Here is a 122,357-nt window from a genome sequence, read left to right as displayed (position 1 = left end):
GTTTTCAAATGTGTTTATTTATGTAGTTTAACATGTTATATTGTACATGTCGTTATATCATATATATTGTTTATTAACATTGTGTTGTGAGATACTGAGTTGCTCGACATGAATGAGGTTTATTATAAAAAACGTTAAATTAAGTAGCTTGGGCGTTCACTGTAGAAGGAAAAAATGCATGCAAATGTAATAAGTGGAATTTTCTTATTAAAATTATTAATTTTCTGCATTAAATTATTGTTGGTAATATACTGATTAAAGGGATAGCCACAAACCTGTCTTTTTTCATTTTCTCCTTTTATACTTCTTTTTTTTCTTAACTTCTTTATACAACATAATAATTCGTAATATAATGCATCAAAGCAAGTGAGCCATTTGAGAGCTGGCTCTCTTTAATGAGTTGAGCCGAAAAAGCCGGTTCTCTAAAAAGAGACGGACTTCCTTTCACTACACAACTACCACATGGATGCAATGGGAAATCCCTAGGCGGCAGACGCATGCGCACAGAAGTATCAAACCGCTCGCTTTTTTTTCAATTAAAAAAACGATACCGAGATACGGGCTACCGTGGCGAACTCCTTTGACTTGATTGATTTGCCCTTTCGTGATAGTTGGTGTAATTGACAAATTTGCGATTTTCCGAACGGATTTTCTTGAACGTTGTACACAGCTTAAAATGCATAATAAACTTACTTTGTATGGCAAAAACGTACAGGTTGACAGGTATGAAAAGGCCAATTTCAATTCGACACAGAACGTGTACAGTTCCTCCCAACAATTTTGCCAATGCATTTCTAAATGCAACATGCATCGGGGTACCTGAGATATTTAGTCTCAAAAATGACTTATCTGACTTGTTTACTGTAGAGCTGGTACGTCATTAAAGGAATACTTTCAAAATGGCGAAACCCATTGACACATCAGTGAGGCACCTCCCAAAACAGACGGCGATTGTAGTGAACAGTGATTGTATCCCGCTCATTTCTGCTTAGAGAATTTTGGGCTTTGCATACCCTGTCGCTGGGGGCTTTGTGACTGTTTTTCAGAGATGTGTGTTTCCAAGTTCAAAATCTACGTGGTGGTAAGTTTACAGCGGGCGATTGTGATTGGGATTTCTGTTTTTTGCCGCATGTTTTGCCGTGGTAAAAATTGGTGTAGCTAGCTCCCCATTAGCATCAGGGCTGCTGAGGATTTTGCTGTTTGCTCTCACTTGGCGCTTGTTTGCTGCCCTTGAGTTGTTTGGCCAGCGAGCCTGGTGTTAGCGCTGGTTTTGCCAGCGTTTGTCGCTACAGCGCTTGTTGCTTTTCATTGTTTGTTACCAGTAAGCCTGGCTGCTCACAGTAGGTTTTTTAGCCTACAGTTTTCCTGCCGAGGTTGCGGCCGCCTTTCATTGATCTGTCTCAGTTAACCCTGTGTTGGCAGCTCTCCATGTGAGATTTTTTTTTGCTAGTTAGCCGCTTTTTGGCTGCTCGCCCTTTTTTGTGCTAGTACTGCATCCACCTGCAACACGATGCCTCGACATTCTCCACAAAACCTACCAAAACTTTGCTTAAAACACTTGTAACCTCTTTGACTAGTTAACATGTAAAACAACATGGCCACTGGCTTGTTAGGGTGCTAGTGTCCCTCTGATGATGACACAGTTAAGAATGACAAAGTTGTCAAATCTCGAAAAATAATTGGAATATACCGATGAAAGAAATTAAATCAATATATGTATGTATGTGTGTATATATATATATATATATATATATATATATATATATATATAATCTGTAACAAAAGTTAGTATACCCCTCACATTTCTGCAGAGATTTTATTGAAACATTTAATAGAACATCACAGAAGAAGCATCGCTTTGACACAACAAAATGAAGTCTGTCAACAAAGGCCATGGCTTACTGGAAATATATCCCCTGGTGTGATGAGACAAAGATGAACATTTTTGGCCCAGATTGTGTTAAGCATGTGTGGCCTCAACCAGGTGGAGTACAAATTTGTTTGTGTTGAGCCTAAAGTCAAGCATGGTGTAGAAAAGTCATTGTTTGGGGCTGCATTAGTGCAACTGGAGTTGGGGAGTTGCATTTCATTGAGGAAAACATGAACTCAATCATATAGTGTGTAATACTAGAGCAGAGAATGATCTTTCCCCCCCAGAAACTGGGTCGCAGGGTAATGTTCAAGCCTGAAACCAAATGCACTTCTAAGATCACCCAGGATTTTTTAAAGGGGCTAAGGGTAAAGGGGATGGATTGGCTGAGCATCTCTCCAGATCTAAAACCAAGAGGACATCTTTGGGGAATCCTAAAGCTGAAGGTGGAGAAGCACAAGATCTCAAATATCTCCGAGTTCAGTCATTGTGTCATGGAGGAGTTTAACAGCCTTCCAGCGGGAATTTGTGAGGCTCTGGTAATATCCATGGTCAGGAGGATTAAAGTGGTTCTGCAAAATCATATTGGCTACACAAAATGTTAAACTTCAGGAACTTTTTCTTTAGAGTGTACTCACTTTTGTTACCAGGGGTTTAGCTGCTAATGGTTGTATTTCGAGTTTTTGAGGGGAAAAATAAATAATTTCTGCAATATAACCTTTACACAGACTACCTTTCATTGTGTCAATGTTGTTCAATTAATAATAATGATGAAATCTCCGCAGAAATGTTGAGGGGAGTACTCACTTTTGTGACATACTGTATATATACCTCATCTCATCTCATTAGCTGCACCGCTTAGCCTCAGTAGGGTTGCGGGGGTGCTGGAGCCCATCGCAGCAATCATCGGGCAGTGGGCAGGGGACACCCTGAACTGGTTGCCAGCCAATCGCAGGGCACACAGGGACAGACAACTCGCTCGCTTATTCACACCTAGGGACAATTTGGACCGGCCAATCCAACTGAAATGCATGTCTTTGGAATGTGGGAGGAAACCGGAGTGCCCGAGGGAAACCTACGCAAGCACGGGGAGAACATACAAACTCCACACAGGAAGTCCAGTAGCTGGATTTGAACCCACACAGGAGGTTCCCAAGACCTTAGAACTGTGCCTGCACACGCGCTAACCACTGCACAGCCGTGCTGCCTATATACACACATATATATATCTCATCTCATCTCTCATCTCATCAGCCGTACCGCTTATCCTCATTAGGGTCGCGGGGGTGCTGGAGCCCATCCCAGCCATCTCCGGGCAGTGGGCAGGGGACACCCTGAACTGGTTGCCAGCCAATCGCAGGGCACACAGGGACAGACAATGCATTCGCTCATTCACACCTAGGGACAATTTGGACCGGCCAATTCACCTGAAATGCATGTTTTTGGAACGTGGGAGGAAACCGGAGTGCCCGGAGGAAACCCACGCAAGCACGGGGAGAACATACAAACTCCGCACAGGAAGTCTGGAGCTGGATTTGAACCCACGACAGGTTCCCATGACATGAACTGTGCCGCACGAGCGCTAACCACTGCGCCGCCGTGCTGCACATATATATATATATATATATATATATATATATATATATATATATATATATATTACATTTTATGCACAAAACATTTCCCCACATTTTGCATGTTTAAGAATTTGGGATTGCCAGGTTAAATTGTGGCGAGCAAAATGATGAATTAATGTCATGACTGCTTCACAAAGATTCGACTGATTTTCAGAGAACTCCCACAAAGCAAACCAAAAACCAACAAAATCATGATTGTAATCAGTGTTCCTCAACCACTGTGGTCCACCGCAGGAAATCATTTTTTTTGTATCTGATAATAACAAACTGATTATGTCATCCATTAGCCACTTATTTTTCCTCAATGAATTATTTTAGGTGTTTTAAATACAATTCGCGGATCCCTTAACCACTGGGGTCGTCGAGGCAAGTAGAGCCTGGTGGCGCCAATGCTGTTCTTTGGGGGGGTTAGGGATTTTCTCCCTCACATGAAACAGATAGTACTGGTTTCCATGGTTACCAGTAAGAGGAGAAGTCGAAGTTTTTCGTTTTAAACGTCATCCCTCTCTCCAGAGATGAGCCTGACCTCGGCATTGACAGGCAGCAGAGTGTGACAATACTGATACTGGGGAAAAAAAACGGTTTAGTTCCAAAATAATGAGTATCACTACGTACAAAACGCATTTAACCACTTGAGGCTTTCATATTTTTGTTGAAAAACTTTGTGGTGAACACGTTCGTTGTCTGTGTTTTTGAAATATTAAAGGCTCAAAAGTTCTTTGTCTAGTACAGGACTTTGCATTTCACGTATTTTTTTATTCAAATCATGGGCGTAACCAGCCCGTTTTGGGGGGGTCTTTCAATCCACGCCCCCCTTCAGAAATTATAGCATCTTTTCCTTAATAAAGCACAGGATATGCTTAAATTTGCATACACTAGATTTTTTTAAAGTAAAGCAAACCAAAAATGTGAACACTGCTGCATCAGAAATGCTCCACTGCCTTTAAATGGTTCAGCCCATTTCATTCCTGGCACCGCTCTCCCCCCTTTCTCTCGGCATAGCTGCAGAGTCTGTGTGGGCTCTGGTGTACTAAACTACGTTGAGAGTATGTTATACAGTGCTTATGTTGAACAACTATTTTACCACCCAATACCTCAATTTTGTTATCAACTGATAATGCTTCTCTTTTTAGCTGCATTTAATCAAATGCAACAATGATCATCCATCCATTTTCTGCACCGCTTATCCTCATTAGGGTTGCGGGGTTGCAGGAGCCCTTCCCAGCTATCTTCGGGCAGTCGGCAGGGGAGATCCTGAGCTTGTTGACAGTCAGTTGCAGGGCACACAAAGACAGACAACTCACTCACTCATTCACACCTAGGGACAATTTGGATCGGCCAATTAACCTGACATACATGTATTTGGACTGTGGGAGGAAACCATAGTGCCGGGAGGAAACCCACGCAAGCAAGGGGGAGAATATGCAAAATCCGCACGGGGAGGCTGTGGAAGCGGTAGCAACAACAATCAGCATAGCCTAATGTTGCGTTTGTGTAAGCTATTTCTGTGGTCTTACTCCCAGCATCCATTTGCAAAATGTAGGGTGGGAATATAAAGTGTTGAATAAAATGCATACCCATTGTCCATTGAGTTCAATGCTTCTTCTTCTGTGTTAGTGTGTCCTGTTAGGAATAAATTAGTAAAAACTGCATTGCTTACTAATAATGTTTCTGCTAACCACAAAGTCTTATGTGATGATTTCAAATAAGAAGTGACAGTCCTGAACAGTGTCGAATGATCCTAAATCACTTAAATTGAAATGATTTTTAGAATCAGCCAGTAACTCTGGGTGCTTAGCACCCCAAAGCTCTGAACCTAAAATCGCCCCTGATTGAAATGATGACACAATTCGGCGCTATCGGCGCATTATATATACAAAATATAGTTCCAATCCAGTTAAGTATTTCTTATTTTTACCAAATGTACCTGTAATTAATTACATCTTTTTTCTGTAACTGTAATGGAGAACAATTTTTTTGTCAATCATCGTGTTTTGAAGGTCAAATGGGTTTTCTAAATGTTCCTAACAAAGTTACATTATTATTTGAACAATAAGAGTAAACCATCCATAGCAAAGGGATCCCATGATCAGTCGCATGCTTAGAGAGAAAATAAGGATTGCACCTAAACATGCTCAGTAAAAAATGGAAAATGAAAGTCAGAGAGATTGCAACAAACTTATGTAAAATGGCAAATTCTGTCATCTTTTTCTGTTCTTCAAATAACCCACAGAAATCTTCAGTTTATCTAGTAGGGTACTTGCTTTCTACTACAAGCCTCAAGGTTTTGCGTGAGCACGTTTTTTTGGGCTGGATCTTGCATACTTTGGCAAATTATTCATGAGCAAAATTAATCCAACAGAGGTTCAGGTAAAACATTACAAATTGTCCCAGATGCTTTTGTTGATAGAGCCAATTATTAACTTTTTTTAACTACAGCTGTGGACTGATCCTTAAAAGGACACTGTGTAATATCTAGTGCCTCCTAGTGGTACAAAAATATTTCAATTAGCAAAACACAACAAGATTATGTTGAATACTAGGCAAAAATACATGAACATACATTCCAATGTTAATTTTTATTTGAAAAAAAAAATCATAGTTCCAGAAATTTTACATAGTGGAATCCCTACCTTGTAATTCACCGCAATGTTTGTCTGGTTCTGTCTTGGCACTGGTTTTCGTTCGCAATGCACAATACAGCATACCTGTCAACCTGTATGGTTTTGCTGTACAAAGTACGTTTTTTTATGCATTTTAAGACGTGTACGACGTACAAGAAAATCTGTACGGAAAAAGCAAATTTGTCAATTATGGGTACCATCCGGTATACACCGACTATCACGAAACGGCAAATCAATCAAGTCAAAGGAGTTCGCCGCGGAACCTTTATCACAGGTATCATTTTTTTCATTGCAAACGAAGCGAGCGGTTTGATGCTACTGTGCGCATACGTCTGCCACCTGGGGATTTCCCGTCACGCATCATTCCGAGAAAAAAAAATATATGGTGTACGATTATTTTGTATTTTGTACTTGAAAATACGACAGTTTGTACGGGCATGGAGCCGTGGAGGTTGACAGGGCTGATACAGTGCCATCTAGTGGTCAAATATGAAACACTGGGGCTTTAAAAATATGGAATTGAACCAAGGGTGTCTACAACCTTTACATATTTTCCAACTAACTATCTAATAGTCTCATTGTTCACTCCATTAAAGTTGAGTTAGTGTTAAAGCTGACATTATATTCAAAATATCTATGCAACCAAATTTCCATCACAGTATGATTTTGAAAGGTTCATAGATTGTGATAAATAAACATAATGCGACTTTCACACTAAACGAATCAACACAGAGAAACAAGACCATGATGTTTATTTAATGAACAAATGTGTGGAGAAAAGAAAGAAGTCAAGTTCTAATTAAATATTTTTAAGGATTTCAAATGAGATGCCACAACCAGAGACTTTGTGCCAAAACACTTAAAGCAAAGGAGGCTGTGCTCAATCCTACTGCAGCCGAGTTTCTCCCTGTAGAGGCAGAAGAACATTCATGAGTGCTGGATTCACACCGTGAGGGAAAAAAATCACAGCCGTTGCCAGGAAACAAAACATTACCATTCCAAATATGTCATAAATGTGTGCTTCCCTTAAAAAAAAATTCAGTATGACAACCAACATAAAAACAGTATTATTTGAAGAAATGCTACTCACTGTAAAAAAAAAACACAGCAGCAAGAATATGCATAAGTATATATTATTCTGCCAGCAATATTGTAATTGTGACATTCTTCAAAGATTATTTTGGATACCACTACAGGATGCTTAACTTCCCCTCAGTGGCACAAATACCATGCTGATGTACAGTACTCCATTAAAAAAAAAAATTTAAAAAAATCTTGGAACCAGAATGAAGCTAGTTTCAATCACCATGTTTTCCAGACTATATATATATATATATATATATATATATATATATATATATATATATATATATATAGTTATGAAATTTAAGTCCTTTTAGGTCAAAATGCATTGTTATGTAGAAAAAAACACAGATACTGTATCCACACTAACCCAAATTTTCCTTTTTGAGACCTAAGGAACGCTGCAGCTAAATTGTTAAAAATATTACTTTGCCCTTTGGTGCAGAGGAAGGCCCCGCTACTTGCAGCATATTATAAGTTTACTTTAGTAGACAGTCAAAATAAGGAGAAACACATCAGTGAATTTGAGAACAGAAGAGGACTGAACAAAAAAACCCAATCATGCCAAATTCCAAATTCGAAAAGCCGTCTTCTAATTTTAAAAAACAGATTCGCCCTAAAAGGTGTCAATTCAAAGAACAGCAACATTGTTGGCCAATAGTGACTGATGTAAACTATGCTTATAGTCAAAATAACAAACAGCACTTCGGTATCCGCCCATCCACCCATTATCTGCACCGCTTATCCTCAGTAGGGTCGCGGGGGTGCTGGAGCCCATCCCAGCTATCTTTGGGCAGTGGGCAGGGGACACCCTGAACCGGTTACCAGCCAGTCGCAGGGCATACAGAGACCGACAACTCACTCACTCATTCACACCTAGGGACTGTGCCGCACACGCGCTAACCACTGCGCCGCCGTGCTGCCGCAGTTAGGTATGATAGTCGAAATATCAAACTGGTATCATTGTAATCTCCTTTGCTGGTGTCCAATATTAAAAAAAGAATAAACCTGTTAGTGTCGAAAATAATGCTAGTTTTCAGCATAGAGGAAGAAGCTACTGTGGAGTAGGGAGGCTAGTTTTCAGCAAGGAAGAAGACAACGCTAATTGTTACACAGAAAAAGATGTAAATAAAAGTAGTGGTAGACAATTAAAGCTGTCCACAAAAAAAAACTCGCTTGCTTCCGCTGTAGAATATAACAATTCTGGTGAAGCAGACAACGCTAGTTTTGGAAATACAAGATACTTCTTGTTTTCAGATAAAATAACAAAAAAACCTATGAACAAATAAAGAAAAAAGTAACCTATATAGGAATACCTTGGAATATTGTGGTTCACTTTTTGCGGTTTCGCTGCTTCGCAGATTTTTATTGTGTATTGTGTTCTGCATTCTGATTGGCTAATAGTCAGATACTCCCACCGTTTACCTGTGCATTGAATTTCTACACTTTGACATTTAGAGCACTACACAGAAATCAAATTGCTTTGCTTAGACAGTTGGATTCCCATAATCCCCACCAGTTTTAAGACAGCCGCACGGGGCCGCGAGCCCGCTGCATTGTACGGCACGAGGCCGCATCATCCAGCATCGCATGGCGCAGTACTCCAGTCCTGGCCTTTGCATTGTCAGGGAGCACATTGTGCGCCAGAACGGCACATGGCGGCGGTGACTGGGAGCACACGGCACCCCAGTACGGAACATAGCCACGGTGTCTGGGAACGCACGGCGCCCCAGCGTGGTGCATGGGTGTGGTGTCTGGGAGAGCACGGCATGGCACACCAGGGCAGTGCATGGCCGCAGTGTCTGGGAACGCATGGCACAGGCCCCCAGCATGGTACGTGGCAGCGTTGTCTGGCAGCGCAAGGCACGACGCTCCAGCAAGGCTGTGTCTGAAAATGCACGACAGGGCGTTACAGCACGTTCCATGGCTTCGGTGTCTCGGAGTTCCCCAGCACAGTGCATGGTTCAATGTCGGGGCGCCCCAGCACGGTGTATTGTCCGCAACGTCTGGTAGTGCATGGCACAATGTCCTGATACGCCGCGTGGCCACGGTCAAAGTTGCGGCCGCACTCACCGCAGTTTCCCCTGCACCATACGCCCCCAAACGGGGCCACCTAATTATTGTAAAAAATAAAATAAAAATAAAGCTTGCTACTTCACTGGTTTTTAATATCCCGAGTTCTATTTGGAAAGCAACCCCCGTGAAAAACAAGGGATTACTGTAGTCCAGAAAATACAATACCATTGTTGTTTCTGCACCAACCTCTCAACTCTAGCACCGCATCTCCTTCATAACGAGCAAGTCCAACAGCGTGTTTCTGTTCGTTGTCCAACTCTGTCCATTGGTCCTCAGTGAGGGCCCATGCTTGCTCCGCACTTAGCCAGGACAACTGAATGGCACTGAACACCACCTGCCAGCCGCAAAAACAGAAAGGGCAAGCACATCATGAATAAAAATCCCCGATTAATAAACTGTCTGTTTGTTGCTGCTGTCCTTGTCATAAGTGAATTGAAACCTTCCAAATGTTTCAAACAAGTAACAAAAATGGTGGTTAATCAGTGTACGTAATCTTGTGCTAAAGATTGCATTTTGGAATGTAAGAAAACAGGGTTAGGTGGAAAAGAAGATACCGATTCCTAAAATTTCCTAATTTTTTGTGATAAGATCCCCTGCTGATGTTGTGTCATCAATGTGAGTTGCTTCAGAGGGTATAGAGTTTAAAAGAGAATATTTATGTACATAAAAAAAAGCTTTGAGTCTAAGGATGCGGTTGACCAAAACTGCATTCATGAAATCATCAGTGAAACTTACTGCCATCTTTTTTGGTGACAGCAGGCTGATTGCTTCAGTGGTGATTCCTCTCACTTGTTCTTGTGTCAGAGCTGACAAAACAATGTCTTCCAGGCCCGCTGAGCATATAAATTTCACAAACATACTACTTAGATATCTCGTGGTTCAAAATACAGGTTTTTAAAAATCTTTTTCATCTTCACTCTCCAACCCCAAGGAGTATTTTTTAAATTGTTTTAATCCATCAAAAATCAGCCTTCCTCACTCTAGATGAGGGACAAGAAAGTATTGGCCACAAAAGATCCTTTGGGAGATGACATCCATCTATACCTGCCAGTGTCCCAATTTCGGTGAAAACTTCCGATCCCCAAGCGCTGACTGAACCGAAGGCCTCGGGTACGGACAAACGACTTGTCAAAGCCTCCATCTGCTCTTCTGTGCACGGCAAGGACGTTTCCCGCAGAAACCGCACCGCCATGCTGTTGTTTGAGGGAGAAAGGTCCTGGATTTACTCCTCTGAGCATATGTAAATACAAATTTTCAGAATGCGTCCCCACTTTTTAGTAACATCTGTTAGTTGGTGTTTTGTCATAATAAGTTACATAATAAGAAACTTGGAAAGAGCATTTATGACTTTGGCAGCAAATACTATAGCAGCATGTGAAGCCACTGGACTTCTTACATCAACTATGCGTTAAAATAATGAGCACATCAGTAAACAACTCTCAAAAGAGGACTGGGACCTTTTATTCCAAAATATTATTTTCTTAAACTCATTAACTGCAGTGGACGCTGGGAATATACCAGTTTATTAGTAAGAAATAAATACCTCAACCAAATTATTCAGAATTCATGTAATTTAATTCACTATAATGACTTGATATGAAAGGTACAATAAGATATTGTCAGAGTAGCAAAATAAATAAGTATACATTATTTTTGCCTATTTTAGGTGTACATTTAGGTTAGAAAAAACTAATTCTCAAAATGGGAAGAATTTTACCAGAAACATTGAATGAAACTGTAGTAAGAAATGAGAAAATTTGTCTTTAAATAAATATAATTATTTTATTAGATAGAACTATAAATATAGTAAAATATTAGCAAATATCCTTCAGAAAAGTAAGATTATTTCTTAAGGTAGATGTTATTTTAATTGTAGGAGTTTTACTATGATACACCAATAAAATGGGAAAAACAAACTACTGTGACTTTGCTTCTTCTCAAGATTTTTACCTCTATAAAAACAAGTCCCTTAAATGAACAAAATGACCTAACAAAGAAGAGTGATATATGTTTTTCACTGTGGAACAAAATGTGTGTTGTCCTGAGAACAGTTGACAAAGTTCATAAAGGGAATGACAAACGCGCTGTAAAAATAAAAAATAAAGCTATTATATTGAACTTGAGCCAATGGAATCGGTCCATGGTGTTTATTCCACGAAAGAAATACTGTTTACAAAAATCACTCACCTGACGTTGTATGCGTTAATTCGTCTAATCTCTGCGGGATACAGTCCGCAGATCAGATTTCCAAATGTTGCTAGATCAACAAAAGATAACTGTTCCATTTTTAAGTTATGTTTCTGCATCACACCTAAAACGATGGCTCTCATCTGTAAAGTCAGAAGAAGTCAATGCCAAATTCACTTACATCACTGTATGTTAATTTGCACTAACCTAAAGTTGGAAAACTCAACAGACCTTCTTGGCACTCCAGTGTGACAGAGTCCCAAGGTGGGCCACAACAGCAAGATTAGTCAAAGAATTATCATGAAGTTCTCTGACTGTCAGCTCGGTCAGAAGAGAACCAAGGGCCAGAACCTCATCGGTTCTGGCTGTACTCAATGGACTGGACGCCTGCAGTGGACAGAAAGTGACTCAGTTCAATCGTGGACTCATACCGCATGAGTCCACGATTGAACTGAGTCCAAGTTTTGCCATGGACAGTATTTGGCTGGCAAATGTGGAGACTAAGTGCGGTGCAAAATTTGGTGGACACATGATGAAAAATGTAATGAGACTCAAAACATGAGCTATATACAATACACAGGTTTATGATCCTTCACTCTGAGGACTGTTTCTCTTTCTTTTCTTTCTGTCCGTTTCTTTCTGTTTTTATTTTCTCTCTCATTTGCACATACCTTATTTGATCACCCACTTACGGATTCTATTTTTTCCCTCACAGCTGTTGTCATTTGTTTTGATTTCCCCATGTTTTTTTCCTCTTATAATGACTCTTCCTCATTCCTGCTTCAGTACTTGGTCCCCTTGGTTAATTGCTTGTTTGTTGTCTTTCTAGTCACATGCCAAGCACAGCACTTTTGTTTAGTCAGTGACTTCCTGGATAACGAGTACTACCCACTGCTTGCACTTGCTTGATCACGGAACATTTTGCCTTATGTTTGTTTGACTCTGGTGTTCTGGATATTATTTCCCCACCTGCCTGCCTTCCGTGAACTAAACCCTGCCCTACTAAAGGAATACTGTTATATCATACTAATCAATCCTACTGCATTGTGAATCTGTACTATCCTGAGTGAGCTCATTACACATTCAAAGATGCATGTACAATAAACCCTGGTGTTGTTGTCAAAGCACATTGCAGTTGATTACATTTTTATTCAAGACAGATATTTTTTCTTTTTATAATTTGAATAGGAGCTTTTAAGACACCTGACAAAGAAAAACACTGACTGAATAAAGTGGGTAATATAGCTATAATAATGACAAATGTAGTTTTTTTTTCATTGTGTTCAAGAGGTTAGGCCCTTTTATTATTCTAACCAAGACCTCTCCAGACCCAAATTTAAATCAGATGCATCAAAGTAGACCTGTTATAATCATCACAACTGACCTTCCTCAGTTTAACCCAGATCGTTCGGCGCTGCTCAGAGCTCAGCGAGGTATCCTGGCTGAAGACTTCGAGACACTCTTTAAGGTCGACTTGTGACATGCGGCTCAACTGAGATGATGTCCAAGCGGAGGGGAATGTACCTCGAATGTCTGCACAGCTAGGGACTGAAACAAGAAGCAAAACAGCTGACCTTTAAAGAAATTACTCAAGCAAAGTTATTTGACTTGTGTTATTTGCAATTTGAGCTGAAATTGTTTGGGAAACCCCTCTATAGGTTTACTGAATGGCTTCAACACTAAACCAAAATCACAACATTACATAGAAAGTAGTCAAGTCAAGTCATGTTCAATTCTACAGCCCTAATCACAAGAATATATTCACAGCTCTAAACAATGACCATACAGAATAAAATACAGAGATTGTGTATAATTGCCTTGGATTTTAACAATGCCTCGCATGAGACTCTGCGTCTTCTCTCGTTGACGCCGTTTGTCCATGCGCAACTTCAAACAGACTGCACCCACTGCGCTCTTCTCCCAATGCTCTTGACTCATGAGAACTTGTTCCACTGTATCTTTGTTCAACACTCTCTAAACAACGGACAGCATTAATCTCTGCAGATCTTTGACAGACATGTTTTTTTAACTAATTGCTCACCAATGGGATGGAATTGATCTGTTTTGTTGAGAGGGAGAACACGAGCCTTCCCAAATTTTCGATGTCTCCAGCTTGCCACTTGGATGGCTCTCTAGAAAATAAGAAATTTTATTTTCAAATAGTATTAACACATTGTGATTATCCATTGATTGGCTGGCAGTTAGCCCAAGGAGTCCCGTGCCAGCCACCCAATTTCAGCAGGGACGGGCTCCAGCACCCCTGTGACCCTAGTGAGGATAAGAGGTTCGGGAAATGAATGAAATAGTGAATACATTTATTTTCAAAGTAAAAGTGTTTACATTTTTTATTTTAATTCACAAAAAGGAACATATAGTTTGCATATTCTTCTATTTCATATTTTTAGTTGGTGCAAAAAAGTTTTGTCGGCAGAAAAAGCACCACAGTTAAAAAGTATTATAATTCCTATATCATAGTATATTTTCAAACAAAACAAACAGTTTAAAACACAGTATGCCCTTGCTGTTTTTGGATTACTTTTTGCTGTATTGCTACTTCACGGATTTTCATCGTGCATTGTGTTCTGCGTTCTGATTGGCGAAGCAGTTGACTTGTCCCATTTCTGTTCGTCTGACTGCGGTCTGAGTTGAACACTTATGTAAAACAGCTTGATGAACCTACGTATGCACAAATATTTTTCATTTTCAAGTTTATCTAAAAGCCATAATGTCAACAATCGGCCCTGGATCCACAAAAGCTATGATTTCTGTCAACTAACAATGTTGGTTTTATTGACCCACTAAACTTGCTCTGGAGCCACATGTGGGTCTTTGGTTCTTCCTAGTGGATCATTGGAGCTTTTCCAAAAGTGTTTAGTAATGGTAAAATATATGGTTTCTGTAAGTCAAAACAGGACACATTTTTAACATTTTGAATATAGTTTTAACCTATGGTACATTATGTGTTTCTTTTCTTATAAGGCTTATATAAGTATTTTGTTTTTTTTGCATCTCCAGACATGTTTTGTTGTTGTTGTTGCAATATTTTTGGAGGTCCTGACCAGAAGGTAAATGCAGTTTTCCATATCGTTCACATGATTGCATCAAAGTATCATGTAGAGTCAAGTGGATTGTGTTCTTAGTACAGTTGTTTAATAAACAAGATTGTTTTAAAATTTGACAGTACAGAAGTTATATTAAAAAAAAAACGTTTCCAAAGAACATAATTTAATTAACCTGTAAATTTGGTTAAAACAAGATAAATATATGAATAAATCCATGTTTCCACTTTGAAGAGTTTGACTATCGACGAATATTTTTGGAATGCAAAACCTGTGAAAAACGAGGGACTAATAAAATGTTACCGAAAATCTGTAGTATTACAGATAACAGATAATTTTCCTCATTTTCTGAAATATGTTTCTTCTTTTATTGGAAAATATTTTAAACTATACTTAATTCTATATTTTTAACTTAAGTTAAAAAAATGTAATACAATTATTCATAATGGCAAGTAATATAACCCAGTTTAGAATTTTCTAAATTAAAAAAAAACAGCATTCTTAAAACTGTACCATTAATATAAAGTACACTGTACCATTTGCAAAAGTGACCGTTAGAATCTTAAAATAAAAGTATATTGAGTGTGATAACTTGATAAGCCCATTTCAGCTACAATTTCCTAGGAAATTGTTATAAGTCATTAATGAAGACCTTTTTACCCCATGAAGTCTTTGTGTGTGAGCAGTGTGCTGATATCTTTCAGTGCTTCTTTGGGGAGACAGAAGTTTCTCATCTCCTCCAGTCGTAAAGCCAGTGCGCCGCTGTCCACCAAAGCCAAACGGTCACTATCTAGGAATGGCAGGAGAGGTCCCAAAAGGTCTAGCGTGGAGCCATCGATCTTGCCCACGTTAATTGAAGAGGAGGCCTGTAAAGCAACTACTTTTCAATCTTCGAAATTAACAATTCAGATCTTGTAACAATGTATAAGAGAAATTACATCTCATGGAAAGTTAAGTCAACACAAAAAGTTAAAATGTGATAAACATCTTCTGAAGAGAAGGGTTAGGGCCTACGGGCAGATTATGGGATTTAGAACCAACAGGGACTCAAACAGCAGTTCTGCTTAAAATCTAAATTAATCATCTTGTTTTTATGAACATATTGGCATATCCTTTCTAGTGATAACAAATCCTTTTATGTTTAAATCACAATTCAATAAGTCAATGCTTCAAACAGAAAATTTATGGGCGGAGTATTACCTGCTGTGTTGTATCTGCTGAATGTACGGTTCATGCTTTTGGCATCTTCGTAAAATAGCTACTCTTTAAAAACTGAACTTTAAAAAAATAGGAAACAAATAATTGTAAAATAAGTCACATAGTAATCTCCAATGTTTTAGGGCTGAAAAAGTCTGTCCGACAGACACCTGGATTTTTCCTTCAGGTTTTTTTTTTTTGTGCTACCTTCTGTGAAACCGCTGATGTTTCCTTATACCTACTAGCAAGCACTGGCTCTCCAACTCTGACTCTGATTGGCTTAACCCATAGCTTTATCATCAATGATTGTATGCCTCTAGGCCTGCAAAACTGATTTTGAAGGCCTCCGGGTAGATTTCTGACCGTGGCAACAATTTGTGGTTAAAATGGTATTGGTTAAATGCTTGAATATGAAAGCACACATCTATAAGCAGTGCAACCCGAGGAAAGGCAATGAAAGGAAGCTGAGAGACGATTTGTAATTATTTGATAAGTATTCATGGACAAAATACAATCAACCTCACACGATTCAGATATTTTTAGGCCAGCAAAAAAAGCCTTACAGGCCCTGACGTCTCACCAGTGTATTTTACAATATTTGACTATTAATTTACTATATATTTTTTTTCAATATGTCCAGTTGAAAATAAATACATACTACTATTAGCAAACCATTATATGTATATAATAAAGTTAGGAAAATAAAATTGAGGTCACTTACAGACTATTTTTCTTTTAATTAGAATTAGAATTGTCTTTATTGTCATTAATAACATCACAGTGAACATTTTTTATGAGATTAGACACTCTAGGATAACCATTTGATAAAGACTTCCATAAGAAAAACAAGATGAAAGGATTGTCAAAATAAATCGGCAAAAGGATTTACAAGGCAGTGTTTGGACACATGCCTAAGTTGTAAGTGCACCCTAAAAATTGTGCAATGAAAATAGCAAAAAATATTTAACAGAAAAATAAATCCCAAATAAGTTGATAATTCACATATTTTCACAACCATAAGGCACACATGAAAGTCTTAGATTCTTTTTAAATTGTGCGGCGCGCCCTATGGTCGTGAAAACACGGTATATACAAAGCTGTTCTCTAGTTATACCTACACAGAAAAACTATATCACAATATCACCAGTTGCATTACAGGGGTTGTATACAGAACCCTGCTTTTACAAAAATAATGACTTCAATGACTATTATAGGTACAAATATTAATAATACCTTTTCACTTGCTGCCTTTTCGGCCATGTTAATTAGCTTGTAGTATGGTTGTTGGAGGAAATCAGAGAAATGTGACTGAACATGGCCCAGCACAGCTCTGAGAGATGTATTGGCAAGGTCTTCTATCATTGTCACTCTGAGAAAGAGATCAGAGCGAATGTATAAGTCTTTGTCAGAGCTGGAAACATTTTCTATAAAGAGGAGTTTGCAAAATTTTTATGAACCGAAACAGTCTTATCATCCAAAAAATCTTGAGGCACACCTTCCGTCGGATATATTCTAAAATTCCTGGAACCAATATTTTTTGAAAGTTTAGATTGTCATGTTAGCTAAAATTACAGTCCGTTTTTTATATATGTATATATCATCTCATTAGCTGCACCGCTTATCCTCAGTAGGGTCGCGGGGATGTATATATACAGTATATATATATATTACAAGGTTGGGTAGGGTTTGTCTTTTATTAGCATATTTGGTATTGGAGTAATCCAAAAGTAATTAAAGGTACGGTAATCAAGTTAAAGTAACCCTACCCAACCCTGTATTTATATATAATATATATATATATATATATATATATATATATATATATATATATATATATATGGGGGAAGTAGATTTTGCATATATAATTCGGCGTCACCGTGGCTCAGGAGTTAATAGAGGTATGCATTTTTTGTTAATCATTTTTGTTGGTGATAGTAATGAGCAGAGAGGTGTTGTAAAATGATAGTGGGATCTTTAGACGTGTTCTAAGGGATGGGCAGGGCATCTGTATTATGCGGCAGGGGTAAACCAGTGAAAGCTGTCGGGCCCTGCTGTTGAACAAATAAGTGTGTTGTGTCACCTGACCCGAGTGACATGGCCGCTTTCTTGTGTTCCGTTTCATCTGGAGGTGCCTAACATGTATGGGTGTTTGGGCATTTGGGTTGGCCATGGTCCAAAATATTTGTATGTGTTTTTTTGCTATTTTTTCCCCTTTTTTATTTTCTTTGTTATTGTATGTGTTTGTCTTGCTGTCGGTCACCCCACTTGAGGGATATGACCAAGGTAGATAGATAGATAATTTTGAATTTTCTACATGCTACATGCCATCTTCTGTCTAGCTGCCTGTGAGGCGTGCTCATGTATTTACATTATCTTTTTGGGGGTTGGGGTTGGCATTTGGATTGTATTCGAAACAGTCATTTTCTTACTTTCATCATTTTCATGCTAGATTAGCAAATAACCTTAAGCAAGTGGATCGTATGTGCAAGCAGCAAGGTAGCGACTTTATTTTAGTGATTGAAGTCAATCATTAAAAAAGGAACGTTATTTTAATTGGCCCTACACATAGATTGTCCATATTGGGTAAGTAACAAGTGAAATAATTTTTTTATGCCAGCAAGTAAACTGGACAAAAAAAGTGGCTCGGATGGTAAGTTCTTATTTATAGTAGCTTACCTTACACATAAGAATAAATTGAGAAAAATTAACTTTTTGGTTTTTTTACAGTTTACCGTCATTGGGTGCTGTCAGTAAGAAAATTAACAAGAAAATTTTAAACAGACCAAACAAAGACGACAGAAAAAAAACTAGTGAAATAGGGCACAGAAAATTTGTTCCATTTACATTTTCTATGCTCCATTCAGTGATTGGTAGCTGCCCGTTACATATGTGGCTTAGGATTTATCACATTTTTGAGTTATTTTTCCTACAGGCAGCGCTTGTCATGATTTGCCCATTGCCCTCACCTGTGCTCGTTCATTTGGCTCCAGCTGCTGCTCTTTTCCTGATTGGTACCCCTCCTATTTAAGCTGAGTACTCTCATTCACTCCTCGTTGCTCTATCAACAAACTTCCGCACTTGCAAGGCAAGCATTTCTGTTCCGTATCCTGTATCCTGTATCGATCCCTGATCCAAGCCCCGTTATCCCGTATCCTGTATCCGGTATCGATCCCATCTGTCCCGTCCTCACCTGTATCCTGCTCGTCTGTCCCTGACTTCCCGATCTCTCGCTCCGGCTACTTGACCCGTTTTTGCACATTGACCACGCTCCGATCGCCCGTCCCGGCTACTCCCCTCGTTTCCGCATTCTGACCACACTCCGATCTCGTGGGCTCCCTGCTTCTCCTGCGAAGCGATCACCAAATTGCTGGCGTTTGTTTTCCTGAGCCTGACTTCTCCGCATCCACAATAAGGCTTGTTGTGAAACGTTACGCATTTGGGTCTACCCTCTGTTCTGGCTATGGGAGCGCTCAGTGACCACAAATAACAGAGTGATAGATTGATCCATACCTGATATCTTATTTTAATAGTTCTGGGGAAAATACAATGAAAAAAATTGCCATGAAAAAAGGGTACGAACCCTGTCTTTATCAAACAAATCAAACAATTAAATGTTTCTCTGTGCTACCTAATGAACAGATAATAAGTACATAGAAATAAAATAGTAATCGTCTGCCACCTAGTGATATGGATGAATGTTAGTTCACAGGAAGAAGAAAACCAAAATACAAAATAATTGGTAGGTTTTTTGCATAGAAAAAATTGGGCAGTTTCCTGGAGCACACTAGACAAGGTCTCACAGCACACTAGTGTGCCTCGGCACTGTGGTTGAGAAATATTCTCATATGAAGAATACATTACACTATATTCCAAAAAGGAGATACTTGCGGTAATGTTGCAGAAAACCTAGGGCTTAAAGTGCTGACATCAACTTGAGGACGCCTCCTCACCTCCTCTATGATGCATTTTCGCTTTTCAGAGGACACAGAAAAAAAGAAAGTATCTAAAGATATTCCGAGAGCTGTTTTCATGCAAATGTGAAAACGGTAAAACTGGAGAACAGTATGGATGAGTCAACGCATTTTAAAGTGAGATCTTCTCACCAGAGCAGGTCTCAAGTTCCCTGGCAACGCGGTGACAAACTGAAGAAGCTCTGAAAAATGACTGTCATTGCCCCAAAGTCGTAAAAAGTTGCATGTCATTCCATCAGCCACCTGGCCCAGGTCTCTACAAACACAAACAATATTAATAAATATCAAACGGATTGTTGACAGTGAACTGGATACCTGGAAAGTGCTAGCTAGCTATCTACACTGGTCACTAACTTCATGATACATTGTTGTTGAATTGCTAAAGCATCATTATTAAGTATTATGAGCTCAAATTTAAAATGTTTTATTGATTAATACATAAAATGAGCAAAATTATCTGCCAGTAGGAAAATAAAATTTTACTTGGAAATATATTATTTTACTACAGTTTTTCAAACTGGAAGATTAACAACAAGCATTGGTGCTTGATTTAAACATGTATGCATTTAGTATGAAAATACTCTGCAAAGACTAACTAATATTATTGCAGTTTACTAAACAATGCGAGAATGTATTTCAAAGCCCAGAAAAAGGCCCTCTGAACTGAAACAAAAATGTGGCAAATACTAAACTTAGTCTTTACATTCTATTCATTTTAATCTGAAAAGATGATTCGAGGTACAATGTTGATCACTGTACAAATTATACTCCTACCACAAGCCCGCATAATGCAGTACAATTCAATGGCAAACAAACTTTTGGACCAAATATTTCCAAAATGTACATGCAGTATACTGTAATAAATTTTCCTCCTTCCTGTTCTATCATATTAAACCTACCTCACCATCTTGCTCGTAATGTTTTTAGAGTTGTGAATCCACTTGAACAAAAGTTGAGCCTGTAAAGAAAAAAGTAGTAGATTACGTGATAGGAACTATCAATTGATATACAACATGATAAAGTATTGTTGTGTCAACCAGAAAAAATAAATTTGATGTGCTGTGTAAATTTTTTGGGCTAAAAGGTTTATTTTAGAGCTCTCTTGGTCTGTCTTACCTGTCAAAGGCAACTCAACAGACCCCAGGTCAGTGACAAAAGCCCTTTAAATGTGCATATTATTAATTTGTAAAACATCCCTTCAAGGCCAGAGTAATTAGACCTATGGAAGTTGACCCATACGGCCCATTGATATTCTGAAAGGCCGATCTCAGGTGTATCCATATTAATAGGAGGGAACTAGTAATGGTTAACAGTTGTCTCTTTATCACCCGTGAGTAAAGCCTGGCTGGTCACGCCAAAGTAACCAACGATCTTCTCCTAGCAATGGAGTCTGGCGCTTCATCACTGTTGCTGCTGCTGGACCTCAGTGCTGCCTTTGACACTGTCGACCACAATATCTTACTAAATCAGCTGGAAAATCGATTTGTCTCTCAGGAACTGTTCTCTCATAGTTCAGATCCTACCTCTCTGATAGGACGCATTGTGTTAGATATGGGGATGTGACCTCTGAGCCTTTAGTCTGTGGCGTTCCGCAAGTCTAAGAACTTGGTCCCCTTCTTTTCAGCATTAAATGCTTCTGTTAGGTAATATTATTCATATCTGTTTGCCTGTTTGTTTGTTTCTCTGTCCACCCAAGAAAAAGGGGAAAGAGTTTAGATATGACCAACATCTTTCACAGGCAGTAAATTAGGTTACGTTAGATGTGAAAATGACAAAAAACGATGACTGAGCACATTTTTTCCAAAAAGACATCTATCATCCCAGGCCAGAAAAACATTGAATATAAACACCATAATTTACAGGCAGTCCGGCAAGTTACCATAGATAATGTAAAAAAAAATAATGTAAAAGAACTCTAATCTCACAGGACAGAACAATTGTGGCCAGAATCATAATCTTTCACCAGCAATTATGTAGGTCACTCTTGTGGTGAAAATGCCCCACCTTTAGTTTTGCTGACTCAGAGGTTTTAGGCCAGAACAACATTCAATTTTAAAATAATTTCTGGACTCAGTCTTACTCTTTGGGGTTTCCATTCTTATGTAAAATGACCCTGCGCATAAGTAAAATGCCACCCAAAAAATGGTTTCGCCTCTCAACGCAGGAGATAGAACTCTCTTGTTTTTAAATTGTGTATGATTCTAAAAAGCATCTTTGTCATGTTAATGGCAATAAAGCATATTGAATGGAAACAAACACCTGCTGTGGTGACCAGCTTATGTGTTGGTATTCGCTTATGTCTTTCGGGAGGCTTTCCCTCTTGAGGGCCTCAGTCAGCTTCCTCAGAGGCATTAACGGCAGAAGACAGTTAACCTGCTGAGTAATGTTGGCTGAGTCTCTCTGTAAAGCCTTGTAACAGAAAACATGATAGAAGGTCATTGTTAGTTTGTCTCATTCATGTTAGGGAAGGAAGTAATACTAAGTAGCTCCATTACATCCTGCATTGCATTGTATAGCATCGCTTTATGGCCAGGTTTCAGCTCTGTCAGCACACTTCTCCAACACTGACAAAGGGCGGTTTGAGTGATTCCCCACCATTGGAGTCTGGTGAACACAGCAGGAGAGAGGCCAGAGTGCAATGGCTTGAGTTGGCACAGTTTTTCCACTGTGAGCTGCCAGGAACAAACACAAAGTAGGATGATAGTCAGCCTGGGCAATATTTTGTGAACATGTACTACCAACATTTTAACTTACATTGGTGTCTTTTAAAATCTTGGATAATATTTGAAAAGCCTGGAAAAAGATAAATTAAATGGGAAATTAACAAACCAAATAGGACTATACTGGAAGTGAAAACAATACTAAAATTGTTGAATTCGCATTTTCCTCATGTTAGTTATTGTGCAAGAACTATAAATAAAAATGGAAATGATTCAATTGTGCAAATTTCAGTTATTTATTTAGTCAAGTACTGTTTTCTATTCTTGCATCCAAGTCATTTTTATGAGGTTAAATTCCTTGGGATGCATCAAGTATAGAAGTTTCATGACTATAAATTGTAAGCTTTTTTTCATAGGCTGACGGTTCCTGTGATGCAATCGCTGCTGCCTGCTGGATCCCCAACCCCTCACCTGCCTCTTAGACCATGACTAGTGCCTCTGGTGTTGTAGATACTGTTGCCTCGATACATGACTCCCGTTTACCAAACCCTGCCATAAATAAAGACCACTGCACGAGCCTGTTTCTACATTGTGCTTCTGCACTCCCTGGGAGGGGCCCTTACAGTCCCATTTGAAACGAGGATCCCTGCCGGCAGAAGATACAGCAAAGGATGAATCAAACCAAGTTTTTGTGCGTATAGGCTATCAGCATGGAGAATGGTAAACTGCAGCCTACGATGTCATTGTACAAGGATTATTCTAAACAAGTCTTCAATGGGCGAGTAAACGAATAAGTGGTCAAATCCTTTGGAAAAGGCTGATTGTTTGCAATTCAAGGATGCATGGAATCCCTATGTCAAGAACACACACAAAAAAGAACACTTTTTGCTTGACATAAAAACGTTGCATTCAACTGTTATGATCGTGACCGGAGTGTGATGCAGTGACTTGCCGCAGTGTCCCATATCATGTGATAGTAGTGCGTGTTACAAGAACATGGTAATATTGCACATAAGTGCACAATAGATTCCCTCTTATTATTACTGTTGTTATCAAAATATTGTCATGAAAATATTGCGGACATTCTTCCATGTGTTGTTGTGTTAGAGTCTCCAGTAAAATGTTTCAAGTTTATAAAATGTATTAATTGATATGTCCCAGAGGCCCAAAAAATAAAATTACAATGGGAATATATAGTAATGGATGCGTATAATATTTATTAATATGTTGTATTAACTATATTAAGTGGTAATCCTTTCTTGTAGGTGGTCAGGACTGAGTCAAAAACAACCCGCTCACAACGGTTAGCGGTGCTAATTCCTAACACAACAAAAGGGTTAAACCAGTCTATTGTAGAAAGGTTGGGGACCACTTCTGTAGAGTGACATCTATTCCATAAAAAACCTGAAAATAAAGTGAAACAACCCTTCTGTTGACCTGTGCTGGAGAAAACCTGTCTATTCCTGGTTTGGAAAAAAGGTCCAAGAGCTGCTGCGAAGGAAGCGATCGTAAGAAGGATGCTCCTAACTGTGGCAGGAGACCGTTAAGGCTGTTCAGGTCTGAGGATGACATGCTGCTAGCATTCAACGTCCGCATTGCGGGGACAAGCCATGACGAAAGCTGTCCATGGAGAAAAGTCCGTCAGGCGCATAAAATCAAATTGACACAAGGTCAAAAGAGTTCGTCAGAAGATTTATGAAGGCGTCTTACCCTGCCGCTAGGACTAATGAAGCCCTTGGACACACAATTTACCAGCTGTCTCTGAAGATTGGCCGACCGAGCTGAGTCCAAAAGAAACGAATGCAGGTCAAGTGGATCCAAGTAACAAGAAAGGACACCCAGCCTGCAAGAAAAACATTCGAGACAATTGCTATCTCGCAATAATAATATGGTTAATGATACAGCAATCGTTTTGCCCAGGTAGTGAAGAGTAGTAATTATTTGATATCTAACATTATATTGAAGCAAAGATGTGGAATAAGTGTTGTCTGTTAACAATTGTCAAGTAAAACGACTGAGAATTGTTAATACAAGTCCAAAGCATGACAATTGGCTACTTGCGGAGCTTGCATAGAGCTCTTGGGGTTGGAAAAAGGTATCCCTGCACAGTTCTCTAAACAGTTTTTTTATGTTACACATATGATTTACAACAACAAAAAATAACAATGGGAGTCTCTGCTACAAAAATAATAGATTTGGTCTTGGCATAGTGCAGTTTTTAAGTGATCACATAATATTCGTGGGGACAAAACAATGATTGCTCTATAATGTTGGAGACAGAGCGCATCTGTGTAAGTTATCACATAATACTGGTGGGGATCAAACAAAGATTGTTCGATATTGTTTGATCCAAGTCCCTTCTGTCCATGCTAAAACTATGCCTCGAATTCCACAAGTGTGACAGCAAAAAATATTACAACTGCAATAGTTAAAAGAGGACAGCGTGGCTCCATTTTGAATATCAGCAGTTATTAACAACCTTAGTGTTTCTTTTCTTAAATGTTATTCTTTGATGTTAATAATCATGCACGGGGAACTATGGGGATTTTTTTTTCTTTAAAAGACCCTGTCACTCATTACTGAACTTGGGAAACTTTTTAGAAGCAATTTACAAAAGTTCTCTTTTAGGAGAGAAAGAAGAGAAGCAGGAGACCCAGCATCACCTTGTATACAGGAGATCAAAACTAGAAAACAATTTACAAACAATTGAATAATTCTAGAAAAATCTTCACTGCTCAACAGTTTTAGGACCATTTCTTGTGTCTATAGGCCTACCACTTTTTCACAAATGAGATAAGGCATTTCAACAAAAAAACAATTTTTGGCCAAAAATACACTGATCAAAATTAGAGAACACTTTCAGGTTCCTCCCACTTAACAGTGCTAATCTAGCACAAGGTGCTGTTATCCTTGATTATGTGTCAACTCCTATTTAACTGGCATTCTAACTGCCAGTTTCACTGATCTTTCAAGATGGTGGGTCGTTCTAAAGTGACTGAAAGCCTCCGGCAGCAGGTTCTCTAGATGAAAACGAAAAAGATGACCCTATCAGCCAATCTGTGTTTTTTAAGAAAATTGAATCTTTACAAAACTACAAACTCATTCAAGTCACCCAAGAAGGCTGGTTGTCTACAGAAGACAAATGCAAGAGAGGACAGGTCACTGCAGAGGACATCAATGGGTAATGGTTTACACAATGCCGCTGGAATTGCTTGCCAGTTCAGTGCTGGACATGTCAAGTCAAGTCAAGTCATGTTTATTTGTATAGCCCTTAATCACAAGGAGTCTCAAAGGGTTTACACCTCAGCATGAAGAAAGTTAAGAAAACCTTGAGAAGGGACCACACAAGGTAACCCCCCTTCCCGAATGACATTGAATACAATGGATGTTGCATTAACAAAGAATAAAATATTGTAAGTATTTGTCTCGCCGTTAAAGATCATTTGGACTGAAGGCCCACAATGCAGTGACCAAACCTCTCATAATTAAAACAATCTAAAAGCTAGACTGAGCTTTGCAGAGGAACATATTGTGAGGGAGAAGAGAACTGGTCCAGAGTTACCTTCAGTGATGAAAGCTAATTTCCTACAGTTCTAACTAATTGCTGACTGTTCTAACCTTCAGAATTTTTTCCACGCCAAAGTCGTTGTTGTTCTCTAACTTTTATCAGTGTTTTATTTAATTTTACTGAGTGCATTTTCTGAAAAATATTTTCTTTGACATTAGTCATTTTGTGAAAAAAGATTTGTAGAACTACAATACAGAACTAATAAAGTATCATTTAACTGTGGAATTGTAAAGATGGTATTATTTCAAAAGTATTAAATTTTTTTATGAGTTGTTCTCTAATTATGATCTCAATGCATTATTGTGAATGATCTTGTTTATGAAATAGAATCATTTTACTATTGACATAGAACATGCAGTAGTTCACGGACGTTAACGTGAATTCACCAAAAATTATAAAAAGGTTTTTTTTTTACAAAGTTTCCAAAAGTAAGTCGTGGTTGTCACAACAATTGCCTATTGTTCAAGTTCTAAATCAGAAAGTTACAATCCAAAAACTCTAAGGCCTATTGTAGGCATTACGTGTAATGCCACTAATTGGAATAAGAGAAGTTTGGAGGGAAATTTTAAGCGGTAAAAATATGTTAACGGCAATCCGAAACCACGAACATTTGGTTTATATTTAAAAATAACAAACAATCGGGCCGTACATTAGTTTGTAATTAAAAGAAAAGTAATAAAAAAAGACTGTCCCACCTTGAGATGTTATCAAAAGTGACATTGTTGTTCTTGGTGAAAATGGTTCGAACAACATGACGTCCTCTGACGCCATCCAGACTGCTGTTAGCCAGTAACTCTGTAAGTGGGGTGAGCTAAAAACAACCCCCACCCCCCAAAAAAAACAGCATTCATTAATATGATTTTACATGAAATAACTTACTTGATCGCATGTATTATGGAGGAGTAATCCTATCATTTGTAGAAATGAATGCATACATACGGAAATACCTACATGGATATACTATTTAATAAATGAACATAAATAAATCACTTAATTCCTAAATATATGGCATAACTGCAATTTATTTGTATATTTATGTATTTTCTCATTTATTTATTTAGGTATTTATTTAGTTATGTATTTTGTTATTTATATTTTGTCACTAATTTTTTCATGTATTTTGTCATGTGTTTAGTAAAAACAGATTCCTATTCCAATGAAGGGGCTGGGTCAAACTAGTCAAGTCAAGTCATGTTTATTTGTATCACAAGGAGTCTCAAAGGACTGCACAGACCAAACTAGTGCACCGGTTGTTCACTCATCAAACAAAGGGTGAAAAGCTCAGGCAACTGGCTCTCCGTTTGAATACCATTTTGTAGGCCAAAATCAGCCCCCTCCCAAGTCCTCAAAAATGAATTGTGAACATTTGGGTTTGCTACGGCCTTGGTCCCTCAAATAAAGCTCATTGGTCGGGGTCAGGGTAGGTCTGGCTTTAATACCGACGGGCCTTGGTCTGGTAGGGCTGGATTTTTAAGGCACAATCTTATCACTATCCCTTATTACTCACAGGGGTTCACTTTTTACAATACATAAGTAGATAAATCAACCTGTTGTGATGTCAATTGCTGAAAACGACTGGCAGGAAGGTATGGCAGTAGTGGGAGAATGGAGCTGAGGAAATACGGTGGCCAGGTGGGGACATCTCCGACAACACTTGATTGGAGGAGTCTCTTGACAAACGCTTTTTTTTGTGATGACTTCATCCCTGAGCTGTGGTCACGAATGGCAGCCAATCTTTAAACAAAGAAGAAAACCGGCGTCAGTATGCCTTTGCTGGCTTTTGAGTCTTTGCCCGTCGGTGACTCACACGCTGTCATTCGCAATCACGGAAGCTGGGAAGTTCATAATGTCAGAGACAGACATGAACGGGAGGAACTGGGACAGGTCCACAAAGAGCTCTGGGGTGACTCGTGGGAATTTGTGGATAAAAGCCGCAGTTATTGTTTCCATGGCCTGCAGCTCTCTCTGGGAAGCCTGAGGCCGACCATGGGAAATGTGTTAAAGGACAAAAACAGATGTTGCTTATAAGAGATTATATGTTATGCATTCTAAGTTGATATGACAACATTTGCTATATCTGTCAAATACATTTGCTTAGTATTCCCCCACCAATGGAGCGATAAACGATAAAAGAACACAATTTAGAAATTCTTATATCAGGAGTATTAGTAGTTTCGTTCCAACTAACCCGACTGGTTTCAACGTGAAGGTCGTTCCAGCTTTCATGCATATGAGAAAGAAACCTCTTGACGGCATCTTTTTCAGCAGCCATCACTAGAGTGCGGATGCTATCCCGTGGCATCTGGAGGTATTCCTGGAAAACAAAGCATCGGATAAAAAATATCAAATTCCGTGTACAGACTCTTTGTATAAGTATTTCCCACCGGACCAACATACAGTAGCATCCTGCATACGAGTTACTCTAGTTAAGATAAATTTGAGACACGTTATGTCTTTTGCGAAAAAATCTGGCCCGACATGAGTGAAAATCCAAAATACCCGAATGTCCAGACACCACCAATAGAGGGCCGAGTGCTCGAGAACGCTCATCACCAGCATCAGCTTGTCCCAATTATCAGGAGGGGTTTCCCGTCATACAGACCTGAACCTGCGCACTTGTGTGGTATTTTTTTATGGCATTGCTTACGTATCATGAACAGTCTCTCACGCTCCCTCACTCCTGCACCACCATGCATACACCTTTGATAGAAACCGCCGACTTTTTCCATGGTAAGATCTCATGATAAATTTGCATGTTATTTCCTTAATATCAATATTTGCCCATTGCCCTCATTTGGCCCCGCCCGTTTGGCACCAGCTGCGGCTCGTTGCCTGATTGGCTTCCCTCCTATTCAAGCTCAGTGCTTTCACTCACCCCTTGTCAGTCCGTCAACGAACCTCTGCACCTGCAATAAGTGTGCTTTGACTGTGTCCGGTATCCTGCTTGTGTATCCTGTTCGGTATTCATCCCGTCTATCTCGTTCTGTTTGATATCTGACTCCAGTCTCCAGTATCTGGTAATGATCCTGTCTGTCCCGTCCAGTCCTGTCCTGTATTGATCCCGTCTGTCCGGTGTCTGCTCTTGTATCTGGTATTGATCCTGTCTGTCCCGTCCTGTCCGGTATCGACCCTGTCTGTCCGGTATCTGCTCGTGTATCTGGTATCGATCCTGTCCGTCCCATCCTGTCCGGTATCGACCCCATCTGACCGGTATCTGCTTGTGTATCTGGTATCGATCTCGTCGGCCTCTGGCTTCCTGTTTTACCACTCCGTGCTTCTGTCTTACTTCTTCCGCCCAGGAATTGCCGAATCACTGGTGTTTGTGTTCACATGCATGACTGCCCCTTTCCCGTAAAATAAAGCTTGTGTGAAAACGTTACGCATCTAGGTCCTCCCCCTGTTCTGGTTTGAACACTTATTAATCTTATTACTGTATTTTTATTGTATTCAATCACTATTTTAAGGTGTTTTTAGTTATCAGTGAGATGTGTTTTATAACTATTTAGGGTTACATTTTTTTGGGAGGCCAAAAATGGATTGATTGGTTTTTAGTTATTTCTAATGGGGAAAATTGTTTGAGATGCGAGAAATTCTAGATACGGACTTTATCCAGGAAAAAAATTAATTTTGTTGTAGGAGGGGCGCTGCACATTTATGTTTATTTACAGTTTTCTTTTTGAAAAAACATTATTGCTAAAGCTTTGGTGGAATCTTGGTTTGAGCTTTCAGAAGAATTGTCTTAATTGTCGTTGATAACGACATAGTGAACATTGTTTGCAATGAGATTAGAAATGGCAATCCAGTTTAAACACGTAAAAGAGAAAAATAAGATAGAGAATGTCAGAAGGAACAGGCAAAATATCAACAAGGTAGTGCTTTGGGACTGGCTTAAGTTGTAATAACAGTGCAACGAAAAACAGGGCTTCATGATAACTGCAATGAAAAGTAGTGCAATAAAAATTCCAAAATAGGAAATACATTTAGTTTGACAGTTGCGTCTTAAGAGAGTAAATTACTGCAAGAACTTGCGCGGTGTCGCACTGTATTGTAGCGTGACTCTTGTTGATCAACAAAGGATATGTCCCAGTTAATCCAACGCTAGGGTCACCAACCTTTTTTAAGCCGAGAGCTACTTTTGTTACTAATCAGCGCAAAGGGTCCAACGTTTGAAAAGCATTTCTAAAATAACAACATCTCCCGTTATTACCATGTTGTTACTGTGTTATTACCGGGTTATGTTTGGAAGTAGGGTTAAATAGACTCAGTTAACCACTAATAAATGTTTTTATTTGAAAATAACAATGACCCAGGACTGGTGGCTATTTTCAAAACAGGTCAGTGGGTACCTCAGCTATCCTAAGGAGCACCCTGGTGCCCACAGGCACGTCTGAGACCCCTGATACAATGTAAAGTCTGGTCTAACAATAAGTGCACAAGTCAAGTATGCATGCAAGTGCAGGGTTTGTGCACCTTTTTCATGGCCAAGGTCTTTCAACGCCAAATGTACAATTTCTCCGCTATTATAAAAAAAATCCAATGTTAATTAAATCATATCCCTGTTGTCTGAGGTCACTGAGTGAGAACCAGAAAATTTGACAAATCCAAAGCCAATTATTAAACCAGCAGCTAGATGTGCCCCATTTCATTAATGTTTGCTGCCGTCTCTGTTTTGTCTATGTTGTATCAAATGTTTTTGTTCTTTTCTTACTGACAGCAGGAGCAAAATTAGATTTGGGGCCCCTTATTACTTAATGAATAATTTGCGTAACTACTATAATTCATTCCATGTTCCAATCCAGGGTAGCGCAACTATTTGGAGTCTGGGGCCAAATTGGGTCCAAAATTTTGGGCCAATGGACCGATCTTGGAACATGATCCAGTTTTTAAATTTAGGAATAATATACATGCAGACATTACATTGTATAGTTTTTTTGAACTAGACTAGTCTCATCAAATTGGTTTTGAAACAATCACAAGTAAAGGAAAATAATACATAAGGTCCCCACTTCAAGCAAATCATTTGATATTTAGTTTTCAAGCATTATAGTAGTTGTACTTTTTCAAAAGTATTTTTTTTGTATATCTGCAGTTGAATTTTTGTTGAAGTTCAGTAGTTTTTTTGTAGTATTACTGTAGTTTCAATTTTGTACTATGTCTGCGATAGTTTTTTGGTAGTTTTCCATAGTAGTAAATCTTTAGTATTTCTGTAGTTTTTTTGTTGTATTTCAATAGAAGATTTTTGTTGTTGTCTGTATGTATTTTTGTAGTATTACAGTACTTAAATGATTTCGGTGTTTTTGTAGAAATACTCTATTATTATTTTTGTGTACTTTTGTACTATTAGTGTTGTATTTTGTAGTATTTTTATTTACAATTGTTTATGTACATCTGTAGTATTTCTGTAGTAAAGTATGATGGTAGTTTTGTTTTTGTAGTATTTTTGTCATATTTCCATACTAGACTTATTGTGGTATCACTCTAGTTGTATTTTTGCTGTGTTTCTGTTGTAATACTTTTGTAGAATTATTTCTGTAGAAATATTTTTCTGGTAGTGTTTTGTATTATAGTATCATAAAGTGGTATTTTAAAGTATAGTTATTTTAAGTTTAACTGAGTGGACTCAGGAGTCATTTTTAAGCAGACTTATTATATTTTTCTTCATATAATGCGCGGTCTATCGAATCAGACTGCCGAGAAACATGGCAATAATTTAAAGCATTTATCAGCACTATAGCTAATATTCTAGCACTACTCAACTCTTGAAAACATAGCTTTAAAATTCAAGCATTTTAAGGATTTCATGCACCCATAAGGACCCTTAAAAGTGGCGTGGCTGTAGCGAAGTGCCCCTGCCACTATAGGAGTTGAAATCCATCCATCGGGACGTTTAAACAGGCAGGAAAGAGGAGCTGCAGGCGCAATTTGAGAGGCAAAGAATTATATGCTTTACGTATAGTAAATCACTTTCTAACCAATTATTTTACGTTGGCTTCCTGTGACATTCATGGTTTTCTTTGACAGCATGCCAAGAGGCTTGGGAAGCATTTAAAGATGATAAAGAAAGCCTCACTATACCTGCAACAAAACTCTTAGAGCAGATGAATTGTTGTCCTGCCCAATGAGGTCCCACAAGACAGGCTGTGGAACAAAATCAAAACATGTGTTAATCGGGTTCCATAGCAGAAATTATGCATATTGTTAACTTCATGTGAAAATGGTCTCACTGATAAGATTTGGTTTTTGTGAAAAAGGCAAAACAAAATGAGAACAATAGTTGCAATTGAATTAGTCTTTTTTTTTTAATCACCAATTAATGAGCATAGATACGTCAAGTCAAGTCAAGTCAAGTCATTTTTATTTGTATAGCCCTAAATCACGAAGAGTCTCAAAGGGCTTCACAGATTGTTACACTATATTACACAAACTATTTTCAACCGACAAGAGGAGTAGGTTATTCGTATGCAATGGAGTAGAAGTGAGTTTTAAGTTTAGATTTAAACATTTCCACTGAGGTTGCAGATCGAATCTCAGGGGGAAGAGCATTCCACAGCACCGGTGCCCGGATGGAGAACGCTCTCGAACCAGCAGAAGACTTCTTTGCTCTCGGGATCATCAGAAGACCAGCACTCTCAGATCGTAGGCTTCGGACCGGGACATAGTGGCAGATCAGATCTGAAAGATATGAGGGAGCAAGTCCATGTATGATTTTGTACAATACTAAGAGAACTTTGAAGTCACATCTTTGGCTAACTGGGAGCCAATGCAGGTTAGCCATAATCGGTGTTATGTGATCGTACTTTTTTGTCCTAGTTAAAAGCCTCGCTGCGGCATTTTGTACTAGCTGAAGAGACTTGATTCTGGACTTCGGGAGACCGGAGAGTAGTGCATTGCAGTAATCGAGACGGGAGGTAACAAATGCATGAATTATTGTTTCCGCATCAGACTGAGACAGTATTGAACGGATTTTAGCAATGTTGCGAAGATGGAAGAAGGCAGTTCTAGTAATTTGCTTTACATGCATCTCAAAGGATAGATCAGGGTCAAATATGACACCTAAATTTTTAACTGAGTCACTCTGTGTGATGTGACATTTGTCAATGTTCACAGCAGTTTTTGCGAATAAGTCCCGGCATTTAGAAGGACCAATGACTAACATTTCGGTCTTTTCAGAGTTAAGACGCAAGAAATTGAGTGACATCCACTCTTTTATCTCAGTGAGACAGGCCTCCAAATTTCCACAGTTTAGTGTGGAAGATTCCTCCAACGGAAGATATAGTTGAGTGTCGTCTGCGTAGCAGTGGAAGCTGATATTGTACTTGCGAATAATATCACCTAATGGAAGCATGTAAATGTTGAAAAGTAGGGGGCCGAGCACTGAACCCTGCGGAACACCGCAGGTAACATTAAAGGGCTCAGATGTCGTTTCACCATATTTAACACAGTGCGTCCTATCTGAGTGTTAGGTTTAATTTTCTAACATTTATAATAAAACACTCTACAATATAGGACAAAGAGAATCGGTTCTTTATAATTAGTTACTTTATTAATCATCATATTGAGAGCCGCCCGTTCTGCGTGTTGCCTCGGCTGACTCTGAAGAAATCTCCGAACCTCCTTTCTTTTTATTATGTTTTTTGCCCTAATACATGCCTCTTTACTGAGGGGCGGGGATTCTATCTAACAAAGGAGACTGCTACGTAGAGTTAATCAGTGTCTTTTTTGGAAAGCTTGCCTTCCGGCTGGTGATGGAAGGTTTCCTCTGGTCATGGGTGAGACTTCCTTTTCTTCATTTCATGCTCTTTGGCATGAAGAGGTCATTCCAGGTCAGGGAACATCCGTTGGTATGTGAGACACGACTCTAGGCCTTGGAGAATAATTTACAAGCTGAGAACTTCTTCTAAATGACTAAGAATATATATATATAGCGTATTAAATGTCAACTGTGGGATAAATATAGTTATACAACCCCAACATCCCCTCCTGTTTATCCAACCGGTGATTTAATACTTCATTCAACTGTCACTTCGCAATACGATTTTTAACAGAGAAATCAAGAACACAACAACAGTTGTTACACTTAGAGGTTGTCGTCATAATGACCAGGATCTGAGTAAAAATCATGAAAATGCAGAGACAGGCAATCATCATCAACATTTGTGTCATTACAATTTTCACCATCATCATTTTTATGGTAATTGCCAGAGTCATCGTCAGCATTGGTATCCGAGGGCAACAGAGCATACAAAGGTACCATCTTTGCCTGTATTGGGGCAAGAGCTTTTGTAATTAGTCTCGTTAGCAATGTTCTTATGCACGGAATACAACAACATCCACACAATGTGAGAATATCCGCAAAAACGGGTATAGTATACATTTTTTTTTTATATTTTCCAAACGTATCTCCAAAACCATCCCACATTTGTGTGTCAACTCTTTAGTGGTCTTTCATCTTGTTGTTAAGTGACCTGAGGCCTTCCAGGGCCTTTGTCAGACTTCCGTCTGCTGCCGTGTCGTTCGGTATGAACGTGCAACATTGGTCACCAAAGATAGAATAGACCCCTCCCTTTTCAGCCAGTAGCATATCAACAGCAATCCGGTTCTGGAAAGCCATGAGGGAGGTAGCAGTTGCTCGTTATGGCGGAGAAACCTTGTTCTGTTTTGTTTCCTAACTTCTGCACATTGAAATGGATATAGTTTATTCTGTCAATATATTTATTAATTGTACACCAATAACAAATCAAAGATTCAAAAACCCGCTGCTACTTGATTTACTAATTTGTATTCATCTGGTACGCCTCTTGGAACACCAATGCTGTCGATGTATGTAGGATCATTGTCACTCCAGGCATAGGTAGACCTTTACTTTTCCATGCATGTGGTAACAAGCTCTTCACAGATGCACACAATCCTGTGGTATTGTGCGGTAGTCTATCATACAACTTGTCTCCTCCACACCACCATCAGATGTCACTCCGGGAGAGTGGTTTAAATGTTATATTGACTGTCAACATTTTGGTGACATTGTATACCATTCAGACTATCACAAAGTCCGATTCTATTTATACAGGTAAAATTATTTTGAACTACTCTTTTAGAAAACACAGGCTTATGTTTTTCAACTGTCGTTCCGGGGTAGGTTTGATCCCAGAAAGAGCAGTTTCCGTTTGGTACAGCATTATTCATTACGTTTATCAGGCACTCTGAGTTCAGAGTGGATTTTACAACTCTCTTTTGAGGCGAGCACCCATACACACAACACAATCCGTCATGACAGCATGTGCCGCCTGCTCAGCCATTAGCAACCAGTTGTTATCTATCCTTGAAATTCCTGTGGTAACTTTGAACCACCCATCAATGTCTTTGACTGACATGCTTACTGATGTGATATTTGTCGTTAGAGAGTAGTTACTTAATTTTGGCTGATCAGTCGATTTCATACTGTCATTTACACACACTACGACCGGAAAAAGGAGTCCAGTCCCGAGGACCAGGCCCACAACGTGAAACCCCAGCACGTGCTGTTTAAAAAAATCTGACCCCGGAGGTCGAATTGTCTGGTTTGTAACGGTTGTAAATTGCTTCTTTGATGCTGCAATTTAACCCGATTTTTGAAATACTGGGCCTCAGAGCTGTCCCCTGGGGTCCAGTACTCCCCTGCTTCCGTTATAACCAAATACTCCCACGCTTGGAACGCTCCGTGTCCAAACACGTACCACCAGTACTCCTCTTAATACCCCCTGAGCTGCGCGCACCATTACTTTGTTTGGCCCGAGGGTCACATTTGGGATTTGTTCTTTAAGGGTGGTTCTGCACGCCCTAGTATCACAGAGAAATTTTACAGGAGTGCCTTGAACTAATAATGTTACTTCGGGTTTGATTGTTTCTTCAAAGAGAACTCTTTCGAGATTAAAAATTCCTTCTTCCCCAGTTAACTATTCATTGTTTTGATACTGTTCTACTGTCCCTATTTTATCATTACTATCTTGACCCAGTCACGCTGTTTGGTGTTGCTCAGCAGAGCTTTCTTGTTCACATTCAAGGACATGTGACCTTTTGACTCGCCGTGTGTGCTACCCCCACCCCCTTTGAGCGTAGCTGGGATGTGCTCCATATCACTCCCTTGGCCTCGCTGTTGATAAGCGGCGCAGACAATGGATGACTGATGTCTTTTTGTGCAATTCACTGGCACTTGAGAGTCTCGTTAATACCATTGTGCTTACGTAGTGGGATTTTTTAGTAAATTGGCCGGATTACTCTATGTCTTAAATTTTTTCTCTAAATTTAAGTACTAGTAGACATTATCTTAGTTTAATCAATTTCTACCCATTTATTTCTCATGCAATTATTTTTAAATTGGCATGATATGTCTCAAAATCAATTAATCCGTGATTTTCATTTCTTATGAACCTCTTCAAGATTGTTCAATCTATTTCTCATTGTCTTCTAAAAATTCTCTTCCATAGAAACCGTTCCCTTTTTAACTTAACCAAACCATAAGTCAGTATTTGTTACACATTTGCTTAACACTTGTTAATCGTAACACTCATTCTAAAAAAAAAATTCAGTGTGTAATCAATTGTCCTCCCAATTGTCCTTTGGGCTAAATTTGTCAAAATTCCAAACCCTCACACTAAACATCAAAAATCCCAAAAGATCAACAGAAATTATCAAAAAATGCCAAATTGAACTCATGTCATAACTTTTCTTATGTATTTTCTTATCTCTGTAATCATAATCAATCTTTTGTTATTGATTCAATATAGAACAATACATACTTGTCACTTATGAATTATCTTGTTGAGTGTATCTATTTTGTTTATTCATTATCTTTATTCTGCTCAACAATCTTTGTTTCTACGCACTAGATAGATAGATAGATAGATAGATAGATAGATAGATAGATAGATACTTTGTTCATCCCCGAAGGGAAATTCACATTTCCAGCAGCATCCCTGAGCTGAGAACAATCGAGAACAATCGAAAATAAAATGGGAGCTGCTGGAGTGGCTGCCATTCGTGACGGCGCCGGAAGAAAAGATTCAATTTGAATCATGTACAAACAAACAAACAAACAAAACCTCGATGGGTTTCCCTCCAGGAAAAAAAAGAAAAGGCAGGCTGCTTGGTTTCATTTTGTTGACACACATGGTTACCTATGACCTGTCTGAGTTTTTAGGCCGCTTGCATGCACAACATGCCTGAAGTGAATCATGCAACAAGAGAAAAGCTACAAGGTGTGTGAGTGTCTTTGTTCTAAGCATCTTTCCGAAATCCCTTGTATATAAAGCTAAACAAATCTGGTCTGACTATTAACACTAGTTTCTTTCCTGTTTAAAAGGAAAAAAAAATTTCATTCAGTGACTGAAATAGCTTCATCTACGTTATTGATTATTTCTAGTCTCGATTCTTCTTTTCTGTAATACGAGAACAACTAAGGAAATAATCTTTTTACGTAATACACCTCTTTTGAAGTTGTCCATTTACGAACAAGAAGATTGACACTAAAATTATGGACCATTTTTAGTCAGCTTCATTGCTTTAATCGTCCTTTCTTTATTAGGAGCAAAACTACACGTCTTAAAGTTATTACCCTTTGCTATTCGCATTTTCAACGAAAAATGATTAGTTGTTCACTCAAATATTCTTTCTTTTTATACTATTCTGTATAATTATCTTGTATTATACTCTCAGTGTTTTCATTTTTTCACTTACCTGTCTTAAACGCATCATTTATGCTGTGTACGCAACTTTTTTTTTTCCTTTAAATTTTCATTATCATTTAGTTTACTCTTTAACAAAGATTTAACGCATTACAAGTCTTGTCATTATTTTCAAATTCGCTGTACGAGTTTTTATTTTATTTTCCTGCACGCCGATCTTAGCTAATGAGATCTCTTCTCTTCGAAATTACGTCATTGTTGTGGGTAATTCTTGTCGAGTGACGGTCAGTCTTTTTATTAGACAAACGGCTTTCTTCCTCGTTCAATTCATCAAAGAGAGCTTGCTTTTACGGCTCATTTGCTTTGATGATTGACATCACGAATTATGTTGTACTAAGATGTTAAAGAAAGAAGTAGAAAAATGGAAAAAGACAAGCCTGTTATTCGCAATTACCGTCAACAAATGCAGAAAATAAATTAATAATTCGATGATCAAAACTGAACGAATACGCAGATATCTACTATATCTGTCACCGATTTATAAGTTCGATCTTTGTATCACTAAATTTCAGGGGTTCTGCCAAGATCTTTAAATCTTTTAGCAAGCTAGTACACGGAATTCAAAATTCCTATCATATTATCATTATTGATAGTTCAGTTAAAAAAAATCATATATATCAGGGTGTCCCCTGCCCACTGCCTGATGATTGCTGGGATGGGCTCCAGCACCCCCGCGACCCTTCTGAGGATAAGCGGTGCAGCTGCTGAGATGAGATGAGATATATATTATATATGTGTGTGCAGCACGGTGGCGCAGTGGCCAGCACGTGTGCGGCATTACTAAGGACCTGGGAACAGGTGTGTGTGTCCACTGGCTGCTCTCATTGTTACGATTTACCTACCTCTTTCAAAAAACATGCATTTCAGATGGACTGTTTGGTCCAAATTGTCCCTATGTGTGAATGAGCTAGTGAATTGTCTAGCTTTGTGTGCCCTGCAATTGGCTTGCAACCAGTTCAGGGTGTCCTCCAATCGCTGCTCGATGATCGCTGTAATGGATTCCAACAAGATGAGATCTTCTTATCATAGTTATGGTTCATACCGGCCGAATATGAACACAAAACTTTTCTGGCTCTCACCATCGTTCATCCCATTCAAATGTCTTCATCATCGTTAGTAATGCTACTTTTTTCCCTCACCGTTCTTCCATTTTCTCCTCAGCGGATTGTTGAGCCCAAATGAGACAAGAACCAAATTCTGAAACTCAAAAATATCGTTAGAGCAACACTTTTGCTGTAAAATCCAACTTTTCCTAAGTTTCTTTTTTAGTGTTTTCACGACAGTTCACTAATATATATATATATATATATATATATTTTTTTTTTTTTTTTAGTCTATAATATTTTTCATTATGGCAACAAAATAGTGTAGTTTTTGTATCACTACAGTATTTTTGTAGTCAAATTTATTATTGTAATACTTTGCATTTAATCTCATTTCTTGTTCTAAAGCAAAACAATATGTCATGTCTATGGTCATTTGCCTTCAAATAGATTTTCATCCTTTACATAGTTCTTTTATTTTTATATCTTATCTATAAAATTACTGTCACATGTTTTGCACAATGTTGACAACCCTTTTTTTTTTTTTTTTTTACTACTACGGTGGCTGTTTTTCACCAAATGCATATTACACAAATCTCAACTGTATGTAACATCTTACATGCAAATATTTTTGTGTAAATATTGTATCAATTATAACTTTCCTTAATTTAGTGTCCACTTAATTCCTGCGTCCTCATATTTACCTTTTTTTTTTTTTTTTTTTTTTTTATCATTCACAGCTTGCTCGGTGTCACGTGTGAATGCCCCTTCTAGATTTAAAACATTATTCAACCCAGAAAGATACTCCCTTTTCTCTTCTTCACTCCTATCACGTCATCTCTTTTAATTATTTACTGCCAAGGTCGTGCTATGACCTGTGATCCTCCTTCAACATCTGCCAAAATTTACTTTCTTTTTCCTTCTTGATTTACTCTCTTGATCCCGTGAATTAACTGCGCCTCCAATTTTGCACAATGACCAATTATCTCAGACCATACGTCCGTCATTCTCCAATCCACCTGTGCGTGTTCTAACAACTCTTTACACAGAACAATTTATCTATTGATTTATTTATTTATTTATTTATTTATTTTTTTTAAAGTTAAATGGCCATGTACACATTATTTTCTATCCATGCAGATATATTTTTAAATTCTCATGATCTGTCTCAAGATAATAATCAGCTATTTTATTTTTAAATTCCTATGATCCAACCTATTCAGGATCAATCAGTTTATCGTTATCTATATCTATTTTTTACTCTGTCAATAAGGAGGTCCACTTGGCCTTTTAGCCATTGAGAATTGGGCGGTAAAACCCTACCCTCTTCACCTATAGGTGAAATAATTTCCTTTGACGAGCTAACTTCCTCCCTCAGTAAAGAGACGCGGTTCACTATATGGCCCCGTATATTCGTTATCCTCCCTTTTAGGAAACATTACGGTATTTCTACAAAGGTAATGCCATAAATCGCAAATGGTTTGCATCTAAACAACGCATTTCAAGTCAATGAAGATCTTCAACAGCACTCTATAATGTGCTCCACACTACCCATTTACTTACTCTAGATGTAAAACAGTTCAATGTTGAAAAAGTAAGGTTTTTTCTTTTTTTTTTTTTTCCAATCTATTGTATTAAGGTTAGTCTCACTTAATTTTCACCAAATTATCTCTCTTAATATTTAATTAACTTTCCCCTTTATGTTTCTCTCTCTCTTTTTTTTTTTTTTTTTTTTTCTTTAAACCAATTAAATCTACTATTTTAGCTTCACCTATTTAATGTGAAAATGGCATCCATTTATTTAAGAGTTATCTTACTCATTTGAATTTCACTCAATTCATTTTTTCCATTTTAATTGAAAGAGAAAAAAAAAGTATTTACAAACAATTTTTTTTTTTTTTTTTTTCAATATTTTCGGTATAAAAATGCCCTTATCTCAAATTAGTGTATTCAATTCACTCAATTAGATTTTTCCTAGTCTTCCCAGTCCTTTTTTTTTTTTACCAATTTTTTGAACTGAAAAAAGGAATGTTTTATCTTATTCGGTATTATTCCGGCATTATTTTGATTTAACGCATCTAAATAGCTCATTTATTTTTTTCCTAAATTTCTCACTTTTATTCAGTAACACAGAGGCTCGATTGCGGTCGGGTCTTCCTTATAAATAACCCTTCATCTATGAGTTCATCGAGTATTTATTATTATTATTATTATTATTATTTTTTATATAAAATACAATTGCCCAGGGGCAACTTTATATTTCATTCGCTCTTTCTCAATCACACAGACGTCTTGTTTTTATCGTGATCACGTTCTTACATCTTGTTCTTTTTCCACTTATTTTCAATTGACAGAGGACTCCGCACATCCTTGTGAAATTTAACTAACTTTAAAGCGCTGGGTTAGGGGAGTCCACACCTCCCGCGGAATTTTAACTGTCTGAAAACTATTTACCTGATAGAGTCTAGAATTGTCAGGGTTTTTCTGTTAAGAATCTGCCCCCCTTTTTAATGGAGGATTCTTAATCTTTTCGAAGGAGGTTCCTTAAACCTTAAGAACCTACCCCCCCCCCCGCTCGCGAGTTATTTTCTTTACCGGTTATTTAATGCACACAATGTTATGAATAAATTTTACTCACGATTCTCTGAGTCCTTGGCTTTCCGTCAACCGTCAGATCCCAGTCCGCGAGGGAAGGTCCAGTCCCGGAAAAAGGGTCTTTATGCTGTGGCCACAGTCTTTTCCTGGATTTTCCTCTCGCGTCCTGGAATCGTCTAGTCTTTTGGAATCCGGCTTTCGAAGGACCAATTAAATGTTAGGTTTAATTTTCTAACATTTATAATAAAACACTCTACAATATAGGACAAAGAGAATCGGTTCTTTATAATTAGTTACTTTATTAATCATCATATTGAGAGCCGCCCGTTCTGCGTGTTGCCTCGGCTGACTCTGAAGAAATCTCCGAACCTCCTTTCTTTTTATTATGTTTTTTGCCCTAATACATGCCTCTTTACTGAGGGGCGGGGATTCTATCTAACAAAGGAGACTGCTACGTAGAGTTAATCAGTGTCTTTTTTGGAAAGCTTGCCTTCCGGCTGGTGATGGAAGGTTTCCTCTGGTCATGGGTGAGACTTCCTTTTCTTCATTTCATGCTCTTTGGCATGAAGAGGTCATTCCAGGTCAGGGAACATCCGTTGGTATGTGAGACACGACTCTAGGCCTTGGAGAATAATTTACAAGCTGAGAACTTCTTCTAAATGACTAAGAATATATATATATAGCGTATTAAATGTCAACTGTGGGATAAATATAGTTATACAACCCCAACACTGAGAGGTAAGATTTGAACCACGAGAGGACGGCTCCTGAGAGACCAATCCATTTTTCCAACCGTTCTAGTAGGATATTGTGGCGCACTGTGTCAAAAGCAGCACTAAGATCCAGCAGCAGCAAAAGTGATGAAGCGCCAGAATCCATTGACATTAGGAGATCATTTGTTACCTTGATCAGAGCTGTCTCAGTAGAGTGGTTAGCCCTGAATCCTGATTGCATGGATTCAAAAAGGTTATTCTCCGATATGAAAGCATTCAGCTGCTGTGCCACTACTCTTTCGAGTACTTTAGAGAGGAAAGGTAGGTTTGACACAGGTCTGTAATTACTTAATATTTCTGGATCAAGGTTGGGTCGTTTCAGTGTGGGTTTAATAACGGCGGACTTAAAAGCTGCTGGAACTACACCTGAGGAGAGTGATGTATTTATAATATTTAGAACTGAAGGCCCAAGGACGCTAAAAAGACTTTTAATAAGTGAACCTGGGAGAGGGTCGAACTGGCAAGTTGTCGGTTTGGCCGCATTCACCACTTGTTTGAGATCATCAAGTGACAGTTCACTAAAACCGGCCATTTTCCCAGGGCAGCCACCCTGTCGTGCATCTGTAAATTTCAGTCCTTTAATACGTGTGGTACTAACAATATCTTTTGCAATTTCTTCCTGTATGCATTGAATCTTCTTAGTGAAGAAGACCATTAAGTCCTGAGCAGAGTGTGTCGAACTGTCTGCGATAGTCTGTTGCCTTGTAAGCGATGCTACAGTGTCAAAAAGGGCTTTGGGGTTGTTCTTTTGAGACGCAATCACCTTCGAAAGGTAGGCCGATTTTGCAGAGGCAAGGGCCGCTTTATACTTTAACAAGCTGTCACACCAGGTTTGATGGAAAACCTCAAGCTTGGTAGCGCGCCATTTTCTCTCCCATTTCCTGCATTCTTTTTTAAGGGCTCTAGTTTCATCAGTAAACCAAGGTGTGCGTCTTTTAGGACGTGATTTTAGTTTTATGGGCGCTATTGAATCCAGCACACTAGTCAGGGTGGTATTGAACTCATTCATGAGTGAGTCAATCGAGCCATTGTATTTAGGAAAGGACGCAACTGCTCCAGGAAGGAGTTCAAAGAGCTCAGAAACTGTGCCAGTGCTTATATTGCGTCCGCTAAATCCCTCAGCTTTATTAAGTCTACATTTAGTTAGCACCTCAAATGTCACTAAATAATGATCAGAGATAACAGTAGTACACGGTAGAACCATAATGTTTGAGGTTAAAACTCCTCGAGTCAGAATCAAGTCTAGCGTGTTCCCATTTTTATAGGTTGGCAAGTCAACCAGTTGAGTAAAACCAAATGCATCAATTAGAGAACTAAACGCAATAGTAAGTGAACTGTGTGGGGAGTTCTTATGAATGTTAAAGTCTCCCATAATTATAATTTTTTCTGCATAGGTTACTAGTTCAGACAAAAGTTCAGCAAATTCGTCTAAGAAAGTTGTGTATGGCCCAGGTGCACGATAGATAGTTATTACATCAATTGACAATTGAGGGGACCGCATCACAAGAGCCTCAAACGTTTTGTAATTATTAGAGGTACGTGTATTAAATTTGAGCGATTTTTCAGAGATTAGCGCAACACCACCACCTCTTTTCAGCGTGCGTGCTATATGACTACTCTCGTAGTCTGGGGGAGAGGCATAATTTAGCGCTAAGTGCTCATCCGGGCGTAACCACGTTTCACAAAGACCCATACAGTTAAGTTTATAATCACGAATAATGTTATCAACAAGTAAAGCTTTTGGAGCAAGCGATCTAATATTTAACAGACCAAATTTCAGCTTTGCTGAATCATTTGACTTAGCTGAACTCTTTGTAGTCTTTGTCGAGATCTTCAAAAGCTCCCGGCGTTGTGGCCGCTCGTGAGCGCTGAGTTTAAAGCGTCGGTTGTCCGGCGAGGAATGAATGGTGGAATTAGTTACATCCTCGCGTCCATCTTGCTGCTTGGACTTCACACGCTTCACACATCTACCTGCACGGCAACCACGCTTCTGTTTCCTTTCTTTACGGCGCCGTCGGCGTCGTTTATTAAGAGGAATAGCTGTCCACAAGGATGCCGGGTCTCTTTGAAGTTCGCTCGTCACGATGAGTTTCTTGAAACAATCGGCAGGTAGCTAAGAATTGATTGAAACATTTTTCCGTGCAATAGTGGCATTATTGTTTACAGATTTATCACGTGATGATGACTTTACCAAAGTCTGAGGAATTTGTATAAAAAATTAACATATAAATATTGGATTTCAAAATGATATCTGTAGGGCTACTGCAATTGGCTGGCAACCAGTTCAGGGTGTCCCCTGCCCACTGCCCGATGATTGCTGGGATGGGATACAGCACCCCTGCTACCCTACTGAGGATAAGTGGTGCGGCTAATGAGATGAGATCTGTATGGCTATTATCGCATACTAGGTAGGTAAATAGTCAAGGCAGTTATCGCATGCTGACAGTTTGTTAAGCAAAGAAAAATAAATACATTTTCTACTTGCTGACGCCATTTTCTGGCCGAAATCATCATTGTAGCCTCTGTGAAGCTCCATTTGCTGCGCATGCAATTATATGGAATTCTTAGAAGCGCTGATATTAACTAAAAACTTACTTTTTCCTATTTTGGTGGGTCTGGTTTGGCATTTGGACAGTAATCAAAACAGTCCTTTTCTTAGTTTCACCTTTTTCATCCTAGAATAAAAAAATAGCACGAGCACGCTCGTGAAATCACTTTACCCCCTCCCATGCCCCTCGCCTCTTTTACTCCAGCGAAATGCGTTCAGTAGCTGGAGCACCGAGGGTGAAAATAAAATAGAAACTTTTTAAGGACACCTCAAACTGCGCGCCCCACCTTAGAACTATGGATTTTAGAATCTAAATAATTCTGATATTCAAAAGATAATAAAAATATGAATAACTTAGACAGTCTTCTTACCTCTCATGCAAAAACAAAAAGTGGGATACAAATTCAGTAGAGCCATTTCTGATGAGGTTAACGATATGATTTTCGTACACTGAAACAACTGAGTAGATCCTCTTTGAGGCTTGCGTTCTGCTCCCGCCGGAGGAAGACGCCCACTGTGTGAAGTACGCTGGTCAAAGCCTCAGGACCCATGCTGCTCCAGGATGTGTTGTCCAGGAGGCTGGAGAGAAGGATGGCCTGTTTCAGACCCTGCCTGGCCACTCCCTCTCCCTCATCAAGACCTGAAGAAAGGCCAACCATAAAATCCAGAACTCTCAGCACGTATCCGAGTGTCATGAAAAACCAGCGGTTCTCTGTTCCTTCCACCTTGCACACGCTCAGTTTGTGCAAGACATCCAACATCAGAGGGGCAGGGTTCACGCATAGCTGTGATGTGTTAAACTCATATTGGGCTGGTAGTATGTCAAAAAACCTCTGAAGTGCGCATTTGCTGTTCTCTACCTCTGCCTGTAGATCCACGCAAAACTCAGACAAGGTAGGAACTAACTCTAGCAGCTGCCGGTAGAGTGACATGTTGAGACACATGTGCTCCCTCAGTCCGGGCGTATGCCCACACGCTTCTAGCATGGTTACATTGAGAAATGTCTTCACGGCCCACTCCTTGTACTCGCACGTCTCCACGAAAACAACCTGAGAGAAGTTGTGTTGCCGAAAGCAGTGGGCCTCGGCCCAGCTGCCCTTTGGGATGGAGTTTGGAGGTTCTCCCACACACAAAGACGAGATAAGCGCCGAAGCATCAGGCAGGAAGCAACGCCTGAAAGCCCTGGCGCTCAGCAACCTGCGCCCCAACTGAGCTAGGCAGCCCTCTTCGAGTGACGGGCTTTCTGCGGTGGTGCTCGATATGTGTACGCACAGCTGCTTCATACTTGTGTGGTTGAATGCATTATAGTTATGTGTCCTGGTTGCCTGTGGATGAGAAAAGAATAATGCCAGTTATCATTTACCAGAGTTTCAATGACAGGGTTCACCAAACTACGGCCCAAGGGCCGTATCAGGCCGTATTAAGGCCGTATCAGGCACACCAAAGGATTTAATCTAAAAGAAAACAACTGCCGTTTTTAGTCAAACGATAAACTGCAGTTTTTAATATGCCCACTGGATGTCGTCAAAGTCTCATGCCCTTCCACCCACTGTTAATTTCCTGCAGTCAGGTTTTATGTTCTCTCACTCCCCCTCTCGCTTGCTCTTGCACTATTTGCTCACTCACTTCCTGGCTCTAACTTCCACCCCACATCTGGTGTCAGTTGTCCTGATTTCCCCCTAATCTTGTCACAGCCTTGTTTTTGCCAGTGTACTGATCCCTTGCCCCCTTCCCTGACCACGAGCGCCGCCTGCTGTACCCTTGGACTGAACCCTTCGCAAAAGTGAGTTTACCAGATCACCGACCCCTTGCCTGCCTCTCGGACCCTGTTTATCTATTTTCATCATGTATTGCCAAGATATTGGACTTAAGGCTATTGGAATATACAAAAAATTGAATACATCACTCAGCTCTTTGGCCCAGTGCAATTTTTTTGCGGCCCATGACCCAAAAAACCCTTGTTCCAAAAGGAGCATCGCAACACTGCACATTCCGCACAGAAATCCTTTAAAGATACACCAAACAATAACATAGCAGATTTTCTGTTGGATGTGCATTTTAACAGACAAACAGCTCAACAGAGCTGCCAAGCAATTGGTGGGGGTTTCGGAAAATTGCAAATGTGAAAATCTGAAAGTAAAGAATAGCCATTGTTAAAAGGCTGCTGATTGCCTACAGATGGTAAAAGGATAGGCCAAGATTTATTTTTAATTACTTGACAAGGCAATACCCTCAGTAGATGAACCATCAGCATATAATTGGTGAAAATATGGTGCCAAAGCAATATAGTTTGGCCTGAGTCAAAAATGTACTCTTAAAACGATTCCCATCCACTTAAAGATGAAAATAACAGGTTCACATTGCTTACATTTCAAATTCTAAACGCTAACAGGAAAAAAAGCAACCTATTGTGCTAGCCATCAGAAATGTGCAACAATCAAGTTAGAAAAACAAGATAATGTAAAAACTATTGACGCTACTGCAAGCTTAATATATGACTTTTGCAATAGTGGAGCAGATCAAGTGCTTAGATCCTTGTTTTGCTTTATTTTTAGTTCAGGTTCAGTTTTGTAGATGGTCTGACTTCTTGTAAAATATGATTTGATGATTCTGCAAGTCACGAAATTCAGCTGGCATTGATAATTAATGATGGCTTTGTGTGTGGTCTACAACACTGCGACTGTAAACCAAATTAACAGTACCAAATGACGTATATGTTAACTTGTGTCTTAAACCAAGTTAGCCTCACCTGATGTGACTTGTGCAGCCAGAAAGAGGAATTGGTACAGACTGTGCTGTTGAATTCATACGCAAAGAACTCGCTGCACACGTGCACCCACAGGAAGTCCTCCTCGGCCGCGGAAAGGTACCAAGCTGCATCAGAGCATGTGGTGTGCAGGTCCAGACCCATTTCACTGTCAGTGGAACTGGCTGACCCATTCTCCAATTCCAAAAGTTTACAATAAAGGAACAATGTGAAGTTAGAGACACCGCTCAGCCCTGGAATGGAATCGTTGCACGCCGCTTCCAGAATTTCCGCTGTGGTTGAGTATTGCGCCTCTTCCAGGAGGTCACTCCCACTTCTTGATTTAGGCTGATTATTTTGATCAAAAAGGCTTTTTTGATTTATCTGATGGGATGATGATTTCGGTGTTGGTATTGAAGATGTTTGATGGGGACTATTTTCTTTACTAGTGGGACAGGACAGGAATGACAATGAACTTGGGAAACCGTGAGTGCTAACACCCAAAGCTTGAGTGTTCCAGGTCACATTATGTCTAATACCCCTAAAATGAGTAGAAACACATTAGAACAATCATTTATCTTGCTCGAGTTGCCAGGCCATTCGCTGACGATGGGTAATACAGTATAGTGTTTCAACGATCTTACCATAAGATTAGTTGCCTAAGGTCACCTAAGAGAGAAAAGGAGACAGATTTGTGATTCAGTATGAGTTGGAAAATGTTACTAGACTATGATCCCTCAGTAAATCCTATAAATCCCTAGGTATAATATTACCATTAACAATAAAAGTAAAACAAATGAGCTAATTCCAGATAAATACTAAAGTGACCACCTTGACCTAAAGCAGCATGAGTCATTTTTGTCAAATATTGCATTGTATTACATGAGAGTTGATGGAATTGCCATTAAAAGGACAGTGTATATTATGTAGTGCTTCCTAGTTGTAGAAAACACATCGTTTGTAAAAAAAAAAATCCCAAAAAATAAACATTGAATCGAATCATAAGCAAAAATACATAAACGTGCAATTTCTTAAATACTCGTAGGTGGAGAAATTTGAATTAACATAAGATGAGATGAAAAGAAATTGATAAATATGAGGATCACAGCTGACATATTTAAGGGCCATCATGCTGCTAACACTACCCCTCAAAAAACACAATTCTTTCAGTTCCTTCTTTTTTTCTTTATGGCCTTTTAATTCATCTGTTTTGAATAGGGTTGTTTCCATTTCTCATATTTTTTCATATTTTTGCTCTTGCTTTTTTTTTCTTTCCCCAACTTTCTTTTTTTTCTTTCTTTTTTCTCGCATTTTCCATTTTGTTCTTTCTATTTTTATCTTTCCGTTTGATGTTTTTCTCCCTTCTCCTTCTTTTAGCTTTTTTTCTTCTTTCCCTTTTCTCCTTTTCCTTTTCCCAATTTTCATCTTTATTTCATTTTCCATTTTCTTCCTCAATTTTATCTCTTTCAAAAAAGCTGGACAAAAAATAAGAAGGAAAAACGGTGTACTTCGCTCACTTTGAGTCTCTGTAATTTGTATTTTTCCTCTTGCTTTTTAGCACTCATTTTTTGTTTCACTACACAACACTGAGAGATCCAGTAGTCAAAAGTTTAAAAAATAGCATTCTCAACATTGTTCTCTGGGGAGAAAATCATATGTGAACATAAATAAAGACATTTAAATCCAAATTTTAAATTTAAAAAATAAAATTAAAGACTTCACAAAAGCAATTTCACGTTGACCCAAGACAGATGTTGCACTACAGACACTCCCCTACTTACAACCATTCGACTTTTGTGAAAAAGTAGATACAAACATTTTTTTCGGGGTGTCGAAAATATGCGGACATTGCTATAAGTGAGATTTCGTATTGTGTGCACCTTTTTCCAAGTACAGGACACTAGTGGAGTGCTTTTTTCCATTGCTACCGGCATGTGGCGCTGTGAGAGGTCACCAAGCATCCACACTGAAGAAGAAATCCGCTTCCTCTTCCTAGTTCGTGTGTGAACATTCTATACTGTATCTCCAGCGAGCTAAGAACTTTTGACGTTTTTATTGTTTGATATCTCATGCATCCATTTAATATGATAGATGTAGGATCTTGGGCCTGAAATTCGGTTCGGGCTTAAAATGTAAATCGTTAAGTCGGGCCAGTCAGGCTTCCTTCTCGCCGGTTTTCTTTTTTCTTTTTCTTTTTTTTCTACACATCACATCACTTACTTTTACTCATGTGGTTATTTAGATAAAGGAAATGCTTACCAAGCTACCAGTTTAACTCAAAATCACTGAAATTCAAAGAAATTTACCAAGGACGACCTTGGTAAAAGACGCACGGCTTCCCCTATCCACCTCCCTCATGTCAGTTGTCATTTCTGCCTCCGGTCAAGAGCTTACACGTTTTACAAACTTTCTCTCTGAATTTTGCCTAAGTCTTTCACATTTTTTATCTTGTAATCTGCAGAATTTGATTTTCTATTTGGTGCCATTTTGTTCAGTTACACTTTCATTCACTCGTTCATTTAGGCGCTGCACTTGCACCGCACACTTGATTTGAGGGACTCGGCCCCAAGTAAACCCCAAGCTGCGTAGTTCAGCCGAAAGGCACAGCTTGGAGCTGAAGTACGCATGGCTGGAGTAAAGCTTCATGTTTACTTTGGCAGCAAATTAAAGCTTCGGGTTTATTTCGGGCTTGTTTATCAAATCAAGTTAATCCGTCGGGTTCGGGCGGTTTCGGGTTTTATACACCCGCAACTTGGGTCGGGTTTGGGCAGATTTTTTTTAAGTCTGATTTTACCTCTATAGCCTAGCTCTTGCGGTTTAGTGTGAAAATAACATTGAAATTACATAATACAAATGTCATTGATATAATAATGTGTCAGTAATTTCACACAGAAATCGCACCAGAGTATAAGTCACACCCCAGTCAAACTATTAGAAAACCAAAGTTCTATTTGTAATCCAAAAATGTGGTATAAATATTTTCAATTGTCATTATATTTTGACGATTTTCGTTTTGTGAGGACAAATGAAAAAGCCGGGTATGTGGCCTGTGAGCCATAGTTTTTCCCACCCCTGCTCTAATCTCATCTGTCCCCACATACTCACCAACTGAGCATTGTCCACTTGCACTGGGCTGAGGCACGTCCACCACATGGCTGACGTCATCGAGCATCGCCATGGTAACCTGTGACACTTTCTTCTTCAGGTTTCCATAAACAGAACTTCCCACTTTGTGAAGGAGGCCCAGCCTGAGCCTATCCAAACTTTGCACCAGAGCTAAATTTTCTTTTGCCAAATTTCCCCCACTTGAGCGTGTCAGCGTTTGCAGGAAAATGCTCTGCAGGGAATTTTCATCCTCCTGCATTGCACCCTCTTGAAAATGAGATTCTGCTTGTTTCAAGGCTTCGGGGGGTACGCTGAAAGGCTTGAAACGTTCGCTAGAGCCTTTCCTGCGTTCAGCGCCGCCCCTTGCTGAGTGCAAACTGACCACGGGCCTCCAGCTGCGTGTTTCCATCAAGTGCAGTATGTGTTGAAGCCAGCCCACGCCAAAAGGGCAGTCCGTGTGACCTTTTAGAGCGCAGATGAAGCCCTGCAGTGCGGCGCTGGCTTGCCCGTATGTCCCGCTGACTAGCGCCTGGAAAGCGGCCTCCAGCACGGCACTCACCGTCTTCCAGTTCTGAGATAACAAGGTCAGAACTGATTTTTGAGGCTGACGTTGCAGAATGGTGGTTAAGCTCTGCAGTAGCCGTAAAAGCCAGTCCCAGTGGGGGCTTCCTCTCAAAGACAAAAACCAGTCTTTCATTTGGATGCTGGGACGAGGAGGGACTCTGCCGCTCTGTGTGGCGCTTCCTTCCGATTGGAGGAAAAAATGGAGCACCTTCTCCCAAAGTTGTTCGTCAGCTGAATCCAAAGGCACCTCGTCCAGTCCTGCGCTCATATCTTGGAGGTACTGAGAGACATTGTAGAGGAACCCAGAAAGGCGACGACGGTCAAACGGTTGGTTAAGTTTTGAACCAGGAAGTAGTCCGCTAAGAGTTTGAAGCCCCCCCACAATACTTTCCATCCACGGGTGCAAAAGTACGCCCTCGGTTGCATCCCGAGAGTTCCTTTTTGGATTGCTTTCCTTACTCAATTTTGATAGCAACTCTCTGAGAACAGCGCCTCTTTGCTGTTCCCTAATCTTTTCTGAATGAACGGCATTGAGGGACGCAAGACAAGGAATAATTTAGTGGGTAAACGTGGGAATAAAAAACACATTTACACTATATTGACATTACACTGACCTGTTTTCTCAGAGGATCCTTCTACTAATAAAATGGCACAAACAAGGATGCCTGTGAATTTCTGTAAAGTATCCATGCCTGGCGTTTTTGTTCTGCCGTCTTCAATTCATTGCAGTGAGAAATACATCACTCCTCATGAAGAATTCCTATTGATTATAAACAAAGCAACAGTTTACTTTCACTTGAAGGGATGAACTCGAGATGTAGAGGAGATTAAAGCTTAATGATTGGCGGCCACCTCGCCTTACACTTGCATTGCATGGCTAATAAACTACATCCAAGCGATTAACTATAATTGCTAAGTATTTTAAGTCAGTCACATCTGTGTTAAGGCTCGTCAACTCTGCTCTACCTCCAATTTTTAAAACAAAGTCCTTCTATCTCTCGGCCACTTTTAGGTTTCTACATGAGTCATGACTGACAGGCACACTTTTAGCACTCCTCCCCTCCTGCTGCTTACAGGCTGACAGGCAGAAGAGGGCCCAATCTATGCATGAACTACTACCAGAAGATAAAATGACTGGCAAATAGGAAGCGCTGCAAAGTGTGGACATTTTTTCAACTACAGAATAAGTCAATACCAAGTGTAATTTGTGTGGTAAAGTGGTCTGCTATTGTGGCAACACCACACATTGACATAAACACAGGAAAAAAAGAAAGCAACAAGCTTGATTCTCCTGGCTTTTGTTCTGAAACATTTGTGATAAAGATATTTTTACAGTTTTTTTAAAGTTTGCAATGTAGTTATTTAATCATTTTAGTGAATACAACATTTGTGCCTTGTTTATCAAAATTATAATCAAACTCAGGGAGTATGGATTCAATAATTGACATTTCCAAGCAAAGTATAGTGTATCGGATCGGTATTGACTGTTACTTGGATCGGATTGATACCAAAATGCCCAGTATGGCCCACCCTTAACAGTTACAATTTTGTACATTGGAGCAAAGTCCTGATACAGTTATGGATAACAAGACTTGACTTCATGCAAGCCAGGCTATTTTTAAAAATCACACCTGATAGTGAATGATTAAAGTCACTGTAATCTAAAAAATACTTTAAGATGTCATTGCCCATAAAAAGGCCCAATTGAATGTTAAACAATCACAAATAAACAAAGAGGCTTCAAAATCTTGAGAGACAAAGTCATTCCCTCTGGTTTGGAAATTGAGTGCAGATAGAACATTGGAAATTGTAAAATAAACAAGTTCAAGAACTCACCCGTGGCTATTTCAGTTAATGAAGTACAAGTTGCATCTTCTTCTATGTTGTCCCCGGTATTGCCCTTTAATTGCATCAACGGCACAATTTGTTTGAAGAGGATAAGAACAAAAACATCTTGTAAAAAGTGGGAGGTGGGATCAATACCTGTGTCATTGCTGGGTAACTTGACAGCCAACTAAAGTTTTGTGTTCCAGGTGGAGCGGAGTTCACTGAATGATCGAAAATCTGGATGACTTTAAATGTGTCCAGGACCTGCCTCTTTGTCTGCCATCCTCTACAAACTAATTCTTCATTGAGATGTCTCTCAGTGGGAGTTCACCGTGAAAGTTTAGCTTTGTTGGATGTGTAGTGTAGACGTGAGCAATATTGGCCAGCAGGACGAGGCAGGTTGTCAACATTTGGACTCCGTGAACAGCGTTACAATTGAGTCCTGTGCAAAGGTAAGAGCAGTCACCTTCCCCTGAGACGTAAAGTGTGCAGGGCCCCGAAACCTAAGAGGACGCTTTGCTCTGCTTGCTGTCATAGCGTGATACTGTGTTTCACTGGGACAATAAGTCCCTCTTGTATTATTAATATGAAAAGGAAACGCGATCACCAGATGCGCAAGAGCTGCTTTCGCTGTAGGGGTATAACATGAGAAATGGGATACACTTTGTCTGGCAGTCCACTGGCAACTAGATGTTGAGATTGTAATCCTTGGGTTCGTTCCAAGGTTTTAAGTCACAGCAAAGTCAACTTAACCGTCACTGTATTTATGACACAATATTAATAGCAGTATCTTCAAAAGACTTCTTTGTGCGCCACTTCCTTGGAGATTCAACAACCTCAAGGCTGCTGAACATCAAAATAGGATTTTACTCAAACATTATTATCTATAGAATTGCAATGAGGCTTTTTCAGAAAGTCAGATAATCTGGATTTTTAAAGTGTGATTCATGGTAATGATATACTGTCAAACTACAGCCCATATGTATATATATATATATATATATATATATATATATATATATATATATATGTATATATGTAAGTATATACATAAGTGCATAACATATTTGGGTCGAACTGATTTTTAATCAGCTCCTATTGAAAGTTGCACTAAGTTGCCTAGTGGGTCCATCGCTCATATTGCAGATAACAAAACATACAGCATTTTTCCTCAACTCGTGATCTTGATTGAAGAGATTTTTTTTCTCTAAAGTCCTAAAAAGTGATTTATGCAGTTATATTTTTAATATGACAATATGGTAAAAAATAATTTTGTTTTGGTGCCACTCTTGTCCACAGTTTCTCTGCATGTATGTTCCCAACCTCATTAAAAATACAAAAGAAGCATTTGTCCATACTTGCTATTTTTTTAATAGTGTATTTATTTAAATATCAAGATATTTATTGAATTTTCGGCAAGAAAATTATGATTACTTCCTAATTTATTTTGAGCTTTTATATTCATATTTAAATGTATTGCTTAAAAAGGGACAATATATATTCATTTGCTTTTATTCTGAACATTTTTAAATCATTTTGATTTTAACAAAATCCAACCTGACAATATCTAAACTCGAAACAAAGACCTAACAGGAAATGGAAATCCCACGACCTGAAGCTGTGTGCTATCTGAGCAGTCAAAATAAAGTCTTGGGATGAATAGGGACATGTGTGTGGAGATTGGGCTCAGGTGTGTCTTGTTTCACACCCGGTTGGCAACATCTGGGAGAAGGTAGCACGCCAGATCCTGACTTACAAAGACTTCAGCAAACAGACCATCCCCACCAAAACAGGAACCAGAAGCGGCTGAGGGATTTTTTTATATGCCACCAAAACTGGAACCAGAAGCGGCTGAGGGACTTTCTCCTCGCCACCGGCCGACGGACTTGCTCCTCGCCGCCGAGACAGAAACCGGATACGGCAAAGGGTCTTTCTCCTTGCTGCTAAAACCGAGATGTGGAAGCTTCCCCTGGGTCATTTGGTGGTGAAAAGTTTGCCGTATTGACCCAAACGCAGGGAAGACAGAAGATAGGCAGGTGTGCTCAAAATGCATGATGGTATTAAATAACAAAATAAAGTACAACGTAATAAACAAGTAGTCACAAACCAATGAGATGTCCAAAGAAAACCAAACATGACATGATAGCAGGTAAAAGTAAAAATGACATTGCTGTAGCAACCAGGATGTCAATGGCAATAACCCAAAGCAGTGTGCTGTTCTAGCAGTCAATATAAAGTCTTAAAATAATTAGGGACAGGTGTCTGAAAATTAGGCTCATGTGTGTTCTGATCTGCATCCGGTTGAGCAGGGAGCTTTGCAGAGCCTGACAATTTTTTTGCTAACACAATGCGGCCCGCGACTCAAACATTTTGCTGACTGCTTTTTAAATCCATAGGAAAAAAATAGCATATGAAAGTATTTGCATATAGAGGAGTCTGTTGGGTTCTGGTGCACCCCCTTCCACCAGAGGTTGCTTAATGGATCTTGAATTGGCACAGGCGTCCAAACACCACACATCTGTCCCTAATTATCGAGAGCCTTCATAAGGGCATTGTGGTCGGCACCCGTGGTCGGGTCTTCATTAAGTTTCGCAATACAGATCACTACCACATTGTTTTTCCAGTTTAATCCTGGTTTTTGAGGTTTGTTTTTGGATAGTTTATTGTTCATTTACACTTTGTTTATTACTTTTTTGATGATTTTGTTATTAAATTGTCACGGACCAGAAACAGACACAGGACCCAATAGCGCTCGTTTACTCAGTTTTATTAATAAAGAGGGAGAGTCTGGCTTGCTTCCACGATGCGATGGTTGACGGACAAGGGTAGCAGGTGCCTGGAGACGCGGAAGTGGCCCTTCCGTGCCGAGTAAGGATGGTCGTAGATTTGCAGGAATACTAGTCATTAGCCGGGACGGGAGAGCAAGGGGGTATTGATTTCGGAAACAAGGTCGGGATCAGGTGTCAGGCAGGTAGCGGGGCAAAACAGGTCGGATGTCGGGATGGCAACGGGTATCAGGCAGAGAAAAACAGAGCAGGAAAAGTGTCCGAAAGTGAGAGCTTGCCAAGCTGGGAGCATCGGTTCGCAACGATCTGACAGGGTTCTCTTGCAAGTCGGGGGTTTAAAAAGAGTCTATTAACCAAATCTGCTCTCAGGGCTTTTGGCACCAATCGGGCAGTCACAGGTGCCTTGAAATCGGCAATCATGACATCATTTTACTTACTACCCTGCCATGGTTCCTGCTTTCCTGTGTTAGTGTCCACGACAAAGAAATATCAGAGAAAGTCCTTTGCTTCCTAATACAGCTCTGATGCAGATGATAAATAACCTAAATTGTTGTACAATTGATTCAGCTGTTAAATTATGCATTGACTTTCATCAGTTATCTGTCATCTACAATTTTAAATACTGCAATATATTTGAAATATGTCAATCGTTTCGTCCTATGATCTGCTATAGTAATAGAGCTAGACGAGGAATTCCTAGGGCAAAGTTGATTGAATAACTTTATTGATGCTTTTATTGGCAATTACATTTACTTGGAACTTCAACTGGGAGATGTAAACCTTAAAAAAAACATTTTACATTGTTTACAAATTGTGTGTGCACCAAAAGCTGTTTGTTTTGAAGCAAATTGTATAATATGGTAAGGCAAAATGTGCCATGTCTCAATAAACAAAAAAATTAAATACAACTGCTATTATTTTTTTCAGTCCATTTTATGAGCATTTATCATTCACTACAGTCAAAAAATGGCTGACAAATTATTTGTATTTGCAAAAATACTAAAATACTTGCTAGGGATCGGCAACCCAACATTTTTAAAGAGCCATGACTGATCTAAAAACAAAACAAAAAATAAAAGCTATATAAAGATATAATTTAAATAAAATAATAGGCAATTCAAGAAAAAAACCTACTTGTTCGACAAATAAATAAATTGTAAAGAAAATCACAACACAAAAAAATATATATACAGTGGGACCTCGCTACTTCGCGCTTCGACGTTTGCGGATTCAGAGCTTCGCGGGCCTAAAAAAATAATAATAAAATAAAATAATATTTTTTTTTTTTTAACCATTTTTGAAGGGGCGTTGCTACTTTGTGGTTCCATGTTCGCGGGTTCAGAGCTTCGCAGGTTTAAAAAATAAAAATAATAAAATAATGTAATTTTATTTTTATTTTTTTTATTTTTTAAGCATTTTTGAAGGGGCGTCGCTACTTTGTGGTTCCACGTTCGCTGGTTCAGAGCTTCGCAGGTCTAAAAAATAAAAATAATAAAATAAAATAATTAAAAAAAAAAAAATATATATATATATATATATATATATATATATATATATATATATATATATATTTTTTAGCATTTTTGAAGGGGCGTTGCTACTTCGTAGTTCCACGTTCGCGGGTTCAGAGCTTCGTAGGTCTAAAAAATAATAATAATAGAATAATATATATATATATATATATATATATATATATATATATATATATATTTTTTTTTTTTTTTTTTAGGTGCGCCGCTACTTTGCGGATTTTCACTTATCGCGGGTGGTTTTGGTCTCCATTAACCGCAATAACCGAGGTCCCACTGTATAATTCTCACCCCCATATTATTCAATTTTCAAACATTTCTGAAAATTCTGTAAGGGAGCCACAAAGGTTCTAGAAACGCAGGTTTCTTAACCCCAGTCCATAGCCTTAAAATGTCATCACTATAACCAAACTAATGTCATGCCTTCGTTTTTTTTAATCTAGAGTAGATCATTCATTCAAAGTTTGTTCTCAAATGAAGAATTTGCCAGCAAAAGCTGTTTCACTGAGACACCAATATAACTGCTTTACTTTATACCAAAGGAGTAAAAGGGGTGGGGTGCAAACAGAAGAAAAGATCTTTCTACTTGTGAGAAACTAAAAAAACCCTTTTTCTGTGGTGTGAAATGAGGGGTGTCAACTCGGATTTGCAGGGAATTGTTGCCATATGCTGTTAAGTGGTTAAGGTCATATTAATTGTTTTCTTAGCATTATTTGCAATGCAAAATACACTGAAAACAGGTCCGAGACACACTTTTTTTAGGTCCCATCCCAACAATTGAGAAAGACAGGTTTAAACCCTTGTATGATCCGCCAATGATGCTGGCTTTTGGGCGGATCAGCCTTTTGTAACCAAGGATATTTAATAAAAAGAAAAGGCAGAAGGGAGAGGTCTTAAAACTGATTTTGAATTTGGCATTATAAGGGTTTTTGTACAGTCCTTTCCTGTTCCCTCCTGAAATTTAGAATTCATGGAGATCCCCTCTTGTTATTTTGAGTCTACTAAACTATAAACTGATAATTTTAATCCTTTGTGCGGGATTTTGGAATGTACCACATTTTTTAAATTGCATTACAGAAAAGGAATAACTTAATCACTGTATTCTAATTTTCTGAAACTGTCTCTAACAGCTCTTATCCGTAAAAAGGTAATCACTAGATGTTGAGATTGGAATCCGAAATTTAAAAATAGTATCCAATTGTTTATTGTACATTGAATCTTGAATCAAAATGGGATGACTTTGCATGCTACTCTATTAAGTTAATCACTGTTTTGTCCCCATTAAAGCGAGAGATGGTTGCTGGAAACTTGACCTCTGCCGTCGCAAAGCGGTCCATGGCGGCTTTCACTTTCGCCTCCATGTTTGCAATCTTCTCATCCTCTTTCTTCTGAATATTTTTAACCTCCTGAGCAAGGGAGGTACGCAGCTCATCTCGTTCCCGTGTAATCTGCAATCACAATCATGTGAGGGAATCATCAGTGTGGGCCTGAAGGTAACACTTTGCTATTGAAGAAATATTCGGTATTTACCTTGATTAATTTCTGCTTAAGTACCTCTACATTCAGTTTCTGATCCTCAAACTCCTTTTCCATTTCCCTCTCAATGGTGTCCTGTTAAAAGCTCAATGTCAAAGTTCTGGTTGTCTCAAGTCAAACCACCCAGTAGAAAATATCCTTTGACACAATAAAGAAAAATATTAAATATTACAACCTGATTTTTAACGGGGTTCTTCATTTTTCTTTGAATTTCAGCAGTTTCCTCTTGGACCGCTACAAGGAGCTTATTGAGACGCTTGTTTTCTGATAGAATTTGTTTCAAATCTTTTTCCTTTTCTTTCTGTTTCATCTTTGAATGTTCTATTTGTTTCTGGGAGACAATAGCATAAATATGTTTTAAGAAATATTTACATATTGCATTTGGGAACCGATGCTGAAAGTTAAATATGGGCACATTTTTATGCCATATTTTGAAAAAGTCAGCGTGCTCACCTTCAATGAATCATTGTAATTCAAATCCCGGTCCATGGTTTGATTGAGGAAATTGAGTGTGGCCCCATATATCAGGTCATGGTCACTGGTCAGATCACTGAGATAGTTGTTCAACAGATTCTCTTGTTTGAGGAATTCCGTATTCCTTTTGTTGACCAAGTCCTCTCGAAAAAATTCCAGCTTTTCCTTGTAATGAACTTCTAATTCTGATCAAGTATGCAGAAAAGATCATTTCAAGTAACACTTTTATAATTCAGTGTTGGCAAATTTGCGATATAGAATTCAATACACAATGTTCTCTTGCAGCAAGGCATTTCAATTTTGCTGATTTGCTCTATTGTGAACAGTTATTACTCACCGAATTGTGATATTTATAACCTTGTTTCTGGTTCAGATATGAGAATCTTTTGAATGCTAAAAGTTGTACTTATTTGCTATGATGAATACTTACAAGGGCGGGAGTGAGCATTTTCATGTCTCTTTGAGACATAAATGCACCCCAAAATAAGATTCACATTATTAATAAAAGTTACATTAAAAAACAAAAACAAACAAAAAAAAAACAATCAAAACACTACATTGAGGGAATTAAGTCTTTGTTTTCTGAAAGGAATAGAGGTTTGGAATGTAAGACCGACAAAAAAGTGAGGGAACATTGTATTATTTACCAATCAACATTTATTTGTAAAGCACTTTTCAGCCAACAAAATACAACTCAAAGTGCTATAAGAACATTCAATTTATGATGAAAAATAAAATACCCTCTGTCAAATATTCTTAGCAGTTCTACAAAGCGCTTTTCACACTTCGCGTCATTTCAATGACTTTAATTGTATTAATCGCTCTGTTTCATAAGCTTTATTCCAGTTTTGCAAGATGTATATCTGCTTGTTGTCTTTCTCTTTTTGGCTGCTGCTTCTACCATATTTCCATCCTTATATTTCTAACGATATGTCAAAATTCAGTACTAAGAACTAATCACAGAAACAAACCAATGCAATGTGAAATCTCTCTAAATTCTCACAAATTTGTAAACATTGGCCAAAGAAAGTTACTCTTTTCACTTAAGGTTGGCCAAAACATTCTATGTTGACTTAAAATTGTATTCATAATAGATTACGATGGGAAATAAATATTTTAGCAACAAAATTGTATAGGTTAACAGGTATGCAGTTAAGATAGATGGGTTAGGGGAGCCCCATCACGTCTGAATATGTTCACTTACTTTTTTACTTATTTTCCTTCATTTGTTGCTCATATTTTAACTGAACATGCACCCCAAAAATTCAGCTATTCTATAGCACTTTGTTGTGAAATATTGTTGTTGAGGTCCAACTCTAATCCGTTTTTTTTTTTTTTTATTAAAATATTGTAATATGTTGTTTTGCTAAAGCCTGTGTCGTCCTTTTTGACATTGTAAGTTGAGTATTGTTGTGTTCCCGGGGACCCCATTCGAGGCACAGCAATGGCCACGACGGGCGGGGCCATTGCATGACATTTTAAGGCTATGGACCGGGGTTAAGAAAATGGACCGGGGTTAAGAAATCTGCGTTTCTCGAGCCTTTGTGGCTCCCTTTACAGGATTTTAAGAAATGTTTGAAAATGGAATAATATGGGGGTGAGAATTATAAATGGATTTTATTGCGTTGTGATTTTCTTTACAATTTATGTATATGTAGAACAAGTAGGTTTTTTTCTTGAATCGCCTATTATTTTATTTAAATTATATCTTTATATAGCTTTTATTTTTTTATATTTTGTTTTGTTTTTAGATCCGTCATGGCTCTTTAAAAATGTTGGGTTCCCAATCCCTAGCAAGTATTTTAGTATCAAATAATTAAACAACAAGTTAATGCACATTCTTAAAGGAACACTGTGTAATATTTGACCCCTTGACGTTGCTGTATTGAGTAATGCAACCTCTAACGAGTGCTACCCCAAAAGCCACTCCTTTGCACTACCGTACTCCATTGTCATTGTTATTGTTTAACTGACTGCCCATTTTGCACATCTGTTCAGTTGCTCTTCTTGCACTCTTTGCACAACTGTACAGTACTCATAGCTATAATTATTTACCTACCATTGCACATCCATATTTTTTTGTACATTATATGACCCCCCACTTGCGTGTTTCACTCTACATTTTTTTTATTTTATTGCACTGTTGTACATAAAATCCCTTTTCAATACTCCAACTCAATACTACATATTTATATCTGTATATTTAAGGAAACTGTGCGGGTCAGATGTATCGAAATTTCGTTCTGTATACATGTGTACAAGAATGACAATAAAGTATAACTGAATCTGAGAAGCGATAAAACCATGTAGACTTAAAGTGACCAAACAAAACTATTTTCTTATTAATATCTTGCCCAGCCTATCACAAGATTTTAGTGGGGTACTCTTAGCAGCAAGATGGCTGACAATTATATAATTTCCCTCGAGGTCATAAGTCTTGAACGTGGTACCCGTAAGGACAGCTCAGGTGCCCGCAGACCTGCTCTGAAAATAGCTTATCAGTACTGGGTCACTGGGTGTCTTTCTAGTAAAATAATTATTTTAGTGATTGACTGAGTTTATCTAACCCAACTTAATTACCCGGTACTAACATTGCAACGACAAAGTAGTACCATGATAAGTTGTTATTTTGGAAAAAAATATCAAACTGGGTGCCCTTTGAGCTAATTAGTAACAAAAAGTAGCTCTCAGCTAGAAAAATGTTAGAGACCCCTACTCTAGGTGAAACCTCGTGTTATGTAAAATACCTATTTCTCAACAAATGAGTGTATAAGAAAATGCCCATTGATATGATAGTTGAGGCACTTTTGCTAGTTTTTAAAATCAATATTGTTTTTTAAATAAAATAGTGGTAGTTTTTTATACACAAAAATAATACACAATTCCCATATAATAATTTGGGCTATTGTGTTAACTAATGCAATTGAACCTATTTTTGAAAGCATTTTATGTTTCAATCGGAGATAAATGGTGCTCAAGATTTTGTGATTTAAATGTAAATATTGTTAACTACCACGAAAGGATATTATAACTTTATTAATGAGCGCCATTGCTTGTCTACAGCAGTGACATCGGGCAACATGTTGTGAATCCAGTTGTATACAGTTGTCTGTTCTGTGATTTACTAAATAAACAGGTGTTCATCTTCCATGAATCGGTAAATTTATGAAACTCCCTGTTTTCGTACACCATGGTGGTTGATTTCTCCACTTCCTCACACCTTGTTAAATACACAATAGTGACATATGTGGCCTATCGATGACGTATAGGTCGCTTGAATGCGTCTCGAATGTCCACACAGAAGTTGCATTCCAAAAGTTTAAATATGTATAGGATTTAGTATCACGGATTAACATAGCCTGGATCTGGTGTGGAAAAATCGGATATATGCCGCTGAAACCGATATTAAAAAATCGGATACAGGTCGCGTTCGTGCAAAAAAAATATTGATTTTCATGGTGTGTGAAACTAGCCTTATTGGGAAAATACACAATTTTTTGTCATGATTTGCCAATTGCACTCACCTGCACTCACTCGTTCAGCCCCAGCTGCCACTAGTTCCCTAGTTAGTCCTCCTCCTATTTAAACCTGTCATTCTCGTTCACTCCTGGTCATTCCGTCTGCAAACCTCAGCGCGTGCAAGGCAGGCACTTTTGACTCTGGCTCCTGTTTTGATCCCGACCTGTTTCTTGTATCAATCCCCGATCCAAGCACAGTTCTTCTGTCCTGGCTACCCATATCCTGATTCTGTTTCTGTTTCCTGTATCAAACCCTGGTCCAAGCTCCGTTCTCCTGTCCCGGCTACCCGTATCCCGATTCTGTTTCCTGTATCGATCCCTGGCTTCCTGCTCGTCCCGGCTGCCCGACTTGTTTTCATCTCCGACCACGCTTCGTTTGCAAGTGCTTCCCACTCCTCCTGCCCAGCAAGCACCAGGTTGCTGTCTTTTTCCTCTTGCCCTGACTTCCCCGATCCCCTAATAAAGCATTGTGGTAAACGTTACGCATTTGGGTCCCCTGCTTGTACCGGTCGTGACATGTTTTAAAAGTCTTGTGCACATTTGAAGTCCCATAACTCCTTAACTATGAATGGTTGTAAGATAAAGGTCGTGCTATTTTAAAGCTGTTTACATGAGGGTTTTTGTAGGGCTATTGATTTTTACTTTTTTTCAGACTCTTTAATGGATTTAACCAAACCAGAAAAGGGGTTTTGTGCGCTAAAATTGGCAAAAACTGAATCATGGACTGTTTTTCAATGTGAATTTTGCACAAAATTCAGAAAGGAGCCACCAGAGAGGAAGTCCATTATGATTGGGCATGCTAAACTGAAAACGGATAGGTGCCTATGCCCAGCTAAAATAACGCCCCTAGAATTTAGAAGATGTGATTGAACAAGCTCAAACTAATTTCCAGAAGAGCTCCTGTATTTAGATCAGAATAGCCAGTATAGAACATCAGTGTCCCACAACAGGTTTGTCTAACATTTGAAGGACATTGATAAACTAGCTCATTGTGACTTTTGCATTAGAATGCAGCAGAAGATGAAAGATGACAGAATTGACGACCGGCTTGTTTTAAGTGATGAGGTGAATTTCTATGTAAATGGAAAAGTTAACAAGCATAACACTGACATAAGGGGTACTGAGAACCCACATGAACTTCTTGAGCAGCAGGGAGCCTCCCCCAAGGTGACTGTGTTTTGTGCTATGTCAAAAAAAATATCTACAGACCATTCTTCTTTGTAAAAGCAGCAGTCAATGGTGATACGTACCTCGACAATTTGTAAAACTGATTAATGGCCAAAATGAGTGATAAAGGGTCTGGTGACTTAATTTTCCATCAGGATGGAGCACCACTACACTGGAGCTTCCAGGTTGGACTGTTTCGGAACACAACACTGCCAGAGAGATGGATTGGACAGTCTGGGCAGAATGATCCCAATCTCATGTCCTGGCCACCCAGATCTTCAAATCTCACACCATGGGATTTCTTTTTGAGGGGATGTGTGATATGATATGTTTATGCCAAGAGATGTGGATGAACTGAAGGCACGAATAACAGAAGCTGCTGCTACCGTTGCTGGGATGCGTTTAGCAAGTGTTTAACTATAGGCTCGATGTGTGTCGTGTCACCAATGGTGCTCAGATTGAATATCTTTAAACATTTCATGTAAAAAAATTAGTTTACAAGCTTTTGGAATTTACCAGATGTGTTTCCATACCCTTAGAGGTTTGCAAGAAATTCACTATCAAAATGTGCCCAAGACTTTTGGAGCACCTTGTATAACAAGAGTAGAATCACTGTGTGGTCTGGTGCCGAATACAAACAGAAATGCAATCAAAATTCCATGTTGGGAAATTAGAGGTTTACCTTTAAGTAGATCCATCCAGTTCTTTTCAGTTTTGGCCAATTCCTGTCTCTGTTTCTGTTGACAAACAACTCAATTTCTGAGCAAATATTTTTGCATTCAAAGATATATAACAATAACTATTGGTGATATTCACCAATCAATGTTGTGCTCACCTGCTCCAGCTCAAAAACATCGTTTTCCATATCGAGCTTGTACAACTCAATCTTGTTCTTAATTGCTGTAGTCTTCTTGTGAAGCACCTTCTCTAGTTGGGCTGATTCTTCCTCCATCTCCTCAGCAGTTGTGACACAATCTGATTCGAATTTAGACATGGTCTTGTGATACTCATACAGGAGGTGCTTTACTTTCTGCTTGTGTACCTGGTCGCAGAAAAAAAAACCTTGTTTGATTGGCAGATGCACTTTGCCGTAATGTGGGTTTTGCCAAGGTTTTATGATCATATAGAGTGGACTAGCTCTAGCAATAATTGACTCATTTGTTAAACTGTGATGAATATTAGCAGTTGCATACTTTAACTTCCATAAGGTGACGATATTCGTCATCCTCTATCTTCTTCTCTTTGTTGTGGAGTTGCGCCACAGCCTCCTCCACTTGCTTCTTGGTCACGCTCCAAAAGGAGAAGATCTTATCTCGTTCAAGCTGGAAGTAATTTCTCTCTTCCCGCTCTCTGTCCAACTCTTCTTGCAGGCTGACAATATGCTCTATTATCTAAAGATGCAAAAATTATTTTCTCAACTTAAACCATCATGTGAAAAATATCACTACTTAGAATAGAAATAGAAGAAGAATAGAATTTACTTTTATTGTCATTCTTTGTACCAATGCACACAGAACGAAATGTCAATATACCTGACCCGTACAGTTAAACTGTAGCGAGCCGATGCAGCTGCAGCCAAACAGGGCGCAGCCATTTTAGTCATTAGGTGACCAAACCCCCAAATTCCAACCCCTGATGCCGAGCGCCAAGCAGGGAGGCAATGGGTACCAATGTTGTAATTTTTAGGTATGACTCGGCGGAGGTTTGAACCAGTGACCTCCCAGTCTCAGAGCGGGCTCCCTACCATCTAGGCTACCGAGCTGATGATACTTGCAATTTACACCCAATAAACGTCTTCATGAATATTGAGTAGTTAGCGCATGGTTCATGTCATAGGAACCTCCTGTGTGGGTTCAAATCCAGCTCCAGACTTCCTGTGCGGAGTTTGTATGTTCTCCCCGTGCTTGCGTGGGTTTCCTCCGGGCACTCCGCTGTCCTCCCACATTCCAAAAACATGCATTTTCAGGTGAATTGGCCGGTCCAAATTGTCCCTAGGTGTGAATGAGCGAGTTAGTTGTCTGTCCCCGTGTGCCCTGCGATTGGCTGGCAACCTGTTCAGGGTGTACCCTGCCCATTGCCCGATGATTGCTGGGATGGGCTCCAGCACCCCCGCGACGCTACTGAGGATAAGCGGTGCAGCTAATGAGAGAGATGAGAGATGTCTATTCGGTAGATTGCCGGGCAGAGAAAGCACAGTATATACATGCAATAATTCAGAGCCGGGGTCACCAAACGGAAGCTGGCGGGCCTTATCAGGCAGTTTTTGATAATGTCTGATGGGTGTTGCCAAATCATGCAATATACCACTTCTGAAGTAGCCCTATTGCATGTTTATCACTGCAAATGATCAAATTTAGGGAGATATTACTTTGATATTACTGTCAATAGATATGAAATAATATTTTCTGTGTTTCAAAATCAATTTGAAACGGTCCCTTCATAGCAAATAGACAATAAAACACAACTGGTGCAGGCAAATGCAAACAAGGAAAAATAGATAGGCTTACGTTTTCTATTTTCCTCCTGTATTGCCGAGATTTTTGCTTTAAGACTCTCAGCACAAAAAATACGATAGCAATTAGCTAAAAAACTATAAACTTATTCACAGCAAAATGTTTTATTTGTTAAGTAAGACTCAAGAACTAAGAATAAAATGAGTTAAATGCACAAAAGGGCTAGTTAACAAATGCTAACAATAATTATTTAATGCTCAAATAGAAGTGTGGGATTAAAACAAACTAGCTGCCGATTGACAACCGTGCAGCTTTGTCTCTCAAATTAAACAACATCATTATGAATTGTATATTTGCGTGCATCAATTAAAAAAAACGATTTAGGCGAGAGATATGCAGATTACTGCCTTCAAGAATGTTGTCAAGAGCACAATTTTTTTGGTTTTTGGTTTGAACAATTTTATTGACACTAGTAACAGCAAATAAACAATGTGAGCTTTGAACAATTTTTTTCGACAATCCTAACAGCAATTAAGCATGTTCAAAATTTCGTTTTTCACAATTTCGTAATATCTGACAATATGACGTTTTAACAATTTTTTTAACAGCAATTAAACACACAATTTCATTATATCATATCCCAACAATATGAGTTTTTATCACATGATCATTTTATTAATCGCAGCATGCTGTTGCTTCTAACCTGCTCCTTGGACAATTCGTCCTTGGTGAGTCCATTTATGAGTGGCGCAGACTTCATCTTGGCTGACTTTTTACCCGGACTCCTCTTTTTGGGTGGCTAGACAAAGTTAGCAAGAATAAACGAAACTTAGTGAGTTGGTGTTTCTAAAAGTGAGATACCGTTAGCAAGCACGTTAACATAAACCTCTCGTGATGTTTTAATGCTCATAAATACAAGATAGTACGGCCGTTTAATGAATGCAATTATAAAGGTAAAATAAACATTGTCTCACCATAATTCCAATGCGTCACTTACAGACGGCAGCTGCTAACACTTGTTGCTATAGCAACAAGATGCGCCAATACCACCGTTTAACCAAAAACAATTCTAATTTCGAAAACTGTTTACCGCGTAGTTATCAATGACTGTAAAAAATATCTATTATTGTAAAACTGACAAAGTAGCGAACATAAACAAACAGAGAAACGAAAAAAAGTTCATGTGATGGTGCAATTAGGGCTGAAATGCAAGTAAACATTAGTAGGGCATAATCAAATGTGTAATTAGGAGAAGAGTGAATAAAAAATGAAATGGTCGAGCATGTGGGACAGAGAGAGCAATGGGCGACACCTGTATTAAATTCAACAACATGTTGGGACAGCAAGGGTTGATGGCAAAAAGTGGAGACTGTATTGACGAGACTAAGGATTGGACACAATACCTTGAACAAAACGTTAAAACTGATCGGAAAACCCAACGCAGTGTGCGTGTCACGAGGAAGAATCGGTGGAGCATGTAATAATGGCAGTGGTGTGTCGTGTGTTTCACACCTAGGCCTTCAGTGATGGCCCTTAGTGACGCATACCTGTCAACTTGTACGTTTTTGCCGTACAAAGTACGTTTGTTATGCATTTTAAGACGTGTGCGACGTACAAGAAAATCTGTACGGAAAAATGCAAATTTGTAAATTATGGGTACGATTCGGTATACATCGACTATCACGAAACGGCAAATCAATCAAGTCAAGCGAGTCCGCCGCGGTAGCCTCTATCTCGGTATTGTTTTTTTTCCCGTTGCAAACGAAGCGAGCGTGGTCTTAAAAAACATTGGATTTCATGTGCTGGTTGTGTAGTGAAAGAAAGTCCATCTCTTTTAGCGGCTTTTTCGGCTCAACTCATTAAAGGGAGCTGGCTCTGAAATGGTTCACTTGCTTTAGTGCATTATGTTACGAATTATTATGTCGTATAAAGAAGTTAAGAAAATAAGGAAGTATAAAAGGAGAAAATGGAAAAAGGCAGGTTTGTGGGTATCCCATTAATCAGTATATTACCAACAATAATTTAACATTATGCAGAAAATGAATTAATAATTTGAATAAGAAAATGTATTATTCTACTTAATTATATTTGCATGTATTTTTTCCTTCTACAGTGAACGTCCAAGCTACTTCATTTTTGAACTTTTTTATAATAAACCCCATTCATGTCGAGCAACTCAGTATCTCCCAACAAAATGTGAATTAACAATATACTGTGTATAATATAACGAAACACATGTACAATATAACATTTTAAACTACAACTTGCTTGCTCATTCACAACTTGGGACAATTTGGACCGGCCAATCCACCTGAAATGCATGTCTTTGGATTGTGGGAGGAAACCGGAGTGCCTGGAGGAAACCCACGCAAGCACGGGGAGGACATACAAACTCCGCACAGGTAGTCCGGTAGCTGGATTTGAACCCACACAGGAGGTTCCCAAGACCTTAGAACTGTGCCGCACATGCGCTAACCACTGCGCCGCCGTGCTGCCCTGGCCTTAAACTTGTTGAATATCAAAAGTTCTAATTATTTTTTAATTTTATCTTTTCTTTGTACATCTGTAAATATCTTAATTTGTATTTATTGTGATTGTCAGGGACAAAGTGTTTTACATAACTAAAGTATTCTTGTATTTCAAAGTGTATTGGTTGTTGCACTGAAAAGTCAATATTTTTAACTAACAATTTGTTGTGTGTTTTTTAGAGATTCTGAGTTGATGATAAAATTGCTTGGTATAAAGAAAGAAAGTTAAAAGTGTACTGACGAGTGAAAAAATAAATGCAATTATAATTTAGTAGAACGGGAGCTGCTGGAGTGGCTGCCATTCGTGACGGCGCCGGAAGAAAAGATTCAATTTGAATCATGTACAAACAAACAAACAAACAATTGAATCATGTACAAACAAACAAACAAAATATTCATAATAAAATGGGGGGAAAATAATTTCTGATACTGATATAACCAGGTAAAACTAATTTTAAGTTACCTGTCCAAATGAATGTTGTGCCATCTCACCTTTCCCACTCTCTCTCCTCTCACCTTTCCCACTCTCTCTCCTGCAGTTGACTTGCTGCTGCTCGCTCCTGAAACTAATACTTACCTCTTTGTGTATGTGCAAAGAAAGTATCTATCTATCTATCTATCTATCTATCTATCTATCTATCTATCTATCTAATAGATTTTAGACTTTGGTGCATTACCACCCCTTTGCTAATATTGTCAACTCGAAATCTGATTGGCTAGACCAACAGTTTTATCGAACTCTGATGTTATCTGTCAGTGCCTTTAGTTGTATTTGTGAAGGCCTACGGGCATATTTCTGACAACAAGTAATGGCTTAAATGTGAAAGAAGCGCAACCAGGGGGTAAAGCAATTAAATAGAGCTGACAGACAATTAGGAATTATTTCAAAGCTACAAAATATAATTATATCACATGATTCTAATGTTTTTGTGTAAACAAAGAAGGCCTTGCAGGCCCCGGCGGTCCACCACTGAATTATGGAGTGCTAAAACATATGTAGCGAGGGGAAATGAAGAAGGGGTCGGTAAAAGAGGGAATAATTTAAGAACTGTCTCTAAAAGGGTAGCTGGACTTGATTAATGGGGTTTTGGGGTTTTTAAGGGTTATTGTTCTATCTTCGTTATTCATTATCCATTATCCGTTATCGGTCAGTTCATAATACGCTACAAAGCCTAGGAGCCGGGACACTTACTCTCAGCCAAAAGGCCAAGCTAAGGTCCTAGCCCTAAAGCCTTGCGAATGCACCGTTCCCGGAGGTACTGCAATACCGGGCCGATGCGTGGAGTGGACAGAGCAAGCTCATATTCCATCTCCGAAATGCAAAAATCAAAGAGGCCAAGCTAAGGACCTAGCATCAAAAAGTCAAAAAGGGACACATTGTAAGTTCCACTTCTTAACAGGCGGGATGCACCTTCATGATCATGGTATCTCCCCTGCCATTATATATTGGTATATAATGTAATGAAAGGGACACTTATTAATAGGTCTCAACGAATGGATCTTTTATATTTCTTGAGGAGTATGGGACGGAGACGAGAATCGGTGATAGGAGGCGGTAATGCACCAAAGCGATGGTGACAACCCTCGTTAAACTTGAATAAGTAGACGAAGAAGCAGAGGAAGCCGCGATGGCGTCACGTGATTTATTTTATAAGGAAGTCACGCGCTGCTGGTGAAACAGGATTCTGCAAGCACCCGTTTTTAGTGCCTTCGGTTTGTCCATCGTCGAGGTTTAACCATGGCTACGGGTGGCCGCACCTCGGCTTTGCTCCTTTCTGTGTTAACCTGCTTCGTGCTCGGTTCTTGGGCTCATTACGCCCCCGACGAGGTCTACTATCTTCCCGGCTTGACGGTCCAACCCAACTTTCGTCATTGGTCAGGACACGTCCAGGCTAGACCCGGCAAGTTTCTTCATTATTGGTGAGAAACAGACGACATGCTTTTGAACCCAAATACTAAATTAGTTTTACTATGTATATTTCTATGACTACTCTATTCTCATTTCTTAAGAGTGAACATTTTTTTCAACCGGACATTCTGTTATACGCAGTGTTGGGCACTTTACTTTAAAAAAGTAATTGTGTTCCTTATAGTTACTCACTACTTTTTCCCAAAAGTAACTCAGTCACTGAGTGGCTGTGTTACTTCATATTAAAAGTAACTAGTTACCAGACAAAGTAACTAGTTTCGTTACTTATAAAAGAAGTTGTATGTCAAATAATTTGAATTTTTCTGAGCAGTATTCGACTCAGTTGAATAGAGAAGAACAGACGTGTGTTCTCGCATCTTGTCATATCTATTGCACCGCACCAGCAACTTATTTATCCTATGCTTGATGCATACCTGTCAACCTCCACGGCTCCATTACCTTACAAAATGTTGTATTTTCCCTTACAAAATACAAAATAATTTTACACCATTTTTTTCCCAAACGTGTTTATTTATGTAGTGTAACATGTTGCATTGTACATGTGTTTCGTTATACCATATATATTGTTAATTAACATTTTGTTGTGAGATAGAGTTGCTCGACATAAATAAGGTTTATTATAAAAAAAAGTTAAAAAAAATAAGTAGCTTGGACGTTCACTGTAGAAGGAAAAAATACATGCAAATATAATTAAGTAGAATAATATATTTTCTTATTCAAATTATCAGGGATCAGAATGGAGATCTTCATTTTCAGCTGAAATAGCCAGCGTCCAGGAATAAACCAGGGCGGAGCCCCCCCCCCCATTGTGCGACAATGCGGCCAATTTTTCTAACGGCCGCCAGGGTGCGCCAGAGCAATAAAGGAAAGAGAGAGACAGTCGGATTTTGAATTAGTTTGCTACGCAAGAGAAAAAGTGAAAAAGTCGGAATGCCTTTGGGGTTCAAAAACAGCGGAAATCCGCGGATCCGCGGAAAATTCTGATCCCTGAATTATTAATACATTCTTTTTCTATTGTTGGTAATATACTGATTAAAGGGATAACTCCAAACCTGTCTTTTTTCATTTTCTCCTTTTGTACTTCCTTTTTTTCTTAACCTCTTTATACAACATAATAATTCGTAATTTAATGCATCAAAGCAAGTGAGCCGTTTGAGAGCCGGCTCTCTTTAATGAGTTGAGCCGAAAAAGCCGGTTCTCTAAAAAGAGCCGGACTTCCTTTCACTACATCAAACCGCTCGCTTCGTTCGCAACAAAAAAACGATACTGAGATGGAGGCTTCCGCGGCGAACTCGTTTGACTTGATTGATTTGCCGTTTCGTAATAGTCTGTCTATACCGGATGGTACCCATAATTGACAAATTTGCGTTTTTCCGTACAGGTTTTCTCGATCGTCATACACGTCTTAAAATGCATAATAAACGTACTTTGTACGGCAAAAACGTACAGGTTGACAGGTATGTTTTTTGCAGTGATGGCCACCTTACTTTAAAAAAAGTAATTACATTCCTTGGTATAATGGCGGCGCCCTCTGTTGGCTGCGGCTGCATCGACTCGCTACAACGGGTCAGGTGTATCGACATTTCGTTCTGTGTACATTGTTACAAAGAATGACAATACAAAGGAAATTATTATTATTATTATTATAGTTACTCACTACTTTTTCCAAAAAGTCACTTTGTCACTGAGTTACTTTATAGTAAAAGTAACTAGTTACCAGACAAAGTAACCATTTCCGTTACCTAAAAAATAAGTTGTATGTCAAATAATTTGAAATTTTCTGAGCGGTATTTGACTCGGTTGAATAGAGAACAGACGTGTAGTTGTGTTCTCGCATCTTGTTATATCTATTGCACCGCTTCAGCAACACATTTATCCTATGCTTGATGTGCAACAGAAAGAAACGCTAAATAATATAATAATATAAGAATCAGCAGTAAGCAATGTAAAGTGGGTTTTATAATCAAATCTAACTCTAATGGTCCGTTGTCTAGAAGGGAATTCTGACTACAGTATAGAGAACCGGCTTTTTCAGCTTGGCTCACTAAAAAGAGCTCTGCTCTTTCGGCTCCCAAATTTCTCTTCAGATTGCTTTTGTAGCTTAATCCATATATTACCTTTTGTTATGTATGATTATGAATAACTTAAAAAGGGGAGAAATAAAGCAAAATAAACACTTAATTGTTAACTCTGAAACTCCTAGAAAACCATTTAAAAAAAAATATATATTTTTATATATCTACAAAGAAAACTATAGTACATAAATCAATTTTAACCTTATTTTATACTCGACAAATTCAAAGTCAAAAGGACAGAATCCCTGAATAAATGCATCTTGACCAGTCATGAGAGAAACGGAGCGCCTCGAAGGGAACCCACACAGGCACTGGTAAAACATGCAAACTCCACATGGGGAGATTGCGATAGCTGGACTTGAACTCTGAAACTGCACCGTGGTGCGCTTACCACCCAGCCGCTATGACGCCCTTGTGTGGTTTTTAGTAGTCTAAATTCCATATACTGTAACTTGTTTGTTCTCTCTCTGTATGTTTGTGTGTAGAAAAGTGCTTTGTTCTCTGCTGTTTTCTTTTCAAAATTAAGTTTAGTTCGAAAATATGTGGTCATCTCTAAATGTTAAATGATATGAGAACGTGTCAGGGCTTGAAAATGTGAGAAGTTCGTAGAGTAAATACTGTGTTTATCTGTGGATAACATGCACCCCTAATTTAATTTAAAAATGAGTATAACACTTTGTTTGCCTTTTTCTCAGCTCAAACTAAGCATGGAAAGGGGCTAACGTTGTTGAATACATGATTCAAATCATTTGTTGACTACAATGAACACAATGCCAAAGAACATTTAAAATGTATTTATTTCATGTACTTCAAAGGCCAGTTCATCGTCAGATACACCAAAGAATTGTTTTTATTGTTTTCCCTTTTGGCATTTATTTCTATAATTTAAGACGACTTGGTTTTCTCTAGTTTCTAATATTTGTCTCTGGTACCATGAATAAAAATAGTGTGATAATGAGATAATCGAATGTGTGTTACACACATACCTCAGTCTGCCCTCACTATGGGGAAATCTCACAATGCCTCCCTCCTTACCTCAAAGCATTTTCTCCTCTGATCTATATAATTCACGTATGTCACCCATTTTGACATAAAAACGGTCAATTTCTCCTAAAGGTGAGAGATTTTCATGCCTGTATATGGTGATTTATGACTTATGAAACTTTAATGGTCTGTATCTGGTGCAGGTTTGTGACCTCTCAGAGGGACCCGATTAAAGACCCGCTAGTATTGTGGCTTAACGGGGGCCCAGGCTGCAGCTCGCTAGATGGATTTCTGTCAGAAAACGGCCCCTTCCACGTGAGATTTCAACATTTTTCACTTATACAATGTGATTTTTATTGCGCATTACCTTTCAGGTAAAAGACGATGGAGCCACTTTGTATGAAAACACTTACAGCTGGAATCAATTCGCAAACGTGCTGTATTTAGAATCGCCGGCAGGGGTGGGTTACTCTTACTCCAACGATGGCGATTACGCCACCGATGATGATCAGGTGAGTTTGTTCAATGATTGACCGTGTAAACCTGAAAAATAACTTTATGATGTTACATGTTTAGGTGGCAGAGGACAACTACAAAGCGCTTCAGAGTTTTTTTGCCAAGTTTCCCAGCTTCATTCGGAACGACTTCTTCATCTTTGGAGAAAGCTACGGCGGAATTTATGTACCAACTCTCAGTTTACGCATCGCTGCAGGAAATGACAACATCAAATTTAAGGTGAGATATCTAGCATGGAGCAGTTTTTTGGAAAGACATTTTATATGTGTTTTTTTTTTTTTTTGAGCCAACCCATTTTTGGATGAGAAAAAAAAACGAGGCACGTTACTAAACAAAAATGTTGGAAAAAGTACTGCCAGTAATAGATTTTGATTCGCTCAAATACAAAATGTTCAGTTCAGTTTTGAGGTCACAATTGGTACCCTATGTGCATCTAGTAGCTCCAGGGAGAACTTTTTGAGGGGGAAGGGGTTCTTGAGATATTGCAGAGGAGGTTGTGTGTTTGAATTAAAATGTAGTTCGGCATTGCAACTGTGACGTAAGTAGTGAGGATCCCCACCCGTGGAAGATGCAGTCAAGGATGAATCAACCAAACTTATAGCTAATCAGGATACAAAATGTTCAACCGCAGCCCTAATGTCATAATACATATAGTAAACAAAGGAATCCCTACATCGAGAAATACAATGCCAAACACATAGATGTGACCATATTACAGTAGTGCAGAGTTGCCAATGTCATGTGGTTTGCTGAGATGTTACGAGGACACCCAGATATTGTGCAAAAAATGGATTTGCGCTCATTATTATTTTAATAAAAATATAAACACTGTAGGTGAGTGGTTGGCGCGTCCGTGAGACAGTTCTGATGTCATAGGTTCAAATCCAACTACCAGCCTTCCTGCGCGGAGATTGCAATGTTTCCTCCTGCTTGCCTTGGTTTCCTCCGGGCGCTCCGGTTTCTTCCCACATTCCAAAAACCTGCATATCAGGTAATTGGCTGGTCCAAATTGTCCCTACGTGTGGATGAGCAAGCGAGTCATCTTGTGTCTGTGCCCTGCGACTGGCTGGCAATCAGTTCAGGTTGTCCTCTTCCCACTGCCCGAAGACTGCTGGGATGGGCTCCAGAACGTCCCGCGACCCTATTGAGGATAAGCGGTGCAGATGATGGATGGATAAACATGTTTAATATTGCCCTTGCGCCAGGCCACGGGCATATTGTCAGACAATAAACCAGTCTGTGGTACAGAAAAGGTTGGGAATCACTGCTTTAAAAGTCACATGGAGCAAATCCCTCTGTCACCGCTATTGGTTGCAGTTTGCGTTGTAAACTAGTGGATAGCCAAATGTCGGGTGAAAAAATAGCTCATGTGAAGTTTGTGTATTCGACCATCTTTTGCACCGCTTATCCTCACTAGGGTGGTGGGGGTGCTGGGACCCATCCCAAACATTCTAGGCAGTGCCAGTCACCGGGCACACAGAGACAAACAATTAACTCATTTATTCACACCTAGGGACAATTCAAACCTGCCAGCAACCCTGCCGTATGTTTTTGGAATGTGGGATGAAAGCGGGAGCGCATGAAGGAAACCCATGCAGGCACGGGGAGATGATGCAATCTCCATACTGGCAGGGCCTTTACACCGTGGGGCTGATGTGCCACAAATGACAAACCTATCCTGGCTTACTCCCTTTGTGCAATATCCCCAAGGTGTACGTCTGTGTGTGGTGCCCCCTGTAGATTACTCAGTGTGGTCCACAGCTCAATATTTTTTGGCTTAAACAGTGTACTGGAACATGTTTCCTCTGCCGCATTTTGACCTTTTTACCCCTTGAGCCATTTTCATGCCTGGTAGACCTCTGTTGGAAGAATGGATACATGTTGTATTGCTCTGCCACTAAATATGCATTAGATTATTTGGAGTGCAGTAATTAAAAGTGTGTACCACAAGACCTGACAGTTCCAGTAATTTGTAGATTATTTTCTTGTCCTTTTTTGCCAGGGATTTGCTGTTGGAAATGGTCTCAGCAGCTATGCACTGAATGACATGACTTTAATATATTTTGGCTACTACCACGGTCTCTTTGGAGAAGAGTAAGTTGGCTCCTTGATTATTAATACCAGCAGTAATATGAAAAGCAGTGTATATAGTTCTTTATGCTGAAGTATGCAAAAAAGCCACGAGATTATGCTATAGAGATATTGTTGTTTGTCCACAACAGATACTGTAAGCCTGAGTTATAAGGCATTAAAAGGTATTTTAAATGTTTGATTTAAGCTTAAATCGTGTGTCATTTAATATCCCGCTTCACATTTTTGAACCATACATTAACTTTAATGTAAACTTTTTAAATAGGGTGCTGTGAAGGAAATGGACAAAGATGAAATGTCAAGAATGCAGGTATCAAATTCAATTAGTGGTTTAAATTAATTGAAGGGTAACTTTCTTTTTCAAAATTGATAAAATTACTGCAATCAATGAGCAGGCAAAATATTGCATGTGCCTTTATTCAAAGCAGCTGTACTGCATGTAGCAGATATGGGTGGCTAATAAATGATTCTAACAAACAATTTATTGACCAGTTGAATTAAAGAACCGAGTTTCTTTTCAAAACTCGTCTCGCCATTTTTGAGCACCACATACGGTTTTAGATCATTATGTCTGGAAAATGGATGAAAAACCTTGTTTAGTTATTCTGAAGGGTGGCTACACATACTTTCGGTGAATTATTTTTACCGTTTTGATAGTTCAATATACTTTAATCAAGGCACACACACTTTTGGATTTATGGACTTTTCTTTTACTAATCATCTACTGAAGAAGCTTGAATGGAACACAAATAATGATAAGAAAATAAAACAAAAACTAGAAGTTGATAACTAAATCTGGCACCATTTGGATAGACAACAACATTGGCTGGATTATTACGTTATTGTATTTTGATAGTTCCCCATTTTACTTCACACCAATAACTAGCAACAATGAGATGTTCTGCGTCGATGAAGATGACGGCCCAGTCTTTGTGTCCTCGGCTGTAGAGCGATGAGGAATCCTGGTAGGCTCGAGGGCCACAGGATGCAGACTGTTGAAGGAGAGGTTGATTGCTGGTGGCTCGAAGCTTCTCTGAGGTTGCTGTCTTTGTCCCACTGGTTTGGCCGTTAGCTTGATCAAGCTTGGCTTTCGACTTGCTAAGGCTCCCCGGCTGCCTGTTGAGCTGAGACGTGGCCAAGGCTTTGTCCAGCTTTTCCCCCTGTTCGGACAACCCTCCTGCCTTGTGGCTGGCCAAAATAAGACTGCCATTGCGAGGCGAGACATGTACCAGTTCTTGGTTCCGGTCTCCTGGGGGGGTGGAGCCCCTGTGGTGGAGTAGTAACAGACACCTTTGAAGTGCAAATGAAGCCAACGCCCACGTCCCCAACCTCACATTTCAGCAGTATCAGTTAGATCTATGTGATTGACTTCAAACACAGTATTCACCTCACAAGTTTTTACATTTTTTGATCCTTTTCTGACATTGCAAAACGAGATTCTAGTAAAGTTTCTGACCAAACGTTGAACACTGTACATGCATTTGAAACTTTTGTTACTCACTGCTGCCATCACGGGCTTGTCTCACTGCAGTCTCTGTCAGGCTCAGTATGGTGTGCGTGCAAGTATGTGCATTTCTTAGATGAGCTCAGATAAACTTTTTTCATCTTTCTTGGGGTTTGGGTTGGCATTTGGAGTTTATTTGAAGCAGGTCTTTTCTTTCTTGTTCAGTTTAATGTGATGCTTAGAAATAGAAAGGAAAAGATGGTTGGGTGAGCAGGAGGTTAATTTTCACCCCACTCCGGTCCCCCCAGTCCTCCTACCTAGTGGTTCCCACACAAACAGCTTTGCTAAATGTGAGATGAAAGCAGAGTTGGGGTGGGAAATAAAATAAATCTTTGAGCTGGGCATTGTTGCCACACTTAAGAGAAAACGATTATACATTCAACTTTTTAAAGGAGCTGTACAGAATTTGGAACTTTGTTACTCTCTGCCGCCATCTCCTGGCTTGTGATATTGCAGCCTCCGGCAGCTTATTCATGATGCATGTATGTGCATTTCATATACATGCTCAAATAAACTTTTTTCGTCTTTCTTTGGGTTTGAGTTGGCATTTAAGACTACTAGAACCAGGTCTTTTCTTTTATTCCCCCAGGCCCGATTTTTCAAACCTAATATTTTTTTCCCCAAACAGCTCTGCTGATAGAGATGAACGCAGATAGGCACAGTGATAAATAGAATAAAGCACTGGCCTCTTTGAACTGGGCATTGTTAACACATGCATAACAGAGAACATTTTTAACTTTTAAAGACTTATCAAACTACCCCACTCTTTCAATTCAATAAAATATGCCACTCTTGTCTTGTTTACCAGGGATCACATACACTGTTTCTTGGTTTATTTGAGTAGACTTGCTCTTACAACCAATCCCGTAAAGAAAAGGTTGCAGGGTGTCTAGTTGGGACTGATGGATGACCATTCAATGCATCCATCTTCCAGGAAATAGGGTTTTTAGCCATTACCGAACAACATTGAAAAAGGAAAAAAATAATCAAATTTTAGTTGTTAAACAATTTTCTACCAGTGAATTCCATCGCAATGTGTTGTATAAACACATTGAGTGCACAATAAGACAACAAAATCTTTTTCCCCACCCAAAAGCCCAGAACACCAAATCCACGGACACACACACATAAACGGTTAAAATATGAAAACTAAATACTATAAATACAATTTTAAAATAAATACAATTAGCAAGGCACAGGCTTGCAATGTGAGTAAAGGGATCTGAGAAAAGCTCATCCACACTGATGGGGATGTCCGCAGATGGCCTTAGCCATTGGTCAACCTCATCAATGTGTGCCCCCCATATGAGGAAACACTGAAATAATAAAAAGTTGTATAATAATGCAGAACAAAAACCTAAAAATGTGATGTTACATTAAAAGGTTAGATGTGATGCAAATCAAACTAAATAAAAATGATCAATTGAAAGCCATATTCAAAAGTGAGTCTTGAGCCTCTTCTTAAAACTATCAACTGTCCTTGCAGACGTGAACAATAGCAAAGCGTGTAAAAGCTCCATTTAGCTTGAAAATCAAATCTTCAATATTGTTCCAGGCACTGAGAATAGTGAGGAACCGTTTCAGCTTTCAAACAGATTACAGCATTGAAAAAAATTACATATTGTCACAATTTTTTTACCCTGCAGATTCATATGACCTCTGATAAAAATACAACAGCACAGTTTTAGTTTCCTGTTGAGTTTACAGTTTTAATGTTGACTTTCTGTGCAGCTTGTGGCGAGGTCTAAACAAGTATTGCTGCGAGGATCAAAGATGTGACTTCTCCAACTCCACTTCCCAGCAATGTCAGACATTGGTACGTACACATTTGTGCCCTGAATGTAAACGTTGATTGGCGTATTTCGTGTAACCCTATGGCTTTGATCCTCTTCCTTGTAGGTGAATGTGGCCTTTAATATTGTGTACAACAGCGGCCTAAACGAATATTCCCTTTACTTAAACTGCGAGGGTCGCGGTGGGTTTCACCCAGCCTACAAGAGGGCCATGAGTCACTTGTTCAGGAACTACCGTAAACGAGGGACCGCTGTAAGTGCAAGAACACGAGTCTTTGGTTGCCACCACAGAGGATAAGCGTGACAAGCCTTTGATTTTGTGGCAAGATTTCAGATGAGCCATCCTTCTCCATCTCTCTGGGGGAAATCCCTCCCTGCATCAACAGCACAGCGCAGGTGAACTGGCTCAACAGGGGCGATGTGAGGAAAGTGTTGCATATTCCAGACACGCTGCCACCGTGGGACTTGTGCAGGTAGGTAAAAAGTTGTAGTGGAGATACAGATATTGGATTGGATTATTATATTTGAAACCTGGGTTTTTGATTGTAACTCATAATTCAGTTTTTTTTCTGTGTTTGAAATGTGTAACTAATCCACCCAGATGTTCACGGGAATACTTTATAACTCGCCACTTAATGTTGCTCATAGAACATGGCAGAAGTTCATGCATGCGCATGCCTTCTATGAATTCGAAGGGCGAAACATTAGACTTTATAAATAACATTTTGACATTCTGAATTTCTAAAAATATCACAATATACAATAACTGGCATATTACTACAGGGTTCATACGTCCCTATGGCCAAATTCAAGCACTTAAGCCAATTTTTTTAAAACAGAGTTTGTACCAGTGCTTGAGCTTTGTTTTAAAGGTAATAAAAAATGCTTTAATATTGAGGGAAGTGCTTCGAAGTTATTGTCATGTTGACAGACTACGCATTAAACGAAAAAAATATAATTAAGTCGGCACGACACGGCTGCTGCGATGGCATGGCTTTTCCATGTAAAGCGTCATCGCCCCCTGCAGTTGCAAAAAAGAGTGCAAGAGAGATCCATCTCTTCACATTAGGAGAGGCAGGTCTTTTTGCTGCATATAAAACGAGCACTATGAAATGTGTATTACTGCAAGGATTATCTATCAATTCTAAGCATTCATTAAAGGCTATGTAAAAAGAAATTGAGGTAGTGTTTCCCAGTGGTAAATTGTCATGAGATGAACTTCATGCAACTGAAAATGTAAGCTACATACACTGTTTGGAAAATATTTGTCTGAAAAATATTTACACATGTATTGTTCAGATTCACAAATATATTTGCAATTCACTCAAGATCAAAAAATCATGTTTTAATAAATGTGCATACAAGATTAATAATTGCGTATGTAATTTGCATACATATTTGTGGATCTGCAAATTACACGATACTCTGATTTCCTCTTTCAATGGTGCTTGAAATTTGGGCCTTGAAAGTGCTTGAATTTGGCCATGAAAATGGTATACGAGCCCCGTAAAAGAAGAAATCTGGTGTGTATCATGTATTTTGTGGAGATATACTTGTGATTTTTTAATATTGCATGATCATGGAGTTAATCACGATAATTAGAGGTTAGTGCCTGTGTGGCACAGTCCTGGGGTCAATACATCAAACCTTCCTGTGTGGAGATTGCATGGTCTCCCTGTGCTTGCATGGGTTTCCTCCCACTTTCCAAAAACAATCATGTCTGGTTAATTGGCCGGTCCAAATGATCCCTAGGTATGAATGAGCAAGTGAGTTGTCTGTGTGCCCTGTGACTGGCTGGCTATAAGTTTAGGATGTCCCCTGCCCACTGCCCAAAGATGGGATTGGCCCCAGCACCCCCACAACCCTATAAGTGGTGCATAATGGATAGTTTTTAAGACATCCCTCCCCATGCGGGAAGTTCTTATTACAATTTACCACTGGGAAACATTACCTTCATTTTTATCATAGCCTATCATAACTGTCCATAATTGGTCAATTATGCTTGCAACGCCGGCAAAGTTTAACTGCTGAGAAATCTAAAATGTGAATAATACAAGTATGTTTATTGTAAATGAAGCTGTTTTTTATCATAAAATGCCAATGAAAATTGCTGCACTGAAACGTCTTTTTATGAATTCCAAAAAAACATTCTCCAACTGGCCAAGGGCATACATGGTGAATTGATTACATTTTAAGAGCATTGTGTTGTTGCAGTTGTTGTAAAAACACCAACTCTATAGAAAAAGTTCAAACGCTAACATAAGGCAAGCTTTTAGCAAGTGCCGTTTTGGCTAGAAATGCCGGGATAGCACTACAAAAGATTTAATCAATTCCATTAATATTAACATTGTCTTTGTGTATTTAAATTCTAATCTGACACATTCTAGTCTTGTTCCAATTGTTAGTTTTGTGACGTTTTTTTATACATGGAAAACAAACTCTTAAAAGCAGGGTTTGTATACCATTTTTGTTGTAAAATTCAAGCACTTCTAAGGACTTTCAAAGCCAATTTTCTTATTTCTCTAGTACTATCAAAAAGAAATCTGGTGTGAATTTTATATATGCAATTTTTAATATTGCGTGTGCATTTATCAAGACATGATTTGAAGATCTTAAGTGAATCGAGAATATATTTGAATTTGAACAATAGACATGAGTTTTGGGTAAAAAAAAATACAGTAATATGTAGCTTTCAGTTGCATACCTCCATTTTCTTTGCCTTATCATTAATATATGCCCATAATTTAAGTAATCCTTGCACAAATGCACATTTCATGGCATAATGTGACGCATGCACCTGTCCTATTGGGCACAACCCGTAGGAGGTAATGACACGTCATAAGACAATGCCATACAAACTAATTCCAGCTGCAGTTAATCACGAGGGAAGAAGACGTGCAATGGCCAAGCCCCCAGAGGGCAGTTTTGGCATGATTAAGCAGACTTGTGAAACATGGTAACAATTTCAAGCATTTATACAAGTACTTTACCCAAAAGTCAGGCACTTTTCAGTCCTTGAAAACATTAAAAATCAAGGATTTGAAGCACCCGTATGTAGCCTGTTTTCACATCATTGAGATCCTTTTTGGGAGGTTTTTTTTTTTTCCGTTTCAGATGCAACCGAAAATACTTTGGTCATTTTTCATCTTTTGCTGCCAATGGTCAGTATAGCCTTAATTCTTTGTCCTATTTCTTTGGTATGTAGTGAGATAGTCGGTGAAGGGTACACCCACCTGTACGCTTCAGTGAAGGACGTGTATCTGAAGTTGCTTTCCACTGGCCTCCGGGCGCTCGTTTACAATGGAGACACAGACATGGCTTGCAACTTCCTAGGGGATCAGTGGTTTGTGGAAGATCTTGGCATCGAGGTAATGTTATTGGCTAACAGATTCACTGATGGTTGAAAAGTTTCTAAGTATTTGACATTGATCTGTGACCAGGCCACGACTAGGTATCAACCCTGGTACCTTGACAACCAGGTTGCAGGCTTCTACCAACAGTATGGAAATGTTACTTTCCTAACAGTCAAGGTAAAATTCCGATTGCTTCATTATTATCGGTGTGCTACTTTATAAAATGGTACTGCCTCTTTTTTAGGGTGCAGGTCACATGGTTCCACAATGGGCTCCGGGGCCAGCGCTTCACATGTTCCAGTCTTTCATAACAAACGGCTCCTACTGATTCAGAATGGAAATAGTGAATTTGGCAATGTGTATACAGGAAACTTGGATTTTGAGGGAAGACTTTTGGGAAATTATTCACATAATTTACTTGTTACACACTGCAAGGTTTGAGCTTTGGGAAACAGAAACCTTAAACGACCTTCGTTTCCCCGGCGTTAAAGGCGCAGTGCATTGAGAATTAAGTGTTTACAATGATGCTATAATGTAATTTGCACTTTACAGTCATCAGTTGATTTTGTCAGCAATACTCAAGTTAATATAATTAAACTGCATTTTTATTAAAAAAATTTGAAAATTACCATGTTGTCTTTTGTTAAAACATAGCACGGTCAGAAAAAAAAGTACATTTTTGGCAGAACATAATCAGTATGGTTCAATCGCGACCATAATCAAAACCAAAATATAACACATATGTTTTTTTTATATGCCTTAAAAAATGATCCCTGTTATCTTTGCCCAGACATTTAAAATATATTAAAACATGATTATCCCTTTAAACCCATTAATGCTTATAGTGTGACTGGAGGACAAAACAAGCTTTGGTTTTTGTTTGAAATTTACAAATCTGATATTTGCTAACAGCTCCTGAGTTGGCTTTTAGGCCCTGCCTTTAAATCAGATAGTCACATACAGCATGTTGTTGGGATTACATTACGACAACAAAGTCAAACATTGCGATTTATAAATGAATTGATATCTCAGAAAAATACTGGCTTTCAACATCTTGCGGAATTTTTGCTACTTCTTTCTTAACCCTAAACTACATATATGGTGCTACCAGAGCTGTTCAACTTTGTAGGATTCCCTTTACTCCTTAGCATTGCATTCAAGAATAAAATGAGTCAAAAAAAAAAAAATCACACCAATAAATAGAAATCTGATCATAAACCCCCTTAAAAATTCTTTAACAAGGACATTTATGACAGGCAAACCAACCCAGGCTTGTACACACTTGGCAATGATTTCAAAAATATGCCTCACAACACCCATTTTCAAAACCTTAAAAAGGTGCACATCGACTAAATTTCGACCCTGCGTTGCCACCAGTCACAAGCCCGGACTTTGACTTAACTGCAGCTCTTCCGCAATGATTAACACAGTCGGACATGCAATGTACAAATGAGTTTACAAACTCATCAAGGAAGCATTCATTTTGAAGTGTTCCCTATTAAATGGACCCGTAAACGGTTAACTTAATGATGCAATAAAAAAGCAAGCAAAATCTTACACCTAAAGGATATAAAGTGTTTTGAGGTTGACTTGGTATTCTGGGATGTCTTCCCTTTCTTCCTGGTTCCGCATGGCAGATGTGCAATCGGGTTGTTCTGGTTGATCCCATGCGTCGTAATGAGAAGCTTCTCAAGTCTTATTTAGTCCTTGAAAAATCAGTTCCCTTTAACTGATGATGTCTTGATAAATGGAATTAGTTGTGGTGAGCCCGAAAATGAACGCTCCGAGCGTAACCATGACGATACCGAAGACCACCAGTCCATGCCAGCTGGAAATGAAAACACCAATTAAGCTCTATTTAAAGGTCACATAATCCACTCCTAAATGCCTTTCCATTCATTGGAAACACTGTCCTTTAGATTACTACATTAACAAATACAAAACTTAACCTTTTAATCCTCTAGTTTAACACTAGCCAGCTGGTGCTAAATATCAAATTTTTCATGGCACTAAAACTTAGTTGATGTACAATTCAATACTTGGGTCATATTCTTTATCCTCTGAAGAGCAAGAAAGTGCTACAGTAATCCCTCGTTTTTCGCAGGGGTTACATGTGATAGTCAAAATCCACCTAATAAAAACATTATTGATTGGATTTAGGTTATGATATATATGACCGCGACAAAATAAAAACTAGATATACAAATAAAACGACAGAATTGCAATTGAATGGTCTTCATTGTCATACAGTAGTACAACAAAATTTCAGTGTGAGAACGTGGTTAGCTGCACGCTGGCATCGGGAATCCTTGGATTGAGCAAGGTCTCCATGATGATTTAAATACAAACATCAATTAACTTGTGCTCCCGCCCACCCCGGCTGTTTGACTGACAGCACACGCACAAACGGATTTTCCTGTCCCCATGATACTATTTGCTGTGTTTTGTCTACTGCAGAAAACAATGCATGACAAAAGTCTATAAATCAATAGTATCGAAAATGCAAAAAGTAAACTGATACAGCGAGGGATTACTGAATACAGTTGATACTTGAGTAATAAGAATCGTAGAGCATTTAACTGGCCCCAGAAAAATCAGTATGCATACATTAGTTGCATCTTTGACAACTATCCAAAATCAAACCTACAACAGTCCATTAGCCATGTGTATATGTATCCCAGTGCAATCAGTTAAGGCTGTGTCACCAAGGAAATGTAAAATTTTAAATATACTAAACAGATATAGTTATTCTTTACTTGTTCAACGACACAATTAGTATGTGATGTATTACTGTGCTGAGTGTGCAGATGCAGTAAGGCATGCAATTCTCTTGCCTTATGACTGAGGGCGATAGTGAAACCAAGAATTCTGATTTGGCGAACACCTCAGCCCCAAAGGAATAAGTGATAGTATTAGCTAGTCATCTAGTATTTCTTTCATTTAATTGACTTTTTTCATAATTGAGGATTACCTATCTAGTATTATTCAAAAGGAGTAGGGCGTGATTTTTTATTATTTTTTCTATGCTACAGTTTTTATATATTGCATCCTTGCTGACAATCGAAAGATGAATGAAATGAAGGTATATTATTTTTAAATCTGACTGCGCCTTACCAGAGACCAAATTTACTGCACGTCACTAACGTGCCCTAATGAGATAACTAGAAGACAAAAATTCTTACCTGGCAGATCGACTGTCAGTCTCCAACAGTTTGGCTTTGATCAAACACAAACCTTTCAAATCCAAAACACAAGCGATGCACAATTATTACGGTGGTGTACTGGGCCGCAGAACAAGCGCGCAGGAGTAAAAGCTACCCGGGAAGACGAAGATGAAGCAGGCCGCCAATCCTCCGATGAGCGAGATGACGCGGCCGATGTCCGGGGTGAAGAGCGCCAGAACCAGGGTGATGACGAACCACAGGACGGTCTGCAGGATCCTGCGCCTACGCTCGCGCCGCACACACACCTCCACCTGCTCGCCTTGCCAGCGCAACCACAGACCCTCCACGACAGCCCTGCCAAAACGCACGGAATCGGTGAATAATACACACACACACACACACACACACACACTATGCGTACGACCTCGAGAGTTGGCCATCCGAGTTCTCGACTTGGGAAAAAATATTTACAGTTGGACCTGAAAATCTTTGGGCGGTGACACGAGTTGTGTGATTTAAGCTGTTCACATAAACATATTCCAAAATATAATAATAAGATGAATGTGGTCTTTAAGTGCACAAGCTCAGCTACATTTTGAGACTTTCCAAATCGAAATAAGGGGTTAAGAATTATTACACTCTTTACCCCAAAGGTAATTGACTCAGAAGGCTCCTCCCTGTTAATCTGTAATCTTTTTAATAGTTAAAAACTCTAGGTTTGAAGTTTTGCATTTGGAAAGTGTTGGTGTGACCACATATACATTCAAAGGAGCTCTCAATCCTGATTTTAAAAATAGTGAAGCAATCCATGAGAGAAAAAGCTGAAATCTACAATTTGGTACATTGTAAGAAGAAAGGAATGCGCTGGTGATGTTGGCAATTTGAAAAGACCTTGACGTCAATCGAGACAAAAGAGAGATGATCACTGAATGCTCTCCATGGCAGAAAATCAATTTACAACATCCAAGAGCCAAGAAGAGATCCGCAGGTTCGAGAGCATTCTCCATTAGGGCCCTGGGGCTGTGGAATGCTCTGCCCTCTGAGATTTGGTCTACAACCTCAGTGGAACGGTTTAAATATAGGCTTAAAACACACTTCTATAGTATAAGAATAACCTATAGTTTCTGTTGACCATATGTGTCTATTATTTGTTATTACAACATCCAGTACAGCCTTGTCATCCTGGCAAAGGGATTATTTCATGTGCCGTCCCTTCTCAAGGTTTCCTCATGTTGAGGTTTTTGAGTTTTTCCTTGCCCTCGTGTAGGTTTTTAGATCAGGGGATGGTGTTATAATAGTCTGTAGTCTGCAACTATCTGTGGTGGTGCAGCCCTTTGAGACTCTTTGTGATGAAGGGCTATACAAATAAACATGACTTGACTCGTAAGTCGGGCAAGATTAATGACTGAAAGACATGTGGTTTCTCGAATTACTCATAACTAGAATAGCTTGTATGTAGAGGGGCCACTATATATCATTAATTCCTCATCACGACGCAAGAGTTTGAACAACTATAATGTGGTCATATGAAAAATTGACAAACTATGGTACAAGGGACAGATACGGCCCACCACACAGACAAAAACTGACCATTGCAAAAAATAAATTTGTTTTATATATCCAAGGGCATTTGTAGACTCCCAGTTGGACTCTGTCAGTAAAATAAGGAATAATATTAATCGTTTTACTTAAAAAAATAAAATAAGTTCTGTTAATCATTCTGCTATTTTCAAGTACTATACTGGTAATCTTTCTAATAGTATTAAATAATGTTTTCTACTTTTACTATATTTCTTTCTAAATGTTTAAACGTTTTTGCTCTTTTGGAAATATTTTTCCTTATTTTAATATTTTTCTTATTTACATGGTATTTCCATATATTTGTTTCTTATTACTTTACCTGGATTTTTGCACTGGAGGTACAGGTTTTGAAAAACTGATACAGGAAAAGTATTTTTTTTTAAATGAAAAAGCCTAAAATGAACTTAAAATACTTAAATAACATTGTTTTGCAGCACATTATTAACCTTGTATTTTAGTAACAGAAAAATATACTTATCTTTACAACAATGTGGTAAATACATTTTTAGAAGCAAAGTAGCCCTGTGTTACAAACAATTTCAAAATACTTTAACTGCTTGGAAATTGTGGTCATGACAACAATTCTCCATTTTCTTCTGAATGTAAAGATAAGATTACAGTAGTCTCTCCAGTACAGGGGCCGATATATCTTGATGAGTTCAATTGGGGTGTTGACTAACCCGAATCCTTTACGTGCAATACTGAACTAAAAGAGAGCTATTCATGTAGCAGTTAAACATTTATTAACTAAATAAATGTATTACCAGTCAGTTGACAGATTTGTATGTATTTAAAAAAATATAAAAAGTGAACCTTGTATCATTCGATTTTCCTGTTTGCAGCCCTCAAATGAAAAGTTTTATAAATCTGGACTTTTTTTAACCAAATATTACAAACCCCAGCCTAAAAAACAGCCTATAGATAGATGGGCGGCGCCAGGCTGTGCCACAGAAAATGGTGCTCTGATGACCCAGGAGTTTGAGGGATCTTTGATCCCTAGTTGAATAAACAAAGTAAGAAATCGAGATGGATCAAATCATGATTGGTTTTTACCTGCCACAGAAATGCAAAATAGGGTAGGAGGTAACCACGCAGACGACAATGAAGGCTCTGGCGATGGCTACGGCGATGTCATTAGGAGGATAAGACATCAGCACGTCTTGGCTGATGTTAGAACCAAACGTCAGGAAGCCGCAAACACCTGAAGAAATCAAAAGATTCTTGGTTATACATCGCAAGTGTTGGATAAATTACAAACGTTATGATGACTCTGGGGTCGGTAAGGTATGGCTCAGAAGCAGAGTGTGGCTAATCATACGAGTACATCTGGCTGAGCAATCCAATTCACGTTTTAAAAACATTCAGGCCGAGAGTACAACACCATGTTTTTACCACTAGTGCCAGGAATGCTGGTGTTTACAGTTTGTTCGGTGGGTTTTCATCATAACATGTTTCATCAATGAATGTATATTGATTAATGAGCTTCCAAATAAAGGATTCCTTAGCAACATATCACTAAAATAGCGTCTGTTCGTGTGACACGTAGACTGTAAACCAGACCTGGGCACTCCGGTCCTGGAGGGCCGTATGTTCTGCATGATTTTTGAGGTTTCTCTGATCCAATACAGGTGATTCCAATCACCAGTATCGTTAACGAGCACTTGCTAGCTTGCTAACGAGGTTATAATTTGTATCACCTGAGTTAAAGAAGAGCAAACTTCAAAATCTGGCAGGACGTATGGCCCTCCAGGACCGGAGTGCCCAGGTCTGCTGTAAACTGTAGTTGGCACTGAGCCCTTTATATACTGGACTGAACCAAGTACGTCTCCAGCTTTGCATGCACCAATCTCTACGCTGCGCCTGACGGAAAGTTGCATGTTCAGAATTTTAACTCCAAGCCATGTGTACTCATGAAAAGATCCATATCTGGCTTGCGAGCCGTAGGTTCCCGACCCTTGCTCTAAGGGCACTCGGCAAATAGTACCTGTCCCCGTATAAACAAAAAGACATATAATCATGCTGAGCGTGACGACAAGGCCCCAGGGTTTAAGCGCTTTCTTGCTCATGCTGTTGAACACCGGCACGCAACTGACGTGGCACTGTCAAGAAAATACACCAATGATTCATTCACTTTTAAATGATGGGATTACAAGGAGACTATACTCTATCAAAGTAATATCAAAGGCAATTTACCTGGAAGCCAAAACATATTGTTGGCATTGCATTAAAAACGGCGGTCCATGTGGAACTGCAAGAAAGATAATGAAATAGAAAGATCATGATGAATAAAAAAAAAATATTCTTAATAGTTGGCGCCCTTACCTGCTGGGAATGACCCCAGGCATGATCTCTTTATCAGGCCAGATGTATTTTACAATCACCACAATGGTAACATACCAGGTACCCATTACGCTAAGAGCACTGAGAAAAAAGACACATTATAAAGACGGATAAGGAAGTGGTTTGACGATGGTTAAGATTTATGTATCGTGAATTCTCATCAGGGTTGGGTAGGGTTACTTTAACTTGATTACTTTCAATTACTTTTGGATTACTCCAATACCAAATATGCTAATAAAAGACAAAATAAACTAAATATAAATACAATTACTAAATTTTGTGCAGGCTTGGGGAGTAACGGAACACGTAGAACGGCAAAAATGATGTTGGCAAGTTGTTTGGATTTATTTTCATTTTGTGTACGTCGCATTTTAAGTTAGTTTTGCCGGAGATCAAAGAGATTAAAGCCAGGAGAGAAAGCTTACCACGTGTTGTGAGTCATAATTGTATTCATATTTAGTTTCTTTTGTCTTTTATTAGCATATTTGGTATTGGAGTAATCCAAAAGTAATTGAAAGTAATCAAGTTAAAGTAACCCTACCCAACACTGATTCTCATGCACCCTTCACTCAAAATAAATGGAAAAATAGCTTCAAAACAAACATGTTGACTCATCAAAATCTATTAATGTTAATATTTTTCAAGAGTAATTTGAATATTTTATTACATCTTAATGTAAAACAGATTCCTCGTTTTTTTGCAGGGTTTGCGTTCCAAAAGAGCAAGAACGAGAAAAAGAGGGAGAGAGAAAAAAAAGAAAAAAAAAAGAGTGAACATATTGAAACCCCGTATGCATTTTAGATTAGTCGATGTATTTTTTCGGGTGGGTGTGATTGGATCAAAGCCCTGCCAACTGATAGAGAAAGCCCAGGAGAAAGAGAGAAGGAAGCATTGCTTTGGCGGCACGATGAAGGCGTGGGACCCTTCTCAGCAAGATGCGGCCAAACGCAGAGTAGGTGTCCAGTCACAATATAGAGTATGAAAGACGCAATTATATGAATTGGCATCTGAAATTTCAAGTCAAGGAGTGCTGGCGGATCGACGTGAATCTTGGCTGCCCCCAACCCCCCACTAAGCCCTCTTGCGCAGTTGAACCAGTAAGCAGACAGCGAGAGTGGTACCGAAGGTGTTGGAAGCTTTCGTTGAATCTTCTTTTTTTTTTTTTTATATAATTGCCAATCGGCTTGAATCTTGGCTGCCCAATGGTTCAATGGTCCGATATTTTTTTCAATTAAACATTTTTTCTCTGTATACGACAAGCACAGCTGAGGAAAGAGAATTCTGAATTAAGTGTTTGTTTAACATGGTGTAATACCTGGCATATTTTTGGAAGCCAATCTCTTTGGGAATGGACAACGGCAGAATGACCAAAACTGCAGTTACCACAATAGTGAACTTGCGGTCGGTGTACCAGGAGTTGCTGACGGAGCCGTGAGGAAACACCACGGCAATCACTGCGGAGGTGAAAAAAAAAGTTTGATTTCAGATGCGTGAGCATGTAAAAAGTCACATGGAGAAGAGGCCACAAAGGTCTGATTTCAGGAGTGAGCTAAATGTAGTCGCTATCAGCATGTTGACATGTTGCATCATGAGAAACTTTGTCTATCACCGTTGTTTTTGTGAAAGGTTATTAACACTAAGCCATTCACAAACACTTTCTCACACATACATTTATACTCCCATACAGGTACTACTATACCTTCTCTCAAACACACTACTATATACTTTCACATACACCACTATTTTTTCTCACGGCTCCCTTAACTACGAGGTCGTGTCTTGGGCAAGTAAAGCCTGGCGGCGCCCATTTCTCTCCAGGCCAGTTTTTTAGGCAGTAGGGGTTTCTCTCCTCCATATGAAACAGATAGTACTTGTTTCCATGGTTACCAGTAGCAGGAGAACCCTCATCTCGCCATTTAGAGATGAGCCGGACCTCGGCAACGAAGGGCAGCGGCGTTTGTACGTCCTATATTACTGGGAAAAACTATTTTGTTTCGAAATCCTTACAATACGCATTGCATCATTTGTCTATATCATATTTTTTTTTAACTCCGACTTACGAACGTGGTTCCGGACGATTGTTCGTAAGTTGAATTTGTTAGTAAGTTGCTTCAGTGCTATATTTTGTATGTTTAAGGTTTATATAAAATGTTTAAGGCTTGTACAAGTAACCTGTATTGTTTTAAAACTGAACAATAAACGTTTAATAAAACAATATGCTCTATAACGTTACAAAGCAAGCGGAATGATAAAGCATGTACTGAAAAACAAAGCTGCACATTAGGCGTTGACATTCTGTGGTCTGTAAAGCCCTTTGAATCTCCTTGTGATTAAGGGCGTCGCAAATAAACATGACTTGACTTGACGATAAAGATAAAGATAAAACAAGTTAAGTTTAACCTTACTTTTGGAAGAGTTAGGCTACTTCCCCCTACGTGGTAAAAAGTGGACGAAAAAAAGTAATCCAACAATTTTCATAACAGCATCAAGCTTCCATATTCCATTTTCATTTCAAAAGAAAGGGCTCGCCTCTTCTTTACACTTCACACCAACCATATTGAATGGATGCACGAGTTATTAAACAATACAAACGTCAAAGTTCTTAGTGTGCTAGAGATACAGTGCAGTGTGTATACACATAAACCAGGAAATAGAAGCCGGATTTCTTCTTCGGGGTGGATGCTGGGTGACCCCTCACAGCGCCACATGGCGGAAAGAAGCACTACAGCACTGTCCTCTACTCGGATACAGGTGCACACAATACAAAATCTAACAGCAATGTCTGGATATTTTTCCACATCCCGAAAAAAATGTTTGTATGTACGGTTGTTGGTAACTCGAATGTTCGTAAGTAGGGGAACATCTGTACTAGTTTTTTTCACAAACAATGTTCACCTCAACTCTCAATGTTGTTTTACGTTGGTTACTTTCAGTAACCATAGCGATGCACACTGATCAGTGCGTATTTGTTCTACCGTTTAACGTAAAACTAGAGTTTCTGCCAGTATAGTAGTACATGTGAGAGAGTAAAGTAGTATGTGTGTGACAGCATAGTTGTGTGTGTATAATTCTATCCTAATATTTGTAAAAAAAAAAGGATATAATAGTGTTTGAGAGTATAGAAGTGTGTGTGGGAGAGTATAGTAGTGTTTGTATGAGAGTATAGTAGTATGTGTGAGAGTATTGTAGTGTTTGTGCATGGGTATGACTGTCTGTTTGCATGTGTGAGAGTATGATGTTATATGTAAGGGCAGGTATGATTTTTTTTTTTCTCAAACGGCCTCTCACACAAAAGAATCACCAAACTGCAACAGCCAAGCAAATCAGGCCGGAGGAACTTCAAGTTCTGTAACAGTGTCCTGGGAGACTTCACACATCCACTCGTCCACTTATCATCGATATGTTTAGTCATGTGATCAGAATGTCACGTTTTTGGTGCAGACTCACTAGATTCCTAAAAGCTTCATCAGCGCAGTAGCCGGTAGGATAAAGCAGCGAGTTAACTCACAGAAGTCCAGTTGGTCTCCGATGACGATGAAGAAAGCGATGCAGGTGCCGAATGTGTAGACGGCGATGGCGACCTCGCATAGGACTCCCGTGACTTTCCCGCAAGTGGCTCGGACCACCTCCTGATAGGTGCCCTCGTTACTGACCTGCAGGAATCCAGAGCAGCCAATGGCAAATTTGATTATAATAACAACAATTTAGGACAAACCATGGCAAAAGACAATATTATGATCATAAGTGTATATTCTTCATATTCTGAAGAACACTGACCTGACTGAAGTGTCCTTTATGTGGCAGGATTCTTTCTTTTGGGGACTGGCGGGGGTGTGTGTAAAATTTGGATTTTAATACGACACTAAAACGCTTTTGGTGGCGGTGTGCATCATGTGACCAATAAATGTGTAATGCAACTGAAAAGAGTGCTAAAAAGCACAAAAGTAGAGGAGTAATACAAACTCTGGAAACGTTAAGTGACAAAACAGCATCAATTTCCCAGTATTGCTAGTTTTCGTTTTAAGTGAAAGATTAGTAATGGTAGTTGTGTTAAAACATAATTACTGTAAAAGGTTTCAGAGAGGTTTAAGCTTTATTTGAATTTATAGCAAATACTCGGTTTCTTTTTGCATTGGTATTACAAATTTTTCACACCCATTTTAAGCTTTAACAGCAAAGGAATATCGGCTCCAAATATCAGAGGGGGTTCACACTACCTGTAACACAGGCCACCCCGCCTCAACGTCTGTTACTTATAATGCTTAGTTTGAGCCAAGAAAACGTGAAACTAAATTGTATACCAAGTTTTAATTGATAATTAGGGATGTGCGTTATACAGTACTTTAGTAGAGTGTTTCTCATCTGGTGAGTCGGGACTCAAAGTGGGTCGCGAGCCTTTGCCTTGGCAAAAATAATACTAAAAAAAAAACTGAGGTTCAACTACACTTCTTAACACTATATGGCGATTATGCCCTGAAAAATCAGCTCGACGACACTCGTATGTTTTTTTTTTTTCCTAACGTGAATAAAATGGAGAAGTGGATTTTTTTTCTTGATTTGAGGTTGTAATTCGGATAGTATGGGGAGTCCTGAAGTCAGGCCAGTTGCGAACCACTGCTCTAATAAATATGGTAGGTGTCATCCTCACATTGCCCCACACCTCGTTGGTTCAAGGTTTGAATTTAAGCTACAGCTGTGGAAATTGTTACTAACAGAATCCAATACATGCTAATGTAGGTCAAATGTAAGAAAGCACATACAAAACACGAAAATATGATCATCTGAGTCAATGTGCTAAAAAGGAAGTGAAAGTCTGGGCACACAATGCCGATCTTAGCATTCCACTGACTCCCAGTTGCGTCAACTTAAAATATATATACGCAGACAGAATCGCAAGCCTAAATAACTAAAGTGTGTGGGGTGTTTTGAAAATACAAACCTGACAGCAGTAACCCAAAATCACCAGACCGCTGATAATAAAGATCAGCATGAACTGAAAAAGAAAAAAGGGAGCATCACAACACATCCCTTTTCATTGCATTCAGAAATTTGTATTTGGTACTCACTCCATAAATTCATATTGTAGTATTTGTACTTGACAATTGTGTGACCAATAATTTTATTGTAAGTTATTCTGATGAGGACACCAAAAGTTAGAGAGTTATGTGGACTCGCTTATAAGATGGCGAAAAAAACAGCCAGCCATTCTCATATATTTATTATATCACAAAGCATCTTAATGTTTTTTCATGTTTAAGTTCTAAAATTGTTGACATTTATTTATCTGGGATCTAGAAAAGAATAGACATAGAATTGAGAGTAAAGGACTCTTTGTTTACGGGTACTGTAATGCAATGCCATCGACCAAAATTGCACAATCTTGTATTCAGTAGGAATTGAACCCGAGCAGTTGCAGTACTCATGGTACAACAACTGTGAATTGCATAGTGCATTGCAATAGGTTCAACTGTTTCTCCACTTATTCAACTGTGCGTCAATAACAGTCTCGGGTTAAAAGTATTAGTACATAAAAGAGCTTGTATAGTATTTCGTTGAAAAACTTTCTGTTGTGTCCATTTTTTATCACTCGATGGTAAAGAAGTGGGGATACTGAATAACAGAATACCCTATGTAAATTTGTGTTCCTGGCAAATAGTGTGATAATGTAATAAGGTCCAATACCCTGCCATAGGTCGAAGGTACCACTGGTAGTCTAGTCTAAAGGGTACTCAGATTCAATTCCCATTGCACACAATGTTTTGCAATTTAAAATAGTAATGTTTAAAGATTTGATTAATCATTGTTAAAATCTGTTATTACCGTAAAAAAAATCTTCCAATCCCCTGTATTCTGCAGTATGAAAGGAGTACTTTCAAATTTTAAGCCAATTTTGGGTTTTAGGTGTTTTCTAGTCTGGAGAATACTGTACATTATTTAATCTGCGTGATGTTAATCCTGCACTTCAACTAAGGTAATCTATTGGATTGTACTGTTTGGCATAACCACTTTATTCCAACTTTTTGCACTTTTTACCGAAATCTGAAACCAGCCCATAACACGTCTCGTCTAGACTAGAAAACAACATTGAATCCACCCACAAATGAAATTGTAAGCGTCTCACCATTTGTAGCATCAGCCCCGCAATGACCCCTCCTGCCATATTGAAGGCCGCCGGGAAGTTGAGCAGGCCAGCCCCCAAGGCTGCATTGACCACGATGAAGACGGCTCCCAAGGACGACACACTCTCGCTCGTCCTCCTTTCAGATTCCACAGTCTGTACCGAATCGGTGCTTGGACTCTGCAAAAGCCACGCTCGCTCTCCCGGGTCATTACTGCCGACACCTCCCCATTCGTCCATATTACTGTTGATGGCCATGGGATAATTGGCAGGGGGTTGCGAAGGTCAGTGTCCTAGTCTCGAAAGCCAGTTTTAGATCATTTTCAATGCCGAGTGTTTCAGGGAAAGGACGGATAAATATTGAATGGACCACAGTGGTCTGGACGTAATCAATGTTTGGGTCAGGAATCCAGAGGGTGCATTTGGGAATCTGGAATTAAATAGAATACAAGTAAGATATGGTGACTATAGGAAATAATTTCAGAAAACCACATTAAATCACTGTCCTTTCATAAGAACAGAAAATCAGATTGTTAAGCAGTGTTGTACTTCCATTAAAGTAAAAAGGTTTGAAAGTCAAAGAATATTTTAATTTTAATTTTTAAGGCCCTGCTTCTGGGCTAGAATCAGGGTTTATCCGCCTTTTTCATGGCCCAAATTATAGCACTTTTTAATGACCATCAAAGCCAATTTCTCCAGTGCCATTGAAAGAAAAACTCTTGTGTGACTCTTTTCAACTATTTAGCGTGATGGGAACCCAGTTTCATACGCATTTCTAAAATGATAAATTAACATGTTATTGCTATGTTACTATCAGGTAAATTATTGGAAGTAGGGTAAATAGGCAGCACAGTAGCGCAGTGGTTAGCGCATGTGCGGCACAGTTCTGGCGTCATGAGATCAAACCTTGCTGTGTGGAGTTTGCATGTTCTCCCCGTGCTTGCATGGGTTTCCTTCCAGGCACTTCCAATTTCCTCCCACATTCCAAAAATATGCAAGTCAGGTTAATTGGCTGGTCCAAATTGTCCGTAAGTGTGAATGAGCGAGTGATTTTTCTGTCACTGTGTGCCCTGCGGCTGGCTGGCAACCAGTTCAGTGTGTCCCCTGCCCACTGCCCGAAGATCGCTGGGATGGGCTCCAGCGACCCCGCAACCCTAATGAGGATAAGTGGTGCAGATAATGGATGGATGGATGGATGAGTAAAATAGACTCAGACAATCACTAAAAAAAATAATTTACTAGGAAATCACATTGACTGGTAAAAAATTTTCAAAAGCCGTATGCAGGCACGTTTGCTGTCCTTAGATGGCCCCCTGGTGTCAGTGGGCATCACGTTGGAGACCCCCTGCTATACAGTAATTATTTAACAAGAGGTTCAGGGAAAGACAGACAGATTACCAGAATCAAGACAGACGAAAGAGGTTGCAGTAGCTGAAATGCATTTCTTCGGAAGTCAACAGATAAAAGGTGTACTTTTTTGCAAATAAAAAGTATGCAGATAAAACTTTAGTTATTCTCCTTTCGTTTGATGACGACTCCAACTTTTGTTCACAAGTGTATGGCTTAAAACACTATCTTCCCTTTCTTTGTTTCTTCAACACACGCAGTGTTTAGAGTAATGTCTTACAAAGTAACGCCCCCCTGGAATTACTTTTTTTCGGTAGTGTTGTTACGTGTTATTATATTAAAAAACTCAAACGTTGTTGCAACATGGTTACTCCGCTACTTATTAAGAACAGTTCACAATATTCAGTACCCGTTTCCACCCTCGTTCAGGATGAATTCATGAATCCCTAGTCCAACATCACCGCTAATCACGTTGTTTTAGTGGAGTTGGCTTACAATTAAAGTAGAATTTAAAACAGTTACTGTGGCACCGTCTCAAGTATAGTGTACAAGAATTTCTCCCTACCTACCATAAATGATCACTTCCGAGCTTTATTTACAACTGTAAAACAAATAACTGAAATCAGGGGTTAATCTTATATGGGCATATCTGGTTGTGTGTCAACAGGAGTGAATGGTTGTCAGTTCGTGGGTAGGGGGCGTGGCTTATATAGGAACAACAAACCAACGGGAAATCATTTGGGTAAACGTAAGCACAGAATTTATGGTAAACGTGTTCTGAATCCTGGACTTTTTATTTTCAAAATTACTTTTGCAATACTCCTTTACCGGAAAAAAAAGTCTTGGACAGTACTCAGCAATGGAAGCGGAAATCTTCAAGTGGGTTGAAGCCCACAGACAAAATGGATATAGGGTGTTTTGGGTAAGTGTTCTTTGCAAGTGCTCAAGATGACACAAGAAGATTGTAGGCTTTGCCGCTTTCACAGGTTGGTGTACACGTTTTCTTCAATTTCGTTTATTATGTGGCTATTTTTGAGTATTTTTAGGTGGTTGGCTAGAATGCGAGTAAATACTGTAATTTGAAACTAGATAGTTACTTTATGCGCTACTGTAGGGTGTCAGTAGTCTGGAGGGTTATGGGATTCCTTTTTAAATTAAGTAACTAGTTACAATAAATGCTTACGAGCCCAAGACTGAACACATGTAGATGGCAATGCCAAGAAATTTAATTAAAGGGACATTGTGTTATTTAGCAACCCCCCAGTGCTAAAAGAAAACCGTAATTCATTAAAATAAAATTAATATTGATTTGAATACTAAGCCAGAAAACGTAACCTATAGTATAAATATGTATTTTGTTTTCAATTAAAATACTCGTAGGTCAAGAAATTCTTATTTACAGAACATGTAGCTCACTGAAAGGGAGCCGACATTAATGTCCGCCATCTTGAGGCTCAGGGTATCCTCAAAATAAAAAAAGAAAATGGTGCGGTTTGTTCTTCCTTGTGCTTTGAAGCACTCGATTTTGGTCGCACTACACAATACAATGGCATCTAGTGGTCAAATAATCCACAGTGGCTCTTTAAATAAAATCACAAATAGTAAAACTTGAAAAACAAGCTGCTTAAAATGAGTGACTGTTGAGCCATATTCAAGTGTGACCTCCCAAGCTTCTTAAGGCCAGTGCAATGGAGTGAGCGGCAAGTATTACGTCAAATACAGCAAGTTTACACATAATTTCTCTTTGTTTATTGTCTATTTCAACCGCCTTTTAGTCTAAAAGTGTGTTTCATTTGATCGGGGTTTGTGAAAAAGTCACGTTGAAATAACAATACTATAATTATAATAAACAGTTATTGAAGTTATAACTTGATCTTCAAATACACATGTATTTCCATCGACAGAAGATGTAAAATATAGACTTTTGGTATAGCTTTTCAGACACTGAAAATTGGAAGAGTACGAGTTCAAACGTAAACGTATCCTTCGCTCATATCCACTTTGCTTCAACATTAAGACAGCAGATTAAAAGAGTAGATTCATCCATAAAATTCAAGCTCGAATTTGAGGTAGTTTTAATCCACAAGGTCTATTTGCTCTGGTTGTACGTTTCATTAGGCAGAAAACTTTACTTGATCAAGACAATACATAAGTGCATAAAATCCAATATTACACACTGCCCTTTGAATAACTTTTGTTACACATAAATTCAAACTTTAAGGTCAGCACCAAGGTCATCATTTTGAATTGGACCAAAAAAAACTGAACTTTTGTTATTTCAATATTCCTAAAATAAATGCCCTAAATCAAAATAGTAAATTAGTTTGGGGGATTTTGCATTATGATTTAAAGAACACAACAAAATATTTGCCGACAAACAAACGCCTTCTTGTCAAATATAAACTTGCAAAGGCGTTTGCTTTGTTCATTCCCAGAGGGAAATTGTAGTCAATAGCAAACAGACTGAACAGTGACAAAAAGGGATGTAAGACTAGCATAAAGCTAAGTTACCTCCACGAAATAGTGGCAATCCAGTCGGTAATGTCTGCAGAGGCTGTGGAAGAGAAACACGCATGTCACTGGACAATAAGCAATGAGTTCTTCGCGTTTCTATGAATGTTTTGAGTGATTTAATCAGCATGCCATTGACGTCGTTAGCTTTACAATGCATGTCAGTTAGGGCAATCAACCTATTGTTTTTTATTGCCGCTCACGTTAGCTATATTACCTACCTTTTATGCATTCACCACCCTCCATTTTTTATACACATACAAGAAGGAAATTTAAGATAAAAAGATACCTTCTGTCATCCAGGAGTGTCTCGGAGCGCCTACGCGGACAAACAAGCTTGGCACCTTCATTCGAGACCGAGGGGAACATGACGTCTAATCACGTGACTGGTGCATTGTGGGAAATGTAGTACGTTCTAAACTCAAATCATGTGTGATTGCCATCTACTGTACACTCATTTTCCCACTTTTGGTCCACTGCGGTTTCGTACACCTTTTTCGTGACCAAATTCAAGCACATTTTAAGGACTCTCAAAACCAATTTTCCATTTTTTTCCAGAAATAAATCCGGTGTGAGACATGTATTTTGCAGAGGGATTTACAAATGTATTTTTTAATCTTGCGTGTGCATTTATCAAGACGTGATTCTTAGATCTTGAGTAGATCGCAAATATATTTGTTTTTGAGACAAATTTCTCCCCAAGGAAGTGTTGGGTAAAAATTACAGCAGTGATCAGTGTGTTACATTTTCAGCTGCAGGAAATTCTTCCAATTAATTTATCCCAAGGAAACGCTAGCTTAATTTCTTGCATGGCCCGTAAAATTCATAATTTATACATAACCCTTGCATGAATAAACATTTAATTAGTGCCCTGTTGAGGTGTGGAATGCACCTGTCCTCTTGGGTGCGATCCGTGGTGTGACGCTTCAGAGTACAATAACGTCCTAACTAATGCTAGCCGCCGTTTGTCACGAGGGAAGAAGAAACGCAATGGCAAAGTAATGCCACCAGAAAGCGATGTCGGCCTCATTTTTGAGCAGACTTGAGATACAGGGGTAGAAATTCAAGTAGTTACAAGCACTTCACCTGAAATCCCTGAAAATACATTAAAATTCAAGTTTTTTTGATAGATTTTAACCCGTACAAACTGTTTAATTAAAAAAAAAAAGTTTTTTTTACATTGAATAGCTGCAATAGTTGTATAGCAGAAAAAACAAGACTAAATTCCCAAAGTATTTATTGTTATTTTGAATTGCACATGACCAATGTTTCAACAGTGTGAATAGAGGCAAACAGTATCAATTGACATTCGAATGCACTCACTTCTCCCGTCGAAAGACTGCCTAGACCGACCCTTCCTCTCTTACCAGCCCGACTGCATGAGCACATAATTCGAACCCTTCTGACCGATTACCTATATAAACCACCCTAGCGGTTGAAAATAAAACAATCACCAACTTAATTGCAGAACTGGCTCAGGATATATGTTGTGCATGACTTTTTTTTCTTTGCGTATAACATGACAGAGAAACTGCTGCTCGGAAAGCGACATGACTCATGGTAATATTTTAAAGAAGTGAATAATGGGGCAGATCATAATTGCAGAAGAGTGATAGTGATAATACATCAAAACATTGACTGAACTTATAAGACAATAGACACATTTCTTGCTAGCAACAAAACGCATGCCAGCGAGATTCTGAAGTCCCAGTGCTTTTGTTTGAAGAAAGTAACAAAGTGCTTTACAATAAGACAATTTTTACGATGAATCTTCACTTGTTAGATTAAGTACCGTTATATATAATTCTGGTGGTTTAACATGAGTGACTCGTAAGCAAATGAATAGATGTCGGGCTTGTTGCACATAATAAATAAAATTATCCCATTTTAAATCCCAATCAGCTGAAAAGAACTCGGTAAATAATTTAGCAGGGGGGTCTATTGTTTAAGGTCATAGTTTTGGAAATAAAAAAGCGGCAAAAAGTTGGACAGGCGGCTGATAAAGTCCGAGAAAAAAGTCGAACCGTATATTAGAAATGAAGAGATGACAAGTGAGGCATCAGATCTCTTAAAGCTTGCTACTCGCAGTCGGTTCTACTTTGAAACAGCGTGGATAGCCTCTGCCAGGTAATCCACATTCCCGGAGGAAACGCCTGCCATGGAAATTCTGCCGTCCTTGGTCATGTACACTGAAAACTCCTTTGTTATGCGTTCAACCTGGAAGACAAGATTTGCAGGGGAGGAACAACAATTAGTTATTAAGAACAACTGCTTGAATCTATTCATCCATCAAAAAAATAATATGATTGCATATTGAAATTATTCACCACACAAATTAAATGTATAGTTTAGAATAATTAAGTAGAATATTGTGCAATATTACATTTAGGGCTGCAACAACGAATCGAAGAAATTGGAAAGAAGCGATTATTAAAATCATTGACAACTAATTTCACAATGTTTTGTCGGCCCACATATGCGCCACTCAGCTCACTGATTCAATGAAAATAAAAGTGCATTGAATTTTGTTGAGGTGATATGCTTGTAATAGCACTCGGCAGAGGGCGCCTCAAGACCGTTTTGATTTAAAAAGTATCATATTACCCCAGTTGTTGTGGTTAAAGGGGGGCGGAGTCCCCCGCGAAACGTAAAAATCCATAACTTAGAAACCTCGACTTAGTTATTACTCGAGAACAAACCCAATTTGCAGGCTCAAGTATTTGTTTAACAAAAAAAACGGACTGTTTTTTTTTTTGTTTTTTTTTACAAAGAACTTCTGTACTGTCAAATTGTTAAAATTACTGAGATTTAAGGATATAATCCACTTCATTTTACATGGTACTTTTATGCCATCACGTAGACGTTATAGATACCTGCATTTACCTTTGAGTTCTGTCCTACAGAAACCATATACTGTAACGTTACATTATCAAAGATTTTTGTATAAAATAGATAAATAATAAAACAAAATTCAAATTAAAAATAAATTTAAAAAAGAGAGTCACTAAGAAGCACTAAAGACCCGCATATGGCTACTGAGCAGGTTTAGTGGGTAAGAAAGGCCAAGTTTGTTGGCAATAGAAAGCATCTTCCTCGCTTTAGCCAATCAGAATGCAAAACACAATGCACATTGAAAATCCGCAAAGCAGTGACAAGCAAAGTGTAAAGTAGCTAGGTGTCTCTGTATCTTACACATTTGCAAATGTACAGCATACATTCTTATGTGTAGGGCAGTTAATGAAAGCTCCACTTCTGGGTGCGGTCTCATTGTATTGTTTTAGGGTTCATTTTCAGGAGAAGCAGGTGTTTAAGTGTTTGTCTTTGTGAAGACCCGTCATTTTGCCTACGTCTGCCAGGCGGGGTCATTTTTGAGTGAGTGTTATTTTAGGGTTTGTAAAGAAGAGGATGTCAGTATTTGTTCTCTGTGTAAAATATTATTTTCACATGGTATGTATAAAATTTATGTTATCATTTAGTCCTGTTAAGACATGTTCACATGTTTTAATTTTTTTAAGTTACATAAAGAACTGTAGTCATTTTCTTTGTTCACCTGTTATTTACCTTAGGCTAAACCTTTGTTGTCGGGCCTGTAAATTAACTACACTGCCACAAAATTATTTATCCTAACCTTTACCAACCACTGACTCTGCCAACACCTTTAAAGACCCACATTCATTAACAGCAAGTGACCAGACTCTCCAGCTGTATAATAAAGTTTTGAAATCACAGTGTTTAAATAAAATAATGATTAGTATGGCTCATGTTTCATGATAGAGGATTTATTTCATTGTATGTCAGCACAAAATTTTGCCTATTAATCAACAATCATAATTTTTATAACTATAATCCACCAATTCGAGAACTTTAAAGCATCAACAGGAACTCATCAGTTCCAGGACCCGCCTCCAACGACTGTGACATCATCACTTTAGAATGAGAAGCTTGAACAGCTTTCGTCCTCTCTTTTACCCATGCTCCAAGTAGCTTCCCTCTCGAGGGATGGCAGGGAAATCACGCGGGCGGGAATTAAAATGGCCAACCGAGGTCCCCAGTCTTGGAGCCTATCAACTCCAGAGCCATAAGGCTTGGAGAGCCTGTGCTTCTCTCCGTCCCGGTCATCTGGATGAGAACAATCGCTGACAAGTCCACTGCCAAAAAGGATGGGAACCTGTTTTTTCATCTTCCCGTGAAGCCATGTGCTTTTCCTTACCCACCCCTTCCTCCAAGGCCCCCCCCCCCTTTGTTCTAGGAGGTACGCAAGAAAAGATAACGCTACAACCCGTCTTTGGTGTTAAGGGAAAATATTCCATGTTGAGACTCTATGAAAATAATTCCTATTTAAATGATTTGATTATCTTAAAACCGATAGTACTGTTAGCCTGTTTCAGAATGTTTTCCCCCTTTCCAACACTGCGAATGCTTGTGTCAGGAATGGGCTTTTCGTTTGATTCAATTATCCTTTTCATGTAAATAATACGTAGTTTGTTAGAATCAATCCACGAGCATTATTTATCTATGAGTGGAAATTGTTTTACTTCTGGACTGATCAATCATTATCCATAGCAATGGACTGCAAAATCGATAATTTAAAGCTAAAAATACAATATGTTTCAGGTATTCCTTTGTGATAAGTGCTAGACACAATATGAGGGGCGATTTCGAATTATTTTGCGTAGGAAACTGAGCACCACCTGCTGGCTGAATAAGTAACTACCGAACTAGATTCTGAACCGAATAAATATAATTTAAAGCAAATTTTTTACAGGCCATTATTTGTCAATTTGTCTGCAAGAATGTAAACAGCTGACCTCTCAGGCACATTCCATCTCTGTACTGGTACCGTCCACACCGCCATTAAAAAAAACAATGCAGACTTTTCAAGTGTAAGGGCTGCCGGTACAGGGCAAGAGTTTTAAAAATGTAATTTTGTGTATTGTTAAGCTATTTGACAAACACATTATTTTATAACATAGAATGTTCTTTTTTGGGCACTAGTTTTCTATCGATCCAAAACTTTAAGAATAAATAAAAAGGTGGAAATTATCTCCTTAACAATCCTGTAAAAATACCCTAAAATTCTGGCTTTGCTTCTTAACACTAAATCCAATTCATCGATTATTAAAATAATCTTTAGTTGCAGCCCTAATTCAATCACTTATTTCAAAATTCAAGGCCCGTCACGGCACAAGTACCTGTTCGGGCTTCAGGCCCGTAAAGCAGAACATGCCGATCTGGTCGATGACATGCTGCCAGTTGTGGGTGGAGCCGTTTTTCTTCAGGCCGGCTGCCAGCCGTTCTCTCATCTTGATGATTCGGTTGGCCATGCCGTGGACTTCCTCTAACCTGCCACACACACGTTGATGATGCCAGTTTGTAACCACTCAAGTTATGTAAAGTTTTCATTAATTATGTGATTTCTGAGAGACAACAACCACAATTTTACCAAAGTGCACGCAGATCGGGCGTGTTGAGAATGGTGGCGGCAATTCTTGCTCCATTCATTGGCGGGTTGGAGTAAATGGGCCTGATGAGGATCTTGAGCTGAGACTCCACCCTCTTCGCCTCCTCGCCGTCTTTACACACCACAGTGAAGCCTCCCACACGCTCACCTAGAAAAACAAAATCATATAATCAATTTTTTGAGCATGTCAGCCATTTCAGCTTTTGTAAGAACTTGGTCAGGGGTGGGCAAACTTTTGAGTAACATAGGTCTGGCAGAAGAGCCAGGCAGGGTCGAAAGAAATACTGACTGTATGGACAACTTTAAAAAAGAATACCCAATAAATGAGGAAAAAGAGATAATGTAGGTCAATCTGATTTTTTTCATATGTTTTTATGAATAAATATGCTGATCAAAAAACAACAGTAACCAGATAATGAAGATGCTGTATCAGTGTCAGATCAAGAGGCCTCTTCAGATACTGGTAAATGAGGAAACCAGTACCATCTGTTTCATGTGGGGAACAAACCCCTATCCCCAAAAAAGCCGCTTGGAGGGGGATAGGTTGGTACTTGCCCAAGACGCACCATTGGAAATGGTGCCCCAACAACCCTAGCAGTAAGGCGATCCATGTACCATGATGCATACAGATATCTACTGGACTGTCTCAGAAAATTAGAATATTGTGATAAAGTTCTTTATTTTCTGTAATGCAATTAAAAAAACAAAAATGTCATACATTCTGGATTCATTACACATCAACTGAACTATTTCAAGCTTTTTATTATTTGAATATTGCTGATTTTGGCTTACAGCTGAAAAAAACTCAAAAATCCTATCTCAAAATATTAGAATACTTCCTCAGACCAAGTAAAAAAAATAATTTTATAACAGCAAAACTAAATCAAACATTTGAAAATGTCCATTGATGCACTCAGTACTTGGTTGGGAATCCTTTTGCACGGATTACTGCATCAATCCGGCGTGGCATGGAGGCAATCAGCCTGTGGCATTGCTGAGGTGTTATTGATGCCCAGGATGCTTCGATAGCGGCCTTCAGCTCATTTGCATTTATAGGTCTGGTGTCTTTCATCTTCTTCTTAACTATACCCCACAAATTCTCGATGGGGTTCAGGTCAGGGGAATTAGCAGGCCAATCAAGGACAGTGATGCCATGGTCAGTGCACCAGTTACTGGTGGTTTTGGCACTGTGGGCAGGTGCCAGATCATGCTGGAAAAAGAAATACTCATCTCCATAGAGCTTTTCAGCAGATGGAAGCATGTAGTGCTCTAAAATCTCTTGGTACACAGTTGCATTTACTCTGGACTTGATGAAACACAGTGGACCAACACCAGCAGCTGACATGGCTCCCCAAACCATTGCTGACTGTGGGAACTTCAAACTGGATTTCAAGCAACTTGGATTTTGCTCTTCTCCAGCCTTTCTCCAGACTCTGGCGCCTTGACTTCCAAATGAAATGCAAAACTTGCTTTCGTCTGAAAAGAGGACTTTGGACCACTCTGCAACTGTCCAGTGCTTCTTCTCCATAGCCCAAGTCAGACGCTTCTTCCGTTGTCTTGAGTTCAGAAGTGGCTTGACCATGGGAATACGGCTATTGTAGCCCATTTCCCGGACACGTCTGTTAACTGTGGCTTTTGATACCTGGACTCCAGCTTCAGCCCACTGTCTTTGAAGCTCCCTCAAATTCTGGAAGCGGCTCTTCTTCACAATTTTGTTAAGGCTGCGGTCATCTCTCTTGGTTGTGCAGCGTTTCCGGACACATTTTTCCCTTCCAACAGACTTTTTGTGGATATGCTTTGAAACTGCACTCTGTGAACAGCCTGCTCTTTGAGAAATTTCTTTTTGTGTCTTACCCTCCTGATGGAGGGTATCAATGATGGTCCTCTGGACAGCAGTCAGATCAGCAGTCTTCCCCATACTTGTGATTTAGTTTACTGAACCAAGCTGAGTGTTTTTAAGGCTCAGGAAACCCTCGCAAGGTGTTTCGAGTTAATTAGATGATTCAGGTGATTAGTTGAATAGCCTACTTGTATACTTTTTCATGATATTCTAATATTTTGAGATAGGATTTTTGAGTTTTCTTAAGCTGTAAGCCAAATTCAGCAATATTAAAATAATAAAAGGCTTGAAATAGTTCAGTTGATGTGTAATGAATCCAGAATGTATGACATTTTTGTTTTTTTAATTGCATTACAGAAAATAAAGAACTTTATCACAATATTCTAATTTTCTGAGACAGTCCAGTACAGTTATGTATTATATCTCATCTTATATTTGAAGTGTCGGACACTGAACACCTAATGCCCCTGATTGCATGGCTTTCGCCACTATCGGTGTGTGAGTGTGTGTGCGAATGGTTAAGTGTCAACACTTTATAAAGCGCTTTGGAAGGTCTTCATTGACGTGAAAAGCCCTATGTAAATGTAGACCATTTACCATTTGTTTATAATGCAATGAATTATGTAAAATTGGTTTTAGACACTAACAATGAAAGGTAAAATATTTAAAGCACTAAATTTGATAATATGCATAAAAGAATGGAAAAGTGTTTTTGTTCAACGTTTGAAATGATGCACAATGAAATTTAAAAAGAACAAGGGGAACAAGAGTGGCATCGAAAACAACTTTTTTTGGGAGTCCTTATTTACCATCACACCATCATCATGTTGTCATTGTATTTTTAATATTTTTGGTTGGGCTGTAGTTTGCCAAGCCCTGCACAAGGTCATATCTTCTTGTAGCCTCTTGGTAAAGATTCAAGATTGTCTTTATTGTCGTTGACATAAAGGCCAATGAAATATTTTCTTTGCAGCCTCTCAGCAATATATTATTTGTTCTTTGCAAAAGATAAAGAATTTAATAGTCTGTTTACACTTTAGGCATATGATAAATTGCTGCTTGTTGTGAATAGGTTAACCCCTATATACACACTTGAAGTTGCTTGCTAGTAAAAACAGAGCAAGTAAATAAGTACCCCTTCAACAAATTCAGTCGTTCATAATTCAAGACACTTATGTGCGATGATAAAATGCTTCACAAAATGGGATATATGGGGGGTGAAAGCAATTTACCTAAAGAAGGCAGGCGAGCACCATATACAAAAGAAGAATTAAAAATAGTCAGATTTTAGTCTTATGTTGAGATTTGTATCAAGGATTTGACACTGACCGTAGAGACCCATGTTCTTTGCAAAGGACTGGGACAGCACAATGTTGTGGCCCTGCTCGATAAAATAGCGGACCGCCCATGCATCGCGATCAATGTCTCCACTTGCAAAGCCCTGGTAGGCCATGTCGAAGAACACTAGCAAATTGCGCTTCTGTAAAACGAGGAAGAAAAAGACAGTACATAAAAAGGAGACATTATAAGTGGAAAGTGTGGTTATCTTTGCTGCATTTGGAACCATCACAATCAGCATTGACCGACGACTGATAGTACAGTGCCTTGCAAAAGTATTGCTCCACCCCACCTCTATTCAAGAAATGTTTAACTTGTTGTCATATTTCTGGCTTCAAACTTATAAACTGAAAATATCTTTATAAGAATCAACAACATGTGAGACACAGCCGTAGAAAGAAAAATAATGTGTCCAACCTTTAATATTGTGATAGCAAATAAAGCAATTGAAAAAATATTGTCCCCCTTTGAGTTAATTCTTTGTACAACCTCCTTTTACGGGGGTTGTCTGTATACCGTTTTGAAATCTTGAAACAGAAATATTTGTCCATTCATCCTTACAAAACAGCTCAAGTTACTTAGGGTTTAATGGTGATGGTTTGTGCACAGCATTTTTCAGATCGCTCCACAAATGGTTTTTAGAACTTAAGTCTGGAATTTGGCTTGGCCATTCAAACAACTTTATATTGTTAGTTTTAAACCATTCCATTGTAGATTTTGCTTTATGTTTAGCGCCATTGTTCTTTTGAAAGGTGAACCTGTGTCCCATTCCCATTCATCTTTCAGACTTCAACAGATTTTCTGCCAGAATATCCGTGTATTTGGCCCCATCCATCTTCCCATCAACTCTATCTATCTTCCCAGATCCTGTAAAGAAGAGCAATCCCAAAGCATTATGCAGCCACCAACATGCTTGACAGTGGGGATGTTTTCAGAGTGATATGCAGTGTCACTCTTGCGCAAAAGTTTAATGCTTTGCTTTTCGCTCAAAAAGTTCAATTTTGGTATCATCTGACCAGAGCTACTTGTTCCACATGTCATTTGTGGCTCTTTGCAAACGCCAAACGGGCCGTTTTATGATTTTCTTACAGAAATGGCTTTCTTCATGCTACTCCTCCATAGAGAGTGGATTTTTGCAGAGTACAACTAATAGTTGTCTTGTGCATAGATTATCCCATCTCAGCTGTGTATACCTGTATGTCAATCAATGTGATCTTGGGCCTATCTGTTGCTTCTCTGATTAGTTCTCTCCTTGTTCAGCGGGAAATTGAAGGACGGCCAGGTCTTGGTAGGCTTGAAGTGGTTGTATTTTGTAAATTCAGACGCTCCCCTATTACGAACATTCGCGTTACAAAAAACTCGAGATTTGAACTTTTTTTTCGGGGTATCGAAATATATCCGGACATTGCTGTAAGTTAGATATTGTTGTGCACCTTTTTCAGAGTACAGGACAGTACAGTAGTGCTTCTTTCCGCCGCACCGGCGTGTGGCGCTGTGAGAGCTCACCCAGCATCCACCCCGAAGTAGAAATCAGTCCTTCTCTTCCTAGTTCGTGTGTAAACATGCTATACTGTATCTCCAGCGTTACGAACAATCATCCAGAAAGTATCTCGTTCGTTAGTAGGGCAGAGTCTGTATAAATGTTATAATGAAATCATTTATTTCAACTTCACAATTCCGTCTAACGTGTTGATTCTCAGAAAATATTTTTAGTTTTTTAGCTTCAAGTCTGGGTTAGGGCTAATAACTAACTGAAATGTGGCAACATGACAGAAGGTTCTTGTGGTAGGAACGGAGGTAGGCAATACTTTGGATAGCGATTTCAGATAGGGACCAATAAAAATCACCTTCACAACGTCAGAGATTTCTTTCCATTGTTCAGGCTTGGGGTCCACGCCAGTGGGGTTATGTGCACAGGCATGCAGCAAGATCACACTCTGCTCAGGGATTTTCTGTGGAGAAAGAAAAAAAATATATACTTTTGATTAGTGACGCATTAAATAGGTCATCCAGCTCATTGGTTCTTGCGGGTCACATTAGAATGTACAGATAGAAGACTTATGATTCAACAGATAATCCATAAACATCCAAAATCAAGAAAACAAAAGAATCAAACAGGCCTTTTTATGGCCAGATTCAAGCACTTTTTAAGGATTTTCAAAGCCAATGTTACAATTTCTCCAGTACTAATAAAATAAAACATCCAGAGTGAATGATGTATTTTGCAGAGCCACAAATGCATCTGCATTTCTAATCTTGGGTAAATCGTGTATATATTTGTTTCGAGACAAATATCTCCCCATGTAGGTATTGGGTAAAATCACGAGATTATTTTACTTATATTTTCAGTTGCAGGAGGTTCTTCCCATTACAATTTAACACTAGAAAACACTACCTTTATTGTTTGCATGACCTGTAAAAAATGTCCCAAATTGATACATGGTCTTTTATAGTGCCCTGTTTGAGTATTGTCATGCACCTGTCCTCTTGGGTGTGATGACCTTTTATAGGACAATGTCATATGAACTAATGCTAGCTGCAGTTAATCGCGGGGAAAGGAAAAAATGCAATGGCAAAGAGAAGCCACCATAGAGCAGACATGAGAAACATGGCAACAATCTCAAACATTTAAAAGCACTTCACCCAAAATTCAAGCACTTATCAATCCTTAAAAACACAACATTAAAATTCAAGCATTTTCAATTTCATGCACCCATGTAAACCCTGAGTTAAACCAAACTAAACAAATGTCAAGAAAGCCGCTTGTGACTTACAGAAATGTCCTCCAGAGCCCCCTTAAAGTCAAAGCCGCAAGTTGATGGGTCATAGTAGCGGTATGCTTTGAGCTGCATTCCAGCATCTCTGAAGATGGGTGTGTGGTTACCCCAGGAGGGTTTGGGCAGGTACACATCAAGAGGACCTCCGTGGAATCGAGACTTTGCGAGAAAAAAACATGACAAGTGAGAAATTCAGCCTCCTTATTGGTTAGTAAGGCTAAAAAGAACAAGATAAAATTACCAAAAAGTTAGCTCCAATGCGCAGCGATCCAGTTCCTGAGATGGTCTGGACTGTGATGTTCTATTGGGAAATGACCAGCTTGCAACTTTACATCGTCTGTGCTGAATGAAGGTGCACCATGTCAACTTACCCTGCCACTCTTCAAGACCTCATTATCAGCTCCAAGAGCTAGTTGGGCACAAGCCTTACTAAATTCTCCTAAACCACCGATGGGGAGATATTCCTTATCCAATTGTTTTGCTGCAATCAAAGCCTCTGCCTGAAAAACACATCAGAGAGTGGTTATCAGACTTAAGAAAACAATGGCATGGATTTGTGAAGCACTTACCTTGCGAACACAGCTGAGGACAAAAGGCTTGCCCTGGTCGTCTCTGTAGGCTCCCACCCCCAGGTTCATCTTCTTGGGGTTGGTGTCCCTTTTGAAGGCTTCGGTCACCCCCAGGATGGGATCAGGGGGACCCATCTGCACTCCACCCCACCATGAACTGCTTGAACACAGGACAATAGCACCATTATGTGAAAAGCAGCACTAATCCAAGTGTGCAATGCTCAACCTAAATATTACAGGGTCTTAAGTAACACTGGTCATGCTAATGTAATAACTGTGTCGGTCGAGATCAACATATCATGTGAACTGAGGAAACCACGCTGGCGTAGAGCACATGAACAACACGTGAGTAATAGGTTAAACATCACAGGAATGCCCAATATCTTACATTTCTCTTTTTATCTTATAAGCCATAATAATTAATTGCAACTTGACTGAAAGAACACCATATTCATTATTTAAGTGGACATAATGTACAGTATGTTGAAGAAGTAAAACCACTTTGATTAACACTGGTTTCAAGTTTCTTTTTCTTCGCAAACCTTCTTAACTTGGGAGCTAAGAATAGAATTTAAATCTCTGCAAAGGGCAATAGTATCCAAGCTCCAAGTCATAAAAACAAACTACCCGTATAAGAGAAATAATATGCAACAAAAAATACCCGGCAAGGAATGGGAGAATACTCTAACAAAATTTTTACTTGATAAAAATACCAATATATGACACAATCTATCAGAACTATCTCAATGACACTCAAAGTTGAGGACAGAAACCAAGTTATTATATTTTGAGTGATGCATTATCCTTCACAACGCACATCGAACCTTTGAACGCCTGAACTTCAACTTATAAACAGAAGTTATCAAAGATCAATAGATCAAAGGGCGCTACTCGGTCATTTCTCTTACAAACATAAACAAATCACAAGTGTTAAACCCACTTAAAATGCCCAATTTAAAAATGGCAATAAACAAGACTTAGGGTAAGATAATAAGTAGACAACACACTAATGGAAAAAAAACAGGGGTTAGTGAATGTGGAATGGACAGAAATTATATTCAGGAAAAAAAACGAGATTTAAGTCCGTAAAAAACACAGCCAACACTCGTTTATTGCGGGGGTTACGATCGAAAAATAACCTGTGATAGGCAAAATCCCCTAAAATATAATTATACAACTAGATACAGTACTTTAGTTGGTGCACAATGCATTGTTGACATTATGGGTTTTGGAGAATTTGCGTCATTTAGGTTCGGTCCACCCACCCCTAGTTTTAACAACTGGAAACATGTGTTCACACTGAGTTGATTGACCATCTTACATTCTATTCAGACTACGGTATCAGAATTTTGCCAATCTAAGCCAAGAGGCTTTACGATAATTGGTTCTAAATCCTGCACTAAATTCCGGACACTGATCGTTAAAAATCCATAGTGACACGGGAGGTGCAATTGAACCGATTCAAGGACTGAGTGCAAATGCGTCGAAGAAAAAAAACAAGCTCTCGGTACCGACGACAAGGCCTGCAGTCTCCCAATGACCCCTGACAGCTTTAGCTAGCCGGTTAATGCAGCTAGCATTAGCACTTCACGTAGGCAAGCTTCCATTCGTGCGCCTGAGATTATTCTGCTGCTCGTCAACTAGCTAGCACGGGCGACATTAACCTAGCTGCAACACATTTTCCTAAACAATGTATCAAAATGCCGCTACTTTTTACCTGTTACGTGCGGACATGACCCCAAGTGCCGGGGTAATGTTCCCCAAACAGACGAAAACTTTGTTGGATTTAAGCATGGCCATTTTTGCGCGAGGGGAGTCGAACCTGACAGGATGTGGACGGATGAAGGGCACTCGCGGCCGCGGTGGCGTGATGACGTCACTATCACGCCCTCACTTCAGACGTTGCTTGTCACGTGACACGCAGGACTCTCGATAACGTGTCATGAGACTTATTTTGTAAAAATGTCTCAAACTAAAAGGAGGTCCTCAAATTGTGGTTCAGAAGGAATAATGTTGTTGTTTTTTAAATTTGGTACCAAATCAATTTGCAAATGGCATACCTGTCAACCATCATTGACAAATTTGCGTTTTACCGTACAGATTTCCTTGTACGTCGTATTGAGTTCCAACTGTTTCGGCATGTGACAGGTTGTGGTTGTTCAATTCTAAAATTGTATACTATCCATGTAGTCACTAAGGAAATAAATGCCATAATTGAGAAACTCTGGTCAGGATCTTGATATCTATGACTTGATCATTGATTTTTGCAATCCGGAGATGGAATAAGAGCTTGCTCTGTCCACTCCACGCATCGGCCCGGTAGTGCAGTACCTCCGGGAACGGTGCATTAGCAATGATCGCAGCAAGGCTTTAAGGCTAGGACCTTAGCTTGGCCTTTTGGCTGAGAGTAAGAGTCCCGGCTCCTAGGCTTTGTAGCGTATTATGAACTGACCGATAACGGATAATGGATAATGAATAAATAAGATAGAACAATAACCCTCCATTTCATTGAACACTGAATCATTCCTAACAAAATCGGCAAAGGCTATATAGAGATAATAAGTAAGTAAAAATCATAATAATAATAATAATAATTACGACATGTTCTCCCATTGTCCAAAAGATATATAACATACTTAAGAGTCAAGAATATCCCCCTTTGTATTGAGATCCGTCTGTATCCCATACCTGACAACAGGGGCGTTACCATGGAAGGGCAATGGTAGGCATTAATCGTAAATGTTTTGCATTTATATAACGCTTTTCAAGTCTCTGAAGACTCCCCAAAGAGATTTACAATGTGCTTCACACTTACTCATTAAATGCCTGGACAAAAGAAAAAAGGAAGAAGGGGAAAAAAGAAAACAAGCAGGAAAAAGTAACAAAAAGGGTACAAAAAGTATGGGGAAAAAAAGAAAAATAACATGAAAAAGGTAAATGGAGAACAAAATAAGAAAAAAATGGAAGTGAAAAGCTTGGGGGGAAGAAACAAAATAAGTAAAAAGAAGGAAATGAGAAAAAAGAAGAAGCAGGAAAAGGACAGGTTTTGCAGGGTCCCTTTGTTCAGTATGGTACAAATATTTATATAATATTCTGCACAAAATTAATACAGTATATACATTTTTTTTAAATCTAGCATTGTATAAAATTATAATCACATTTATTTTTTACTCGGCTGTGAACTTTTATCTCATTTAAACCTTTCATTAGATATTTTCCTAATGATGTCCTTGGTCCAGTCAGGCTTGCCCCCCACATACAGCTTCTGCATTGCTTTTAAAGGGCCTGTTTTCTCATGGGGTTGCACAAAATGGTGTTCTTTAAAATTGTGATTTGTGCACCCAGACACACAATAGCAGGGCTTGTTGTTTTAGTAAATTGCGACTCTAAAAACCCTGCTCAACGTATACATTTTCTCTCGCTCCATTCAAACTCTTGCTGTGACTCACACTGTTTTGAGTCAACAGTGCTCACGCATTGTGTGATAATCCGATGACGACGTAGGCTGTAAAGGGATAGCTGTGCAGGATTTTGCAGGTTTCATTGTCATTAGCAATCTATGAAAACATTGTCGTCTGCTACCAGTGGCTGAGACGATATGGTTTTTTTTTCTCGCACAATTTTTTTAATACACTGTACCTAATTTGAAAGAATAAAATACGTATAAAATACGGAAAAACGAAAGAATTGACAGGTGTGATGGTACTTTATTCCAAAACAATGTCACACAATAATCCTAGTGTATTTGAAATTATAAAATATTACGAGTTACTTTAATTCACTTTATGACGTGTTCGGAAGGGTTTTGTAAAGTTAAATGCTCCCTGCCTTCTTTTGTAGTAACAACAATTATCCGCTAGATGTCAGAATCTTACATTAATAGAGTAATGGCTCCACGCGGTCTCGTTGTCAACTGTTAAATAATACTATAAATACCAAAGCATAGACTCCAGGAAGAAACACGAATGTCAATTTATAAAAACAAACGCATATGTCAGTTGTTGAATTGCAGGACTAACAATATTTAGACATAATTCCAATTTAAAGGAATACAGTTGCAAAAATATTAATAAAATACATATCGTTCTTGTGTTGGCGGAGTATTACTGGATTAGACATTGGAATGGTATGCTTGTTTCTCAATGGTTGCCTGACTAAGTCTCTCCGGATAGCTTTTGTTAATTAGAATAGAGGCACAGGGGTATTTATACAATTTTAATTGGCATGTAACAAACTTTACACCTAACGAAGGCCTTTGCCTTATTTTGCAAAAAATGAATTTTGAATAATCAAGCCATGAAGATGACGTGAAATGGTTAACATGTATAAAAACGATTTAGGATAATGGTTTAATAAACAAATTGTTGCATGTATGAATGCAGCAATGATGAGGCAGCTCTTGCAGTTTCCATCCTGACCCAGACACAGCTTTGAGATGGTGTTTGCAAATTATACTAGATGGAGTTCATGTCTTCAGCTTGGGGCTGCAATTTGGGATCATGTAAAGGTTTCTGGGATGAAAGTTTTTTTGTTTTTGTTGTTTTGTCTTATAAATCCTCATAGAAAAAAGAGCACAGATGGTGTCCTAAGCATTTCCCTCGTTAAGGATATGACCGAGTGTGCAGTTTCCTCATGTGTGAGAAGATAAGCAGGACATTGTGGTTCAGCTTTTAAGAACATTTATTCTAAACTGCAAGCATATAAGAACACGGCTCCATCCATTCCAACATGGCAATCAACTATTAGCAAAACGGAATATGGTGCGTGCGTAATTATGTCACTCAATAGAAAACGTCTTACCACAATTTCACAAGTAAGAGCGCTTTAAAATCGACAAATCTTAACATCCCTCTCTCAATGATTTTGTATGTTGTTACAGTAATCCCTCGTTTTTCGCGGGGGTTACTTTTCCAAAGATGTCTCACCAAAGTCAAAACCCTCAAAGTAGAAGCATTTATATATTTATAAGAAATCAGTAACATATAATATATATGACTGGAACAAAATAACGACTATAGATCTATAAATATAAACATAGAACACAGAATTGCAGTTGAATGAATAGTCTTTATTGTCATTATACAATAGTACAGAGACCCCTTGCTATTCGCGCTTCGGTAATTGTTGGTTCACCATTTCACGGATTTTGAATTGAATTATTTTTGTCTTTATTGTCATATAATTGTGTACTGCATTCTGTTCTGACAGACAAATTAGGGAGGGCGTGTTGAGTGGTTATGACTATCTGTGTTCACGACTGTGGTAGGCTGTGTGACTGTGTGGGCAACTCTGATATGCTGGTGTATGCTGTCAGTTAAACAGAGGACCTGTGCTGCCTCCGTAAACAAGCAGGGAAGCATATCACCCGCTAGCTTTTAGCAGCTTGTTACGTTGAAACGAAATTCATCGAACTCCGAAAAAAGTCAGAAGAGCGCAATTAAATAGTGATCATCTGTGGGTGCTTCGTGGATTATTATCAGGTTCCAGAGGCGACTCGGGCAGTTTCTGCCGCCTCTGTCTCTTGCCGGACCTGATAACATACCACAGAGCACCCTTTGATGATCAGCATTTTTTTGCACTCTTCTGATTTTCCTCAGAGTCTAATTTAATATATCAATTTATTTTGAATGTAACGGACTGATAAAACATTATCTGTCGCCATGCTTCCAATTAGTTTTGGGTGGAGACATCCACTTGTGCGCCTGCCCGGCTATTTTACTGACAGCATAAGCCAGCGTATTACAGTCGCGCGCACAGACAGTCACACCCACCCAACAAACACTTAGAGCCCTTTGCAACCTGTACCCATGATTGAATTTGCTGTGTGTTGTCTGCTGCACAAAGTATCGGGACCCAAAAAGTAAATCGAGATACAGCGAGGGATTACTGTACTTTGAAGTTTATTCTATGTAATGGCTGGCCGTGGGTTTCGGCAGCATTAATATAAACAGAAACTTTGATCAGAAAACGATATATTCAGATTCTTAAACATGATTAAGAAGTAAAAAAATGAAGGCGTTGCAAAAACAAATAAATAAATAAATAAATAAAATGAGGATAGACGGATAAGTTACTGACTAATGCCTGGGGATATTTCTTGACGTAGCCTTTTTAAATTGTGGCACTCAAAATAAGATGTAATGAATGCTGCTTGTTGTCTTACAACTCTGCGTGCAATAGTTTTTCCAAATGCAAAGGATAGTATCTGCAAAGCCACCATACAGATTCAACAATGAAATAATGTGTTTTAAAGTATAATGTCACTATCAGAAAAAAAACACAATCCCGACTAAAATACTGTTATTGGGAGTCATTAAAATAATGACAAATGTCAAGATGTGTAAAAAAAAATATTTAGTCACGCAGAATGTGTCACGGTTGCCACGGCGCCCAATTGGCCCCGCATGTGTGGTGCCAGCTGCGGCTTGTTGAGGGATTGGCATCCCTGCTATCTAAACCCAGTCCTGTCTCTCTCCTTTTGTCAGTCCGTCTACGAATCTCCGTGTATACCAGGCTAGCCTTTTTGACCCTGACTCTCGCCTGTCCCGTTTTTACTCCCGTTTGTCTCCGACTACGACCTGTTTGGATCCTGACCACGTCTGCTCTCCCGTCCCGTCCCGGCTTACGACTGCTTTTGTTCCCGTCTATGTCTACTCTCCCGTTCTGGCTTACGACTCGTTTCCGACCCCGACCACGTCTTGCACTCCCAGTCCCAGCTGCCGACCAGTTTTTCCGTCCCTGACTCCGCCATCGCTCGCTACGGAAGATCAACTTCCATGTTCGGATCACAATCCGACCACGAGAGCGACTTGCTTCCCGCGTCCAGCGAACACCGGATCGTGGGCGCAGCCCTTCTTCTCTCTTTCAATAAAACTTGTGGTAAACGTCACAAAAATGGGTCCTGTTTCCATTCTGGTCCTGACAGTATGCCAGGATTAGCTATTAGAGTGTGATACAGACGATATGTGAATTTCTATGGGGAAATAATAGTTTCCTCTTGTGTAATGTATATTGACATAATCTTGAAAGTTTTAGGATAGTGGTTCTCAACTAGTCTCATTTGAGGACCCATCACTCAAACCTAATGACAATCAGCAACTTAAGTAAAAAAAAAAACAACAACTCCACTTTTCAAATTTATTGATTTTTTCCTTGACCACATGTTGGTTTAAGATCAGGGGATAGTGTAGTTGTAACCTGTGCAGTCCTTTGAGACATTTTGTGATTAAGGGCTATACAAATAAATCTGACTTGACATGAATTTACTGTACTGTCAAACAGTGCTTCAACGGCAGACACTCAAACGATATTTTCATATTTTGCAATCATTTACTTCTTCGACTCGATTGTCGCATTATAATGGGCAGTAGAAGAAAATAAAACAAACAAAACCACTATGAAATGAGATGTGGTTCTTTGACTGAACAGGAAGAAATGGGATTTATCGCCATATATTGTTCAGATTCAGATTCAGATTCAGATCTACTTTATTGTCATTCTAGTACACGTGTATACAGAACGAAATGTCGATGGATCTGACTCCCACAGTTTCCCTCAGTGTCCTTCAGTGTACAGATATAATAAAGCTGTATTGTGTTATTTACCATAGTGCCGATAGTGCAAGAAGAGACGCTAACCAGATGTGCAAGATGGGCAGTCAGGTTAACAAGTCAGGTACACAGTACCATTATATTGTAAACAATAACACTGTAGTAATAACACTGTAAGTAACAATAGTGCAGAGATCAAATGTGCAAGGAGTGGCAAGCTATAAAAAAAACTGCCACTAGTGCAAAAGTCAAATTAGCAGCCGTTTAGATTTAAGTTAACTATATGTTAGATTGACCATTTAACAGTCTAATGGCCAGGGGGACTAGACTATTGCGGAGCCTGGTGGTCCTGCACCGCACACTGCAGTACCTCTTCCCAGAGGCTAGCAGAGTGAATAGTCCATGATGGGGGTGAGAGGGGTCCCCGGTAATGTTCTTAGCATGGGATAAGCAGCGCTTCTGGCCAATGTCCTGAATGGAGGGAAGTGTAGTCCCGATTATTTTCTCCGCTGTCCTCGTTACCCTCCTCACACTACCCCAGTCGGTAGCGCTGCAGCCTCCACACCACACAGAGATACAGCTGGTCAGGATACTCTCTATGGTGCCCCTGTAGAATGTGATGAGGGATGGTGGGGGCAGGTGGGCTCTCCTCATCCTCCGCAGGAAGTACAGGCGCTGCTGTGCCCTCTTAACCAGAGATGCAGTGTTCACGGACCAGGTGAGTTTGTTTGTGATGTGCACCCCTAGGAACTTGATTGCAACTTGATATTGTGCAATTGATCCTGTTTTTTTCTTCCTTTGTAGCATTATTTTGACAGGGCAAAAGTCCGCAACCTACTGATAACCGGTCTGCAAACCACTTTTGGGTCCCGACTCATTAGTTGAGAAACACTTTCTAGGGGGGGCTACATGTGACTTTAAGTAACTCAGAAGAACGAAGTGCCTTCTTTTATAGTCAAAACGATTATATACATTATCTGTTCGTCAGAGTATGTTTCGTATATGAGTATGTTAGAGGTTGGGGGTGAGTGGTTGAATTGGGATGAGGAGGGGAGTTCACAGAGGGAATGTCATGTGTTGGTTTCAGTCGTTTCATTTCTCTCACTCCAAGCATCTGACGTTTGTGAGGGAATCAGAGCGGATGTAACTCTTTCCTTGTAATCAGCAGTTAACAGCTCCGACTGTGCGCTGTCTTGTGTCAACCATTGCCCCCTTTGTGGCCCTCCCCCACCCTAGTGTCTCGGGGTCTGTGTGTATTTGAACAACAGAAAACATTTGTGTACGTTCTAGGCTTTGATTTTTCCAGTAAGGTGGATTGTATATAAGTGTGTGAGTGTAGTCCTGTGATGATGTGTGATGAGGTTGGCTTCAAAGATACCGAGTTTAATTAAATATGAAAGTGCTGATGATTAATTGATGGAAGTAGAATGTTTCATGATGGGGTGGTGTCTAGGTAGGGGGCAGGAGTTTCTTATTTTCTTGACATAAACTAAGAAAATTGTGAGTGAAAAGAGTAACTACTCAGACCTCAAATTCCCTACGACACAAGACTGGGTTAAAAAGTAAGCCAAATTGGATGAAGTTGCTTATCCAGCAGTACTGGATCCAAGAGGGACTGAGCCATACACAACACTGGCAAGTTCAGTCAGAGATGCAGTCATTTTTTTGAAGTTTGACTCCTTCAAAACAGTGCTTCCAAATAATCAGCATCATTGTCAAACCCCTGCAGAACTTTTTGATGAGCAGAGGATTTAAATCAACTGGGTTGGAGGCAGGTCATTATCTGGGAGTTGCCCGGTTCAAGGGTGTCCCTCAACACCTGGAGCAAGATTCCCGACAAGGGATAAAAAACAGGCAGTAAGAAGTATGGTTATCAGCATCATCTGCAAAAAAGGTGTGTAATTTAACTAATTTTAAGGATTATTATTTCTCATTTTACCATATTTAAAAAATGTCTTAAATCTAATAAATCAAGTCAAGACCAGTCACATTTATTTGTAAACCTTTTATCACAAAATGTCTCAAAGGACTGTATAGCATTAATGGGGGGTGATCAATTATTTGATCAAACAATTGATTAACAACTTCGACCGAAGAGGGAGTTTATTCTTTTTAAACTGGTCTTGCCTTGTTTTCAGATAATTATGTCAGGGAAACAGAATGACAAACCTTTCAATCTTATAATTTGAGGGATTGGCTATATAGCAATTTTAAGTTAATTATTCTCCAATATTTTAGTTCAATACTGTATACTTTAATCAGGACACACACTCTCGGTTTTATAGAGTTTTGTTTTTCTAATCCTCTCTAGAAAAAAACTTAAATAGAAGACAAAACAAAACAATAATAAGAAAATAAAACAAAGATCAAATATGGAATATTAACACCAAACATTTAGATATAAAACAACGTTGGCTTATTACGCTATTGTAACCTGATAGAATTCCCCCTTAACGTCACACCAATACCTAGTATCATGAGTAGGACTGTGGTTATGGTTCAATGAAGGTCCAGTCTGGATGTTCTTAGCGGTCGAGCAGTCGAGCGAAATGCAGTGATGGCTGTGGGTGGCTGGAGGCTTCTTTGCGGTTTCTGGCTGTGTCACACCGGGTTTGCTGTTGTTTCGGTCAGGCTTGGGCGCTGACAGGCAAGGTTCTCTAGTTGCTTGTTA

At 39.0% G+C, this 122,357-nt stretch overlaps 5 protein-coding genes and 2 pseudogenes across 7 annotated transcripts; 2 read left to right on the top strand and 5 right to left on the bottom strand.

Annotated features, from left to right (window-relative positions):
* Window positions 1-6,891: 6,891 nt before the first annotated feature.
* LOC148367584 (stereocilin) lies at window positions 6,892-51,716 on the bottom strand. Its single transcript, XM_088333278.1, has 29 exons — window positions 51,641-51,716; window positions 50,463-51,542; window positions 48,002-48,026; window positions 47,361-47,898; window positions 45,061-45,936; window positions 32,008-32,070; window positions 28,121-28,246; window positions 27,740-27,906; window positions 27,480-27,666; window positions 26,628-26,743; window positions 24,075-24,207; window positions 23,802-23,984; window positions 22,459-22,497; window positions 22,200-22,376; window positions 21,964-22,113; window positions 20,604-20,662; window positions 19,837-19,960; window positions 19,622-19,704; window positions 16,967-17,102; window positions 15,197-15,402; window positions 13,519-13,609; window positions 13,292-13,451; window positions 12,862-13,037; window positions 11,709-11,864; window positions 11,478-11,620; window positions 10,335-10,483; window positions 10,026-10,123; window positions 9,477-9,624; window positions 6,892-7,038 (listed from the first exon to the last, which is right to left on the bottom strand). Exons 1-29 carry the CDS (start codon window positions 51,714-51,716, stop codon window positions 6,950-6,952), a joined length of 5,754 nt encoding a protein of 1,917 aa, XP_088189404.1. The 3' UTR covers window positions 6,892-6,949.
* A 6,640-nt stretch (window positions 51,717-58,356) lies between these two features.
* drc4 (dynein regulatory complex subunit 4) lies at window positions 58,357-67,392 on the bottom strand. Its single transcript, XM_088333277.1, has 9 exons — window positions 67,291-67,392; window positions 67,020-67,115; window positions 65,057-65,254; window positions 64,699-64,905; window positions 64,546-64,600; window positions 59,158-59,363; window positions 58,880-59,035; window positions 58,699-58,779; window positions 58,357-58,616 (listed from the first exon to the last, which is right to left on the bottom strand). The coding sequence occupies exons 1-9, from the start codon at window positions 67,291-67,293 to the stop codon at window positions 58,416-58,418; spliced, it is 1,203 nt and encodes a 400-aa protein (XP_088189403.1). The 5' UTR covers window positions 67,294-67,392; the 3' UTR covers window positions 58,357-58,415.
* Window positions 67,393-70,085: 2,693 nt separating this feature from the next.
* LOC148367582 (U2 spliceosomal RNA) lies at window positions 70,086-70,175 on the bottom strand (annotated as a pseudogene).
* A 275-nt stretch (window positions 70,176-70,450) lies between these two features.
* On the top strand, window positions 70,451-83,718 carry LOC148367581 (lysosomal protective protein). Its single transcript, XM_088334582.1, has 11 exons — window positions 70,451-70,764; window positions 74,037-74,148; window positions 74,208-74,345; window positions 74,410-74,568; window positions 76,352-76,443; window positions 79,676-79,760; window positions 79,844-79,990; window positions 80,065-80,210; window positions 82,943-83,105; window positions 83,178-83,267; window positions 83,335-83,718. Exons 1-11 carry the CDS (start codon window positions 70,583-70,585, stop codon window positions 83,416-83,418), a joined length of 1,398 nt encoding a protein of 465 aa, XP_088190708.1. The 5' UTR covers window positions 70,451-70,582; the 3' UTR covers window positions 83,419-83,718.
* On the bottom strand, window positions 83,678-101,575 carry slc38a7 (solute carrier family 38 member 7). Of its 2 annotated transcripts, none has more exons than XM_088334584.1 (13): window positions 101,475-101,575; window positions 100,152-100,194; window positions 96,297-96,723; window positions 95,115-95,168; window positions 93,684-93,828; window positions 91,491-91,629; window positions 90,158-90,256; window positions 90,029-90,083; window positions 89,820-89,934; window positions 88,889-89,036; window positions 86,409-86,608; window positions 86,273-86,324; window positions 83,678-84,918 (listed from the first exon to the last, which is right to left on the bottom strand). In XM_088334584.1, the coding sequence occupies exons 3-13, from the start codon at window positions 96,549-96,551 to the stop codon at window positions 84,816-84,818; spliced, it is 1,365 nt and encodes a 454-aa protein (XP_088190710.1). In that variant the 5' UTR covers window positions 96,552-96,723; window positions 100,152-100,194; window positions 101,475-101,575; the 3' UTR covers window positions 83,678-84,815. The 2 variants fall into 2 exon arrangements, with proteins under 2 accessions (XP_088190710.1, XP_088190709.1); XM_088334583.1 differs by lacking the exon at window positions 101,475-101,575 and adding an exon at window positions 100,441-100,561.
* On the bottom strand, window positions 101,372-114,022 carry LOC148367579 (aspartate aminotransferase, mitochondrial). 2 transcript variants are annotated; one of them, XM_088334586.1, is made up of 10 exons: window positions 113,854-114,022; window positions 112,137-112,293; window positions 111,939-112,067; window positions 111,809-111,868; window positions 111,565-111,726; window positions 110,638-110,742; window positions 108,782-108,932; window positions 105,595-105,760; window positions 105,344-105,494; window positions 101,372-102,368 (listed from the first exon to the last, which is right to left on the bottom strand). In XM_088334586.1, the coding sequence occupies exons 1-10, from the start codon at window positions 113,934-113,936 to the stop codon at window positions 102,246-102,248; spliced, it is 1,287 nt and encodes a 428-aa protein (XP_088190712.1). In that variant the 5' UTR covers window positions 113,937-114,022; the 3' UTR covers window positions 101,372-102,245. The 2 variants fall into 2 exon arrangements, with proteins under 2 accessions (XP_088190712.1, XP_088190711.1); XM_088334585.1 differs by having other exon boundaries at window positions 112,137-112,296; window positions 113,854-114,015.
* Window positions 114,023-114,375: 353 nt separating this feature from the next.
* LOC148367578 (U2 spliceosomal RNA) lies at window positions 114,376-114,489 on the top strand (annotated as a pseudogene).
* Window positions 114,490-122,357: the final 7,868 nt, after the last annotated feature.

The sequence above is a fragment of the Urocampus carinirostris genome, chromosome 4 (assembly GCF_059441175.1).
Source record: "Urocampus carinirostris isolate Australia breed hairy pipefish chromosome 4, RoL_Ucar_1.0, whole genome shotgun sequence".
NCBI lineage: Eukaryota > Metazoa > Chordata > Actinopteri > Syngnathiformes > Syngnathidae > Urocampus > Urocampus carinirostris.
Note: the sequence above shows the minus strand (reverse complement) of the source record. Positions and strands in the feature narration are given on the sequence as shown.

What these genes read in the sequence shown, in the direction of transcription:
- LOC148367581 (XM_088334582.1), top strand. Translation starts at nt 70,583, where the DNA reads ATGGCTACGGGTGGCCGCACCTCGGCTTTGCTCCTTTCTGTGTTAACC. An exon ending in ATGACAACATCAAATTTAAG is followed by an intron (nt 74,569 to 76,351) that starts GTGAGATATCTA and finishes CTTTTTTGCCAG; the next exon opens with GGATTTGCTGTTGGAAATGG. An exon ending in ACCGTAAACGAGGGACCGCT is followed by an intron (nt 79,991 to 80,064) that starts GTAAGTGCAAGA and finishes TTTTGTGGCAAG; the next exon opens with ATTTCAGATGAGCCATCCTT.
- slc38a7 (XM_088334584.1), bottom strand. Translation starts at nt 96,551, where the DNA reads ATGGCCATCAACAGTAATATGGACGAATGGGGAGGTGTCGGCAGTAAT. An exon ending in CGGGGCTGATGCTACAAATG is followed by an intron (nt 95,169 to 96,296) that starts GTGAGACGCTTA and finishes TTTCTTTTTCAG; the next exon opens with TTCATGCTGATCTTTATTAT. An exon ending in TTTTGGGTTACTGCTGTCAG is followed by an intron (nt 93,829 to 95,114) that starts GTTTGTATTTTC and finishes GGATTCCTGCAG; the next exon opens with GTCAGTAACGAGGGCACCTA.
- drc4 (XM_088333277.1), bottom strand. An exon ending in ACGAATTGTCCAAGGAGCAG is followed by an intron (nt 65,255 to 67,019) that starts GTTAGAAGCAAC and finishes TTGCATCTTTAG; the next exon opens with ATAATAGAGCATATTGTCAG. An exon ending in CTGGATGGATCTACTTAAAG is followed by an intron (nt 59,364 to 64,545) that starts GTAAACCTCTAA and finishes ATACTTGATCAG; the next exon opens with AATTAGAAGTTCATTACAAG.
- LOC148367584 (XM_088333278.1), bottom strand. Translation starts at nt 51,716, where the DNA reads ATGGATACTTTACAGAAATTCACAGGCATCCTTGTTTGTGCCATTTTA. An exon ending in GTGATTGCGAATGACAGCGT is followed by an intron (nt 27,667 to 27,739) that starts GTGAGTCACCGA and finishes CTTTGTTTAAAG; the next exon opens with ATTGGCTGCCATTCGTGACC. An exon ending in AAAAGGCAGCAAGTGAAAAG is followed by an intron (nt 15,403 to 16,966) that starts GTATTATTAATA and finishes GTTGCTTTACAG; the next exon opens with GCCTCCTCTTCAATTAACGT.
- LOC148367579 (XM_088334585.1), bottom strand. Translation starts at nt 113,936, where the DNA reads ATGGCCATGCTTAAATCCAACAAAGTTTTCGTCTGTTTGGGGAACATT. An exon ending in AAATCTCTGACGTTGTGAAG is followed by an intron (nt 108,933 to 110,637) that starts GTGATTTTTATT and finishes CTCGTTTTACAG; the next exon opens with AAGCGCAATTTGCTAGTGTT. An exon ending in CGGGCCTGAAGCCCGAACAG is followed by an intron (nt 102,369 to 105,343) that starts GTACTTGTGCCG and finishes CTTGTCTTCCAG; the next exon opens with GTTGAACGCATAACAAAGGA.